Source organism: Herpailurus yagouaroundi, unplaced genomic scaffold, assembly GCF_014898765.1.
Source record: "Herpailurus yagouaroundi ecotype Mexico unplaced genomic scaffold, PumYag 165, whole genome shotgun sequence".
Classification (NCBI taxonomy): Eukaryota; Metazoa; Chordata; class Mammalia; order Carnivora; family Felidae; genus Herpailurus; species Herpailurus yagouaroundi.
The window spans coordinates 12549758-12672997 of NW_024412406.1; the positions used below are offsets into that span (position 1 = coordinate 12549758).

At 39.6% G+C, this 123240-nt stretch overlaps 1 protein-coding gene and 3 long non-coding RNA genes across 4 annotated transcripts; 2 read left to right on the top strand and 2 right to left on the bottom strand.

The window, feature by feature from the left end:
* The first annotated feature begins 24016 nt into the window (after nucleotides 1-24016).
* Nucleotides 24017-79936, top strand: TRPA1 (transient receptor potential cation channel subfamily A member 1). The gene is made up of 27 exons (XM_040487607.1): nucleotides 24017-24423; nucleotides 30340-30496; nucleotides 33968-34143; nucleotides 38695-38802; nucleotides 41702-41810; nucleotides 41995-42140; nucleotides 42554-42690; nucleotides 45498-45546; nucleotides 47257-47356; nucleotides 48009-48109; nucleotides 49647-49816; nucleotides 49904-50068; nucleotides 51535-51649; nucleotides 52828-52994; nucleotides 54601-54694; nucleotides 60258-60317; nucleotides 60830-60928; nucleotides 63430-63500; nucleotides 64422-64584; nucleotides 65374-65463; nucleotides 67065-67234; nucleotides 68780-68909; nucleotides 69302-69484; nucleotides 72700-72768; nucleotides 76382-76492; nucleotides 78127-78224; nucleotides 79052-79936. Exons 1-27 carry the CDS (start codon nucleotides 24313-24315, stop codon nucleotides 79254-79256), a joined length of 3354 nt encoding a protein of 1117 aa, XP_040343541.1. The 5' UTR covers nucleotides 24017-24312; the 3' UTR covers nucleotides 79257-79936.
* Nucleotides 79937-95556: 15620 nt separating this feature from the next.
* Nucleotides 95557-102563, bottom strand: LOC121038129 (uncharacterized). Its single transcript, XR_005794176.1, has 6 exons — nucleotides 102523-102563; nucleotides 101192-101341; nucleotides 99527-99633; nucleotides 98418-98597; nucleotides 98104-98206; nucleotides 95557-96238 (listed from the first exon to the last, which is right to left on the bottom strand). It is a non-coding gene; the product is annotated as an uncharacterized LOC121038129 (long non-coding RNA).
* A 1399-nt stretch (nucleotides 102564-103962) lies between these two features.
* Nucleotides 103963-108068, bottom strand: LOC121038131 (uncharacterized). Its single transcript, XR_005794178.1, has 3 exons — nucleotides 107739-108068; nucleotides 106423-106522; nucleotides 103963-104724 (listed from the first exon to the last, which is right to left on the bottom strand). It is a non-coding gene; the product is annotated as an uncharacterized LOC121038131 (long non-coding RNA).
* On the top strand, nucleotides 104864-106463 carry LOC121038130 (uncharacterized). Its single transcript, XR_005794177.1, has 3 exons — nucleotides 104864-104968; nucleotides 105074-105161; nucleotides 105327-106463. It is a non-coding gene; the product is annotated as an uncharacterized LOC121038130 (long non-coding RNA).
* Nucleotides 108069-123240: the final 15172 nt, after the last annotated feature.

Below are 123240 nucleotides of genomic sequence, written 5' to 3' on the forward strand. Positions count from 1 at the left end.
AGTATTCTAAGTAACCTTTACAACCAACATGGGCCTCAAACTCATAACCCCTAGATCAAGGGTTGCATACTCTACCAACCGAGCCAGCTAGGTGCTCCAAAACTCAGGATTTTCAAAGAAAAAATTGCAATGTACATCAGGTAGGCAAGTAACAACATATATTCTGGGTTGCACTGTGGCTGTTGGCCATGCACCATTTTGAACAAAAGTCTTCAACCTGAGTTTTCCAACATCACAGTCTCTTATGAGATGCCACATGTAGGTCAACAAGAAGAAGAAAAAAATAAAAATAATTGTTTCTTAATATTTTAATGCACTGACATAATACCTGTGTATATATTTTAATGGTAGGCTCACAGATCAGGTCACATATTGGAATGTAAACTTGCTCTAGCTGAATGAGAAAACTGAAGTGAAGATAATATTTGAACAGACATTTTCAATTCCACAATAACACTACAAAGAATCGGTAGAAAGAGATGCCAGCAGATGAATGAAAATTCGTCACCACCATGCAAAAATAAGTACAAGCTTATGAACCTCAGGTATTTCACCTTTGTACCCCAGATGATCATGTTATTTCTGTGAAATCAAAATAAAATAACACTGTCAAATGTATCAGAGAATCCCAAAAGATAGCACAAAAGTACACCAAAGGAAAAAATCAACATTTGAAAATGGAGATTCTATGTTGATTACTATTCCAGAACAAACACATCTGAGTTTATGTCCTCCCCAAATATTTATTTCACTTGCTAAGATAGCTTTCTTGGTGTTTTAAATTTTTCATATGCCTAAACACCCTTGGGAATAGGCAACAACACCGTAAAACAGTGACAAGGCAACTTTACAGAAAATCAGGCAACATCTGGCAATATAAACACATGACCATAATGGAAGACTAACATCTGCTCAGAAAGAAAATTAGCTGCTGGAACAGTGTGTGCCAAAGTCTGAAATGTGCAGTGCACCCTTTGTACTTGTGTCTGGTCAAGTTGGCCAGCATCTTGTGGGAGCATGCTCTAGAAGGGGAGTAGATTTTCAGATTTTCATTATTTGAACAGATGAAGGAATTGGATTAGAGGATTTCCCTGAATGGGGCTGGAATTCTCATTTAAGGTAGCTCACCCAAGAGAAAAATATTAATCTGGAAATGCAGGCTGCAGGAAAAAAAGCAGAAGGAAGATAGCACTGGGGAACAACAGGAGGATGGTAAGACAAGATAAACAGAGGATGACAGTTCCTTCTTGTGGGGATTCTTGGATGATTTCAGGGGCTCCTTCTTAGCCCAAGCTACTACTTTGTACCACATTTTTTTCCCTACCTCACCACTTAAAGAGGCAATGCACCACACCCACATGGTGGGGTGCAGGTGGCATTCCTTAGGACATCATTCTTGGCTCTCCTCTCTCTTGATTCTAGATACAACCCCAAAAGGTTTTAGTTTGGCTTACAGTCTTCTTCTTTCCCCACCTGTTCTTGCCCTTTTCAGTTGCCTTGGGAGGTGATTCTGGTGGGCTCCGTTAAAGCTTGCTGATGGGCACAGACAGAAGACACCAGCAGAACACTGAAGGACGGCAGGAGAGAGAAGTCAAGCAGTTCTTTTCTGCTTCCTCCCTTCTTTGGTGCTGTCTCTCGGACACTGGCCTTGTTCCTAGCACTCTAGGCCCTGGTGGGCTTGGCAAACTCTCTTTCTTTCTTTCCTTCAGCTCTAGCAGGCTGTAATGCTTCCTGGTGCATTTTTGCTACCCAGTGGAAGGTTGACAGTCCGTTGTTGGTTCTCTTAATACTAACCTGCCTCTACAAGAAGGCCTTTTATTAAAGTTTCTACATTTGAATCATCTGTGGTAATTCTGCTTCCTTCTGGGACCTTGACCACACAGCTGCCATTTCTTCAAATTGGGAAAGTCCCTCTTAGGAAATGATACTTGACAATACCAGGCCCATATTCTCACATCAAAAAAATTACTTACAGCAGGAAAACAATCTGACCTTTTCGATCAGTGCTTCTCAAACTTTAGTGAACCTGAGTATCAGTTGGAAGTCTTATTAAAATGAATAGCTGGTTATAGGAGCTCTGAGGCTGGGCCTGAGATTTTGCATTTCTAACAAGCTTTCAGGCAATGTCAGTGTTGCCGATCCATGAACTACGCTTTGAGTGGCAGGGCTTTAGACGGATGTAGTCACCCACATTTGCCACTCTCAGTGATGTTACTTTCACAGTACTTTTTCTTTCTCCACCAATCCTTGCTCACTTATGATACTACTTTGGCTTATAATCTTTGCTCTACCTATTCACTTTGATTGATTTCCTTCACTCTGATGATGTCAATTGTTCCTCAAATTCAGAGCTCTCCCTTGATTTTTAGATGAATGATACCATCCACCACCTAGAAATGGAGTAATCCCAGAAAGGAGTTCCCTTTCATCTACCCACATTCAATTGCTTAGAATTTTTGCCGTTTCTGCCTATGAATCTTATCCATCCGCCAGGCTCTCCATGTGCATTTGTCATACCCCCAACCAGACTCTTACCATCACTTGCCTGTTAAAAGCTCCTAACCTATCCCATCTGTAGGTTGTCTTCAACCTATTCTTCAGATCATCACCAAACAAATTTTTCTAAGAAAATTGAATGTTATATATATATATATATATTTTTTTTTTTTGGCGGCAGGGGCAGGGGTGGCGGTTACAATCTACAGGATAAGAAAGCCCTTAACAATCTCACTTCCACCTTATGATGCAGCCACTCACCTATCAATTTTATGCTCCAAGAACACTGAAAAACTTATCATACTTCCAGTCCCTCAAGCCTTTGTCCATTCTGTTTCTTCTCCCTGATATGCCCTACCCATCTTTTGACTCCTGTAAACATACCTATGTGCTTTTCCCCTTAGAAGAGGTCTTCAGACCAGAAACCATGCCTTTCTTTCTTTTATTCTCTTTTCCTTTTATCTCCAGTATCCAGTCCAGAAGGTCTTCAGCAAATGTTAATTGAATGAACATATCATTTAAAACAGGATTAATGTTTGACCATGTATTTATTCCAGTTTGTCCACTAAGATTTATCTTAAATGTTGTTACATGGAAAACAAAACTGTGATATTTCTCTTGATTTCAATAGTACGGAAGTGATTTTTTTTTTAATTTTTTTTTCAACGTTTATTTATTTTTGGGACAGAGAGAGACAGAGCATGAACGGGGGAGGGGCAGAGAGAGAGGGAGACACAGAATCGGAAACAGGCTCCAGGCTCTGAGCCATCAGCCCAGAGCCTGACGCGGGGCTCGAACTCACGGACCGCGAGATGGTGACCTGGCTGAAGTCGGACACTTAACCGACTGCGCCACCCAGGTGCCCCAGTACGGAAGTGATTTTTAAAGAAAGAGGGTAATAATCTTCACCCTGGCTCTCCATTTGGCCTTTATTAGAGATTAATTGGTTATCTCCCTTGGATCTGTGCTTGGAATCTCTCAATGAGGGTGACAGATGATTTGTCCAATGTTAACCCTAATTTGGATTAATTTTGTACCTTATTGAACATGTAAGCAGTCATAATTTGTTTCTTTTTCTTCAACCACAACACAGGAAATTTATATCTAGAAGGATTTCCTCTTGGGCAGGCAATTTGCCTGGAAGTATTTATTGAGCACAGTCAGGATGAATCAGACTATCAAGTCTCAGTGTTTACAGATAAAAATAACAATTACATGAGCAGAGCAATAGAGGGAGTATTTGAGGCAACTTGTTGATGCACAGAGACCATTAAATGTTAGAACTGCCAACCAAAGATGCTACAGAACCTCTATTCATAACAGTTCTTAAAAGGAGTATACACTGACTTGGGAAAATCACTCTACCATTCTATGCCTTAATTTTCTCATTTGTAAAATGGGCAAAATAAAGGACCTACTACATAAGTTGTCATGAGAATTCACTGAGATAATAAATGTGAAGCACTTAAATGAGATAATAAATATAAAACCTGGCTCACTGTGATCATTAATAAATGTTGCTATCAATTTAGTGAACAGTTTTCCAGTAATTACTGTTGCTTCATCACTCTGGAATAAAAAGGAAGCATAAAGTATTATTTCCCTTGTATTACAGTGACTCAGTTAAAAAAACACTCTAGTCATGTCCCCAAAGGCTGGTCCTATTCCCAAGAACCTCAATAAAGCAACTTTGACTTTAGAAGAGTCCAAGATTTAATGCTTCTCCACCTGAAAGGTTCATAAATGTTTTGTTTTGCATTGTGATCCTAATGCTCTCTATTACTGATCATCAGCATAATAAATAAGCATTTTGCAATCCTGCTGGTAAAACCCAGATGACTATGCTGCACAGCTCTTTACAGTTTAATTAGCATTTGCTCATACACAGTCCAATTTGTTTGTAACATAACCCAGTGAGGCTGGTTTTACTATTTCCATATTGTGTATAAGACAAATTTAGAAAAGATACATGACCAATTAAAGGTCACAAAATTGTCCAATGGGCAAGCTGTGACTCAAGTCTTGATCTTACTTCAAATCCCATGTCACTGCCTGAGCCTTTGGTCTCTCGGCCTAGAAAAGATTGGTTTAGCAGAGCATTTGTGGGATCTTCGGTGAGTAGATGGTGCTTTGGGCATGGGTTTGCTGACTTCTTAAGGAGGTGACAGACCAACATTTGCAGTGTCCTCTGTATTAGGGTAGAGTTGTTTTACTTTCCAATGTGGAATTACTGCATTTACTTCATTCCTGGTGAATCCACAAAAACAAAACCCAAAATGAGCAAAAGCAAAAGGCAGGTTACTTGTTTTTTTGTTTTTGTTTTTGTAAGAACTCAGCATAATAGAAGTTTAAAATAAATGCAGGTCATTTACCACTTAAGTTTTTGAGCTTCTTCTCATGGAATACATAGTGAAAAAGTGTTCCGTTTCAGTTTGTAAGGGTATCAGTGGTTGTATTACCAAATATATTTAACGGGCCAATTTCTGCATCACTTTCATTTCTTTGAGATTTTGCTATTCCAGAGAATGCAGCATTGCATTTTAAGTTTTGAGAAATTGTTTTCTTAGTAAAACCACGATTTTGCCCTCTGCCACATCCAGTTTTGCTGGTTCCTAAAAGCTATTTCTTATCCTTCAGAGATTTGGTATTGTATATTAAATGTCTGTTATTAAAATGTTTAATATTGACAATAAATAACTAAAGCATGTTATTTGGTATAAGAATTGAAAAAAATATTTTTTTTATTCGGCATACATTGAAATTTTGTTGTCATAGATTCCACAAGGTCATCGTTCCTGCATATAGTATGATTTTCTATCATTTTGACATTGAACTTTAAAAACATTATTGGAGGGGCACCCGGGTGGCTCAGTCGATTGAGTGTCCGACCTCGTCTCAGGTCATGATCTCACAGTTTGTGAGTTCGAGCCCTGTGTAAAGCTCTGTGCTGGCAGCTCAGAGCCTGGAGCCTGCTTCAGATTCTGTGTCTCCCTGTCTCTCAGCCCCTCCCATGCTCATGCTCTGTCTCTCTCTCTCAATAATAAACACTAAAAAAATTTTTTAAAAATTATTGTAAATTACAACACTCAACATGATATGTTAGTAATAATACTCACATGCATTATCATCATCAAATTTCCCGACAAACTTAGGCAGACATGTCAGAATTGAAACTCCAGTAATTTTGTATAGAAATAATTTTTAATTTTTTTAATGTTTATTTATTTTTGAAGGAGAAAGAGACAGAGTGTGAGTGGGGGAGGGGCAGAGAGAGAGACACACACAGAACCTGAAGCAGGCTCCAGGCTCTGAGCTGTCAGCACAGAGCCTGATGTGGGGCTTGAATTCACAAACCGTGAGATCATGACCTGAGCCAAAGTCGGATGCTCAAGCAACTGAGCACCCAGGCACCCCTAGAAATAATTTTTAATGTTCAGAGCATAATCATTAATTTTATGTGCTTAATATCATTGTGATAAATATTAAATCCCCTTCTGATCTATAACCAAATCGCTTAAACACTAAAGTAAGCTGTACTATTGGTTAAAAAAAATTTTTTTAATGTTTATTTTTAAGAGAGAGACAGAGACAGAGAGACAGAGACACAGCGTGAACAGCGGAGGGGCAGAGGGAGAGGGAGACACAGAATCTGAACTAGGCTCCAAGCTCTGAGCTGTCAGCACAGAGCTGGACGCGGGGCTCAAACTCCCAAACCATGAGATCGTGACCTGAGCAAAAGTCGGACGTTTAACTGACTGATCCTCCCAGGCACCCCTATTTATTATTTATCATAGCAAATGTGATATTATTTCCAATGTTATTACAGTGTTTAGCATTAACCAACACATTTAAATTCTTACACTGCTGTTTGCAAGGTTATTAGTGAGATTCTAGTTTCCAACAGTGAAAAGTTATCTTTTGGTTCTCATTTTCCTTACCATTTTGCAAATTTTGCAAAATTAATTTTTCTACCTTTTGAAATCTCTCATCTCATGGCTTTCTGGATGGCAGGATCTTTTTTCTCCTTCCTCTCTGAACACATCTCACTTTTTCCTTCCTGTGCTCTCCATTGCAAGGAAACCAGAAACCTTGAAGTCATTCTATGATCTACTGTCACTCATTTCACCCTCCAATTGTCCTCCAATGTCTGTAGTGTTTATGTCCCAAACATCTAACATATGCTGTTCCCTCTTTATTTTCATTGCCACAGTTTAGGACATCTTCCTTGCCAACTTTATGGCCACTATGCCATCCTTACTGATTTTACTGACTCTACTCTTGTCATGTGTGTTTTATGCTCAGAATATTGTTAGACACACAGAAAATGGAGTGTTTTTGTTTTTGTTTTTGAGAGAGAGAGCATGAGTAGAGCACAGGGGCAGAAGCGGGGGGGGGGGGGGGGGAGAATCTTAAAGAGTCTCTGCACTTGGCACAGAGCCTGACACAGGGCTTGATTCCACAAACCAGGGATCATGACCTGAGCTAAAATCAAGAGTTAGATGCTCAACCAATGGAATCACCCAGGTGCCCCAAAAAGTTTATTTTTAAATATTATAGCTTTCATAAGGTAACTTAATAATTACCCTCTTTACAAATGTAATTTTCTTCAAATCATATCTATGGTAGACACAGATGTATGCTTACTGTATGAGGCATCTATAATAATTTATTTTAGATAATTCTTTTTTGGATAGGTCAGTGTTTTTTCCTCAATTTACTGGTATGTAACATATTGTAACAGATTAGTGACAATGCTGTAATCTTTTATTTACTTTTCTTAGCAATCTTTTACTCACTAGAAAGATGGTAACTAGTTTTCTGAAAAAGGTAGATAATTCTCCTAAGAGAATTAACTACATTGTTACTAGTTAACCACTGTTAATTAACTACCACTGTTAATTAACTACATTGATTTGTGGTACTGCATTATAAAAGGGTTATAGCAGGTGAAAAATTAGGTGATTACTTTTCAGTAACCAATAATCAAATTTTAAAACTGAAATTATGAAATCTTTGTGTTTACCCATTATTTATGTAAGATAGTCTAATAAAAAGGCATAATATTGACTCTTAGAATGAACTACCCCTTGTGTAATTATATGGAACTATATAAGTGGGTGCAACCTATGAACTCTGTCAGAAAAGAACAGTTCTGTGCTTGGACATTTATACTTGTGTACCCTGAGAAACAGGATGTCAATTTCCATTAATGAAGGTAAGAGTAATTTTTACTATCTTGTGACTTTCATAGTTTTAAAGGATAATGCATGTATTTCAGAAGTTAGATAAGTCAAGTTTTCGGATATGAAAAATTGGTGTAATTTTAATTCTAATTTTACATCTGAAATGCTAGTTTGGGTTTCATCTGAAAGGAAGGTAGGCTCTCATTTTACATTTGATGGTATTTAATTTTAATATGATCTACTTCCTATCATAAATTGGATGAAATAAGAACTTTATTTTACAACTAATTGTATTTGAATTGTTTAAGTTATTGTTGTCCAAAATTCACTAAGAAGCTTAAAACTCGAGACCCTAAAGTTTCTCTCTTCACAGACTGGGATAAGTTAATATAGCCTTGAAACAGTAACAAGAATCTCTCTACAACTGAAGACAAACTGAACTATAGACATTATTAGTGTTAGCTACTTGAGACAAATTCAATAAAATTTTTCATAAATACTTTTAAATTTAAGTAATTTTAAATATTTCAAATAAAATAAAATAATTTAAAATAATTAAAAAATAATTTAACTAGAAAAGCTCTATATGTAATAAAGTTGTCACGGTAAAAAGCAGAGATGCTAAAGAGAAAAGAGCTTTCTTTTGTACTAATACTTCTCCAGCCTAAAATGATCCAGGTATAAATTAATTGTGTATCAGGAACACCTGGGTAGCTCAGTTGGTTAAGCATCCGGCTTCAGTTCAGGTCACGCTCTCAGGGTTCGTGGGTTCAAGCCCTACATCAGGCTCTGTGCTGGCAGCTCAGAGCCTGGAGCCTGCTTTGGATTGTGTCTCCCTTCCTCTCTCTGTCCCTCTCCCGCTTGTGTGAGCCCTCTCTCTCTCTCAAAAATAAATATTAAAAAATTTAAAAATTAAGTGCATATCAAGTAAAGTTGCACCATACAGGCATTTTATAACCAGCGGGCAGCTTGAACTGTACTTTCAAATCTCATAAAGTAATACTGCTACTATGAGAAATCTCCCATTACCTCTCATTCACTGGCAGATATCATGGAAATATCTTAAATTTTGTTGCCTTGGGTTAAATAGTTAGAAATAAAAATTCACAATGTAAAGATTAATTTCCTCATAAAATTTTGGCTATTGCTTCAGGTTAAACAGAAATAAAAATTCATGACATAAAGATAATTCCATAATCTGATTAAGTTATGAACTAAACACTGATAAGAATATAATGAAAATAAAATAAATTTATATACCTTATTTTATCCCCAAATTTGAGATATTATTTGGCATGACACACTAACTTTTAGCAAGGGTTTCCTTATCTAGAAGGCCAATTTAACTAGCTTTTTAAATATATCACATTTTAAATAATCGTATCAGATTTGCATTTTTATTAATTGTTCCAGTAATCTCTGTAGACCATGGTTGCTAAGGACCCTGGGAATGGTGGTTTGGATAATCTATGCACAGCAATTGGTCTTCTGGGAAGTAGAGCAGAATTTGCTTCAGGTTTCTCTGTAACAAAGTACACTTTCTCTGATTCCCTGGTAGAAAAGAGCATTTTATAAGTGTCCACAGCAATGCGTGTATGTGTGTCTGTGTGTATTTCATCTCACGATTTATCAGTATTAAGCAGAATTTTCTACCTGAGACTCAACTGTCACCAAACTAACGACACACCCTGGTGAGTAGTAGAATCTCATGCACATTAGTTTCCTCCTTTCCTTCCTGCTCCAATTCTCTTCTAATGTAAGTATTTCAAGACACGCTATGTAAAAAATTTCTCCTTTGCATACAATTTGGCATAAACAGGGTAGAATTTTTTAAAAATTACATAAAAAATAAGAGAAAGTGATTTGATTAAGACAGTTGTCTGAGTACTCATATATGCCTTATTTCCCATCTGAAAACCTATGAAATGGCAATATATATATATTTTGGCAAATAATGGCAATATATATATATTTTAACAAAGAGTAAATACAGTGTGTCTCACATCCATGAGATACAACCAGACCAACACTAAACCATCTTGCACACCTAGTAAACTGGTCTGATCATTAGCATAACAATCTGCACAACCCGAACCACAGAATTTAGCAGGTACACGGTGTGGAGGGGTGAACTTGGGGAGAGAGAAGCCAGAGAGGGCAGGGAGCCACTTTCGTGTGCGGAGAGAGGACGGGGGCGGGGGGGGGGGTGCGGAGAATACGGGAAAAGCACCCCTCCCCAAAAGCAGCTGGAGAGAAAGTGGAAAATTGGAAACAGCCACAGGGACTGAACTAAAAAGGGAGAAAGGAGAAAGGAGAGGGTTTAAATTCCATTAAGACTGTAAACAGGGGGAGCACAGAGTCTGAAACTCTGCAGCTCGATACCTGGCAGTGCTCTGGTGGGAAGGGTGAATCCCCAGGAGCAGAGTGGGGTCTGGGAGGTTCTTGGGCCACACGGGAAGAAGTGGTCCCACTGCTGAAAGGACATTTGGTAGAAGCCGTGAGGCCACCTGGGCCCAGCAGACCCCAGAGAACAGCAACATTCACTGGTGCTGGAACAAGATCGTTGGGGGTGAAGCCTGGTGCCAGATGGGTGTTGTGGTTTTCCATAATCCCCGAAATGCTGCTGCTACACTATCTCGTGAACTTTTTCTGGGGCGGGCTGGTACCTGGCGACAGTCTCTGGGCATCAGCAGCAGCACAGTCCCGCGAGTGTTCCTGGGTACGACCAGCACCCGGCCATTGCTCAGTGAGACCCTCTGCAGAGGGGCGAAGCAGGTCAAAGCCACAGTCCCTCTGAAGTGGGGGGCCAGGGGAAACAGCCGCATCTGAGACAACTTGGGAGGGAGGTGCTGTCTGGGGCTTGGTCACAGACAATGTGGAAGTGGGGAGCAGACGGAAGCCAAAGATGAAGGACAGGTACACGACTGCTGATCGGGGAGAACAGAGTTCTGATACTAGAGACTGGGTAGCTGGGTGACACCATTTTCACCACTCCCATGCCTGTGCGTATGCACCTACAAGTGCCACAACAATCCACCCCAGTAAGCTTAGCAGCGCCATCTAGTGGAGAACAAAGCCGTTACACTAAGCCCCACCCAACTGGGCCAACCTTGCTCTTCAACAACACAAGTCTCACCACCTGCTTGGTTTATGGACTATAAGGTGCTACATAGACTGACTTCTAGGGGAAAACAAAGTAATTTCAGTTGTATTTCAGTCTGTTCGCCGGTCCAACTATTCAATTTTCTTTCTTTGTTTCTTTTTTTTGTTTCTTTTCTTTTCTTGAATATATAAAAAGTTTTATTTTCAATTTTTATTAAAAATATTTTTCTTTAAATTTTTTCTATTTTTTTTTACTTTTGTGTAATTTTTTTCAAATTCTATTTTACTTCCATCATTTCATTTTAGTCTACCTTTAGTGTATTCATTTTTTCAAATTTTCAAATGATTTCCTTTTTTTTCCCTCCTGTTTTTCTCTAATCTATCAAGCCACTTTCAACACCCAGACCAAAACACACCTAGCATATAGCATCATTTATTCGACTTTTTTTCTGTGTGCTTGTTTTTAATTTTTTAATTTTAATTTTTTTTAATTTTTTTTATTTTAATTTTTCATACCTCAATTCCTTTTCTCCCTTGAAAATGATGAAATGAAGGAATTTACCCCCAAAAGAAAGAGCAGGAAAAACAACAGCCAGGGACTTAATCAAACAGACACAAGCAAGATGTCTGAACCAGAATTTAAAATCATGATAATAAGAATACTAGTTGGAGTCAAAAATAGATTAGAATGCCCTTCTGTAGAGATAAAAGAAGTAAAAGTCAGGATGAAATAAAAATGCTATAACTGAGCTGCAATCTCGAATGGATGCTGCAGTGGCAAGGATGGATGAGGCAGAACAGAGAATCAGCGATATAGAGGACAAATTTATGAAGAATAATAAAGCAGAAAAAGAGAGGGAAGTTAAGGCAAAAGAGCATGATTTAAGAATTAGAGAAATCAGTGACTCATTAAAAAGGAACAACATCAGAATCATAGGGGTCCCAAAGAGAAAGAGAGAGAAATAAGAGTGGAAGGGTTATGTGAACAAATCATAGCGGAAAACTTTCCTAAGCTGGGGAAAGACACAGACATCAAAATCCAGGAAGCACAGAGGACTCCCATTAGATTCAACAAAACCTGACCATCAACAAAGCATATTATAGTCAAATTCACAAAATACTCAGGCAAGGAGAGAATCATGAAAGCAGCAAGGGAAAAAAAAAAAGTCCTTAACCTATAAGGGAAGACAGATCAGGTTTGCAGCAGACCTATCCACAGAAACTTGGCAGGCCAGAAAGGAGTGGAAGGATATACTCAATGTGCTGAATCAGAAAAATATGCAGCCAAGAATTCTTTATCCAGCAAGGCTGTCATTCAAAAGAGAAGGAGAGATAAAAAGTTTCCAGACAAACAAAACTTAAAGGAGTTTGTGACCACTAAACCAGCCCTGCAAGAAATTTTAAGGGGGACTCTCTGAGGGGAGAAAAGATGAAAAATAAATAAATTAATTAAAATAAAATAAAATAAAAAATAAAATAAAATAAAATATCAAAAGCAACAAAGATTAGAAAGGACCAGAGAACACCACCAGAAACTCCAAAGCTACAAGCAACATAATGGCAATAAATTCATATCTTTCAGTACTCACTCTAAACATCAATGGACTAAAGGTTCCAATCAAAAGACACAGGGTAACAGAATGGATAATAAAACAAGATCCATCCATATGCTGTTTACAAGAGACACACTTTAGACCTAAAGACACCTTTAGATTGAAAGTAAGGGATGGAGACCATCTATCATGCTAATGGTCAACAAAAGAAAGCTGGACTAGCCATACTTATATCAGACAATCTAGACTTTAACATAAAGACTGTATCAAGAAATGCAGAAGGACATAATTAATATATCATAATTAAGGGGTGTATCCACCAAGAAGACCTAACAATTATAAATATTTATGTGCCAAATGTGGGACACCCAAATATATAAATCAATTAATCACAAACATAAAGAAACTCATCGATAGAATTACCATAATAGTAGGAGATTTGAACACCCCACTCACAGAAATGGACAGATCATCTAATCAAAAAATCAACAAGGAAGCAATGGCTTTGAATGACACACTGGACCAGATGGACTTAACAGATATATTCAGAACATTTCATCCTAAAGCAGTGGAATATATATTCTTCTCCAGTGCACATGGAACATTCTCCAGAATAGACCACACACTGGGACACAAATCATCCCTCAGCAAGTACAAAAAGATCGAGATCATACCATGCATATTTTCAGACCACAATGCTATGCAATTCGAAATCAACCACAAGAAAAAAATTGGAAAGGTAACAAGTACTTGGAGACTAAAGAACATCCCACTAAAGAATGAACGGGCCAACCAAGAAGTCAAAGAGGAAATTATAAATGTATATGGAAGCCAATGAAAATAACACACAACCTAAAACCTCTTGGATTCAGCAAAGGCAGTCATAAGAGGAAAGTATATAGCAATCCAGGCCTTCCTAAAGAAGATCTCAGATACACAACCTAACCTTATGCCTTAAAGAGCTGGAAAAAGAACAGCAAATAAAACCCAAAACCAGCAGAAGACAGGAAATAATAAAGATTAGAGCAGAAATTAATGCTATCAAAACAAACAAACAAAAACAGTAGAACAGATCAATGAAACCAGAAGCTGGTTCTTTGAAAGAATTAACAAAATTGATAAACGACTAGCCAGTTTGATCAAAAAGAAAAAGGACCCAAGAAAATAAAATCAAGAATGAAAGAGGAGAGATCACAATCAACACAGCAGAAATAAAAATAAGAGAATATTATGATCAATTATATGCCAATAAAATGGGCAATCTGGAAGAAATGCACAAATACCTAGAAACATATACACTACCCAAAGTGAAACAGGAAGAAATAGAAAATTTGAACAGACCCATAACCAGTAAATAAATTGAATTAGTAATCAAAAATGTCCCAAAAAAACAAGAGTCCAGGGCCAGATGGCTTTCCAGGGGAATTCTACCAAACATTTAAGGAAGTGTTAACACCTATTCTCTTGAAGCTGTCCAAAAAAATAGAAATGGAAGGAAAACTCCTAAACCCTTTCTATGAGGCCAGCATTATCTTTATTCCAAAACCAGACAGAGACCCCACTAAAAAGGGGAACTATAGACCAATTTCCCTGATGAATATGGACGCAAAAATCCTCAATAAGATATTAGCCAACCAGCTCCAACAGTACATTAAAAAAATTATTCACCACGACCAAGTGGGATTTATACCTGGGATGCAGGGCTGGTTCAATATCCACAAAACAATGAACGTGATTCATCACATAAATAAAAGAAAGGACAAGAACCATATGATCCTCTCAATAGGTGCAGAGAAAGCATTTGACAAAATACAGCATCCTTTCTTGATAAAAACCCTCAGGAAAGTAGGGATTGAAGGAGCATACCTCGAGATCATAAAACCCATATATGAATGATCCAACACCAATATCATCCTCAATGGGGAAAAACTGAGAGCTTTCCCCCTAAGGTCAGGAACAAGACAGGGATTTCCACTCTCACCACTGTTATTCAACATAGTATTGGAAGTCTTAGCCTCTGCAATCAAATAACACCAAAAAATAAAAGGCATCCAAATCAGCCAGGAGGAGGTCAAACTTTCACTCTTCACAGATGATACAATACTCTATATGGAAAACCCAAAAGATTCCACCAAAAAAATGCTAGAACTGATTCATGAATTCAGCAGAGTTGCAGGATGTAAAATCAATGCACAGAAATCGGTTGCATTCCTATTCACCAACAATGAAGCAACAGAAAGAGAAACCAAGGAACTGATCCCTTTTACAATTGCACCAAAAACCATAAAATACCTAGGAATAAATCTAACCAACGAGGTGAAAAATCTATACACTGAAAACTATAGAAAGCTTATGAAAGAAATTGAAGAAGACACAAAAAATGGAAAAAGATTCCAAGCTCCTGGATAGGAAGAACAAATATTGTTATAATGTCGATACTACCCAAAGCAATCCACATATTCAATGCAATCCCTATCAAAGTAACACCAGCATTCTTCACAGAGCTAGAACAAACAATCCTAAAATTTGTATGGAACCAGAAAAGACCCTGAATAGCCAAAGCAATCTTGAAAAAGAAAACCAAAGCAAGAGTCATCACAATCCCGAACTACAAGCTATACTACAAAGCTGTAATCATCAAGACAGTATGGTACAGGCACAAGAACAGACACTCATATCAATGGAACAGAATAGAGAACCCAGAAATGGACCCACAAACATATGGCCAACTAATTTTTGACAAAGCTGGAAAGAACATCCAATGGAATAAAGACAGTCTCTTCAGCAAGTGGTGCCAGGAAAACTGGATAGTGACGTGCAGAAGAATGAACCTGGACCACTTTCTTACACCATACCCAAAAATAAACTCAAAATGGATGAAAGACCTCAATGTAAGACAGGAAGCCATCAAAATCCTCAAGGAGAAAGCAGGCAAAACCCTCTTTGATCTTGGCCACATCAACTTCTTACTCAACATGTCTCTGGAGGCAAGGGAAACAAAAGCAAAAATGGAACTACTGGAACCTCATCAAATTAAAAAGCTTCTGCACAATGAAGGAAACAATCAGCAAAACTAAAAGGCAACTGACAGAATGGGAGAAGATATTTGCAAATGACGTATCAGATAAAGAGTTAGTATCCAAAATCTGTAAAGAACTTATCACCTCAACACCCAAGAAAGAAATAATCCAGTGAAGAAATGGGCAAAGACATGAATAGACACTTCTCCAAGGAAGACATCCAGATGGCCAACTGACACATGAAAAAATGCTCAACATCACTCACCATCAGGGAAATACAAATCAAAACCACAATGAGATACCACCTCACACCTGTTAAAACGGCTCACATTAACAACTCAGGCAACATCAGAGGTTGGTGAGGATGTGGGGAAAGAGGATCTCTTTTGCATTGTTGGTGGGAATGCAAATTGGTGCAGCCACTCTGGAAAACAATGTGGAGGTTCCTCAAAAAATTAAAAATAGAACTACTGTATGACCCAGCAATTGCACTACTAGGTATATATCCAAAGGATACAGGTGTGCTTTTCAAAGGGACATATGCACCCCCATGTTTATAGCAGCACTATCAACAATAGCCAAAGTATGGAAAGAGCTCAAATGCCCATCGATGGATGAATGGATAAAGAAGATGTGGGATATATATATATAAAATGGAGTATTACTCAGCAACCAATAAGAATGAAATCTTGCCATTTGCAACTATGTGGATGGAACTGGAGAGTATTATGCTAAGCGAAATTAGAGAAAGACAAATATCATATGACTTCACTCATATGAGGACTTTAAGAGACAAAACAGATGAACGTAAGGGAAGGGACATAAAAATAATATAAAAACAGGGAGGGGGACAAAACATAAGAGACCCTTAAATATGGAGAACAAACAGAGGGTTACTGGAGGGGTTGCGGGAGGGGGATGGGCTAAATGGGTAAGGGGAATTAAGGAATCTACTCCTGAAATCATTGTTGCACTATATGCTAACTAAATTGGATGCAAATTTAAAAAAATAATAAAATTAAAATGGGTGTAAAAAAAAGATACTTAAATTAGCACAATTTGCTCATACCACTCAAAAATAAAGATAATAATACAATTATTTTGTTATCATCTACAGTTATATTCCTACGACAATCAAAAGAATTACCTAATGTGATATTTAAAAACAAAGTTAGCTCCTCTCAAAGAAAGTATTCCAAGTTCAGTCTGATGTTAAGTTATTGAAGAGCTTCTCTGTATCTTTTGTGCTAATTATGACCTTTGCAAATATTTATCTCATTTCTCTGAGTTGATCTGTGAGAATATGAACTTTATGAGTACCCGTAACAGACCCTTTTGCAATAAAGGCTGAAAAAATAAAAATAAAAATAAAAAGTAAGGAGTAAATACAAAGGTAGGAAACAAAAAACAATGCCACCTATAGTCTAGAAATGTTAAAGAACTCTAGAAAGATGGAAGGTGGGGAGGACCAGATCTATAGAGATATGAATAAAGGGAAACACAAGCATAAGCAAAAGTATACTGTGATGAGAAGATTGAGGGTGGGGGAACCACGGGCCACAGCATAAAAAGAGGTGGTCTTCAAGCATGCCTCACAGTGGTTGTTAATGAGGGAGAAACCATCAGAGTGAGGCTAGTCAGCACCTCTCTCCTCTCTGATTTGTGGTAGGCAGTGGACACAATTGTGTTTGCCCATCAGTGAAAGTACAGTGTGGGCATGGGACCCTGGAGGCAGAGCAATGATCTAAAGGGGAGACAGCTGCTCCACCCAGAAGGGAAGTTGAGGGACACTGCATCCCTCCCAACAGGACATCTGGTCTCTACCACACAATCACCAGAGACTGACCTTGAATAGCAGAGGCAGAGGCATAGAGGTACCAAACACAAAAATGAGCAAATAGGGATTACTCAACAATTGAAGGAAATGAGCACTATTGTAAAGAGAAAAGGAGATCAGGACTTAATAAAATAAAATAAAAATGTGACAATATATTACATTTACAGAGACTTAACCAGAGATTTTGAAATAAAAATTTCTTCATAAAATTAAAAAAATACTTGAATTATAGACATTACTAAAGAGCAAAATAGTGAAGTGGAAGATCAAGTCAAAGAATTTTCCCATGATAGAGTATAAAGGGAAAAAGAAATTACACACACACACACACACACACACACACAGCTTAAGATACAAGGAAAATGGGTCAGGAAATTTTAATATGTAACCAGAAAAATCAAACAGAATGAAGGTATATAAACATCTATAAATTCAGCTGGAAATAGATACCATCAATTCCCCCTTCTTTTGCCAATTTTACTTCGGTTGATCTCAGGGTGATGGCAATTATCCTTTCCCCATTCTCAGTCCATGCAATTCATTGACTCCCAAGTATGACTTTGTTGAAGGGCATGTAACTCAGACCTGAATAATCAGATCATAGTTTTTTTCTGGATATGGTGACTGATTAAGACATTTATTTGTAACCTAATTAGAGCCAGCAGTACATCAGGAAATTTTGTAGGGCTGGTAGAAAATTCAGTGATGATACCCATGGATGTATATGAAAGATTTCAGCCAGGAGCTACTGTAGGTGAGCCTTCAAAGAAGTGAAGAAATTTCTTGCTCTTGATGAAAAAAGAGAACAGCTTTGATGACATTGAGTTCCTGATCCATCTGGGTCTGAAGCTAGTTCTACCACAGGCCTTTTTAGTTTGGGGAACAATTAATTCTAGTTTGGGTTAAGCCACTTCTGATTGCATTCTTCTGTTACTTGGTATGAAAAGATGCTTAACCTATGTAAAAATAAATAATGATAATAAACAAAATAAAAGAAAATTTCCCAGAGTCCAAGAGAGATAATCACTAGATTAAAAGTGACCACAGAATACAGAACAGGCAAACAACAGAAGATCACCACTGGATTGCATGATGGTAAAATTTCAGAATAAAAATCTTAAAGTTTTCAGAGAAAGAAATGAAATAAAGTACCAAGAAATAAATGAGAAATAGATTGACATAATACACTTTACCTGCAAAAATGGATGATGAAAAGGGAGCAATAAAGTCTTCAACTTTCTAAGGGAAAATGACTTTGAAAGTGTTTTGTAGCCATTTAAACTGCTATCTAATAGGAAGCCAAAATAAGGAGAGTGTTGGACATGCAAGGACTAGAAATTCTACCACCAACATAGTTGGTCTAAAAGAATTACTTACACGTGGATTCCAAAAAAAATTATATGAATTCAAGAAAAAGAATAAAGATTTTGAGAATGGCAAAATAAAGTGTAATAACAATACAATTTATACTTGTCTAAATACCTTATAAAGTTTAATTCCTTAAAAATCAAACTAAAATACTGGTTGTATTAATACAAATAGAAGAGAAAACCAGGAAGAAGAGAAATGCAAGCATGCTAGCTTATTTTATCATAAATGGGGGAAGTTACAGACAATCATTAACTTTTGAGATTAACAAAAACCTTAAGTTTAAGTGAGTAAAACAATATCATATTATGATGACTTCTCATCAGAAACAGTGGAAGTCAGAAGGCAGAATAATGATATTCAAAGTCCTTAAAAACACACCTGTCAAACAAAAGTTCTCTATCCAGCAGTTTTCAAGCAGACCTCCCTTACCAAAAATATTAAAGAAAGTCCTTGAGATTGAAAAGAAATGACACCAGATAGTAACTCAAAATCTACAGGAAGAAATGAGTCCTGGGACTTTGGAGTGCGTAACATAAAAAAATAACTTATTTTAAAAACCTACTAACAGGTGCGCCTGGGTAACTGAATTGATTAAGCTCTTGATTTTGGCTCAGGTCATGATCTCATGGTTTCTGAGATTGAGCCTTGCAGCAGGCTCTGTGCTGACAGTATGAAGCCTCTTGGGATTCTCTCTCTCCCTCTCTCTCTGCCCCTCCCCTACTCTCCCTGTCCTGCCCCCCTCAAAATAAATAAACTTAAAATGTTTAAAAAACAAAAACCTACCAATAAAGGAGAATGGTTTGCTAAAAGAATTGTTGAACACAAAAGAAGGCAGTAAAGAAGGAACATGGCAGAAAAAGACATGAGACATGAAAAACAAATATCAAAATAGCAGTATCACAGCAACAATTACATTAAAAGTCAATGACTAAACACTAATTAAAAGGCAGAGACATCAAGCCAGATCAAAGAGTAACATCTAACTCTATGCTATATATAGAAATGCACTTTCAAGACACAGTCTTTAACTGTTTAACACAAACAGGTTAAAAGTAAAAGAATGGAAAAAGATTTACCATGGAAGAAGCAAATATAAGATATGTGGAGTAATGATCTCAGACAAAATAGACTTGAAATAGACTTTAAACAAGAAATACTACTAAATACAAAGAAATCTCATTACAATAAAGGAAAAATATAGAAGTGACAACTATAAATACGCATGCATCTAAGAACACAGGCTCCCTCCCCCAAAATGAAGTACATCCTGAACAGAAGAGAATAGACAATATAAGTTATAATTGAAAATTCTAATACTCCCCTCTCAGTAACTAATAGAAGGATAGAAAACCACTAAGAATACAGAAGACTTGAACAACAGTATTAACTGGATCTAATAACATATTCAGAAACTTGACCAAATCAGAGCAAAATACTCATTCTTTTAAGTAACAATCTCCAGGATAGACCACATGGCAGCCATAAAACATGTTTGAACAAGTCTATATTTGAATTTAGACAGATCAAAATCATAAAAAGTGTGTTCCCTGACCACAATCAGATTGGACTAGAATTCAACAACTGAAAGAAATGTGGGGAAACCCCACATAGTTGGAAATTAAACATTATACTCCCAAAAATAACCTGTGAGTAAAAGAAGAAACTACAAATGAAAACACAACAAATCAAAGTTTATGAGATGCCATTAACGCAATGTTTAGAAAGCATCACGTAGCTTTAAATGCTTATGTTAGGAGGAAGAAAGATCTAAAATCAATAACCTAAGGTTACACACCAGGGATGTAGAGAAAGTAGAGCAAATAAAACCCAAAATAACTAGAAAGAAAAAGACTGGAAAGAAAAATGAAACTCAAAATAACTAGAAAGAAAAATGAGAGAGAAGAAACACTGAAAACAATGAAACCTAAAGTAGAAAAACAATGGAGAAAACCAATAAAATTAAAAATTGGTTCTTTGATATCAAGAAACCTGATCAACTATTAGCTCAGGAAGAGGGATGATGCAAATTACCAAAATCAGGAATGAAAGAAAGGACACTGTTATAGACCCTACAAGAATTTAAAGGATTGTAAGGGAATCTTATGAATAACTCTATGTCAATAAATAGACAACTCAGACGAACAAATTTCTTGAAAGGCACAAATTACCTAAATTTACTGAAGAAAAATATAAATTCAGAAAAGATCTATAAAAGAAAAGTGAATTGGTAATTAAATATATTCCCAGAAAAAAGCCAAAAGCCCAGACAACCCAACTCACCAGGCTGTACTGGTGACTTCTATCAGGCATTTTAGAAAGAAATAATACCAATACTATATATACAACTTCAGAAAATAGAAGGGAACATTTCTCAACCCTATCAGTGAGGCCACTATTTGCGCTGCTACCAAAGCCATACAGAGACATTAGACAAAAGAAAAACTAAAGACCAATACTCTTCATGGATATAAACACCAAAATCTTTAACAAAAGATTAGCAAACTGAATTCAGCAACATATAGAAGGTTGATTTGGGGTGCCTGGGTGGCGCAGTAGGTGAAACATCCGACTTCAGCTCAGGTCACGATCTCACGGTCTAGTCTGTGAGTTCGAGCCCCACATCAGACTCTGTGTTGACAGCTCAGAGCCTGGAACCTGCTTCAGATTCTGGGTCTCGCTCTCTCTACTTCTCTCACGCTCTCTCTGTCTCTCAAGGGGGAATAAACATTAAAAAAAAAAGTTGATTTAACATTAGAAAATCAATTAACGTAAAAGAATAAATGAGTAAAAGCACATAATCTCCTCAATAGTTGTAGAGAAAGCATCAGCCAAAATTTAACACCCTCTCATGATTAAAAACTCAAAGTAATCATGGAAGATATATTCCTCTATCTGCTCATAGGTAACCAAGAAAACTCTAATTTAACATCATACTCAGTGGTGAAGGGGAATACATTTCCCCTAAGACTGGGAAAAAGGTAAGATGTCCATTCTCTGGACTTCTATTCAACAATGCCCTAGAACTTCTAGCCAGTGCATGACAGTGGAGAAAAAAAGTTAAAGACATACAGTTCGGAACGAAAGAAGCCAACTGTCCTTACAGCAAAAAATATGATCTTATGTGTATAAATTTCTAAGAAATCCAGAAAAAAGTTATTACAGTTAATTGGGAAAAGAACCAATTTGGAGGATTTATACTATCTGATTTCCAAATTACCAGGAAGTGGGGCGCCTGGGTGGCGCAGTCGGTTAAGCGTCCGACTTCAGCCAGGTCACCATCTCGCGGTCCGTGAGTTCGAGCCCCGCGTCGGGCTCTGGGCTGATGGCTCAGAGCCTGGAGCCTGTTTCCGATTCTGTGTCTCCCTCTCTCTCTGCCCCTCCCCCGTTCATGCTCTGTCTCTCTCTGTCCCAAAAATAAATAAACGTTGAAAAAAAATTAAAAAAATTACCAGGAAGCTACAAAATCAAGACTGTGTGGTACTGACTTACTTACACAGAGACCTACCTACTGATGAGTGGGATAGAATACCAGGTCCAGAAACAAACCCATATTTTATGGCCAATTGATTTTTGATGAAGGTTCCAAGGCAATTATGAAGAAAGCGTAGTTGTTGTTTTTTTAACAAATGGTGACATTTGAATACCCATATGCAATAAAAATAAACTTAGACCTCTACCTCACACCTTATGCAAAAAGGAACTCAAAATGAATCTACGTAAGAGACCAAAACCATAAGCCTTCTTTTTAACCTTAACATAGGCAAAGATTGCTTTATATGAAACCCAAAGCACAATCTGTACTAACAAATTAGACTTTTTATCAACATTAAAAGTTTTGCTTTTCAGAAGACACCAATGAGAAAATAAAAGCCACAGACTCTGAAAAAATATTTGTGGATCATTTATCTGATACAAAACTTGTATCCAGAATAAAGAACTATTACAACTCAATACTCAGAAGACAACTCAATTTAAAAAAGCAAAGTAAGTAAGAAGCACTCCGTCAAGACATATGGGCGGCTAATGAGGAATGAAAAACACATACAACATCATTAGTCATTAGGGAAATGCCAATTAAAGCCACAAGGAGATACCACTCTATACACACTAGACTGATTAAAATCAAAAAGACTGCTGATACCAAGATTTGGTGAGGATATGGAGAAACTGGAAACCTCACACTGCGCTCGTGGGCACGTAAAATGGCATAGCCACTGTGGAAAAACAGTTTGGAAATGTCATACAAAGCTCAACTTATCATACGACCCAGCAACTCACTACTAGGTATTTAACCAAGAGAAATGAAAATTTACATGTCCACAAAAAGATGTGCATGAACAATTTCATAGCAGCATTATTTACAATAGACAAAAATTAGAAACAATCCAATGTCCATCAACTGGTAGATGGCAAACTGATACATGGTGAGAACTTCAATATTACCCTAAAGCATTCCACTTCACAGGTGAAATTGTTAACAACTTGCAATATCTCTTGATAGACTGAGGGCGAGGGCTTCGTAGTTCCAGAATATCACCATGCTAAGTTACCTGCCCGTAAGTTCAGCCCAGTGTGGCCCCTATGCCAAGTGGTCCACAAATCTTTATTTAGTGTAGGATCTATGGCCAGGTCCTGGAGCCACGTGTGACAGGTGCTGGAGATTCCCAGGTGAATATGACAATCAAGGGCCTTAAAGGAGCACACAGATTGTCCAGACAAGAGACCGCCAAAGCTAAGTGCTGGCCTGTGCAAAGCTAATCAGTTTTGGAAAGAAGTTTTTTGTTTTTCTTTCTAACCTTGTAGCCTAAACACCACTGCAACAGTTTCAGAGGCTCCACTGAATGAACATTAAGAGAAGTGGCCTCTGCAATTGAGAGGAGACCCTACCACCCCACAATTTACACCCATGCCCTTGATTAACAAATGCAGTGCAGGCCCCTGAAGGTAAACCTTTCAAACAAAGCTGAGGGTAAACAGCCCACAGGAGTCGATAGGATTTACCTTTAACCTAACAAGTAACTTTTTCAGCCATTGTGAAACACCAAATCATGAGATAAGCATTGCCATCCACAGGAAACGGAACCTGAAGTGCTAAGAGACCTGATCTAGTTGCTCAAACCAGTGCTAGGATTTAGTCCCTCATTTTTTTTTTTTTTTTTTTTTTTTTTGAAAGAGACGCTTTTCTAAAAACCTTATTTCCAAGTCAAAGAGCTAGACTTCTAAAATGAAATGAGAAACCCAACCTCAGAAGCTTTGGGGGGGGGGCATCCTAAAAATTAAAAATCTTCCCAATGTACCCAGTTATTCTCTCATTCTCAACTATCACCCCCCCCACCCCCGCCTCCCTTCCTTCCCTCGCCCCTCTCCCCGGTTGTGCGGGTGGGCGGTTCTTACTGTTTTTATTATAAAAGATTCCAGATTCCTTGGATCCACACTGGCCTGACGCCATGACTTAGGGGGTGCGTTGCCGCGGTCGCAGGTCGGACAGGCAAGTCGTGCGTGCTCTGGGCCCGAAGCGACGAGCGGGGGACAGTCTCGGCGCGGCCACCCCTTCGCCGCGCGCGGACAAGAGGTCTGTGTCCCTGCCTCTTCCCGGTGTCCCTCCTGCTTCCTGCGCTGCAAGCGGCCCCGGGGCCGAAGAACCCCTTCCAGAAGTTCTCTCGGCCTCCGGCCGCCTCCCCTCAATCTCTCGCCGCAGGTCCTCGCGCACGTGGAGAGCAGCTGGCGCAGGTGGCGACGGGGTGCGGTCGATGAGGCGCAGCCTGAGGAAGATGCTGAGCCCTGGGGGTAAGCACGAGCCCCAGGGCGCAGTCTACCAGGGCGTGGAGAACGGCATGGACGGCCGCAAGGACTCGCTGAAGGTACCCTAGGCGCTGGGCGGTGGGGACGGGTCCGAAGCACGGGCGGGGGCGGCTCTGCTGAACTCTGCGCTCCTGCGTTCAAGGTTTCCCAGCCGGCTGCCCCGGGACCCGAGGGCGCCGAGCGCCGCGAGATGGGCGGGCGGGTTTCAGAACGTGTGTGCGGTGCACTGGGGGCCCCGAGGGGCGCGTTAGCGAGGCGCCCCCGCAGCCTGCCGGGTCCTTTGTGTTTGTCCGCTGGTTTGCGCGGCCCGCCTTTGCTCACGGGCGGGCACCTGCGGCTTCGGGGACTTAGCCCAAAGTACTGAACATGGCGGGACTGGCGAGTTCCTCCAGGGAGTGGGGGCTTCTGGAAGGACTGTGAAAGAGGAGGCCGTTGGACGCAGGGTAGGTGGTCTTCGCGAGACCCCGAGGGCTAGGACGGGTTTCTGTTGTTTGCGCGGTTCCCGGGACACCCTGACGTCCGGAGAGGCAGGGCGCAGTCTGAGCGCCGAGGCTGTTGGGGGCTCTGCAAACCCGCCCCTGGCTGTCTTCACGTGGTCGGCGGGAAGAAGGGTCTCTTTTTAAGCGTTAAAACGTCCCAAGTGTGTCTCCCGTGCCCCACCTGGAATCCCTTTCCACGGTGGAATCCACGTTAACAGTTCCTTGTGTATTTTCCAGAGCGCACAGGGAGGGAGACGCGGGTTGCACAAATACACGCCCGTGACTTACTATGTTATATTTTAGGATACTTTAAAGATCAGCACCTGGAGGTGTACTTCACTCTTATTCTGCAGCTTTATAGTAGTCTCTTGTATGAGTTTGTCATTCATTGGTCCAGCAAGAGTGGACAGGGTTTTTGTTTTGCATCACAGGTGAGATTGTGTCTGAGTGTAGATGCAGTTTTTTGTTGTTGTTGTTGTTGTTGTCAGTACATTTAGTGAATATGCATGTATGTAAAAGTCCCAGCAGGATCAAGAGCTTTAATTAAAAAAAAAAAAAAGTTTATTGATTTTTGAGAGAGAGAGACAGTGCGAGACGGGCAGGGGCAGAGAGAGGCGGGGAGACACAATTCGAAGCAGGGGCCAGGCTCTGAGCTGTCAGCTCAGAGGGGCTCAAAGGCATGACCTGAGCTGGAAGTCAGACGCTTAACTGACTGAGCCACACAGGTGCCCCAAGAGCTTTAATTTTGATTGAAATCACCAGATTGGCACTGCTGCCAATCATGTAAGTCAGGCACGTGTAGTAAGTCACATAAACTGACAAACCAGACTTCCCAAGGTGATTCTGTTTGCAACCCCAGATTAAACACTGACTTTTTTCCTCCTCCTTAGTTTTAGAGTATTAACCGGCATCTATAGGGTTAATACAAAGACCTGAGCTCTCGAGTTGATTTCAAGCACTAGGATAATGTCTTTGGAATTAATATTATGGAATGGAAGAAAATTTTACATTTCAAAAATCGCATCCGAGATCCTTCACTTACCAATGTGGTTTTGTCTTAGATATTTACGGGAGGTTTTCTGCAGCACAAAGTCTCAAACTTCATTTTCTTCATGGTTTTTATTTAACTGTCTTTAGTTTTATTGCCTAAGTCAAGTGGAGCCATTTAGGTTATTAAGACTTTTAGAAGCCACAATAGAGCTTGTAGTTTGAGGGATTTATGTATTTTATTATGTACAATAATTCCAGATCATTCTGTAGAAATGTCAGTGGTGAGACTAACTACAAATAAGTACGTGTAATACTGTGGAGAGTTCTTACTCTAAGGATTTCCTTATTAAAAAGATGTGTATATTTTCTCCAGCATAGACCCACTATTTCAGGAGTACTAACAAAATCAAAGGATGGGAGAAACTTTACAAGATGAGAAATGTGGAAAAAGAACCATCTGATGCTTTTAGCTTTTTTCATGACTTTCTTTCAAGAGAATTAATGCATTAGCATTTGACCCTTCATTTGCTACAGTCTTTCACCTAGGTTCCCTCTTTTTTACTCCATTACTGCTTGTATGTATTTCGCTGAGGCAACCTAGAACAAATGTATTTGATATCTCTGTTTTAAAGGGCTTAGAATTAACTTTTTAAAAGTGATCTAGTCCATCATGTTCCATAGCTAGTCATATAGTTCAGAAATCAAAAGAATCTGAAGTAACTCTGTGACCATAAAAAACTATATTGAATGTATAATAATTTTCTCTAAATGACCTCCTTGGCTTACTTTCAGAACTTTCTTTAAGCAGTCTCTTCAAAGCCTGCCTTAACATATCATGTACTGAATTCAGACTGTTGAGCACATCTGATGAGCTTATATAAAGTACTTAGATGCTCTTTTGTCATTGTGAATTCAGCAGTACTTTGTGAGTGTCTGAACTTAGTACTTGTTCTCAGAGTGTGTAATTGGGTTTGTGTTGACCGCACATCGCTGAGCAGACCTGTGAATTGTTCTTTCTGGCACCGTGGGGTGGGCAGTGTAATCCCTTTATTATCACTGGAAGAACATCAAATTCAGTGGCTAAAATACTTCCAAATGGAATTAGACAAACCCTGCCTTTGCTGGGTGAGACATTGAGAATTCGCTTACTTCTGTAAGAAATTCATTTTAAATTTATAACTGAATCTGTAAATTTGGAAATGGTTGGATGCTAATCTATCCTTCATCCACTAAAATTATGTGTAGCTTACATAGAATTTAGTAGTTGACAAGTGATACAATGTATTTTAAGGACTGTCCTGGAAAAGTGATTTCTCAGGTACTATTCCATGATAACAGAGCAAAACCCAAAGTTCAAAATTTTAAGGGATTTTGTTTTATTTATTTCAGCCTGACATTTGATGAGTGAATGCTAATATGCTCCATGTTTATTAACTATGGTTTTTTTGTTTTTTTTTTTTAATTTTTTTTTTCAACATTTATTTATTTTTGGGACAGAGAGAGACAGAGCATGAACGGGGGAGGGGCAGAGAGAGAGGGAGACACAGAATTGGAAACAGGCTCCAGGCTCTGAGCCATCAGCCCAGAGCCCGACGCGGGGCTCGAACTCACGGACCGCAAGATCATGACCTGGCTGAAGTCGGACGCTTAACCGACTGTGCCACCCAGGCGCCCCTATTAACTATGTTTTAAAATGCATTAGGTACAGCACACCTGGGTGGCTCAGTTGATTGAGCACCTGACTCTTGATTTCAGCTCATGTCATGATCCCTGGGTTAGGGGATTGAGCCCCACGTTGGGCTCCACTGAGCATGGACCCTGCTTAAGATTCTTTCTCCCCCTCTCCACTGCTCTCTCTCTCTTAATAAAATAAAATAAGTACTTTAACACTTCTTTTTATTTCATGTGTGTCAAATGTGACTAGTCATAGCTAAAGACAGAATTAAAGCAAGTACCTGGATCATCTGTTTGAAGAAGGTTTCAGCATTCTCAGGAAGTACTTATTCTACAGTGGTTTCTAGGACTATTATCTTATAAAACGTTTTGCTTTTGGTTCATGTGATGAAATATTAAGAAATATCTTCAGAAAAAAATCAGACAAATGTCTCATTTGGTCACATATTTGCAAAGCTGCAAGGGCCATTGAGAAATAATTTTAGTACATATATTACCATAACAATGGAATGAGGTTCCATTAATTTTCCACATTGCTTTTTAAAAAGGTAGTCTGGGGGAAATTCTGCAGTGGATAATGATCCATTTGGCCCCACCTGCTGCTCTATAAGAGCTCTGGGTCTTATTTCCTTCCTTCCTCCACTGTCTCTTTCTGGCATACTTATTTACATGTAGAAAGTATCACAGAAAATAAGTATCCAAATGTGTGGTACACATTCAGTACAGACAGTGTGAGGAAAGAACTAACGAGTGTTTTTCAAACTGTTTTTTTTTTGTCATAGAATCCCTTTAAACTTAAAATTGAAGATTCCAAAGAATGCTAGTTTTGGGGTTAGAGCCACCAATATTTGCTGTATTGGAAATTTTTTAAAAATGGAGGAAAAAATGGGAATCCATGGCACACATTCCAGCAACTGTCAGTGCTGTAATGTCCCCATATGTCCTGTGGCCTGTTATTGGGCACTTTTGAGAGACAAAGCAAGGCCAGGCTAGAGAATAGCATCTTGTATTTCTCATGAAGGCCTCAAGGAGGAGGGAGAATTAAGGAGGGCATTGGATTGGAAACAAGAAGAGAGAGAAGGGCACGCTTCACTCTGGTAGACAGCCTGGTTTAACTCTCGCTAAGTCCCCCATGAACACAGCACAGCATGGGGCTAGAAGAGGTTAGCTTCTGGTAGAACACTTGTATACCATTCAGGGACATGCCAGGGTTTGGCTACAGCCTTATTTGGGGGCCAAAATCTGCAATTTGGCTTTGGCAAGCAAACATCAAAATACCTAATCCAGTGCAATTTCCAGTGTCTCCAAATTGGTATGTAATCAATACCATCATATCTAAGCAATATAAGAATGTTAGCAATAGAATAAGGTATGTCATTCATATTTATGGATCATACCTAGTACTCACTTTCAAATATAAGGGGGAATTCTAGAAGCAACTTTGAATAAATCTCTTATCAGTCACTTGAAGTATAATTTGTAAATGAGTATAATTATTTTGAAAATTCTTAATTTTCTATATAAAACCAATACTAAGAATTCTCCAGTAGTTGAATAGGGAACTAGATTGTCAGCTAATACAGGTAGTAAGAGAGGATACATTAATTAACTTTTAGAAAAATGGAACATACTTTTGGATCTGAAGTATTTATGAAAATTTAAATAATGCAAGGCAGGATAATAGAAACAAGTTTATCACATGAAGGCTTTTAAAAAATTTTGTTTGCTAGAGTAACACTAATAACATCAAATAAAATTATTTTTGAAGATTAGTTTTTAGTTACCTTAGTCTGTTTAGGCCATGAGATTTTCTAGAAAAGGTTCTGTTTGGGAATTTTTCATATCTTGTGAGAATCAAAAGCAGAATGTCAACACTGTCCCCACAAACTTTACAAGGAAGAATTATGATTATGATAAATCATCCTCAGTCCGATCATAATAAATAATTTAAAAAATAGGAAGAAAAGAGTGTTAAAGAAAAACAGGTATTCATAAAAGCTCACACTCCTCCCTTGGCATCAGTGGAAGTGAGCGTGTGCTTGGAGTTACACTTTTATAGGCCAGTGACAACATCAACTGTGCCAAAAGCTTACTGAGCTTACTCTACAAAGTCTGTTCTTATGGTTTATGATTAAAGCATTTACCGTATCAGAGTTCATTCTGTGATGATGGTTTTTACCTTGGCTTTACTTTCTACTGCATGTTGGTTTTTCCAACATTCGCCAGTCAGCCAAAATATATATTCCATGCATCTCCGGTTCAAGTTCTCACTTTGCCATTTAGCGTGCCTCTGGGCAAATTGTGTCACCTCTCAGTGTCCTGACATCTGGTCCTAAGTAAGTGCACAGAAATGCTGGCATTTCCAGTGTGCAGAGAACAATGAGGAGGTGAACCTGACCTGAATTGGCCTGGTGCAGGATTCCAGTAGTCAGAAGAGGAGGAATTACTTAATCCCAGGGTGGTGAGTGGGCAGCTGGTTTAGGGTACTGACCACGTAGGTTACATGACTTGATCCTTGCATTCACGAAAATCTTTTTATCTAACCAAAATCCCCCATGCTTTAATTTAAGTACATTTTCACCTGACAAAGAAAACTTCTCTGTATTTTCACTATATTTAGTATTTCTTAGATCATATCCCTTACAATTACTTCAAAACTTTTCAAGCATTTACTTGTACCTTCTATATGTCTGTGTGCATTTTGTGTTCTTTAAAAAATATTTTATCATACGCATGATAAATAGTTTTGGATGATAGTAACCGTTTAACAGTTAATCTGTATTGAGTTTTATATATACTTGTTGGAGGTAAAAATTTTTTGTATGCTTCCAGGTGGTTTTTGAAGGAAGTACATGTAGATTTAACTTGATGAAGAAACGAAAGAAGTTAAGCAAATATGATGACGTGAACGCATCCCCTTTGCACCATGCTGCAGAAGAAGGTCAAGTGCAGCTGATGGGGATGATCATCAATGACTCCTCTTTTGAAGGTGACGAAATGTTATAATAAGTGCTACATAAGTCCATCATCCGTTAGATTCATTGGAAAGAGTGGTATGAGGTAATTTTGAGGAGCATATTAGTTCCAGATTATAAGGGACCTGAATATCTTACTCAGGAGTGTGGTTTGCCCTTTGGGCCAGTGTTCCTCAAATGTTTCCACTGAGGTCCATGCTGAATGTGGAGCCTGCTTGAGGTTCTCCCTCTCCCTCTCCCCCCCCTTTCCCGCTCACGTGCACTCTCTCTCTCAAAAAAAAAGAATATATATTTCCACTGAAATACTGCAAAGGATGGTACACATACCTGGGATGCTGTACAACATGAACAGATTTCTCTCATATGCATTTTATGTATTCTTCTCTATTATTTCCATTGAGGTCATTCTGCACTTAAATTTCATATCATTAAATAATATTGAGACTCCAAGAAGATGGAACATCGTCCCCTAGTTCAGCCTTGTGCATACACCGTCTTGTTGGAGAAACTCAACTGTAACAAGGAAGGGGGATGCCACAGAGATTTAAACAGTGAGATGTTATGATAAGACCTTCATTATTTAAGATGATTCTATCAATATTGTAGAAGATAGATTGGAAGTGGAAGCCCAATGAGAAAGCTACCTTAGTAGTGAAGAAAAGGTGAGAGTCCACCAGGGTTTTGAGATTGGAATAGGGAAAAGAAAGAATCAAGAGCTCTTTTGCATGTAGAGCAGGCAGTGCTTGATAAGAGATTTGACGTGAAGAGAAAGTGGCAAGCGGTTGAACTGACTTTGAGATTCCTAATTTAGGAGATGAGGCTGATAGTATAGCTATCCAGAAAAGAAGGCATATGAAAAAAAACAGGGGCGCCTGGGTGGCTCAGTCTCTTGAGCATACAACTTTGGCTCAGGTCATCTCGCAGTTCACAGGTTCAAGCCCCGTGTTGGGCTCTGTGCTGATGGCTTGGAGCCTGGAGCCTGCTTCAGATTCTGTGTCTCCCTCTGTCTCTGCTCCTCCCCCATTCGCACTGTGTCTCTTTCTCTGTCTCTCTCCCTCTCAAAAATAAACGTTAAAAAAAAAAAAATAAACAACAGAAGAAAACTCAGAGTAAGATGTGAGGAATAGTGAATTTGGTTTGGTCATACTGAGTCTGAAAGGCCCAGAGGACAGCTACTTGAAAATGTCCAGTAGATTAGTAGATTAATAGCTAGTGTTCTAGTAGACTAGAACTCTAGAAGGAAGGGAGCTGCCCCCACAGGGCCAATGAGGCTGTGGAAGTGCATGGAGATCCTTTAGGAGGTCATGAAATTGCCCGCAAAGGTAGCTAAGGGTAGAGCACAAATACCGAGGATCAGATGGCAGAAGAAAAACCAACAAGAGGATGGTGAGATGTGATGGAGAAGATATTAATGGTACACAAGCCAAGAGAAGAGTTTTTGGATAGATGAGTAATGAGAAATACTGTATCAAAGAGATCAAATAGAAGTAAGATCCCAATAACCCTTATATTAAAAGGCCTCAGTGACCTTTGTAAAAATGATTTCTGGAAAGTGATGGAGATAAAAGTCAAATTCAAGTTATTTAATGAATGGGAATTTATAATTTTAAGCCCCTATTTAAGTTGGGGCTGAATGAAATACTTGAGTGTCCTGATCAATCAAAATGATCAAAGAATGTGTATGAGTATGCGGGAGAGGACGTGTGTGTGTGCGTGCACACTTGTGTTGCTGAGAATGAGGTACTTGGGTGAGTGAAAAGAATGGAAAGATACATTCTAAAAGGAGGAAAATGGGGGGTGGACACCTGGGTGGCTCGGTTGAGCATCTAATTCTTGATTTCAGCTCAGGTCATGATCCCGTGGTTGTGGGATCGAGGCCCACATTGGGTTCTGCACTGGGCATGAAGCCTGTTTGGGATTCTCTCTCTCTCTTTCTCTCTCTGCCCCATCCCCCGCATTCCTTCTCCCTCTCTCTCTCTTTCTCAATTAATACATAAATCAATAAATGAACATTTAAAAAGGAAAAGAAAAAATGCAAAATGTGGCTGCAGCATGGTTCCAGATGGTCCTCAAATAATATTTGTGACTGAATACTTTCCTCGCGCCTCAGACATAAGAATATTTTGCCACTAATTAAAAAGCAGACAGTCAAGTCTATTTTAAAACAGATGTAAGACATTGTGGTATGAAAGGGCATATTCTTAGGCTGAGCCCACAGGGTAAATAGTACAATATGTTGTATCCTAGAAATAAGTGGGAACCACTTATGGCATCAGGAGCACAGGCCCTAATTCCAGTCTTCTAGTTTATTAGTGATATGTCTTTTTTTCTCATTAACATTTTTTGAACCATGGCTAGGGGCCAAATACTCTACTAAGATCTTCGAAGACATGATTTGATACTCTTTTCCCCCAAACATTGTGAAATATATATATATTTAAAATTTTTTCTTTCCCCTTTCTTTCCTCCCTTCCCCTCACTCATCCTTTTCTTCTTCCTTCCCTCTTACCAAATTTGAATATACTAACACTGAGGTTCAAAGAGGTAAGGCAGTTTGTAGAACTCTGTACTAGCTATGTAATGTTAGCAAGGTTTTGAACTCTCCAGGGCTCATTTTTCTTTATCTTTCTGAAAAATGTTCATGGTTCCTTGTGGGCCTTTAGAGGGTTGGGTGCAATAATGATTGTGTAGAACTTAGTAGAGTTCCTGGCATATAGTTTCTGCTTTTAGGTGAGCTCAATATTTTATAACTATCCCCAAATTCATACCACAGATAAAAGCTTGTAGCAGTAGGAGAATCTGTTTCTTACAGATGCTGCAGACAGACATCTAACTCATTTAACAAAGTCCATGCCATACGTCAGCGTATCTGCTGTATATTCAGGTGTCCATTAGATGTGTCTTAAGAACTGAAGCAGGGGCGCCTGGGTGGCGCAGTCGGTTGGGCGTCCTACTTCAGCCAGGTCATGATCTCGCGGTCCATGAGTTCGAGCCCCGCGTCAGGCTCTGGGCTGATGGCTCAGAGCCTGGAGCCTGTTTCCGATTCTGTGTCTCCCTCTCTCTCTGCCCCTCCCCCGTTCATGCTCTGTCTCTCTCTGTCCCAAAAATAAATAAACGTTGAAAAAAAAATTAAAAAAAAAAAAGAACTGAAGCAATACTTTAATTAACAATTTTTTAATGTTTATTTTGAGAGCAAGTGAGCAGGGGAGGGGCAGAGAGAGAGGGAAACAGAATCCCAAGCAGGCCCTGTACTGTCAGCATGGTGCCCGATGCGGGGCTCAAACTCCTGAACTGCAAGATAATGACCTGAGCCAAAATCAAGACTTGGATGCTTAACTGACTGAGCCCACCCCTTCATTTTATTATACAGAAGGTGAAGCCTATGTTAGTAGCACTTGGCACTGAGCTTTGAAGTGAATAGGCATCAGTAGGTGTTGGATATAGTCCAAGCAAAATCTAATCCTTACTTTGGTGTCTTTTTCTAGTGCTGAATGTGATGGATGATTATGGAAATACCCCTCTGCACTGGGCCACAGAAAAAAACCAAGTTGAAAGTGTTAAGTTTCTTCTTAGCAAAGGAGCCAACCCAAACCTCCGAAACAGCAACATGTTGGCTCCTCTTCACATCGCTGTGCAGGGCTTACACAATGAGGTGATGAAGGTAAGGCTTCTGCCATCTCCCCATCATAGCATAGGATAGGACCCACGTCCTGTGGTCTCTGCCTGAGCCAGAGTGGCCAACCTAACCTTACCAGAGCAAATGGAAATAGTGGTAATAATGTTGGTTTTACTTCTGACCAGCCAATGATGAATAGTGATTATAGTCTTGCTTTTATGTAGCAGCATTTTCTAAAAAGATTCATATATTTTAATTTATTTAATCATCATTAAAAGAAACAGAACATTGTAGTCAGACTGTTACTGTCCCCATTTCATCGCTGAGGAACTGAGGCACAGATAGAATGAAATAATTTGCCTAATGTTGCATAACTGGTTGGAAGCAAGAATTAGTAATTTTGTTCTCATTTCCATGTTTGTGAGTTAATGCTTTACTTTTTTTACCTGCCTGATTTAATGATGAAAAGGAAGACAGTGATGAGTGCTTCAGTGAACACAGAAAACATAAGTGTGATTTACGACTTTTGTTAGGATGGACGGCATGCCTTAGCGTCTGGCATGTCTTAGCAGAAGAAGAACCATACTTTCGGGGAATTTCTTATTTTTTCCAAACCTTCAGAGTGAGTTCTGTCAAATAGTGGAGACACTGGTGAATGTCTAAAGGGTAAGGTTTAGTCCAAGGCTTTTAAACTGCATCGCAGAGTTTCATAGACACATTAGAAGACACACATGCTTACTTAAAGGGCAATGAAATTTACAAATGGAATATGTTCCAGATATCCATTTCTATTTTTTAAATATAGTTTATTGTCAAATTGGCTTACCTGCAACACCCAGTGCTCATCCCAAGTGGCCTCCCCAATGCCTATCACCCACTTTCCCCTCTCCCCCGGCCCCACCCCCATCCACCCTCAGTTCTCTGTATTTAAGAGTCTCTTATGGTTTGCCTCCCTCCCTCTCTGTTCCCCTTCCCTTCCCCCATGGTCTTCTGTTAAGTTTCTCAAGATCCATATGAGTAAAAACATATGATACCTGTCCTTTTCTGACTTATTTCACTCAGTAGAATACCTTCCAGTTCCACCCACATTGCTGCAAATGGCATGATTTCATTCTTTCTCATTGCCAAGTAGTATTCCATTGTATATACAAACCACATCTTCTTTAGCCATTCATCAGTCGATGGACATTTAGGCTCTTTCCATAATTTGGCTATTGTTGAAAGCACTGCTATAAACATTGGGGTATGTGTGCTCCTGTGCATCAGCACTTCTGTATCCCTTGGGTAAATTCCTAGTAGTGCTATTGCTGGGTCTTAGGGTAGATCTATTTTTAATTTTTTGAGGAACCCCCACTGTGTTTTCCAGAGTGGCTGCACCAGTTTGCATTCCCACCAACAGTGCAAGAGGGTTCCCGTTTCTCGACATCCTCGCCAGCGTCTGTAGTTTCCTGATTTGTTCATTTTAGCCACTCTGACAGGTGTGAGGTGGTATCTCAGTGTGTCTTTGATTTGTATTTCTCTGACGATGAGTGACGCTGAGCATCTTTTCTTGTGTCTGTTAGCCACCAGATATCCATTTCTAAAGGAGGCAATTTGGAACCGAGAGTAAGTTTTCCTAAGGAAATTATACTGCACATAATGACTTGGATTTTGTGCTAAGCCACATATCTTACCCAGTTCAAGTTGCTGTAACAAGATACCATTGGCTGTGGGCCTTAAATAACAAACATTCATTTCTCACGGTTCTGGAGGCTGAGAAGTCCAAGGTCAGGGCACTAGCAGTTTCGGTGTCTGGTGAGGGATCACTTCCTGATTCACAGATGGCTGTTATCTTAGTGTCCTTGCAAAGTGAAAGGGGTTAAGAGAGTTTTCTGGGGTTTCTTTTATATGGGCACTAATGCCATTCTTAATCACCTTCTGAAGGCCCCACCTCCCAGTACCATCAAATTGAGGATTAGCATTTCAACTTTTGAGGGAAAAATTTCTGGTCCATCATACCACATGAAAACTTACCTTGTTGATAAATTACCAAAGAAATCCTAGGGGTGTTCTTGAGCTCCATGCCCCTTTTAACCCAAACACTTTCCTCTCAGCCTCTTGGGTCCTTGGGTTCTTGAAGCCAAGCATAGAGGGTGTGAGGGGAGCCTGCGTTCTGCTTTCCCACTATAACTTGTATATAGCTCTACCGTAATACTTAACACATGATGTTGTAATCAAATGTTCATTTGGTTTTCTCCTGCTCTGGCTGGTTATCCTTGAAGGAGGGACTGTGTGCAACTAATATAAATCTCTCCAGTTCTCACCTGGTAAAGGATGGCTCTTGAATAAGTGAATGAATGAGTGAATGGGCATTTTGCCCGAAGGAGAATGGAGGAACTTAGGTCTCGGCACCTAAGAAGATGGGTCAGGACAGCCCCTTGAAGAGGTTATTGAAAAGGCCTTTGGCAGTAAACTTTTTTAATTGCCTGCATTATTTGTGAGCCAAATGCTCCTTCTCTACCATTTGCATTGGAAACTAGTGACTGTGGGGATTGCCCTCCCCACCCAGAGAGGCCACATATTTCCTCAAGGAACTCTTGTGCTTCCTCTGAAGGCTCTTTTCAGAAGCAAGTGCCCAAGTACTTAATTAATCTTGACTCTGAAAGTTTGATTTGGGAATTCAAAGGCAGGTAACAGTTGAAAGGCTGTTAATTAGAGATCAGAAATCTTCAGATACAGAAAGGTATCACATAGAAATACAAAATAGAGTTTAGAAATAAGCCCATAACTGATTTGTAAACTAGATGGTGTATATAACAGAATTTCCTGGTGACACAAGAACAAGAAAAAAAGCTGGGTTATAAGAGAATTGAAATTAGTGGTCTCTCCTTTGCTTGGTCTTACCAGTCATAACTTCATCAGAAAGTGTCTCCAAACCCCTTTACTGAACCAGAGATGAAGAGAATGGAAGGAGGAGGAATTTTGGTGTGTTTATGTGCTTACAAACAAGCCTCTGGGGTTACCCTTCCCAGTTGCGCCCCTGGGTCTGGCTTGTACCCCACCAGCCGTAATGTAGAATGCTTCTCCATTGTCTCCTTGGCTAGCCTTCCCCCAGGCCTTCCACCACTGCCTAGATGGTTGTAAAGTAGAAAGTTGTTATTCACATGTCACCTCGGGTTCTTGTGCAGACACCAGTAGTGTGTTTAGTGTTCCCTGGGACGCGTTGGCCTGGGGGTTAGCAGGTAGTCTGGCCTTTGTCCTTAGGGCTTAACCCTTAAGTAATCTGAAGTGGGCACAGTTTAGTTGCTCTCTCTGGGACCTCTGCCACATAGAATTTTACACAGCTTTATGAAAAACTGTGCTTATGGTAGTAAGCAATAACACCCTAATAAGTGCCATAAATCTATGGTCTCTGATTCTAAGAGGGCAAAGAGAAAAATCTTACAGACTTGGTAGGTTACTTTGCATGAGAATCTAGTGTTTGTTGAGAACAGAATGTGAAAGTGCCTGAGGTTCAGACTGAACTTGTGCTGTCATTCTTTCATCTGTCAATAATTTTCTACGTGTTCTTATGTACTAAAATCTCAATTTAATTTTGGTTTATGAGCACAGTTAATTAGGAAGCCTAATTCATTTGCTGATCTATCAGGACACGTTCTATTAACAAGGAGTTCTGTGTGATTTTTTTTTTTAAGTCAAGGTTTCTAGCAAACAGCTTATTTAATAAATTCTTCTTAAGCAATTTAATTGTAAGCACATATTATAGTTTTATTATAGTCTTACCATGAGAGAAAAGACCTCTAGGAGGCCAACTCAAAGATTTTTGTCTTGGGAGAGACGTTTATATGAGATAATTATTGTTAAATTTAATATAAAATGAAGACTGGTTAAAGATATATAGATTCTTGGCCAATAATCAGATAGAAGTCAGCCAGGTGAGGGGGCAACAGGTCGTTAAATTCCATCAGAAAAATTGCTTAACCATTTTATCAGGAATGCTAATTTATTACATCCTACAATAAATTTCTGTTCCAGACTAAGTTTGAATGAATTGAGTAAACCCATACCAGCATTATGTGAACTCTCTTTTCTATGCTGAAGAGAATGGAGTTTTAATTGACATTTCCCACAATACTTGGAACAGAGGTACAAGAAAGATGGCTAGAGAGGAGAAAGCAGCCTTTCTTCTCCCTCCCTGCCTCGCTTTCACTCTCCCTCTTTTTCTTCCCTTCCCTTTCTGCTCCACACTCACATATTCCAGATGGTTCCACAGATTTATTTTCTTGAGGATATTAGTCAACATAGTTCATTTAATACAAGTGAAAAGTATTAAGTGAGCTACATTTACTAGCATCCATAATTTGTATTCTATTTCCAGTTTCACAACTCCATATTGCCTAAATCGATGTGATATAGAAATCACCATTACTTCATCTTTTTGAGAAACTTACGTAGTACCAACTATGTTGTGCCAGATTCTGTGGGAGAAAGATGAAAAAAAGATGAATGAGGACATGGTCCCTAGCATGCAGGTGCTTATAATCTAGTGGAAGACAAGTACCGTGTTTGGAAACTTGAAAGCTAACTTTCTGACCGTTATTCCCCTCTTTTGTGTAGGTCTTGACTGAGCACAACAACACTAATATTAATTTGGAAGGAGAAAATGGAAACACAGCTGTGATAATCGCATGCGCCAAAGATAATAGTGAAGCACTGCAAATCTTGGTTTGTGTTTTAACCCCTGTCCCCATCTTCTTTCTTTCCATTAGGATAGCATGAGTCATTGGCATTTATAACAGCTCTCAGCTTCTCTTCTTAGCAAAATGTAAAATGCAGACAATGTCAGAAAAAAAGTTCTCCATGTTTTTGTAGTTATACACACCCCTTAAGTCTTAAGTCCATCTGAAATCGCTTACAGAAGGCTAACAGGAAAACAATAAGGAAAATACAAGTGAAAAGAAAGTATGGACAGCAGAAATGAATATGAAGCTGGTGGTCAGGCGAGACTACAAAATACAAAGTATAGTGGGTTGTGTGCTAGTAAAAGTGGATCTGAGCTTCTGAATGGTCTAGGGAGAGAGAAACATAGTCAACTACAAACTTACTGTTGGGCTCATGAAATATAAACCAAGAGAAGAAGCCATTCATGTTCGCAGGACTAGAAGATTCTCAGAAAGGGAGCCCTGCATGGCATAATGACCAAGGTCCTTAACCACAGCCCTAAAACAAGAGCCAGCCCTTTCTTCCTGGTGAGATTTTCTGATGTGATCCACAGAAACTCTGGAGATGCCCATCTAAATGACTGACTGCATCGTGTCCCTTCTGAGTGTGGTATTAGAATTCCAGAAAATAGCTTTCTTTCAACTATCCCTTAATCACTTGTATGTTATTCAGGCCAGGTTATATATTTTTACCACTTGATTTTTTTTCTTCACTATCCCAGAGAGTAGGAAAACAGAATAAAAATAATTTTAGAATAGCTTTCTGAATATTTAAATTTACAAATATGTTCTAATGTGTTTGTTAGATGTTTTGGAGAAAAAAAATACATATTCCTATAAGATGTCATGATTGGACCAAAAAGAGAATAAAAATAAGTTAACACTCAAGCCAAGAATTTAGAAAAAGAGCCCCAAATAAAACAAAACTGTAATAAAGGAATAAAGTTGAAAACAAAAATTAATGGCTTTTGGGAAAAAGCCATTATCATTATATCATTATCATTATATGATAAGTCAAGAGTTGTTTCTTTGAAAATGATGATAAAATAGAGCTGTTTTTGGCAAGTCTGAATAAAACAGAAAAAGATAAAATGCAAATAACAGAGGACTTTATTTGGATATGATGGAGAATTTTAAGATGATAAAAGATCACTGTGCATAATCCTATTCTAAAAATGGATGAGTAGCTGAAAGGAATTGAAATTTAGAAATTAATTTAAAAATTAAAGACCTGTAGAGAACTATAAAAAAGTTTTAAAAATGCATTATTAAGCTCTGGAGCCAACTAATTTATAAGCTTTTGTAGATTTTACAAGTTCTTTCAAACTTTCAGGGAAAAGTTTCCATTTCAAGTAACTGTTTTATATCACTGGAGAAGAGCGAAAACCTCCAGATTAATTTTAAGAAGCAAAAGTAATAATAATTCCAAAATTTGACAGTTTTCCTCAAAAGAAAAATAGAGACCAGTTTTACCTGTAAATAAACATAGATGCAAAATCTTAAAAATACTAGCAAATTGATTGAAATAGTTAAGAGTAACACATAGTACCATGTTGGCCTTATCCAGGGAACGTACAGATAGTTCAGTATTGGATGAGAGCACATCAGTTGAGCTGAACCAGACCAAGTGTGTAATTACATCCATTTGTTTATTTTTAAATGGATAAAAATTTGTCTATAAGGTATTCTTGCAAATCTGTGAGGAAAAGAGAGTGCTCTACAGAAGATTGGCAAGGGACACATGAAGTTTAATTAATTTCTCTAATAATGAAAAAGAAACCCATTAAAACAATGAGATCATTTTTTCGTCTCCTAAATTGGAAGGACGAAACAACCTTGTTGACGTTCAGGGTTAGAGAAATTTTGATGAATCAGAGAATTTCATTCACTGTGAATATGAATATTTTTGATTTTCCAATTCTTGGAATACATTCCAAGGATATAATTAAAGCTATTACTGATTTTAATGCTAGTGTTACATACATATATACATATCGATATAGAAACATATCTATGTATATCTATCGATCTATCTATAGATATATATCAGAGAAAACTGAGAATAAAAGTTTAGTAATAGAGATTTTATTGTATAAACTTTTGTGTATCCAAAAATGGAATATGTACTTAATAAAATCATAGTTTTAAAGAATGTCATTAAGTAACATCTTTTTTAAGCAGTGTGATTACACAGTATACACGTAATTACTTTTGCAAAGAAATAAGACAAATGTCTCCTAAAACGTAAACCAACACTGTTCCTCAAAGGTGAGTTTCCAGGTAATATTAGCCTCTTCACACTATTCTGCTTTTTCAAATTCTTTACTTTTGTGAAAATAAAAGGCACTTAAAACTGAAGTTCATTGATGTATTAAAAAATGATAGTTGAAAATGATGGACTCAGATCAAGATAACATTAGATTCAGTTCTTCTATTGTCCTTTTAGCAGAGTATTTCCATTAATGAAAATACTTGATTTTCATAGTTTAACAAGAGTGCTGGTCTTACCACTTGTAAATTTTACATAAGTGAGAGGAAAGAATCTGGGAAATATTATCACTTTATTAACATAAAGAATTGAGCACGGATATAGAAGTCATGGTAATGTTTTAAACATTTCATTAATTCCATTGAAAAATGTGTTGACTTTAGTTTGGAGTATAAGGATTGATTATGTTTATGTCCACATTGTTACTTCATCTTTGGAAATATAAAATGTCTCTAGTTCATTATCCTAGCCTACTTCCAAAATTACTTTCGTGCCTAAATTTCATAGTCTATGAAGCTTTTCTATGTAGTGTTGCCGAGAATAATGAAATGGTCTGGGAGAGGCATTTAATTCTTGTCTGTCCTTGTGATTTGAGGTTTAACTTGTGTCGTTTGACTTTTTTCTTTGACTCCAGTTAAATAAAGGAGCTAAGCCATGTAAGGCAAATAAATGGGGATGTTTCCCTATTCATCAGGCTGCATTCTCAGGTGCCAAAAAATGCATGGAAATAATATTAAAGTTTGGTGAGTAGAGGCTTTCGTACATTATATATTGTAAAGAATCCTATTCTGGTGGATGCTATTAATTTGAAAAATATTTAATAGAGTTTATACACCTGCTTCTATATAAATCTAAATGTCCTTTTTTCCCTAAAATTCCTCTTATTTATTTATAGTAATTGTTGTCTTGAATTGTTTTCTTCTAAAGGTGAGGAACATGGATATAGCAGAGAGTCTCATATTAACTTTGTGAATAATGCAAAAGCTAGTCCCCTCCACATGGCGGTTCAAAGTGGTGACTTGGAAATGATTAAAATGTGCTTGGACAATGGCGCACAGTTGGATCTGATGGAAGTAATTGTTCATATTCTACATGCTGCTTTTATTTAGAATTGTCATAAATTAGATTCCAAAATGCTTTATAGCTCCTTTACATTTAATTTAGATTGAAGTAGGTATTATTTTTTGCGGCTCATGTAGAAGCAGAACAAGAAAACATCCCAAATTTCAGCCTAACCAAAGAATTTTAAGAGCTACCCAAAACAGTTGCAAATGCAAATACAGTACAGGTAATGATACTGATAATGATGGTAGAGATACTGAGATGTTAAGAGCTATCAGATTGCATGGAAACAAAATTGCTAGCCATGATTCTTATATTGATGCTTGATTTTGTTGACTTGGGAAGAAAAAACTCAGAGCTGAATTTAGGTTATATCCTTAAATTTGGACTTAAATATTGGTTCTGGTATTAAACCTCTTTGCAGAATGGGAAGTGCACACCCCTTCACTTTGCTGCCACCCAGGGAGCCACTGAGATTGTTAAATTGATGATATCTTCCTATTCTGGTAGCAGTGATATCGTCAATGCAGTGGATGGAAATCAGGAGACACTCCTTCACAGGCAAGTTTCCTACCTATCATTGTGAGTACACATTTTCAGTCTTCATGTATTAAATTGTACGCTGCCAGAAAAAGTTAGTGCTTATAGTAACAGATTCTATAGTTCAGAAGAAAATAACATAAAGATTCTGTGTTTCAGCTGGAATCTCTGTGTTCCTCTAAAATTAGAGCGTTAAATAGATTTTCATAGAATAAAATTTCCAGTGGCATGTTCTGGATCATTTCTCAGGCCAGCAGAATAGGCTCAAGATGAATTCTGTGTATGCGCAGGAGGTCAACAGACATGTCCTTTCCAAGCCTTTTTCTGATCTGTTTCGCTTCGTCATATGTGTCTTCTCATGTTTATTAGAGATAATGGAGCAGATACATAGGGGTGTTCCACTTTTCTCACCCCATTACCCTTTCCAGTCACTCTCACAATTACAGATGTTTTCAAAGCATCCAGTTTTAGGAAATGGTCACCAAGCACCAAACAAGATAAATGTGTGTGGGTGTGTTTTTTTTGTTTTTTTTGTTTTTGTTTTTGTTTTTTTTGGAGGCTTAACAGAAATCCCCATCAGAAAAAAAAAGCATCTGAAACTGTAGGCTTACTAGATGGTAGGACTGGAAACAGGCAGTGTGGACTGAGTTCAATTCCTTTTGGAAGACAAGGATTAAATGCTTCCTGTGTGAGTGAAGGAGGTAGGCAAGATGAGTCTTCCCTTTCTCTCTTTCTGTCTTTGTCTCTTTCTCTCTCTCTCTCTCTCATTCTCTCTCTCACGCACACACTGTGAGTATGCAGAAGCCCTGAATGGCAGGAAAGAGCTGAGTATTCCCAATAGGTAACTGGACCAGGAAATCTACACTATCCCTCAGGGACAAAGAAACTCTGGCTACCAATAGAAGATCTAATTCTCAACTAGGGAGGTGGATATGAATGTCCGCATTAGTAAAAGCACCAGCCACAATGAGCTATGTGCGAATGGAAAGAACCTCTCACTTAGGATGTGTTTGCAAAGCAAAATTTCATAGCAATGAGGAAAATTTATAGAGGACAGCAAGATCAACGAAAGGGTAATTTGCTTCCAAGGAAATAGAAATAATAGAGCAAGCTGAAAATAATTTGAAAATAAGGCTATTTAAGATGTTCAGAAATTTAAAGGAAGGAATAATCAACTATGTGAAAATAAGTAGATTAAGATGACAGATTATTAAAAACAAATTGGCATTTGGAATAAAAGACTGGTGATATGAAATGGCTGATCAGAACAAAAACAAAAGATAGATTGACGTCCACACTGGAGAGTCTCAAATTGCTGCACCTTAGAATCACGGGGGTAGTTTATAAAGTCCTCATGCCAGTTCATATCCCAGATTACATCAGATTCTTCACGATTGTCTTAGGAACTTTTTAAAACTCGGTAACTATTTCCAGGTTATATCCAATTTAGAACCCCAATGATCTGGATATAGTGAAAATGTGTGCATTTAGATCACAGCTTTAATGTACAAGTATGTATAAGAAGGAATTATTTAAGGAAAAAATCCATTCACCTTACCCATAAGTGTCTTTAGCCTGGTGACTACTCTAGTTGGACATACTCACCTTGGATTGGCTGTAGATTTCTTGGACCAATTCAGTCCAATTCTAATTAACCTAATACTTACTTAGAATCCTGGAATATCCTTCTAATAGCCAGTGACATTTGGAGTTTATCTTGAACTTCAAAGGAAGGTTTGCTCTTTGGGCTAGAATTCTTTTTTTACCACAGTGCAAAGACCTCGGTACATTATTCTGGCTGAAACAATAAGCTTTGGAGTAAGGGGAATGGGGTGCCAGCCCTACCTGGCTACGTAACATTTGGCAAATCATTTACCTCTCCAAGCCTCAATGCTAACATCTACTGAGAATGTGCATTTTTTAATGAACTCCCAGGTGATGCCAGTGCTGCTGGTCTGCAGCCCACACTTTGAGTAGCAAAGCTCTAGACTGGGCGGGGGGGGTACAAGAACAAATCATATGGGGCTCATAATGTTATTCATTTCCCTTCAATTACTAAACAGGTTTAATGTAATTTAAATATAAAACAACCTCTTGTGAATTTGGGGTGAAAACTGACAAACTGATTCTGAAATTTATATATGAGGCTAAGAACAGATGAGATAATCTTAAATAGGGACAAAGAAATTATATTTTAATATGAAACATAAGCTTTCAATTATTAGCATTAACATTTGCTATGGAGGCACTTTAGATTGAAAACTTTGGTTTGCTTTATTAATGTCATTTTGTGACTGGCTATGACATAATGCCACAATGACTTCAATTGTCCCCATTGAAGGGACAAATTGAATGACTTCAATTTGTTTTTGGCTTCATAAAACCTTAGGAAAGCTAATGCTTTGTTAACTTTAGTGAAGAGTGGGCATTTTGAATATTGCAGGTGAATTGCATGCACCTTGCATGCAACTGTTTTTTCCCCCCACGATCACAGTGATAACAGCCTGTTCTTTTGTCGTTTACTTTAAGCTCTTAGGACAGATGTTACTACTCACTTCACATGTTCAAGATGATTTGATGAGGATATAACCACTTTACTAAAAGATGAGGAAAATATTGTGATGTGTTTGAACTTTCTCGATTACTGTTACTTTGAAAATATTACCCTAAATCACAATCAATTATAAATTTTGAAAGGCTATTGATTTTCTAGCATTTTATTATGTTGTTAAGTGATAATGTAAATAAACTTTTTGAGTATAGTATAGCTTTATTTTATATATTTATATCAGTAGTACTTTAATATGCATATCATTCTCCTTTTGCAGAGCCTCATTATTTGATCACCATGAACTGGCAGACTACTTAATTTCAGTGGTAACTATTCTATAGACAGTTTTTTGTTTTATTACTATTTACAGTTAGAAAATCATATAATTACATAATGGATTTTCAAAACTAAGCCAAATTTTGTTGCTTATCAGCAAAAAAAGTTTACAAAAAGATGACTGACACATTTACAAATAGAGTATGTTGTATACAAATCCATAATGGCCGGACTTCATTACCACCAAGTTGGGCAGAAACTGTACCCGTGTTTTTAGTGTTGGGAGTTGGTGGGTACATAGCAAGGACAGTTCTGTGAAGCAGTCCTCCAGGAGTGTTAGGCTTCACAGCTCTGCTGACTCTTCATGCACAAGCAGCTTGGAGAGGGACACAGGACAGGCAGTACACGTCACCTTCCACATTGTCTGTAAGCTTCCACCCCGGCTGCCTCAGCGCCGTCTTTCCAAGGATAGAAACTGAGAAAAATACTGTCCAGAGTTTGTTACAACTGAAAGCACACAATCTTTTTCATTCTAAGAGGTGTACTCAGTTGACTTTCGAGTTAAATTTTAACAAGTCATTTACACAGATGACTATATGATGTATGTATTTAAGCCCCACCATATCAGCAATGAATGTAGTTCCATTTGTCGTGTTCCTCAGGCGTTTGTTGTCAATAGCAACTATTGAAATTGTGATATTTACATAGAGGAATCCTGGAAAGATTCATTATATGCCATAGTTTTGTCATGCGTGGTTTTCTGCGAACACAGCTGTGTCTTTGCCTGGCAAGAGAACTGTGGCAGGAGCTCACTAACCAATATCAGGCTTTCAGAGGGGGTACTGGTGCTATCATCATCTGTATTTATTGGTCCCCAAAGAACAGGGAAATATCCAGAGTCGGAGTTTAAGCTATTTTATCCCTGTCCCAGAGACAGAATTCTTCCCATGAATTTTTTTTAAGCTTTTGTTTCTGGTCCTACAAAATATAACCGTAACACATAATGTTAAATATTGACTTATTAATTTAAAATCTATCTGTATGATATGATTTTTAAGTATACATTTTATCAGATATTTGACTAAAATTTTACTTTAGGATCTGAATTACTTCAGTTATTTAAGTTCATCTATTTTAGATGAAGTAGATTTTTTTAAGTGAACTATTTCTTGTGAATGTTTTAAAAATCCTATATGCAATAAATATGGATGATTTTTTTATCATGGATATTCAAAAAAAACTTTTTAATGTTTCTTTTTGAGAGAATGTGAGTGAGGGAGGGCCAGAGAGAGAAGGAGACACAGAATCCTAAGCAGGCTCTAGGCTCCCAGCTGTCAGTACAGAGTTGGATGTGGGGCTTGGAACCCACCAACCGTGAGATGGTTACCTGAGCTAAAGTCCGACACTTAACTGACTGACCCACCCAGGCGCCCCTATCATGGATATTTAAAAATGTTTTCTTACATTGAGAACTAAACTATTGGTATAGGTCAGAGGATTTTAGTTTTATGATTTCAGTAATAACATTGATCTGTCACCAGATGTCAAAAGGTTAACACGTGGGGATAATTTGTTGTTGAAATTATAAAAGAATGCCTTGATTTCTGATGCTACAAGATATGAATTCTAGGGAGATTTCAAGTAGTTATATAGTTATACATTTGAATGCTAGCCATATATGGACACTTTATTTCAATGAATTAACATTATTTACAGATTGCAGTTTGTAAGCTAATTTGTTCATAAACTCTTTATTTTAGGGAGCAGATATCAATAGCACTGATTCGGAAGGACGTTCTCCACTTATATTAGCAACTGCTTCTGCATCTTGGAATACTGTAAATTTGCTACTGTCTAAAGGTACCATGAGGGACCAGGCCAAGCTTTACAACTACTACTTAATTTGATATTAAACATTTATTAGCCACTTATCATGTGCCAGGCATTGGACCAGGTGCGGTGAATACAGAGATAAATAGAACACTTGCCCTGTCTAGAAAAATTGTAAGTTCAGTAAGGGAGTGACCCTTAAAAAGATAATTTCGAACAATAATAGATGACATTTATAAAGCAAGTTTTATGTTGTGTGCATGCTGCTGAACATTTTATCTACATTCTCTCAATGATTAATCCTGTGATGTAGGTACTGCAACTGTCTCCACTGTAGGTACTACCTGATGTAAAGATAACAAAGAAGATAACTACTGTCCCTTTTTTTCTTGATATCTAATCTCTCCATCTTTATATTTTATGCTTTAAAAAGGTGAGATCTCCTACATTAATTAATGCAACAAATCATAGATTTTCTACCCCCCCCCCACACACATACACACATACTCAGTAAGGTAAATCCATTTTAAATACAGTTTTCTTTTGTAAATAAAGTTTCCTGTAAGCTAATGGTTGACAAAGTTTTAAGTAAAAAATCTTTGATTTTCTTAAACTGAAAATCAACCATAGGTCATGCTTTAAATAAATGAGTAGAAGTTATATTTATATTATGTTTTTATAGGTGCCCATGTAGACATAAAAGATCATCTTGGACGTAATTTTTTGCATTTGACTGTACAGCAACCTCATGGATTAAAAAATCTGCGACCTGAGTTTATGCAGGTAATGGATATATATGTGGATTTACATAAAGCAAGTTGGGTTCAGGTAAAAGATATATATGTGGATGTCCATAAACTGAGTTAGGTAAAATGATTTTGCTTACGGTTTTTATTATTATGAAGTCTCATTTTGGAATTTAAAAATTATTTTAAAGTAAAAATTCCATATTTTAATATTTACAACATGATGGTGATGATTATGATAATAAATTTCATTGGGGTTGAATTTTTCAAGTTAGAGAGGTTTCCTATATGCCCCATCTATTTTTTCTTAAGTTTATTATTTATTTTGAGAGAGAGAGCATGCATGGAAGGGGCAAGAGAGAGGCAGAGAGAGAGGATCCCAAGCAGGCTCTTCATCGTCAGCATGGAGCCCAGATGTGGGGCTCTAACCCACAAACCGTGAGATCATGCCCTGGGCCAAAGTCAAGATTTGAATGCTTAACTGACTGAGCCACCCAGGTGCCCTGTCTATATCCCCATCTATAATTTAGCTTTCCATCAGTATTTTAACTATTACAAATTACATATCAGTGGAAAAGCCAAGTATGGGAGTGAATTCATAATACTTAATCATCAATTAAGAAAAACTATTTGGGGTGCTTCAGTGGCTCAGTCAGTTAAGCGTCTGACTCTTGATTTTGGTTCAGATGATGATCTCACGGTTTTTGGAATCCAGCCCTGCCTGGGGCTCTGCACTGACAATGCGAAGCCTGCTTAGGATTCTTCTCTCCTTCTCTCCCTCCCTCTCCCCCCCACCAGCCTCTCTCTCTCTCTCTCTCTCTCTCTCTCTCTCTCTCTCTCTCTCCCTCCCTCCCTCTCTCCTTTCCCCACTCATGCTTGCATGCACTCTCTCTCTCTCTCTGTCTCAAAATAAATGAATAAGCATTAAAAAAAACCAAACTATTCAACATATTTCACTTGACAGGTTGAAACATTATCTCTGTATTTATAGTCACCAGCTAATACTTATCAAGTGACTATTAGGTGTATCTGAAGTTCACCATATTTTTATAATAAATAGATTTTTAACATTGTCAAAGTCTTTAATTGAGAATAAAAATCCTTGTAGTTGCATGTTTAAAAGTAAAAATGTTTATTGATTGGACTAAGTGCTCATTTTCCATTCATTTTTTAATTTAATATTCATATAAAAATAAAGTAAACCTAATTTTTAACATCTCCTTCCTTTTGTCTAATGGAACACATTAGCATTCAGTTCTTAAGTGTTATTTGGGACAAAAAAGTGAAAGGAGGGCTGAAGAGGGTGGCCTGTAGCGATGCTGGATTGAACAAGTTAAGTGCACATCTTATTCTTAGGACTTTGCATAACCTTTAATATGGAAGTCTACATTTCAGGGAGACAGAGCATGCACCATCATCCAAATTAATTTTACTCTAGTACCTTTGAGTTACTTATATTTTTGCCCTCAAGGTGTACATATTGACCATTGGAAAATTCTGTCCTACAGGATAGTTTGAAAAACACTACATGAGCTTGAGAACAGTTATATTTAGAATATTAATTTTTTCCATAGATGCAACATATTAAAAAGCTGGTAATGGATGAAGATGATGATGGGTGTACTCCTCTACATTATGCATGTAGACACGGGATTCCTGTCTCTGTAGATAACCTCCTTGACTTTAATGTGTCCATTCATTCCAAAAGCAAAGATAAGAAATCACCCTTACATTTTGCAGCCAGGTAAGGGTCCATTTACCTTGACCCTGTGAGCGTGCCTTCTTTCTGTTTAATATTTACTTTGAAAATATGAAACCTAATTTTTTCAAGTTACGGGCGTATCAACACCTGTCAGAGGCTTCTGCAAGATATGAATGACACGAGGCTTTTGAATGAAGGTGACCTCCATGGAATGACGCCTTTGCACCTGGCTGCAAAAAATGGGCATGATAAGGTAGTTCAACTTCTTCTGAAAAAAGGTGCATTATTTCTCAGGTAAGGATATGTGACCAGAATATTTATGTATTTTTAATTAGCCATTTTTGGCTGTTTTTCTATTTTATTCTGAATTATGATATCTAACTTTCTCACTAAGTGCTTTTGTCCATCTTATTTAATTCTCAGAACCTACATGATTTTTCATATGTTGAACAGGACATCAGTTTTATTTCTAATTGACAATGACATCAAGGTGTATAGATTTGAAGACTTCATTTGAGTTCACAGAATAAGTGGCTTGGTGCAAAGTAGTTTGAGACACAATTCTTCATATTTTGCTTTGTCATGCTACTATCCTTTTATGCAGATACACGTACACACACACCCCATACAAATTCAAAGACTTTTTCATTCTGTCTGATGAACGATGGAGGTGAAAATCTCTTTATGCTACAACACGAAACATGAAGAATTCCTGAATTTCGTTATACAGAAGTCTAACACAAGGAGCAAAAACAAATTAAAAATAATTAAACATAATTAGAAGATAGCATAATTAAATGACATCTTTGTAAAAAGCCAAGTTTTATAGAAGTGTGGTGAGCTATCTTTTAATTTTACCAATGTGGAAGCAAAGAGCTCATTAGGCTAATGTTCAGAAACACACTTCTGTATCAGAGCACCAGTCCTGCAAGGTAGGGCTGTAGCTGAGAAGTGAATGCTCTGCTCAGTTCCTTTCTGCCTTCAGCAGACATGCGTGGGGGACCCCAAATGGATCCAGGCCAGACACTTGTTGCTTAAGTGCCTCACAACTGAAATGGCAAGGTGGCCCTTGCAACCTAAAATAGGTGCTCACTAGCGCTAAAATTAAGTTGTTTCAGGATCTCATACTTTTTTTTTTTCCAATCTGTAATTTGGAAGGATGACAAGGTCTTCATTGTATTTTACATCTTGAATTTCTGTGAGAGAAAGGATGTTTTCTAAGGGGATTAATAAGCGTCTTTGAGAGTACTGGAGGAATGATCTTTTCAGTCCTGAAGTCTTAGAAACAGAAGTAGCATTAAGCTAAGCATCTTAAGGCCGTGTATTGTAAAATGTTATTAGCAGCAGCAGCAATTAGTGGCCGTGAAGACTAATAACCACCATCATGGAAAAGTTTTGATACAATATTCAACGAAAGAATAAAACAAGATTTAAAATAGTGTGTATAAGTACATTATAGTCTTGAAAAATGTGTTTTTTCAAGTTTTACCCACCCACAGATGTTTGATGTGTTTATATACTTTTATATGTTAATCTACTAAATTAAAAAATATGTGTGAATCACATTATTGGAAGATTACTTAAGACCATTAGTCTTGAAATTAGCTCATTTTTAGAAATATGTAATACATACTTAGTTGCTAGAACTCAGATATGCATTTATTTTTTGTACTCATCAGACTCACCTTTCAAATGGGTGGCATTCCTTCCCAGGATTCATCTGAGAAGTGAATGAACAGTCCTTTCTTAACTCTTAACAGTGACCACAGTGGCTGGACTGCTTTGCATCATGCTTCCTTGGGCGGGTACACTCAGACCATGAAGGTCATTCTTGACACTAACATGAAGTGCACAGATCAGCTAGATGAAGAAGGGGTATGTACTGTGTTCTCCATACCTACCCAAAATCTTGGCATTGAAGAAACTTCCAAAATTGCATGAAAGCGTCCTTTCCAGCCATTTTATTTCCTTCCTTGCTGCATTCATAGTCTTTTGTTGGGTTCTTACTCTGCAGACGCTAAGTGAGGAATGAGTAAGAGGGGAACAGAATAAGGAGAATGCCAACAGGTGGGTGCATGTTGAGGACACCTCTTGAGTCTCGCAGAGAGTCCACAGGCCCATGTAGATTGATGAAAAAAATTTCAGTACTCCCTGGTGAACTGAGAAAAATGAAGAGGTCCGGGGTATGTTTTCATATAGCTAAGTGTGTTTGATTTGAAAGACTATCCTTTATTCTGCTATAATATACTTCCTCTTTTTATGGAGAGTATTAAAATTCACATTCTTTCATGAAATGATAGAGGTAGAAGGTTGTTATTGCTTTTTAAGATGTCTTTATGTGTCAAATTAAAGATTGGCAACCTTAGAGCAATTCCTGATTTTTAAAAAATTTCACCAGACTACAGGCGCCTGGGTGGCGCAGTCGGTTAAGCGTCCGACTTCAGCCAGGTCACGATCTCGCGGTCCGTGAGTTCGAGCCCCGCGTCAGGCTCTGGGCTGATGGCTCAGAGCCTGGAGCCTGTTTCCGATTCTGTGTCTCCCTCTCTCTCTCTGCCCCTCCCCCGTTCATGCTCTGTCTCTCTCTGTCCCCCCCAAAAAAAATAAATAAATGTTGAAAAAAAAATTTAAAAAAAAAAAAAAATTTCACCAGACTACAAAAAGCCAACATCTGGAAATCATTGCTCTACTAAGACAAGAAACCTCTTAGAAGTATTCTGTGTTCACTCCAACATCTTTACTCTGAAAGTCTGTCATTTGTCCTTGCAGAATCATCCCAATATAAAAACAAAGTAAAACAAACCACTTGGAATTGCTTGTGCGCGCGCACACACACACACACACACACACACACACACACACACCGTGTGTGAACTAGAAACTCCTTATTTGATGCTTGACTCTGAGCATTGGTTTTAAATTTTACATATTTTGGTATTAAATAGTTGGGTTTGTCAATAATGTATTTTAAGCAGTTCAAAGATGAAAGCAGTACGATAGCCAAAGGATGACTAGCCATTGTCACTGGATTTTCTGTGTCCTGTTCTCTCTGAAAGAACACTGCACTGCACTTTGCTGCAAGGGAAGGCCATGCCAAAGCCGTCGCACTTCTTTTGAGTTATGATGCTGACATCGTCCTGAACAAGCAGCAGGCCTCCTTTTTGCATGTTGCAATTCACAATAAGAGGAAGGACGTGGTTCTTACGACCATCAAGAACAAAAGGTATGCTTTCTTCCTATCCCACTGTCATTTCGTGTCCTCTGGCACGTGGGATGATTTATAACCTGAAAGGAAACAGAAAAAGAATAAGTTTCAGCTGATAATCAACATTTCTTAAACATCAGTTGTTGACATAAAGTTTTTAATGTACTCTTTGGGTAATAACGGACATGTTACTGAACTCTCTGGTTTTTGGTTTCCATTTCTAAATCGTGGGAGCATAGATCACCTTCATAACACTCATGTGACACTCATGGGGTTCGGGCATGGGTAGTATCTGGCACTATGGTCATTGTCTAGCACACTCTTCCCTGCTCAACCTGAATCTGCCAACACTCTCTTGCCAATACGAATGTGAAAACCGGATGTTGGTGAAAATCCTCTCCGGGGTATATCCAGGTTGTTACTAGGGCCATCGATTGGAATTTCCCTTAACACATAACCTTTTGTGGTTGTGGGTTTTTATGCCATATTTTAAGGAGTTCTAATGATAAAGTTGGACGGTAGTTTGTCCTAGTTTTTGTACATAAACTTTTCTGTATAATCACAGATATGCTCAAGGGCCCCGTATCACCCAGTTGTGGACACAGAGCTGAGACATTTCATATTTGAGACAGATAAGCCTGTGTTTTTAAGCATGGGCAATCTCAAGACCCACCCGTCACCAATGATTATTCCTTTGAAACGCTAGCCAATGCAAGTGTGCAACCAGAAGTTTGCCACTGATTATGCAGATGTTCTAGATGCATTTTACTGATACTGTTAACAGAAAGTTTGGTACTTTTTAGAAGTAGTCTCCTATGACATAGATAGGATCTTGGAGATAAATGGTCTCTTCTTTACTTCCTGTTGGAGATTTATTTCCTCCTTGGTATCAAAAGCACCTTCTTATCGTGTCCAAACAAATGGCAGGGAAGAAAGGAGCAGAGTCTGTAATCTCCTGGCAGAATCCATGCTTATTAACATACTTGACACATGTTATTTTGTAGTTTAATTCAACACGATATATATACACGGATTACCCATTAAATATCACGTGTTCAGGCGCGCTGGGGGGGCTCAGTTGGGTGTCTGACTTTGGCTCAGATCACGATCTCACAGCTCGTGGGTTTGAGCCTGCTTCGGATTCTGTGTCTCCCTCTTTCTCTGCCCCTTCCCTGCTCACACTCTCTGTCTCTCTCTCTCAAAAATAAATAAACATTAGAAAAAATTAAAAAAACATATCATGTTCAGTACTATGTTGCTGTTGTATATATGTGAATGTGAGTATCTCTACCCAGCATGACCAGCTCATACTATTTCATGATTTCAGGAGAAAAGAAGGTAAAAGCTTACCTTTTTAAGAAGGAATTTAGAGAAAAAGAACAGTGATTATATCCATCCTAGAATTTTCCCACATTTCTAATTTCCACTAATGGACAAGGACCCTATTAATGGTTTGATCTTGATTCGTGAACTATTGGTTCCATTGGAACAATTTCAGGTTTCTCCTAAAGGTATAATCTTGAATTTCAACTGGCATCTTTGTGGTGTAGAACAGAAGGATTATGACTTGTGATTGTTTTATTACTATCACCATTGTTTTTTGTTTTGTTTTGCTTTTTAATAGATGGGAAGAATGTCTTAAGGTTTTTAGTCATTATTCTCCAAGCAATAAATGTCCAGTTATGGAAATGGTAGAATACCTCCCTGAATGCATGAAGGTAAGCTCTCCAGACAAAACTGATTCTGGGTATATGCTTGGCATATAATGTAATATGAGGATTTATTGCTGTAATCACAATGTAAATGTAATTTTCATTTTTAAAGTAAAGTTTCTAACAATAGGCTATTGATCAGAGAAGTTAGCCAACAAGTGTTTACTTGAATTAAAGAATGATGTTAGTTTTTATATGGAATATAGGAAAATATGGTCAACATTTTTTTATTAGAATAATCCAAATCGAGAACAGAGACTACTAATGGTGGTTGCTGGTGGAATACAGCCTCCAGGTAGTTTTTTGGGGGCACGTATGTTATTGTTTCAAATCTGCGTTAGTTGTTAATATTTAAAACCAGTATGCCTCTCTTAAGGATCCAGATATCTGGCTTCCTGTAAAAATCAGATCCGGTGAGGCAGAAACTTCCGGGCAAGTAGCAGCTGCTTCCTTGAGATAGGGCAAGCACTCTCCCATTTGATACATCCCACCTCTTCCTTTTTTTTTTTTTTTAATGCGATTTATTATCAAATTGGCTAACACACAGTGAGTACAATATGTTCTTGGTTTTGGGGGTAGATTCCCATGGTTCATCGCTTACATACAACACCCAGTGCTCATCCCAACAAGTGCCCTCCTCGATGCCCATCACCTATTTTGCCCTCTCCCCCACCCCCCAGTCAGTCCTCACTTTGTTCTCTGTATTTAAGAGTCTCTTATGTTTTGCCTCCCTTCCTCCCTATTTGTAACTATTTTTCCCCCTTCCCTTCCCCCTTAAGTTTCTCAAGTTCCACATATGAGTGAAAACATATATGTCTTTCTCTGACTGACTTAGCATAATACCTTCCAGTTTCATCCACGTTGCTGCAAATGGCATGATGTCATTCTTTCTCATTGACAAGTAGTATTCCTTTGTATGTATAAACTACATCTTCTTTATCCATTCATTAGCTGATGAACATTTAGGCTCTTTCCATAATCTGGCTACTGTTGAAAGTGTGGCTATAAACATTGGGGTACATGTGCCCCTATGAATCAGCACTCTTGTATCCTTTGGATAAATTCCTAGCAATGCTATTGCTGGGTCATAGGGTAGATCTATTTTTAATTTTTTGAGGAACCTCCACACTGTTTTCCAGAGCGGCTGCACCAGTTTGCATTCCCACCAACAGTGCAAGAGGGTTCCCGTTTCTGCACATCCTTCCTTGCCAGCATCTGTTGTTTCCTGAGTTGTTAATTTTAGCCACTCTGACTGGTGTGAGGTGGTATCTCAGTGTGATTTTGATTTGTATTTCCCTGGTGATGAGTGACATTGAGTATCTTTTCATGTGTCTGTTGGCCATCTGGATTTCTTCTTTGGAAAAGTGTCTATTCATGTTTTCTGCCCATTTCTTCACTGGATTATTTGTTTTTCGGGTGTTGAGTTTGGTAAGTTCTTTATAGATTTTGGATACTAACCCTTTATCTGATATGTCATTTGCAAATATCTTTTCCCATTCTGTCAGTTGCCTTTTAGTTTTGTTGATTATTTCCTTTGCAGTGAATTAGCTTTTTGTCTTTTTTTTCCAATATATGAAATTTATTGTCAAATTGGTTTCCATACAACACCCAGTGCTCATCCCAAAAGGTGCCCTCCTCAACACCCATTACCCACCCTCCCCTCCCTCCCACCCCCACCAATTTGTTCTCAGTTTTTAAGAGTCTCTTATGCTTTGGCTCTCTCTCCCACTCTAACCTCTTTTTTTTCTCTTTTTTTTTTTTCCTCCCCTCCCCCATGGGTTTCTGTTAAGTTTCTCAGGATCCACATAAGAGTGAGAACATATGGTATCTGTCTTTCTCTGTATGGATTATTTCACTTAGCATCACACTCTCCAGTTCCATCCACGTTGCTACAAAGGGCCATATTTCATTCTTTCTCATTGCCACGTAGTACTCCATTGTGTATATAAACCACAATTTCTTTATCCATTCATCAGTGGATGGACATTTAGGCTCTTTCCATAATTTGGCTATTGTTGAGAGTGCTGCTATAAACATTGGGGTACAAGTGCCCCTATGCATCAGTACTCCTTGGGTAAATTCCTAGCAGTGCTATTGCTGGGTCATAGGGCAGATCTATTTTTAATTTTTTGAGGAACCTCCACACTGTTTTCCAGAGCGGCTGCACCAATTTGCATTCCCACCAACAGTGCAAGAGGGTTCCCGTTTCTCCACATCCTCTCCAGCATCTGTAGTCTCCTGATTTGTTCATTTTGGCCACTCTGACTGGCGTGAGGTGATATCTGAGTGTGGTTTTGATTTATATTTCCCTGATGAGGAGCAACGTTGAGCATCTTTCATGTGCCTGTTGGCCATCCAGATGTTTTCTTTAGAGAAGTGTCTATTCATGTTTTCTGCCCATTTCTTCACTGGGTTATTTGTTTTTCGGGTGTGGAGTTTGGTGAGTTCTTTATGGATTTTGGATACTAACCCTTTATCTGATATGTCATTTGCAAATATCTTTTCCCATTCTGTCAGTTGCCTTTTAGTTTTGTTGATTATTTCCTTTGCAGTGAAGCAGCTTTTTATCTTGATGAGGTCCCAGTAATTCATTTTTGCTTCTAATTCCCTTACTTTTGGAAATATGTCAAGCAAGAAATTGCTGTGGCTGAGGTCAAAGAGGTTAGAGATTGGATCTTTCTCCATCCTGTTCCATGGTTTTCCTCTCGTCCAGATACAGTCCTATGCTTCCCCAGCTTCTCTTTCTCTTCCCTTTGTCTCTCCGCAGAAGGGGATCCCTCCCCGCCTTGCCTACGCAGCCTGTTTTCTCTCTCCCACAGTGGTATACCTATGGCCCACCAGCTTGTCCTGGTGGGTCCTTAGGGACGTCTCTGTCCCTCTGCAGCCCATACTCTTGGAATTCAAAGTCCTTTGGCCTCAACACTTCTGTGTTTGAGGGACGAGGGAACTTCGGGTCCCCCTACTTCTCCACCATTGGCCTGCGAGTCCCACCTCTTCCTTTTGTATACTCAGTCTAATGCCTACCGTTCATTGCCGTGTATTGTCATTTTGGTGCAGCTGCTCTCCTTGTAGTCGAGAGATATTTCTCTATGTATGAATTTACCCAAATTGTAAAGACAGAAACCAGCCCAAGGAGAGACAACATTTCAAAAACAGTGGAAAAGAGCTCTTAATGCTGGCACAGTTCATTCATTTACACTACCCCCTGGCTTCTGTGGGCCTCCAATTGTGTGATTCTCTGTGCTGGATTGAACATATACCCAGCATGTAACTGGACTTTCACTACAAGAGAAACACCCATGAACTGTTGAGCATGTGCGTGTTTAAGGATGCAGGTAAAAACCTCCTGAGAAGGTTGATATTTGAAGATTGGGACAAAGAATAATCAAAAAAAAAAAAAAAAGATGCCTTTGGCTGTCATTCAGAGGGAAAATATATTCAAATATGGAGGAGGCAGTGAGACATAGTAAGACAGGGGCACAGGGACAAAATTAGAGCCTGATGGTCCTGGGTTTTGGTCCTGGCTCTTGCTACTGCTTTAGGTGAGTCATTTCTTCCCTGAACTTCATTTTCTGCTTCATCTCCAAACAAGTGACACTGATACTGATCTTACAAAGTGATTACAAAAAGTAGAGGCAAGATATATGAAGTATTCAGGAGGGTGCTTGTCATACCTTGTACAACCTACTGTTATACTGCTTGTGTGGTTGGTTATTAGTACTACAGCTACTCACACTTAACTGTTTTTACTTGTCAGTAAGCACTTAGTATGTGCTAAGTACTTCACATGCATTTTTTTTCTTTATAATATCCAATAGAAATTGGAGCCCGTCCAGTTCATAGGTTAGCATTTCAAGTACTTAAATTCATCAAAGGGAACATAAATATTCAGGATTGAAAATGATCTCAGAATTTCTTACTCAATAATTCTAGTTGTTGGAATCTGTCCTAATGAACAGAGATACAGATTTACATATAGTAATGTTTTATGTAGCATTAATAACAGTAAACAAAATATGTTAGAAATACTCACATATGGAAAACATGGAAAGGAACTTAAAAGATATACACCAAAATGTTAATAAGAATTACCACAATTGTGGGATTATGATTAGTTTTTCTTTTCTTTACATGATTATATATTTTCTAGTTCATTTTCGATAATTTGCTTGCATTTTAGTATTGTGAATTTGTCCTTAAATAACTTTTAGTTTAGCCTCACATCATACACTTGAGTAATTTACATAGTCCCTCCCCATGTTTCCACCTTCCTTTCTGTAGCTTATGCTGATTATTAATTAAAAAGGTCTCAAACAGTCTCAGACCTGCTTCTCTGGTTCTGCCTTGCACAGCACTACTGACTAGTTTTGTCCTTATTTCTTAGGGTGCTTTTTATGATCCTTAGTATCACTGCCTGGTCACCAACAGAGACTGAAATTTTTTTTTTTAATGTTTATTTATTTTTGAGACAGAGAGAGACAGAGCATGAACGGGGGAGGGTCAGAGAGAGGGAGACACAGAATCTGAAACAGGCTCCAGGCTCTGAGCTGTCAGCACAGAGCCCGACGCAGGGCTCGAACTCACGGACTGCGAGATCATGACCTGAGCCAAAGTCGGCCACTTAACCGACTGAGCCACCCAGGTGCCCGGAGACTGAAAAATTTTTAAGTCCCTCCGGGTGTTTGAGACTACCAGCAGGACAGGGGTGCCCTCCCAATGGGGCCTGGGTCCCTGTTTCTCTCCTTCATGAAGGGGTGCTGTCCAGTCCTCTACCCTTGCTTCTTGCAGGTGGGGTTGACCAGATGCCCCAGGAGTTTTGGAGGACACACTGGTGGAATCATCTGGAGTTTTTTGTGTCCAGATTCTTCTCCAGGAGAACAATCTGACTGGGCAGTATTCCTTTCTTGGGATGATGAATTTGGGCACCAGAAAGGTGCCAGCACACAGATTGGGGGTGACTGAAATAGTTTATGTTAACAGGGGCCCCACAAAAATATTTCTCCCTACATGTCCTAGAGGGAGCTGTAATGATCCCTTAAGTGTTCTCCCCTTTTCTCAAGCACCTGAAGGGCGTTCAATATTTCTTCATTTAACCTCTGTCCTTCAGTATGCTGTTCATGCTGCTCTGGGCAAATACTTTGTCAGTGTTGTTCAGCGAGTGAGGACAGAAACCAACACAGCACTCCATGCTGGAGCAGTATAGAAGATGAGATATAGGTGGAGCAAAGGAACCCTTTATAAGCTATATATTCTGTAGAAGGCCAGAAGGACATCAACTCTTGGGTAAAACTCACAAAATATTTTTGACTCAAATTTTAGTAAATGTGATTTCATTCTTAGGCATATTTTTCAGAATCACTAGGTATTTCTGAGGCATGTGGTACTAGTTGAAAACTTTATATTTTAAACTTTGTTCCTGAATGACATGGATTATAGTTTATCTTTGAAGTACCAGAAATAAAGGAAAGGGAGAGGGGAGTGTCTTGGGTATAATTTTTGAAATGGGATCAAATCCCATCTCTCATTTCGTTTTCTGACCAATGTCGTAGCCATGTTTTCTCTCTTAAAGGTCCTTTTAGATTGTTGCATGATGCCTTGCAAAAGAGACAAGTCCTGCCAAGACTATTATGTAAGTTTGTTTTATCATGGTCATTGAAAGTTTATTATAATTCTTTAATGAATACTAAAAACAATGTTACTAGAGTTCCACAGTCTCGGAAGATGGTAATTACTGTCTTCATTTGTCATATGATTATATCCTCTGCTTGTGAGAGAATTTTTCCTTGGTTTCCCCCCAATATTTTAATTGTTTCTAATAGCATTATTTAGGGTTGTTTCTAGTCTTTGTATTTTTTGGGGTAGTACTAACCTGAAGAATGAAATTCCAAAGATCTGAGTGATCTTTTGAGAATTCATCTTCTTCCATGACTGTGGGTTATAGAAGGTTACGTAACAGCCTTTCAGGATATTTTTTTTAATTAAGATGAAATAACAATCTACATTTCTTCAGACAAAATGACTCAATTTTATTTGAAATATTTAATTTTCAGAAGAATGGTAGACTTACGTATTTGATTTGTCAAGACCTGCTTTGGGGTGTATACTAGATTGTTAATGTTTTAAAAATTGTGTCTTCTACAGATTGAGTATAATTTCAGGTATCTTCAGTGTCCATTAGAATTTACCAAGAAGGTAACACCTGCACAGGATGTTACATATGAGCCTCTTACAACCCTCAACGTAAGTCCAGTGTTTTCACTATCTAGGTAGTTTCTACATGGGTTCTGTGTTTTGGTATGTTTCCAGGGAGGGGCCTGGAGAGAATTCCACATTTACAGTTTGATGTCTCTCTCTGCCATGTGTCCTAACCCTTTACTTTTTAGTGAAGAAAGCAGTCATTTTCCACGGATCCTTTACTTTAGTCCCCTTAAAGTTCTACACTCTTAATCACTTTAGTTCTAATGGTCATGTCAAACCTGCCTCATTCAAAATCCAATAAACCATGGACAACATAGGCTGACAGTCAGTGCTTACTCCCTGACTCCATCCATCTAAATATAGACCTATATATTTAAGAGTTTTCTCCATGCAAGCCACAGGAAAATGTAGGGGCGACATTTTGCAATCACAGATTCTAAGTTCAATCTAAGGGGCTCCACGGTAAACTCTGACCTTTCAGAAGCTCTTTGATCCTTCTGGAGGAGTGATCCCAATCTAAAAGCAGGCCTAACATGCACAGTATGGACCCAAATTGCCCGAGAGACTTAAGACCAAACCAGCTCTTACTCCAAAGTGGATTTTACATTTCTAGCAGATGGGACAATAAAAGCCATGCAAGATGATCCACTGCAGTCTAAATCAGGGGTCTCCAACTCAAATACATAACTGCAGAGGAAAGACGTAACTGATGAGTGGGCTCCTCGTCTAAAGGGAGAGCAGCTAGCAGCATCAACAGATTGGTGCCATGTGGGAATGGCGGCCCAGCCCTGTACACACTGGCAACAAATTAACCCTGTTGCAAGCAAAAGAAAACCTATTTGAAAGTGATTTCCAAATTGTGGTCTAGGGTCTAGATCTGTGTTGTCTAATACAGTAAACGCTAGCCATGTGTGACTACTTAAAATTCAAGGTTTATTTATTCATTTGCAGTACCCACATTGCAAGTGCTCAGTAGACTATGTGCCTTGTGGCTCTCATATTGAACAGCACAAATATAGGACATTTCCATCATTGAAGAAAGTTCTATTGGACAGCACTGGTCTAGACCAATTGGGAATTTTTATTCACTTTAAATGAATTCATTTCTCTATATGGGAGCCTTTGACAGAGACCATGGTACCAACCATGACCTTAAGTGATATCTAGAAGGCTTGCTGAGTACTTGGAGTGGGAGGGATGCAGAGTCCTATGGATTTTATGCCCACAAGGTTGACAGTGGAAACTAACCTCACACTGGCTCTATGCAAAACATTTTAGCTCCGCTGGAGTATGTCATGTTTTGTAGTTGTTATTTTAGTTCAGACTGAATAACAAAGTCACCTAAAAGTAACTATACTATAGCTCTACTTAGAATTTTTGTGTGTGTATGTGGAGGTTTTTAAATTATAATTTGAAGAACAGGCAATACTTCTACCAGAGTTTGTTTCCACCAGCAGAATAAGGAGGAAATAAAACTTTGTAGCTTCTAAGAGGAAATAGGCTTTGTATACTATAGACTCAGAATAATTTATATGACACAGGTTTGCTTGAATAAATACACCTCACTTAGTGGTTGACTTTTGGCATAATTGAATAATGCCTTAATAACATAACAAATCTCTCATTATATCTGAGCTGAGTGGGGTTCTTCTGGAAGGAGAGCTGGTCTGCGATAGGAAATTATTGTGCACAGAAGTCTGAGAGACTGGATGGACCTGTCAGTGCTTAGATTCAGGCAAGACAGAAACCAGTCCCTTGGTTCACTCCCTGAACAATTAGAACATTCCACATATCGCTTTCCTCTTCAGGTGGAAGCCAGGAGTTGGGGATTTTCTCTTGATCTCATTGTTCTGTGCTGGGAGAGGGGCTATGGCAAGTAAATGCCATGAATATTCCTACTGTTTTTGATGTGGTTCTTCTTGGCTACAGGTTCACTTGGGGTACAGGAACCTCTTAACTGGTTTCTGTATTTCTCACAAAGGCAATTGGTCCAGGTATTGTTAAGTTGTGATATGTCTTGTCTCCATGGGCATAGATGGTCCAGGACTTCCTATTCCACCATCTTGCTGATGTCACTTCCTCTGTGTATTTCTTGAATAATTAAAAATTGTTTTTAAAATAGATACTAGTAGTTCCCAATGATTCATGAAAACTTAATCCACAAGCTAATTTAATGACTATGTGTACTCTACTATTTAAAATCCTTCTAGAGAGATAAGCCTGAGTTTCTTCAAGGAAAGAATGAGTGTAGCTCTTGCTTGTTTATTTTTAATATCCTTTCCAGTTGTAACTTTATGTAAGATTAAAGTGCTTATTATATCTCAACTGGTAAGAAATTGAAAGAGACAAAATGAATCAAGTAAGTGCATTTATATAAAATGGTTCTAGCTTGTGTTTTTTTAAAAATACATTCCTGATATAATTTTTGATCTTTCAAATTTTCATAAAGTGTTACTTTTATAATATTAAAGTTATAAAACCAGCAAACAAAAAACTTAGTTTGTACTTAATAGTTTAATATGATTTATTTTTATTATTCTCAGGCAATGGTACAACATAACCGCATAGAGCTTCTCAATCATCCTGTATGTAAAGAATATTTACTTATGAAATGGTGGGTATTAAGCAGTATGTATGTATGTATGTATTTTTTTTTAAGTTTATTTTTGAAAGAGAGAGTGAGCGAGCAAGTAGGGGAAAGGCAGAGAGAAAAACCCAAGCAGGCTCTGCACTGTCAGCATGGAGCCTGATGTGGGGCTTGAACCCAGGAACCATGCGATCATGACGTGATCTAAAATCAACAGTGAGATACTTAATCACCTGCGCCATCCAGGTGCTCCAAGTAGTATTTCTTTTTAATAATTTAAAGTCTCTTAAATAATGTTTTTGATTTTTTTAAGTTTATTGATTTATTTTGAGAGAGAGTGATGTGGGGCAGGGGGGAATCCCCTGTCCGCACTGTCAGAGCAGAGTCCTACACGGGGCTCAAACCTGGGAACCGTGATGTGATGTGAGATCATGATGTGAGCCAAAACCAAGGGTTGGACACCTAACCAACTGAGCTACCCAGATGCCCCTGGACTTTATTATATTAATGTGTTACACTTTGAAAAAGAAATGTGTCAAAGGCAAATGTTTTGGTATTAAGAATGCTGATATTGTTTATTTTTGACATTAAATGAAATATTTAGGAGGTAGAAACCCTTGTGTGAGATACGAAGCAGCATTCCTGGGCCTTGCAGTTTAGTGGACAGTGAAGTGAGAGGGGTACCTGGGAAGAGCAATCAACATGGAAGTCAAAAAATATGAGCTAAAGTCTCTGTTCTTCCGTTAATTGGTGAGATATTTTAAGTAAGTCATGATTTCCTGGGAAGTTGAGATTCTTTTCTGAAAATGAAAAAAGGTGAATTTGAAGATCTTGGTTCTAAAGTTCAATGAATTTACCAAGTAGATTTCTGAGAGAGATTATAACTACCTTTTCCACAGGCTATCTTAAGTAAATATTTTTTGTTGAGATTGTGATTTATTTTTGTAGGTTGGCTTATGGGTTTAGAGCCCATATGATGAACCTAGGATCTTACTGTCTTGGTCTCCTGCCTATGACCTTTCTTGTTGTCAGTATAAAGCCAGGTATGGCTTTCAACTCAACTGGAATCATCAATGAAACTAGTGATCATTCAGAAATATTAGACACCAAGGTATTTTTGATTGGTCATCATATTTCAAATTTTTAAAATAAAAGATTATTACAAGTGTGTTTTTTTCCTCAGAAATGCTAACCTCATAGTAAATCTGAAATATTAAGGCTTTTATTATTATGGACTGTATGATTCATATGTGAACAATTTTTCCTAAGATCTTTTGTGAAATGCGAGGGAATATAAATAATTTGGTCAATAAATGAGTTTGTAAATTAATTTAAAGGAATTGACATATGAGATAGTAGCTTTAATACTGAAGTATATACTACTTTAAAATATGTCTACAATAAGGCAGATTTATGGCTGTCTGGGATTTTAGGAAGAGGGGGTCATTCTTAGCGGATGCATGGCTTCTGTTTGGGAGTGATAGAAAAAAAGTTATAGAGCTAGATGATGATAGATGGTGGCGATGGTTGCATAATATAGTAAATGTACTTCATGCCACAGAATTATACATTTTGAAATGTAAATGTACGTGTAAAATGTAAAACTTTTAAAATGGTACATTTTATGTTATGTGTATTTTACCATAGTAAAACAAATTTTACATAGGTCTACAGATTCATACTCTTTTAGAGTTCATTTGGTGATTTTTGAACCTCTTAGGACATTATGAAATGAGTATGTGTCTTTATATTGGTATCACAGTAATTTTCTGTTTAAAGCAAATATAACGGTACATAGAAATGAAGCAGAAGAAAATAAAATAATAGTGGAAATTATGCAAAAGCAAAAGTGTTTTATTTGCTGTCTTTCATAACTGTGTTTTACACATTTTTGTTTCAGAATTCCTATTCTATAAAAGTTTGCATGATTTTAGTTTTTTTATCAAGTATATTTGGATATTGCAAAGAAGTGGTCCAAATTTTCCAACAGGTACGTGATACATTTTATATCTCTAAAGTTGCAAATATTTTAATATGCAGAACATAAATTGCTAAATTATTATTGAACAATATATGTCAGAATAAAATCACATAACTTGACCAATGTATAGATTGGCAGTACCAAACATAAACTTTTCAAACGTAGAAATCACATGATTTTAGACAAGATTCTTGCATCAGATGGTGCCTATTTGATAAATCTGAAGTAGAGATGTTCTAGTTCTACTAGTCTGTGTGAGTCTGTCTACAAATGAACTTATGAATGACTTTTCTGTATTTTCTCTATCAGTTTGATATTTTGCTAACATGATAGCTGGATTTTGAATTAGGTACGTTTGAATATAACTATTTATAAAGAACTTACTTGGCCCATGGTTCCATTTCAAATGGGTTTTTTAATTCCTTTCTTAATAAGAATGATTTTCTTTACTGGATAAAATTCTCAAGTTATAATAAAAATTGGGAACTTTTTATAGCATAATTTTTACTTCATACATTTAAATGGATGAACCAAGTTCAGATCAGACTCAAGAATTATGTGAATTATCTACAGGTCCTTGCTTTGGTTAATAAATGGCATCAATCTTTTATTTAAAGTCTTTTATTATTCATTTTTTTGTATTTTTGTGAATGTTATTTTTATAAGATATGTAACTTTTATAAGTACCTCATTTTATGTGAAAATTTACTTTTATATAAGCACATTGATACCTGCCTTAAAGAATGTCAATGACCATTACAATGCTTTGCATTTGTTTGGTACTATATATTTGCAAGTGTGTGTGTCTGTATATAGTTTCAGTAGATTGTCACAATTCTGAGACTTAGACTGTATTGTTCCATTGTAGTTTGAATGATTTAGGGCATATTATTTAATCTCATCATAATTCTCATTTTTTATAGATTATACTCTAAATTGAACTATAAAGTTATATGATTTCTCTAACAGACTTGGTTTCCACATTTTTTAATTGATACTGAAATTGTCACCTCTATAGAAAATTTGATGTCCAAAACTTGAAATTTTTAATGATAGGAAATGACATCAAATTGTTACGACAATTAAGTCTTAGCATAGGTCTCAAACCTCCTTAGAAGAAGCTTTAGTTCATTTGTATCCTGAGAAATCTATATGCATGTCCTTACACAGGCATAAAGGAATCACTAAACCAACCTGCAGCTCCCCAGGACTTTCCTTAAGAAGGAATGGACTCAGAGAAAGCCCACAAAGTTGTAGAATTTACTTAGGCATCAGATTCCCAAAGTGCCAATTCAACAGAAGAGATTGGGCCACCTTCAACACTGGTTCATACCCAGGGCTGAGTGTAGTCCAGGATGGCAGAAGCTGGCTCCTTGGTCCTAAACCTGTCCAACTGCAATGCCAGATAGTTGTTGCTACTGGTCAACATTATATATATACATATACATATATATATGTATATATATGTATGTATACACACATATATATATATATATACATGTATTTATATATATATGCACGTGTATATATATACGTATATATAAAATCATCCATAAGATGCTCGGTCCTGGTCTCTACATGTGGTAATTCTGAATTCTTTTTAACCCCAGAAAAGGAATTACATCTTGGATAATGCCAATGGAGCTGAATGGATTATCTACACAACAAGTATCATTTTTGTGTCACCCTTATTCATTGGTATACCAGCTTATGTGCAGTGGCAATGTGGAGCGATTGCTATATACTTCTACTGGATGAACTTCTTACTGTATCTCCAAAGGTAAAGCAAGCTTGAATGATTTCTGTATCCCTTAGACATTTTTAATATTAAAAGAATAACTGTTTTAAGTACCATATTTATAATTGGCTTATTCCTTTTCCAATTGTTTTAGACTGTGGAGGTACTTTAATATGTATTAAGGAAAAGGGGAGGGAGGTTTGGAGTTCAGAGTATAGACCAGGATTTTTCAACCTTGGCACTACTGAAATTTGGGGCCAGATAATTTTTTGTTGTGGGGGGCTGTCCTGTGCATTGTAAAATGTTTAACAGCATCCCTGGCCTCTATCCACTAGATGACCAGTAGAACCCCCCTCCCCACCATGTGACAACAAAAAGTGTATCCAGATATTGCCAAATATCTTCTGAGTGGCAAAATTAATTACTCCAGGTCAAGACAAATCTAGATTAAATGGGGGGAGTAAATGGGAATAAAAGTATTGGCTATTCTTGGTTTTACTTGGTATTATTTGCTAAGCATTTACTTCAGATTAAAACAATCAAAATAAAGTGATAGGTATGGGGAATAATAGCGATTTAGGAGAAGAAAATAAGTTTAAAGAATCTAATTCTAGAGGGGGAACAAAGGGCAAAGCTCTCCTACCTCCCATACTTGTTATTTCACATATCTTAACATTTACATCTAGTTATTGTAAAGATAACTTGTAATCGCTTGTGGTATATAAAAGAAGATGAAGGGCTAAGTAACTTCCCCAGGATCTCAACTAGTAAGTCAAGATGTAAGCACTTTTACCCGTCTTTCCAACCCCAGGGACAATGCTTTCCCTACCATATTTTCTGTATGTCATGCACACAATGCTGGAGGCTTGAAGCCAGCTCCTTTAAAAGGACATGGTATAGTGGGAAGAGCAGTGGTCTGGACATCAAGAGGCTTCAGGGCAAGTCTAGGTACTGTCATTCCTTTGGCTTTGTCATCAGTGACCTTACCGACTTACTAGACAACTCTTGGGAGCTAAGTTTCTGAAACCTCTGAAGTCCTTTGGAGCTTTAAACTCTTGTGATTCCCCTTTTAACAAGTTGTCTTTGCCAAAGGAAATGTCCACATTGGTGGCTGGATGGCACACCCATTATCTACCCAAACATTTCACAATGTTGGTTGCTGGGAAAGAAAAAAGAACCCTCAGGAGGTCATGAGGATGGTGAATAAACCATACGCAGGTGCCCTTCAGGTACATGAGCTCATGTAGGGTCTCCACTGGCTGCATCACCCATCTCACCTCTCAGATCCATTTATCAAGCTTTGGTAGCACTTTCTTTGATACTGGGAAGATTTTTCTCTCCTCCTTTGTGTGAAGTAATGCCTAGTGGTCAAGTTGTAGGACAAAGATCAACGTTAACAAGAAGGAAGAAGCAGCAAAGCTGTTTAGTGAACAGTTTGAAAGTAAGATGACTATTCATGAATTCTGTCTCCTTTTTGAAAGCGTGACTCACCTGTGAAACCTAGTACCTAATGCATGATAAATATAGACATTGAATGAAATACAGTTTGGCCAGAAAAGTGAATATATAATTTTTAAATATGCCTAGATTTGAAAATTGTGGAATTTTCATCGTTATGTTGGAGGTAGTTATGAAAACTCTGTTGAGGTCTACAGTCGTGTTTGTCTTTCTACTTTTGGCTTTTGGCCTCAGTTTCTACGTCCTCCTGAGTATACAGGTGAGGCACTTGCATCAGTACTTGATTCTGTTGCTGTGAATATTGGGAGTACGTATTTATACTTAAATCTGAATGGCCTAGAAAATTTATAGTAATAGGACTTTATCTTTTTGTCTGATAAAATAGCCTTCAAATGATTTTTATCGCAGCCCTACCTCATGACTTTTTCCCATTGTCAAAAAGTTTAAATATAATGCATGAGTATTTGTTATATGTGTAGAAAAGATATTCTTGATGACTTTATCACCAATTTATTAGTAGTTCTTATCAGCCATAGTCCTGTGATTTAAAAGAGTATTTTAAATATGATTTTTATCATTTTACTCTTCAGAAAACATTTTTTTCATTGTACACGTTTTGCATTGCATTTTTACCTTACCATCTTTTCTCAGGATGCTTTCAGCTCTCCATTGCTTTCTATAATCCAGACCTTCAGCATGATGCTAGGAGATATTAATTACCGTGATGCCTTCCTAGAACCATTTTTGAGAAATGAATTGGTATATCCAGTTCTGTCTTTTGCACAGCTTATTGCCTTCACAATGTTTGTCCCAATTGTGCTCATGAATTTACTTGTAAGTAATTTATCCTTGTGTTTTCTGTTTGTTGATCATTTGGGGCATTTGACAATGATCATTATTTTTAGCCTCCTTAATCTTCCTCCATGAAAGGAATTAGGGACTATTATAAAATCCACTCATTCAACATTTATTTAGTACCAGACACAGCACTAAAGCCCAGGGGATGCCAAGATGCATTCACTTGGCAGATACTTATGAATAATCTAGACACTGATCCAGGTGCTGGGATACAGTGGTGAATAGACCAATACCCCGTCCTTACATTATAAACTAGTCATGGGGTAGTAAATAAATATGTAGTATAATGTTATGGGAGTGATAAATGCTATCTATGAAGAACTATAAAGCAGAATAAGGAAATAAAGATAAATGGTGTGTACTGCTCTGGTGTTAGGGTGGGGGGCAGAGGTTAGGCAGAGACCTTGGGGGAATAAAGGATTAAACCTCATCTCTGCTCTTAAATTTCTCATCGACCAGATATTCAAGTGGCAAAGAGCCTCTCAGGCATGAGGGCATCTGTGGCATTCAGATGCCATCTCTAAACCAGTTACAGGTTGAAAATCCTCAGCAGATGTGAACATGCCCTTCACAGAGAACCTGCTCTAGCCATGACCACGTTAGCCAATAAAGACAGAAGCACATCTCAGGTCCATGGAGAGCCCAAGCTGACCTGACAGTGCATGTTTTTTCCTTATTTATGCATATATGCACACATTCAATACATTTTCTGAGTGAGACTATGCACCAGAGATTGTCCTGTACAATGTTTCTGGAAAGAAAAAAAAAATACTACTTAATGTTTTGATTCACTTACTTGATACAAATCCAGAGTTTTATTTTGATGACCTAGAAACATAAAGGATAGCGCTAAGAATAATTAAGAATGACATAAAGCCCACATTCTTCTCTTAGAATTGCTGACGTTTCAGAAGATAATTATCTAGAAGATTCGGCTTAGCATTAGTACATGTTAGTGCCATCTCTACCTGCATGTCCCAGAGGAAAATCAGTCCCAAAAGAGCCAACCAAGACTCCATGTTTTCTTTCCTTCAAACTTTGCTGCCACCTCTCAGTACCACCTCCTGGTCCTCTAACTCAGATCATTGGAAGATACTCTAGATTCAGCCCTGCCCTTTGCTCAGTTCTTCTGGTAAATATTTTCCTCTTACACCCACTTCCATTTGCCTTACACCCTCATGGTTCCTCATCCATATTGCTGCAGTAGCCCAAACAGTCTCTCTCCTCTCACTTCTGTCTAATCTTTCCTGAAATTGTCACCACAGTGATATTCTGATAAGGAAAAGCTGGGCCTGTCAGGCCTTTTTTTTTTTTTTTTTTTTTCCTTCTATGCCTCTTCAACTCAGTCTAAACCCATCAGCATGGCGTGCAAGGATCCTCATGATCTGGGTCTTACCCAGATCTCATCCACCCCTCCCACTGTTGGCAAGATTTGCCTAGACATGTACCGTCAACTTTCACTGAGCATGCCCTACATTCCTTTGTGCCTGAGCTCCACACAAGCTGTTCCTTTTCCTCGAAGACCTTCCCACTTTGGGTTAATTCTTTCTAAGCTGTTAACACTCAGCTCTCAAGCATCAGATCTCCTGGGTAGACCTTCCTAACCAACACCCTCCACCGCATCATCCTATCTAAATTGGATGCCCCTTCCTCGTATTCTCAAAATTTTTAGGACACAAATCAGAAAAAGGTAATAAAACCTACTTCCTAGGTTATTAGGACAAAAGGAGTTAATACAAAGCATTTGAGGGACATCTGGGTAGCTCAGTTGGTTAATCGTTCAAGTCTCAATTTCAGCTCAGGGTTATGGGATTGAGCCCCATATCAGGCTCCCCATTGAGTATGGAGCCTGCTTAAAATCTTCTCTTTCTCCCTCTTCCCCTCTCCACCAGTTATATTCTCTTTCTCAAGTAAAAGTAAAGCATTCAAAACCGTGGTTGGCACATGATAAGCACTCAGTAAATGTTAGCTACTATTAAATATTAGTAACTTATCTACTCTATGACTCACAAAATCAGATGTCTTTAGATCTCAGGCAAGTATCTTAAATGGGTGAAGCAGTCAGTATGAGACTATTTTTTTTATTTTATTTATTTAGTGTGTGTGAGAGAGAGAGGGAGGGAGGGAGGGAGACAGAGAACCCAAAGCAGTCTCCATGCTGACAGCAGAGAGCCCAATGCAGGGCTCAAACTCATAAACTAGGAGATCATGACCTGAGCCAAAGTTGGGCATTCAACCGACTGAGCCACTCAGGTGCCCCAAGACCACTAGTTTTGATGGTGGCTGATATAAACTAGAGATACTGCCTACCTAAAGGCTTCCGCGTTAAAAATAAACATTATCCTGCCAAATAAAGTGTCTGACTGTAGATAGTTCTAAATGCTAGTCTGCACACCCTAGCATATACTCTTCGCTACTTATTCACTCAGTGACTATTCTGTGTATCTACTACATGCTCTGCATGGTTCTAAGCACTGGGCATCCAGTGGTGCCCCAAACAGAGCCCCTCTCGTGGAATTTACTTGACTTTGAGCTTCTTGAGAGCATCAGCATCCAGGAGGCTGGTCGAGCATAGACAGGTACTGGTTATCTAACAAATATGAGTCAGCTAATTTAAGTAAGCGATTTCATTTGGATTGAGTAGAGGTGAGCGTCCCCTCACCTAATTCTATCTGGCCACAGATTTCTAGATACAGTTACTGCTTTATTTTTTTAATCAAAGCCACACCCACCCTTGAAGCGTACCTTTTCCTGCCAAACATACGTAAGGTATAAATTCCCGCATTGCCTCAGTTTACTATTTTAACTTTTCTGTGTTGTCCGCTCACTCGTTTACCTAGATGCTAAACTCCTGGAATCTGAAACCATTTGCATGGCCACCCCAATGGCATTTGATACCATATGACCCCTGTCCTCTTCAAAAAGAACATTTTTATTTTAAATAATTTCAGATTCACGTGTCTTAATTTTTTATGATAACACTTAAGGTTACTGAACCCACCAGTGTGGCCACCAGTGTTACAAAGGTGTACAGATTTTGCAGTTTTCTGTAAGATGTGTTGGCAAAAGTATGTTAAGGCCACTAGTAGGCAATTATATGCCCACTCCCCCACTGCAGCTAGAGAGACCTTTAGTGCATTTATAGGTGCGCCATTAAATTGGCAATGACTCAATGCTGTGTTGTACTTCAGATTGGGTTGGCAGTTGGTGACATTGCAGAAGTCCAGAAGCACGCATTGTTGAAGAGGATTGCTATGCAGGTAAGTCTTACGTTTATTTAAAATGTATTGAAATTAGCACCACCCTAATTTTCCATGTATAAGAATAGCTGATTTCTGAGAACAGGTATTTAAGACAGGTACTTTGTGAGTCCTAAAGCACCGCACCATACGGTACCTTGTTGTGCACGTTCTCTGGCGTGCCTGTTTTCATTAGTTTTTACTCTCTGACCACAGCATTTTCTCAGAACAATCTGAGCAGAGAAATTGAGACATTACCTGAGCTTTTTAAAATGTCAACATGCAGCCAACCAGGTAGCTATCTGCTAAATAAGAATTATCGCAGGTGTGAGGTATTCTGTCCTGTCACAGCCCAGCTCTTCCTAGGACCCCTTGATACTCTGGCCATCGCACTGCAAGCTTCCCACATAACGTGTTATATTGAAGTGTTCACTGCATCCATGAGGTTTTGTTCTTTTGTGACCTCCCTTACGTTTTTCCTTGGCTACTGAATCTTGTGAGGTGGTTCCTGTTACACAATGCAAAACTATTTCTATGCTCTCATTTGCATTGTGTTTATCAGATTTGAACGGGAATATCTGATGCTTCAAAAATACCTGATGACCAGTTGAACGTACACATTAAAAAACTTAGGCAAGTTCAAGAGAAAGACAAATTCATGTTAAGAGGTAACTCTCCCCTCACTCTTCACTGTTCTTTGTCACGCTTCATTCTTCTCTGTTACTCATTCTGCTATACGTCAGCACATATTTATTTCTAAAAAATGCTCCAGTACGTGGTATGTGCAGAGTACAACTGACCATGAGAACCCAGAGGAGTTAAAGGCCTGTGTGACCTTTGACTTCACTAAGTAAAATAAGTCTAACTGGAGAGCACACCAATTAAACAGTCAGAGTTTAAAATCTCAAAATCAACTTAGAACCATCCTTAAACTCTATGCTCTGTGACTAAGCTGCGTATTATGCAGAGGACTTGGCACATTTAAAGAACAAAAGTACATAAATTAAATGGTTAAAATATTAGGTACAGAAAATAAACAGTTATGGAAATGCTACATGGAAGAGTTGGCACGTGAACCAGATGTTGAAAGATGGGATTTAGAGGAACAGCAAGACTGGTCCAGAAAGGCAGGACCCAGCAGGAGCAATGGGCTAAAGGCGGAACAAGGAGAAATGGCTAAGGAAGGGTGAAGGGCCCCTGGCCTGGAGGGATGGCTCCTTAGAGAGTATTAAGGTGGCCCAAGATGATAGAGCGCTTTATTAAAAAAAGAGCTAACAAACGAGGAAAACCTTAGCTTTGAAAGACAGGGCAGTAAAGGGTGAAGTGCTCCAAGTTATTTTGTTAGTGGGAAGTCATTACCAGCTCTTCCAAAGAATGGGAACAAAATGGGAGTAGTACGTAAGATGATCTATTATCACCTTAGCGGGGAAAGTTCAGAGGAAGGAAGAGCTAACTGACCAGTTATTACCACAACAAAGATGGAGTGTAGGACTCCAGGTAGGTGGATGAAGAGAGGAAAAGAGATGCAAAAAGGCCTCTTCACAGACATGTCATTACTTCATAACTAGTAATTCCTGAAAAGATCAAGGAAGAACAATATAAGCAACAGCACTAGACGTCTAGGGGAGAGCCACTAAACTGCAGTTTCAGTGCGGATGATTTGAAAAGCACAGCTCTATATCAGAGTTGATCTCCCCTGAAACACAACGGCACAAAGGCCCATAAAGTAAACGGCAAAGCAAGTACTCCCGTGTTAGCGGTTCTTGTTTTGGATCACAAAGAGCATTGACTGGAAAACCAGGAAGCCATTCTCTTAGTTCTCTGAGTTTTTTTTAAAGCAAATCTCTACATCCATGTACAACTCTCTATGTCAGACTTATAACCGAAGTCTGAGGCCGCATCAGAACGAGGGCATAAGGGGACAGGCAGCAGCACGTGTCACAGAGAGAGACATTCGTCTTCTCACAGAGTCGTCTCAGACCTAAGTGGGGACAGCACATGTGGGGAGGTCTAACAGTTACACAGGGACAGGAGTTGTGAGTATTGTGAGGGGCTTAGAGCTGTTTAGTTTTTAACATTTGGTGACCACACGTCCAGCACAGGCTGGCAGCTGTAGACACTCCACAGATGTTCACGTCCAGGCCGCAAATCACAAAAGGAAATGCACAGAGTGCTCTTACCTTCAACACGGAAAACCTGCCAGTTAGAGGAGGTGGAGATGCTCCCTGAGCCCAGAGAAGCCATGGGCAATGGGTCCCACTAGACCCACCAAGGGGGGCTGCTTGCCATCCTCCCCAGGACCCTGAGAGAGAATATCTGGCAGGTCCTATGTGGAAAACAAATAAGGTTAAGACAAAACATGTGCTTGATCTGTTGGCAAACACCAGGCTTGAATAAATCTTTTTCAGTGAAGTTTAAGTAAGGGAATAACATGTGACCTCTGAAAAAAATGTTATTGCAAAGGGAAAGGAATATTGACCTTAAGACCCAAGGGGAAAAGGAACCTTGGAAGTTATTATAGAAACTCAAACATCTAATTGGTATTATTAATAAAATACAAGAAAACATAGCTTCTCTTGAAACTGGAACTAATATATAGCATGTTATGTGGTGGTAAGTGCTACAAAAATAGGGGAGCAATATGTGGAAGAGGGGCCCAAAGCTTTAAACATCTCACCATTTGTGGATGGAAGCCACTAAGCCACTTAAATACCCACATATAAAAAAGCCTATGGTCTTAGCAAACTCTCATCTATGTGGTAATTACAATAAACCATTCTAAACAAGAGACACAAAGGGCTATAAAAAAAGAGTGGAAGACAAATTTGGTAAACAAAAAGTTGAAAATATGAGAAACTATCAACTCAAGGTAAATCCATTAAATGAGACAAAGGATTGTTATCTCTGAAAATAGAAACTGTAGTCAAGATATGGGGCACCTGGGTGGTTCAGTCAGTTAAGCGTCCGACTTCGGCCTAGCTCATGATGGTTCCCGAGTTCCAGCCCCAGAGCAGGCTCTGTGCTGACAGCTCAGAGCCTGGAACCTATTTCAGATTCTGTGTCTCTCTCTGCCCCTCCCCCATTCACACTTTGTCCTATCTCAAAAATAAACATTAAAAAAAAAATTGTAGTCAAGATACAGCATGGATAACCCATTTTGCACCAGATCGCACAGGGTGAAACGTCGATGAAGTACTCTCAGGTGTGCCGGTTGTAATCCTTTCAGTGCTTACCACTGTTTTCCTCCATCGAAGCACCATTTCCTGTCCTGCCACAGGCGCGCCTTCATACCAGCACACTGCGCAGTCGTGCACATTTTCTGTTAACACCCCAGGGGATGGACGGAGGCTTTTTCTTATGGGCCCAGTGTCAGTCACAGTCCCTGAACAGTGAACAGCTGCTCACTTGAGTTGAACTTCTTCTTTAAACAATTTGCCCCAACTGCATATCGCTGCCCCTGTCTTGTCGGTGATGGAGAGGAGAGATGGGAAACCTGGCCAGCCCAGCTGCGTGGCGTAAGGCAGGACGCAGGAGTCGTTTTTCAGTTTACTGTACTCATCGCTGTCTCTGTGTAGTGTAAGGATTCTAGATACTTCTTAATCATTTCTCTCAATAAATCCAAAATGCGCTTTAGGTGGAACTTCATACCAGCTTAGAGAAGAAGCTGCCACTGTGGTTCCTACGCAAAGTAGATCAGAAATCCGTCATCGTGTATCCCAACAGACCCAGATGTACAGGGTTATTAGTAAGTACATGTGAAAAATACCAGCGTGGAGAATGTGCTGCTGCTTGACATTCACTCGTTGTGTTATCCTTAAGGGTACCCTTCTATAGACTTTGAGTCACTGTGCCTGTGGAAAAGAAGGAATTGTGACTTAAAAAAAAACAACAAAGTGCATGATTACCCAACAGTGTGAAAAGCGATGGGCAGTGGGAGGGAGACCTGTGCTCCTTCTTCCTAGTGGCTCATTCACAGCATCAGTGTTAAACATGTACCACATCCCTGTGAGAGCACATGGGTGGGTGGGTGGACTGACTGTACCTTGTAAGTATCTTTTTTTAAAGTGCAGGTGTACCTTTCTTGTTTTTCCCAGTCACCTATCATTTATATGCATGTGCAAATATGTGTGTGTCTGTGTGAAAATATAGAGCACATATGTACATTCAGGTACATATATGCACACACATGCGCATGGAGAGTGTGCATTATAGAAAATACACTAGATATCAAAGACTAAACAAGGCCACTGCATTATAATGATAAAGGGACTGTATTGAGAGTCAGAAGTACTGGATGCTAATCCTGATCATGCCTGGGCTTCCTCCTAGTTCTATGAACATTCTGAGTTCTTTGCATGTTAATTTTCCATGCTGTGGTCATAAAATGATAAAGTTGATTTGGGTATTGGCCTAGGCCTTATTCTAACTACACTAGCTCCCTGTATAATGTTGTTCATACCCGTGTTTGCAACTACTCACTCCTGAAACACAGAAGGCTTGGCAATTCATTCTTCTGGGAGCTCTCTTTGAGTTCCAGGCTCTTCTGTCCAACTGTCTACCTGACATCTTCACTGGTATGGCTCAAAGGTACCTCACATTCAGCATATTCAGAATAAACTCTTCAAAAGGAACTCACAGTTTTCACTCCTCCCAGGTTTCAGTCTCCCTGCAGGGAAAGAATGACAGAGCCTCCTCTCTCCAAAGTTTCTTGCTTCAGTTAACATCACCACCATTCATTTGCCTGTGCAAGAGGTCATCCTTGACCTCCTTTCCCTCTCCTCACCCCTCACACCCAGTCACTCCCTTGTTTGGTTGATCAGTCTTCCTGGTTGGCCTGTGCAAGTTGCCATCTTCTCTTCCGTGGACTCCTAGGATTGACTCATTGATTCCTGGTCATTTCACGTCCGCCCTTAATGCTTTCCAGTCTACCAATGGTTTAAAAAACACTAAATTTTGAAAACACACATTAAAATGGCATTTCTGAAATTTCCTCATGGGAAATTCAGTTGTGCAGAGCAGTTTTAGAGAAAGAACTAATCCTGTGTGGAATACCACTGACGATGGACATTTTTCATGAGAAAATATAAAATGATTCAGTTTTACCTTTTCATAAATAATCCACCACTCCAATTTTCTCCTTCTTCTAGATTATCTGTACATCTCATACTTCCCTTTATTATAATTATGTATGAGTTAGTGGTATAGCTCTTTATACGTCTATTTCTCTCAAAAGACTGTGAGCACCTTGAGGGTCATAGTCGTGTCTTAGAATATCTGTGGTGTGATCGTACCTGGCTCAGTAGCTGAATCATGGTGCATGTGCAAGAAATAGTTTCTGAAGAGTTCAACCTGAGTAATAATTAATCTTTTATCCCGCAGGCTATATTTCATTTTATTTTTTATACCCAAGAAGAAAGGCAGGAAATTCCAAATGTTGACACATCTCTGGAAACAGAAATATTGAAGCAGAAATATCGGTATGTATTTTTCCTTATCTGTATTTGATAAAACTTTTAAATAATGATGTAAGGTTATGTTGTATAGTTGTGTTTATTTCACATATTAAGTCGTACTTTTAATTGACTGATGTCATAGCATATTGAGAATCATTTGAACATCATTTTTAGACCCAACAACTTATGTGCTGCAATTCACCAGTTTGCCAATTAGTGTTTTAAACCACATTCCCATGATCCATCCGGATTCATACATCAAAGCTTTGAAAGTTTGGAGAATTCCAAGAGAAGCTGTATAGAGTGTGCAGTGGTTGAGCATGAGGGCTTTAGAATCAACTGATCTGAGTTTAAGGCCCTCTTCAACTACTTCCTAATGCACTGACCTGGGCAAAGCGGTTTCATCTTTCTGTGAAACTGTGTTTTAATCTTTAAAATGGGAGCAAAAATAAACTAGGAAAAACAAACTTAAAAAATATGTATTGCTGGGGCCCCTGGGTGGCTCAGTCAGTTGAGCATCCGACTTTGGCTCAGGTCATGATCTCTGGTTCATGAGTTCAAGCCCCATGTCCAGCTCTGTGAGGACAGCTCAGAGCCTGGAGCCTGCTTTGCATTCTGTGTCTCCCTCTCTCTCTCTGCCTCTTCCCTGCTCGTGTGCGCTCTCTCAAAAAATAAACATTAAAATATTTTTTAAAAATATGTATTGCTTACAAAGATTATAAGTACCAGGATGCTGTGACCTGAGCACAGCTCATCTGATCTAGGACACTTCTAGTAACCTGGGCCTTCCTGCACTCAGAGACTGAGAAGATAACTGAAAACAAGTTCATGAGCCCTGTATATCCTTTTAGGCTGAAGGATCTCACTTCTCTTGTGGAGAAACAGCATGAGCTTATTAAACTCATCATTCAGAAGATGGAAATCATCTCTGAGACAGAGGATGAAGACAACCATCATTCTTTTCAAGACAGGTTTAAAAAAGAGCAGTTAGAACAAAGGAATAGCAAATGGAATTCTGTGTTGAAAGCAGTAAAGGCAAAAACACACTGCCCTTAGCCTGCAACGGGGCTTCCTATCGTGGGGGCGGTGGTTTGCAGGACCCTATTGGGTCTCATTTCCAGTTTGGAAAGAGTGAGGAAAAAGTAGAAATAGGATTATGATTTCATGATTTGCAAAATGGTGGTTCCTGCATTCTTTGTAAAGAAACTACATCTTTCTCTCTTTTCATATTTTATGCCAGTTACTATGTATAGAGAATGTCTTTGCTAGTAAGTTCAAGTTGCACTTCACTCCTCATTATTTGAATGGGTAGAAAACTAATTTGGTAGAACACAAATTTTAATAAGAAGTAAATGCAACTGTTAAATGTAACACAAATGTTAATACTGGATTCCTGCTTGATAATTGTATAATAGTCATATTACCTGATTACCTATTATATGATGTACAAGTACATCATATAATAAAATATTAGGTTATACCATTCAGGTACGTGTTTTTGGTGTTGGAAGAACCTGTGTGTGGAACCCTGTGTCCTCTCTTCCAACTATAAGAAATTGCCACACCCTTCTTGTTGCTCCTAACAAACCTGATGTCACTCTGAGTTGGGATTCAAATAGACCTTATGATATGCGTGGGTTTTACTATGGATATAGATAGTATATGTTATTTCTGTATTTTTGGTTTGCTAATAATCAATCATAATAAATGTAAAGCCTATATAGTCACCTCACTGATAATTGTGTGAGCTTTTTATTGCAATTAGTTTGAGATTTATAAAAATGCTTCCATCACATATGGAAATAGAGAAACACACTATAGTCCAATATATCTGATGAACATAGATGCAAAAATCCTCAGCAAAATGTTAGCAACCCGAATCCAACAATACATTTTTTAAAAAATCATATACTACTATCAAGTGGGATTTATTGCCAGGATGCAAGAGTTGTTCAATATTTGCAGAACAGCCAACATGACACATCACATCAATAAGAGAAAGGATAAAAATCATATATCATAGGTGCCAAAAAAGCATTAGACAAAGTACAACATCCATTCATAATAAAAAAAAAAAAATCCTCTGCAGAGTAGGTCTACAGGGAACCTATCTCAATGTTGTAAAGGCCTTATATGGAAAACCCACAGTCAACATCATCCTCAATGGTGGAAAACTGAGTGCTTTTCCCCTAAGGTCAGGAATAAGGCAAAGGTGTCCACCCTCACCACTTTTCTCAACATAGTACTGGAAGTCTTAGCCGCAGCAATTAGACTATATACAGAAATGGAAGGCATCCAAATTGGTAAAGAAAAAATATAACTCTCATTATGTGTAGGTTATATGACACTGTATATACAAAACTCTAAAGACTCCACCAAAAAATTACTAGAACTGATAAATCAGTAAAGTCACAGCATGCAAAATCAATATACAGAAATCTGTTGCATTCCTATACACTGAGTTCAGCAGAAAGTGAAATTAAGAAAATAATCCCATTTATAATTCCACCAAAACAATAAAATATCTAGGAATGAACTTAACCAAAGAGGCAAAAGACTTGTACTCTGAGAACTGTAAAACACTGATAAAAGAAATTCAAGACAATGCAAAAGAACAGACCTTCCATGTTCGTGGGGTGGAAGAATATCGTTAAAGTGTCCATACTACCCAAAGCAGTCTACAGGTTTAATGCAGTCCCCGTCAAAATACCAATAGCATTTTTCACAGGCTAGAACATACAATCCCAAAATTTACATGGAGCCACAAAAGACCTTGAACAGCCAAAGCAGTCTTGAAAAAGAAAAAAACTAGAGAGATCACAACTCCAGATTTCAAGTTACATTACAAAGCAGTAGTATAAAGAGTATGGTACTGGCACAAAAAATAGACAAATGGATCAGTGAAATAGGACAGAAAACCCAGAAATAAGTAAAGTACACAAGTTAAATAGTCAATCTTCAATAAAGGAGAAATGAATATACAATGGAAAAAAGTCTCTTCAACAAATGATGTTGGGAAAACTGGACAGTCACATGCGAAAGAATGAAACTGGACCACTTTTTCACCATACACAAAAATAAACTCAAACTCACTAAATGTGAGACCTGAAACCACACAAATCCTAGAGGAGAGCACAGGCAGTAATCACTCTGGCATTGACCATAGCAACATTTTTCTAGGCACATCTGAAGCAAGCAAAAATAAACTTTTGAGACTTCATCAAAATAAAAAGTTTCTGTACAATGAAGGACACAATCAAGAAAACAGGCAACCCACTGAAGGGGAAAAGATACTTATAAATGACATATCCAATAAAGGGTTCTAAAATCTATAAAGAGCTGATACAACTCACCACCCAAAAAGCAAGTAATCGAGTTTAAAAATGGGTAGAAGACATGGACAGACATTTCTTTAAAGAAGAGTTACGGATGGACAACAGACACTTAGATACTCAACATCACAAATCATCAGGGAAATGCAAATCAAAACCACAATGAGACATCGCCTTATACCTGTCAGAATGAGTAACATCAAAAACACAAGAAACAAGTGTTGGCAAAGATGTGGAGAATATGGAACACTTATGCACTATTAGTAGGAATGTAAATTGGCACAACCACTGTGTAAAACAGTATGGAAGTTCCTCCAGAAATTAAAAATAGAAATACCATATGATCCAATAATTTCACTCCTGGGTATTTACCCAAAGAATACAAAAACACTATTTTTGAAAAGATACATGCACCCTTTTGTTTAGTGCAGCTTTATTTACGATAGTCAAACTATGGAAGCAGCCCAAGTGTTCATCAATAGATGAATGGATAAAGAAGATGTGAGACATCCAAATTGGCAAAGACTTTATATTGAATATACGTTCAATATATACACAATATTTATATTCAATAATACACTATGCATATAGCATGTGTATACAGTATATACACAATACTATAGTAAAGTGTATTATTGAATATAACTCAGCCATAAAAAGAATAAAATCTCAGCATTTGCAACAACAGGATAGAGCTAGAGAATATTATGCTAAGCAAAATCAGAGAAAGACACCATATGATCTCACTCATTTGTAGAATTTAAGAAATGAGCAAAGGAGAAAGACAAACCAAGAAGCGGACTCAACTATAGAGAACAAACTGTTACCAGAGCAGAGATGTGTTGGGGGATGGGTAAAATAGGGGATGAGGATTAAAGAGCACATTTATCATGATGCAAAAAAAAAAAAAAAAAGCATCCATCACATATGCCCTTTTTGCTTTTGATATCCACCACAAAGTATGAATCATCACATACCTCATCATTGATCTTTTCAAGGTCCTTCTTTTTGTTTTATTCTTTTTTCCCCATTCACCCTGATTCTCACATTTATTCTCTCTCTTGCCCCAGGAGATGCCCACTCTAATGAATGCCTTTGGCCATGTATGTACCCTTGTGTTATGTTGAACAGTGTATGTGTTTGTATTTACATAGGTGTTATTACGCTAGGATTCTTCTCTTCTCTCCACTTGATGTGATGGCTACAAGGTACAGCTGTAGTACCCTCTGTGCATCTAGTACAAGGGTGCCGACAGATGTTACTCTCATTGCACATACCTCCGTTGCATGGGCTCATCTCTTCTCCACAGATGGACATCTTGGTGGCCTCCACCTCCTGCTGTCACACACATTCGCAACCATACGTTCACGCGAACACGCAGAGTGCTGAGTCACAAATAAGAGGAAACCAGACATTTTTGCATACGTGGTCCAGCAGAACACGTGCCTAGAGACAATGTTCCTTAATCTTTGATTCAGACGCGGTCTTTGTCCTCTATTTTCCTTAAAACAGAAAGGCTGGAAGCACACAAGAACAATAACCAGGATGTCCTAATCATGAAAACGAATGGTCTCCTCAAACATTGAATAGCATTGCGTATTACAGACCTTTAACATTTACTGGACACCAAGAATGTGTGCAATACTCTACTACATCTATTCTGGGGAAATATTGAAATAGGTAGGTAATCTAGCCCGCTCTCAGGGAGTTTACAATTGAATAAATCATTTAGCTTTCTGAAATTCTCTCCTTTTACGCCCAAACACTGAATTCTGCTGCTTTTTCCACTATTTTGCTTACTGCTCCTCCTCTGCTTCCCACTGACTTCTCTGTACTACCTGCTAGCTAGATGTTTACACCCCTGAGGTCTGTCTTTGGCCCTCTTCTCTTACAGACTCACCTCTTGGCAATCTTGCTATATCACACCTTCACTTATGTTTGTAATGGACTGACTGATATAATCTCTCCTGCTCCTTCTCCCAAAGTCCAGTTCTGCATTTCCATAGTTCTTCAAATTAAATACACTAAATACAAATGGAGGAGGGTAAACCAGTCACTTCCTCCTGGTATCCTATTTCCTGTCCATGGTACCAGCATTCTCTCAGGGTCCTAGACTTGGGACTGACATACTGCATTGCTTAATCTTCCTAAAATCTAGCTCTAGGCCTTCACACTCATGCTGTAAAGCTTTCTTTAAAAGACTTTTCTTTCATAAGCAAACTGATCTTCCTAACCTGGCTTTTCAATCTAGCTTGGCCTTATCTTCCAGTATTCTGCACTTCCTTCAAACCAGAAGAGCACTATTTCATCCAACCACATCATGGCTTCCCACCTCCTTGCCTCGTAAGATGCTGTCTTCTGCGGAGAATGTCCTCCCTTCAACTCTTTTCAAGTTCATTTTAAATGGCACCTGCACCTTGAGGTCTTCCCTAACATCCCAACTGATGATGCTCCTGCCTCCTCTGACCCGGTGACACTGCATTTCTCCTCTGGCACTTCTGCCTGCCGTGTTGACCATGACTCTCTTTTCTACTGGGGTCCATGGTTCACTAACGTCATTAGTCTCAAGAGATCCAAAAATCACCTTTTTTTTCCCCATGCTTTGTAGCTCCTGGTACAGGCCCTTGCACATGACAGAGGCCAATGAATACACACACATAAATAATAAAAATCAGTGAAAACAATAAACATCACAGGCCTGAATCATATTGCAAGAAAACTAGTTCAATCTGCCTCAGAAAAGAAGTTCAGTGTTCCTATTCTGTTGACTCTTTGCCCTACAAAAGTTGAATAATTTGCCCCTAACTGGTGGAAGAGACATTAAAATACCACTTTTCTGCCTTTTCTACTGCTTCAATCTTTTTGTTGTTGTTGTTGATTATGGTTTTTTACTATGGTTAGCCTGGGTGAAGTCTGTGCTTTGGGATAAGACAACTGGAGCCTTAATACTGACTCTAACTCCTATTGGCTGAGTGACTCTGGATATGTTTCCACATCTGTAAAGTGGTGATAAGAGCATATATCCCTATGGTGTGGGTAGGATTGGAAACTATGCATGCAAAGTACCTACCACAATAAATGCTATTGCAATGTGTTTAAGAGAACTGATTTACCTGAACTAAAAGGGATCACGAAACACAGGAGTTTCATATCGTATGGATTATGCATGGAATTTCCTCAGAAATGAATGGTCAGCCTGATACAAGCTGGCACTCCCAGGTACTTCTGGATCTCATTAGCCAAACAAATCCTGGAGTGTGTACCACAATAAAAACCTCACATCTAGAGAAGAATAATTAAAATATGTACTAGCACTTATCTGGTCTTTGCCCCAGATTCAAATGACCAAACATCAACAGAGCACCAGCTCTTTGCTAGCCAGAATAACCCATCAGCATTGTGTATTTTGAAATCATTTTTGACACGTTGATAGGAGCAGATTAAAAAAAACCCATTTAAAAAATTTTAATGTTTATTTTTGAGAGAGAGGGAGAGCGTGGGGGGGGGGGCACAGAATGAGAGAGGGAGACAGAGGATCTGAAGCAGGTTCAGAGCTGACAGCAGTGAGCACCCTGTGGGGCTTAAACTGAAGAACCACAAGATCATGACCTGAGCTGAAGTTGGACACTTAACCGACTGAGCCATCCAGACACCCCTGGATATTAGCAGATTAAACAACAGTAATAAGAAAAAGGCTTATGAAGTATTTACTGTGTACAGGAAAACCCTAGTTTGCAAGCATAATTTGTCCTGGAAAGATGTTTGTAATCCAAAGCACTTGTACACCAAAACAAATTTCCTCATAAGAAATAGTGGAAACTCAGATTATTCATTCCACAACCCCAAAATATTCATATACAAATGATTACAATACTGTAATACAAAATAATAAAGCAAATACAAAATATAAAGAAAAATAAACAAATTTACCTGCACTTACCCTTGAAAACCTTCTTGGCTGGTGTGAGGGAGACAAGAGAGAGGAGGGTTATTGTTTAGGAAGACTTTCACTATCACTAATGGAATCACTGCTATCTATTGACTCAATGGAATCCTTTTCTTTTCACGCAACTTTAACAAGGAACCTATCCAACGGCACTTGCTTTTGCCTCCTTTCGAGGATTTTGCAGAAATGTGACCTTGCACTGTTATTAAACAGATTTCATCGCTCACACCGCTACAGCCTTATTCGGGCATTGCTCTTCTACAAAATTTTGCAATGCTTCTCACATTTTACACATCTCCCTAATCTCATTTAAAGTGAGGGGTTCCAATGTTTACAGCAGCACTCTCAACAATAGCCAAATTATGGAAAGAGCCTAAATGTCCATCAACTGATGAATGGATAAAGAAATTGTGGTTTATATACACAATGGAGTACTACGTGGCAATGAGAAAGAATGAAATATGGCCCTTTGTAGCAACGTGGATGGAACTGGAGAGTGTGATGCTAAGTGAAATAAGCCATACAGAGAAAGACAGATACCATATGTTTTCACTCTTATGTGGGTTCTGAGAAACTTAACAGAAACCCATGGGGGAGGGGAAGGAAGAGTGGGAGAGAGAGCCAAAGCGTAAGAGACTCTTAAAAACTGAGAACTGAGGGTTGATGGGGGGTGGGAGGGAGGGGAGGGTGGGTGATGGGTATTGAGGAGGGCACCTTTTGGGATGAGCACTGGGTGTTGTATGGAAACCAATCTGACAATAAATTTCATATATTGAAAAAAAAATCAAGTGAGGGGTTCCTCTGCCTTTTTCTCCTCTGCAGGAGAGGTACTGACATAGACTTCTCATAAAATCTTGCAATTTCGGCCACTCACATACCTCGTTTGTATATCTCTATGATTTCCTTCTTAAGTTCCACCATAATCATCTCCTCCTCCTTACTGCCTTTCTTTTCAACCTTTTTCTGCATGGGGACCATTGTATATGCTCACACAGATGCTGACTACAGTACAGTATTGATAAACTCTTGTCATCTACTGTATTTAAGGTAACTGGCAATAAGGGAGCAGAGGAAAGGGTCTATATCCTCAGGCAGCCTGACCTAGAATGAAGCAAAGCATTCCTAAGCTTCCTCTCGTGTGGAAAAGCAGAGGACTGTCCTTAGGCGCTGTGAAGTGACAAAAACTACACCAGTGCCAGTGGTGGGCACCTTCCAGCATTCTGAAAAATCACTGATTTCTGTCAAACACTGTGGCCTGAGACTGAGCATCCAAGCATGGGAGACAATCACCCACAATCCTGTAGCGAGCGAGAGAAAGGGAGAACCATTGGCTCAGTTGTGATCATGTGACATTTGGCATCATGTACAACTTATATCGCAAGACATTGCTTATTTATCAAGTTGAAATTTCTTAGAAATGCTTGTTCATCTCGCGGAACAGTCCCCGAAGAAGTTACTGGCAATCCAAGATTTTACTGTATCAGGTACTGCTCCAGTGCTATGTATGAACTCATTTGATTCTCAAAACAGCCCAAAGCGGGTAGGTGCTATTATTCATCATCCTTGTTTTACAAAGGAAATCATGACACTTGTAGGTAGAGTAGCTTGTCCAAAGTTACAGTGCTGAGACGTGACCTCAGAGGGTTACTTCTGGATGCTGCGCTCTCATCATGAAGCTATCTATCCTGTCTCTTAAATAAAAATCAGGAAGATCATTTTGTTTCTTGGGGACTCTGCATGAAAGGTTACTGAGTGGATATTCTCAATGTAATATTCACAGGTACGTGCATTTGAAGGTTAGGAGGCGTGGGACACTGCAGACATAATGACATCAGATACGCAGGCTCTGAAGTCTGGCTGCCTGAGTCTCTCTCCACATCAAATGACGTTCTGTGTGACCTTGAACAACATACTTAAACTCTTGGTCAAGTGCGGATAGTAAGGGCATGTGCCTCACAGAGTTGTGCTGAGGATTAAGTGAATTCGTGCCAGTAAAATGCCTGGAATAGTGAATTTGGCACTAATCTGAGTATTAGCACTCAAAAATGACTAGCCATTATAGAAGAATAAATCATTTGCAAAGTTCTGGAAGAACAACTATTTATTTAAAGCATTTTTTCCTTTTTATTCAAATTGAAAAATGTGAACTGTAGAAGGACCATCTTAAAAATTTAGCTATCATATCCTAGTTCAGATTTTCCTCCTGGTTTGATTCCCAAATTTCTCAAATCTAATTTCATTCATGTGCTTGATATGACCTATCTTCCCACCAGATCATGGTGACATTTTGTAAGTTATAAAAACTCAAATGGGCAGATTGCTTTTTTTTTAAAAACTATGAATAAGATAGAGGAGCATTGTGTGCCTGGTAACACTTTCATGAATCTAATATCTGTTTCAAGTAACAGTGATTATACGAAGATGGCAAACATAAAACATATCATTTGAAGATTAGGTAATGAAGGTTAATGCATATAGGAATTGCCTGGGTTCTCTTTCCATCTGCCAGGTATGTTTAAGCCACAGATTTATTTTAAAGGCTGGTTTTTTTTTTTTTCAACATTTATTTATTTTTGGGACAGAGAGAGACAGAGCATGAACGGGGGAGGGGCAGAGAGAGAGGGAGACACAGAATCTGAAACAGGCTCCAGGCTCTGAGCTGTCAGCCCAGAGCCCGACGCGGGGCTCCGAACTCACGGACCACGAGATCGTGACCTGGCTGAAGTCGGACGCTTAACCGACTGCGCCACCCAGGTGCCCCTAAAGGCTGGTTTTTTAAGGGCAATGAGATTTAAAAATGCAGCCTGGAAATTAGCATCCTTCTAAGACAAATAATCATTGGCCAGGGTAGAAAGTGATTTTTACTTATTTACTTTTTAAGTTTATTTACTTATTTTGAGAGAGAGGGAAAAGCACAAGTCGGGGAGGGGCAGAGAGAGAGAGAGGGAGATAGAGAATCCCAAGCAGGCTTCGCACTGTCAGCACAGAGCCAGATGCGGGGCTCTATCTCACTAACCGCGAGATCATGACCTGAGCGGAAATCAAGAGTTGTACGCTTAACCGACTGAGCCACCAGGTGCCCTCGAAGTTATTTTTAAAAAACATCTCAGGGTACCTGGGTGGCTCAGTCAGTTGAGCATCTGACTTTGGCTCAGGTCATGATCTCATGGTTCGTGAGTTCAAGTCCCGCATCAGGCTCTGTGCTCACAGCTTGGAGCCTGAAGCTTGCTTCAGATTCTGTGTCTCCCTCTCTCTCTCTCTCTGCCCCTCCCTTGCTCACATTCTGTCTCTCAAAAATAATAAATGAACATTAAAAATTTTTTTAAAAATATGAAGTACATCTAAGAAATGTTTAAACATCACTTAGTGCATGCAGCATATGCAGGCCTAGGGTCTGAGGGAGGGGCCAGTGACCCAGTAACCCAGGGATCTCACGTATCAAGACTGTCACTGAAACCTGCAGAGCAGCACCTGCTTGGCTGCAAGATCTCGAGTGTAATCACAGGGAAATTGCAGGAATCCGGGGCTAGAAAACTCCTGATGACATTATGGAAATGGGGTCTAAAAATCAGAGGACCCGTCTCTGATTCTGGGGACTGTCTCAGTTCCTGTCATTGCGTGGCTTCAGGATGGGTTAAATTTCATTGTTACATCTGAGCCTTCTAGTTGAGAGTCCCTGACACCAACATCTTTGTCATTAACTTGCTCTCAAAGAAGAGCAGTTTCAGTGGGAGACAAGACAGGAAGCTGCAGGCCACCCCTGGCCATTTCCAACTCTAGACTCGCCCACAAAAAGGCATTCAAGCATTTCCACAGGTTCTCAGGAGATGAAAGGAGATTTAAGACAACTGAACTGCAACTCCACTAATGGCAACAATAAAACTAGTACCCCCTAGAGGTGCGAATGATACTGAGCCTGAACGGAAGACCTCATTGCCAGAGACCTGTTTTGTGCCACAGGTTTCTTCTTTGCTTTGTTTTGTTTTGTTTTTTAAATCACAGGAAAATCTCCACTGGCAATTACATACAATTTTGCCCATTCTCCTACTGAAATGTATCGATCACTTGCAAGGGCAAAGGTAGATGGTGGTACTAATTTACCAAAGGCTTCAATTGGAATTGCAACATTACATTATTTAGGCTGCCAGTAAATGATACTTCTGTGTAAATCACAAGTATTTAGTGGCTTAAAGGAGATGTTCCCTCTCTAGAACCAAATCCGAAAAAAAATGAGTAAACTGAGGAATAAAAGTCTCAGAAGACAAAGTTATCAGTAGGAACCTCAACTGTTCAATTGTTTTTTAAAAAACTGATGGAGGGGCGCCTGGGTGGCGCAGTCGGTTAAGCGTCCGACTTCAGCCAGGTCACGATCTCGCGGTCCGTGAGTTCGAGCCCCGCGTCAGGCTCTGGGCTGGTGGCTCGGAGCCTGGAGCCTGTTTCCGATTCTGTGTCTCCCTCTCTCTCTGCCCCTCCCCCGTTCATGCTCTGTCTCTCTCTGTCCCAAAAATAATAAACGTTAAAAAAAAAAAAAACTGATGGAGAAGAAAAGCAGAAAAAGAGGGAGGAGCAAGGTTATTATGGTTCATGGACAGAAGGGGTCTCAGTGGTACCAGCAAAACCTGAAGAGGACACTTTCTCTTGGACCTTCTTAAACCAGCTTTCAAGAATCTAATTTTGAAGCAATCCTGGAGCTCAGGAACCTGTTAGAATAACAACCAACTCTTCTTCCACAGCCCCACAGCAACAGTTGCTCTCCAAATGCAAATTTCTCATCAACACCTGCTGCAGGCCTGGTTTCAGAGCAAAGCAGGACCCTCAGTGTAAGCCCCCGCCTAAGTGTGTCCACAAGAAGAGGGAAAAGTGTGTGTGTGAGGCGGGGTGGGGAATCAAGTGGCTCAACAAAGGTAATTGTTTTCCTGTCTACAAACAGACTCAGTAAAAGTGAAAACACTACCGGTCAGTTGCGAACCATACGCTGCACAGACACACGGCACTGATTCTAAAGAAGCCCAAGCTGAGAAAATCGCAGTGGGAAAAACCAGGAGCTGGGGATGAAGAGCAGACATCTCTACTTTCAGGACACCTTACGTTAGACATAAAATCTTTCACAACCAGGTAAACCCGCAAGTCCCAAGTTTACTGTGACTCTGGGAGGTGTCCCCAGCCCTGGAGATACAGGATGGGTCCTGTGAAGAAATGAAACAAGCAAGCCACACTGCTGTCTTGAAAAAGGGACTCCAAGTCTGTTCCTCTCCACCATGGTGACCCAGACAGGTTTTGCCCTTTAAGTCCAGGGTGTACTACAGGAACCAGAAAAGTACTGGAGAGCTGCGGTATTGAACTGCCTGTAAAATTGTATGCGATTACCACCACCCAATGTCGCTTTGAAAACTTTGCCAATTATAAATTTGCTTTAAAAAAATGTGTTCATCCAAATTTATTTATCTCTAGTATGAAATTTATTGTCAAATTGATTTTCCATACAACACCCAGTGCTCATCCCAACAGGTGCCCTCCTCAATAGCATGGGAAATGTTAAACCCAATTGTCCTCCCCTTGCGGTTCCGTGGCAGACAGAGCACTGCCATCTAGTGGTCAGCCTCCGCCATTCCGCCTCAGCTCCTAAGAGCATAGAGTGGCCTTTTTTTTTCTCATCCAAATCACTGGGAACAAGTCCTGACCAGTCCAAGTACTGGTAACAAGCTCTTGCCACCCTGTAAGAGCTATGCTGCCACTTAATGCCTTGAAATGGATTCGACCCAAGTTTGTCATGGTGACACTGCCAGCAAATGACCAGCCAGAAGATCAGGGATTTTCAGTTTCTATACATTGGTGAGTGACAGTCCACAGAATTTATCAAACCCCTGAAATGCGGAATATATTAATTTCACAATATGAAAGTACTGTTTATGTGGCAGGCCAAACTTTTCACAATGTTAAGTTTTTAAAATAGAGGTGTGTGTGTGTGTGTGTGTGTGTGTGTGTGTGTGTGTGTGTGTGTTTTAACTATGAAGAAAAGCCAGTGAGAGAGAAATTAAATGTTTTTTGAGGTATGTTTGAAACTGCCATTTTAAGTCCTAGAATTTATAAGAATCATCATACTTAGGTAGGGAATACTTAAACAAGTAAAATCTTACAAAAAATAATACTGTGCTGGCTTTACTGATGTTCTTTCCATGTGGAAATTCAGCAAACTGCTGCTTTAATTTTCCCTCCGGTTGGTACACAGTTTACCATAACCTATGAGTGGCTTAAAGTAGCCATTCTCTTCTATTTTTAGTTTTTCAGGTTGTTTACTTTGAGAAGCAGCTACTAGAGGAGAAACCTGGGGTAGGCCTTTCAGGGTGGGCAGAACTTTGCTGCTTGGGTAAAATGTTTCCTAAGATTCAGGGCCTCACCTGCTTGGAAAGGATGACAGAGAAAAAGTCAGGATGGGTGTTTTGATTAAACCATTTCGAATGGTAATTGCCATGGATGTTTCCATTTATGGTTAATATTTGCTTTTAAATGAATATTTTAAGAAACCATTATCATAGGAAAACACATACACACACACACACAGTCTCAGAAAATAATTAGCTGTGGTTTTTAACTTCCCAAGGATACACTCATATATCTTCATATTCTGAAAAATGACATCCTAAGAACTATTTATAAGTGAATATATTGAGAGTTACCACTAAAGATAACTTTTGAAATGTAAACTCTGATTTGAACAGTACATTTCAAATGACACAAATCACATGAGTAAATAGAAAATTAGGGCTATGTATCTGGGCTGTAATGTTAATATACATTGTATTATGTGTGTGACTTAAAATTCTGTATTTAGGTAAGAAGTATCAGATGCTTTTGAATTAAACAAAGAATATATCACTGATAAAAAAAAAATAGCCAGTCATTAAGTGGCTATCATAACCTTCAAAGAAGATTTAAGGCAACACAAACAACCTTTCCATGTAAATATTCTAGAGTCAGCTCTAGACGGCTTCAACTCTGCACCACTAATGACACTTGTGACCCACAGAATTCCCAGATGGATTTAGCCTGTCTGCACTGAACTTTTAAAACAAGTTAGAAAAAGGCAAGCTCTCTGTTCTTCTGGTGCCATGTGTATATATTCTGGCTATTTCAGGATACAAGGTAATGGGAAAAAAGCACCTTTTGCTTCATTTTTCACCGTAATGAGGAACACCATTTGACATGTGCACCAATTCCACTAGATAAGACAAGAGCAATAAAATGCAGCGCTGAAACATGCAGAAAATAATGTTAACTAAGGTTCTACTAGGCACTGGATAGTTGTTTTATGATATTTTAAAACTCAGTTTTAACTGACTGTGCCTGAGTCCAAACTCTGGAGCAGAAACAACTATGAATTCTCACTGATCAACAAAAGTTCCAAGAGATTGGGAACACCACAGCGTGGATGTATATGGCGCAAGACACAGACGTTTATGGGGGAAGAAACTAACCTGTTTGTAAATTTCCACCGTATCCATTTGAAAGACTGCCAGAGCTGTGTACCTGTAGATTATACCTTCAGTACTGATCAATGACAGCTCTGACAACGATAAAAAAAGTCCAGCTGTTTGCATTTCGCAGTTATGGTGGTAAACGGGACGGCAAATGTATTAAATCATTTTTCTTAGCAAGGAGTCAATTCTATTCAAATCAAGTAAAGATACCGTTTCATACCTGATGTTTGAAACTTAAGAAATGCAGGTTAGACAATTTCTTTTAAAAATTGTTAAGTAACCGGGGGCGCCTGGGTGGCACAGTCGGTTAAGCGTCCGACTTCAGCCAGGTCACGATCTCGCGGTCCGTGAGTTCGAGCCCCGCGTCGGGCTCTGGGCTGACGGCTCAGAGCCTGGAGCCTGTTTCAGATTCTGTGTCTCCCTCTCTCTCTGCCCCTCCCCCGTTCATGCTCTGTCTCTCTCTGTCCCAAAAATAAATAAACGTTGAAAAAAAAAATTTTAAAAAAAAATTGTTAAGTAACCGCAAACATACTTTAAACAGAATACCTACGATTAAAAATAGCAGAAAGTTAACCAAATGAGCAATATAAGAGAAGCTTTCTTTTAAAAAAAGGAAAACGCCAGGACATGCAAAAATCCAAACACATAAACAAGACTACCCAAATAAAACAAAACCTGTCGACTCTGACAACAAATCAATTGAGTGAAGAAATTGAATTACTAGAGGATAATATAAGCCAGCAGTGTAGAAAGATAAACAAAGATAAGTCTAAAAATGTAAACAATGGTAGTGATCCAATGAACGTAAAGAACGGAAGGGAGAAATTATGAAATTAAGTAAAAATAGTGCTTTCCACTGATAAAGGTTTTGATCTATCAAGGAGTCATGAGTTATTAGCCTTTTTGTTTCAAATGAGTTACCAGAATATGTCAAGCCATAACTGGTAGAAATGAATCACTGATAGAAATATTATGGGAGAACCTTATCACACCTCCATTAGACTAATCCCAAGCTCTGCATTTATGAACTGTGTGACCCACAAAGGTTATTAAAACACGGTTGCCAAGGAACCAGGAGGGAAGAGTGTGCCAGGCCAAGGCCGCCAGCAGAGATCAGCAGCCGCTGGAGTAGCACAGGTTGGCAGACGAGAACAGGGCCTCGGCAGAAAGATGTCTCTGCGGAGGGAGAAGGGTTTAGGAACCTTTCTACATATGTGACTATATTTTGTGCTCTTACCTTACTTACCTTCCTACACTTGACTCAGGTTAACCTCTTTTTATCTCAGTCCATTTTCCCCCTCCAATTTCTGACATTGATATCCCATTTTGAAAAATGAGTTCGTTTTTAAAACTTCACAACCTACAGAACTTGAGTTTGTAGGTAGAGAAAGAAAATAATAACAAATCTGAACGAGTACTGTGTCTTTCTCCCCGCCCCCATCCCCTCCTCCCACCTGGGTTTTCATGGCAGAATGAACCTCCTTTAGTCCCCATGCCAATTAGGGGCTGTTTAACTATCCTTGTGTCCCTCTCCAGTTAACCCACCATCTAAACGTTAGCCGAATGCAACCTGCCCTACTTAAGCTACTTCAATTTAGTCTTGCTTGCTGCTTCCTCCAAAACGTGCTTTCCGTATGGGTTGATCCCACATTTCCTCATCCCTTCTAAGCAGCATACTGGTTTAAACAATTGGTCCCCATGGTGAGTAGTACATGCTTCAGCGGTGGTATATGCTCTTTCATGGGGATACCAAATATTTTTCTTGACTCTAATGTGTTCTGGAGCCTTGCTATTCAAGGTGTGGCCTGTGGACCAGCCGCACGAGCATCTCCTGGGAGCTTGCTAGAAACGCAGAATCTCTTACCCCACCTTAAACCCACCGAATCAGAATCTGCATCTTAACAAGATTGCCCGGTGATTCGCGTGCACATGACAGTCTGAGAAGGGCTGGTCTAGTGACTATTTTCTGCTAATAACGTTGGCTACGTCATTCAATGCCGTGTCCAGCCAACCCCACTCCACTTTCACAATGTACATTGGCTTAATAAAGTCTCTGATAAAACTGTATTGAATAAGCCAATTTTCTTTTTGCTTCAGTCTTGTTGAAACCTATTCTTCCATGGATCCCCCTGTCACACGATAACTATTAACATCCTTCAGAATTCACATCTATGGAGCATTTTGGGAAATGCTGGACTAATGAACATAATGTGATGAATGAGAGCAAATCACCAATTAGGCACATCTTTGGATTTTAGTTTCCTCACCCATTTGATGTGGACAACACTGTGACCTTTAATTAATTAATCAAAGGGTGGCTTTGGAGGAAAAAGTGAAATAGACGTGAAAGCCCTGTGGAAAATATGAGTGTTGAGAGAAATTTCATTCATTCATTTATTCACTTAACAAGTATTTATGCGTGTCTACTCCTTCCTAGGTCCGTGCTGGGGAAATGGCTGCAGCAATGAGAAAAGCGGACCCGGTTCCTACTTTCATGGAGCCAAAGATCAGTTCATGTGAATTAAGGCTTAAGATCTATAGACCACAAAGGTATGCACGAATTCCCCTGAGGTAATCAATTGCTAAATGAATCCCATCAGTGGTATTTCAACTCAGAATTTATTTAATTAGCAGAATGCTTTCTCAAAACCACAAGGGAGTAAAGAGTGCCTACTAAGAATCATAATGATGTTAACATTTATACAGAATTTATGGCATATGGGCAACCCAGCCCCTGATGTGTACTGTTTGACAATTGCCACGGTGTATATACTCTCACAGGACCAATTAATTTCAAGCTACTAGTAAGATGTTACTGGATGTGGGGATGGGAGGATTCGGAGAATCAGAAAAGGTATACATTATCAGTCCTTGTGAGCCAGTACAAACCGGCCGCAGCACATCATGACATGGCTCATGCAAAGTAGTTCACATAAAATAAATCATAACTGGTAAGAAAGCAACTATCATATCCCCCCACTTGACAGATGAGGACCCTGAGGCATAGAAATATTACATAATCTCCAGGATCATGTACTAACAAATGGTAAACTGGGATTTGAATCCAGAGACCTATGATACCACAGGCCCCCCTTTTAGACACTATAGCCCAGTGTTTAACAGAAAGCTCCGGTACAACTGCTTGGGCTAATGTCAGCCAAATCCACCTCATTCATTCATCACTCACTCACTAACTCACCAGGAGCAGTCAATGTTGGGGAATACATTTTGGCTGAGATGTTCACAGTGGTTCCACTGGCGTGAAAATATTCTATGTCGGACCTAAAATAAACCAACATTTGAATGTGGCTAATGCACTTCTGTGTGACACAGCCACACTATCAGAGGGTAGCGACAAGATTTCCTTGCTTAGTCTTTCCAGATAAAGGAGATTGGCTCAAACTGCTGATCGGGGATGGAGATTATGATAGAAGGTCAGGTGGGCACATGGGTGTGTGTGGAGTTTCTACTATCTGAATGGTAAGAATATCTGAATGGTAAAGAATAATATTGCTCTGGATTAAGCCAAGGTTATTCTGGCCAGACCTGAATTGGCTAGGACAGGGTACTGGTTGCCAAGGGCTGCCATAACCAGGTACCACAAACTGGATGGCTCGAACAACAGAAATTTATTGTCTCACAGTTCTGGAGGCTGCAAGTCTGAGATCAAAGTGTCAGCAAGGTCTCTTCTGAGGGTTGAGAGAGAATCTGTTCCATGCCTCTTACCTAGCTTCTGGGATTTGCTGGAAATCTTTGCATTCTTTGGCTTGTAGAAGCCTGGCGCTGATCTGTGCCTTAATCTTCACCTGGCATTCCCTCGGGGTCCAAATTTCCTCTTTTTATAAGGATGCCAGTCATAGTGGATTGAGGCCCACCTACTGACCTCATCCAAACAGATTATATCTGCAATGACCCTTCTGAGGTACTTGGGGTCAGGACTTGGACATACGGATTGGGGGAGATACAGTAACAGGTCTGTCCACAAGAGCAAAACCTAACTATAAATGAAAGTGTAAAGTTACAATAACATAAACAAAAAGCTTCTCTGTAAACTAACAAAACCTAGAGGTGAATAGCATGGGGAAGATATGGCAACCATGCTTTATAGACTCTTTTGCTCGCCATCCTACCATCCAAGCATGTACCCTGTTTTCAAGGTCCCAAATGTGGGCATCCATGTTCCAGGCTATGGATTAAAGGGAGGGACAGAAAAAAGGACTACACCACATATCTCTCAAAGAAGGTTCCTGGAATCTGTCCACATTACCCTGCTTATATGCCATTACTTGAACTTGGTAAGATGACTACGCTCTACCTTAAGAAAGTTTGAAAAATTTAGTTCTTATTCCATTCATCTAGATGAATTGTGGAATTTGCTACTATTTGGAAGAATGGGCCAATAGATGTTGCCGGTTAAACCAGCAATCTCTACCACAGATTATAAGGGAAAATTCAAAATTACACCACCTGTTAAGAGAGGGCAGGCTCTGAAAAAGGGAGCTCTTTCTGATGTCAGATACCTCGTCTGATGGGGAAGACACGAGTCTTTTTTGAGAGGGGGGAGGTCTGAGTCTTAGAATAGAAACATTCTCTGGGATGATGAGTCTTGGCTAAACAGAAGGGAGAAATTTGCTCAATCTGGTATTTAAAATGGCACAAGTATCCACAAAAGTTTGCAAGAGGCTAGACGTTAAATAGAAAACTAGTTTCAAAGGCAGCACGATGGAAACTAATGACATACGCCACGCAAGGCCTTCCTTTCCTTTCTGGAGGTGCAAAGGAAAGGGGATAGCAGGGGAAAGCTCCCAGAGAGCAAACACTTATTTCGCAAGCCAAATTCCCTAGTTTTATGATACTCCATTTCTCTTTTCACCCATGAATTTACTATCGTTTATTTTTGAACATTTTGTTCCTATTTCAAGTCTGAGCCAGTTGTTGAGTGAAGGGCTTTTGTTCACACTCAGCTCAGAACATTTGAATGATAAAGCGAGCCCATGCCAGGCCAAGACAGGAGAGGTAATTACTCTAATTGCAGATGTGGTCCTGCATGGTCCATCACCCCATCCTTCCCTACTAGAACTTCTACTCAAGCTGACTCTGGAGTGTGTGTGTGTGTGTGTGTGTGTGTGTGTGTGTGTTGCACTCACATCACTGTGAGCAGACAGCCTGTCGCACACAATTTCACTCCCAGACTCTCTCCTCATTTCTCCTCTCTGCTCAGTCCCTGAATTCTGTAGCTGCTGGTCCATGCTTAACCAAAAAAAAGAACTAGTTAGTAACGTTCTTCCTGCTCCGACAACCATCAGGAATCCACAACCAGGAAAACAAAGCAAAACAAAGGAATCCGTGGACACCTGCAAAAAATCCTGAAAATGTCACATTAGGCTCTCACACTGGCGTGGGAAGGTCTAGCACACCACTGGCTGTTGAACTGATGGATGACATAACAAGAAGGATTTACCTCAGATTCTAGAAGTCGCACCAAAATCCAGTCGCAAGTGGCGAGAGCCAGAGCAGCCCTATAAACATTCCAGAAGAACGAAGAATACATTCAGGTGTGAAGGTGTGAAGGCAGTCCTAAAAGAGGGTTTGGATGAAAATCCCCATCTTCAGAAAAGCATAACACTGCTGTGTCAGGAAACTGTAATAGGAAGGAAAATAGTGAATGAATTGAGTAAGCAGGATGGAGATTTTCCTCTCTGATGCACCTGCTCGTGTTGTGAAATGTCTCTACCGAACTCTGAGTTTACTTCCGTGTCCATATATCCTGAGAGCAGAAGTTACTTAAACCTTCAGATAAGCTTACTTCTGAAGATCCAGGAAGAGCAGTCCTAATTTTTATCTCTCATAAAATAGACTTTAATTTTCTGTATTTTACTCTCACTACTATTAAGGATTACACAAATTGATTGAAGTCAATCTTGAGAGAATTATAATTCTTAGTGTTCGAAAAACATGGATAATTTAAATTTGAATACTCTGAATACGATATATTCTTTTTATTCTGATTCTAAGTAGTCTAAGTTCAGTATTTTGTTGATTTTGTTATTTAACAAACGTTCACAAAAGGCAACAGAACAGGAATTTTATATGAACAACTGGAGACATCTGAGGCACACTGAAGACACCTGAATGAAGTAACTGGAGATATTTGAAACAAAGGCCACTTCTGTATACGCCCAGAGATGTAACTACCATAGCTATAAGACAAACATGAAAGCAACTTGGTGTTTGCCTAAATAGCTTCATTGGTTTTTAGAAAATGTTTCAGAGCCTTTAGAACTCGAGTCTTTAATATAAAGTTCAGACGCTTCTCTTGGGGTTTTATTAAAGTGAAAGTTCAAGCTCATTCACAAAAGTGGAGAAGTCCTTTTCCTCACCATCTCCCTAATTAATTTGTGAGTTATACACTCTCTCTTTCTGCTACAAACTTTCTGCCCAGCAATGGAAGTATCTAGTCCTATGAGATGATGGTCCATGGAAAAGTCCATGGAGCAAGGGCTGATACCAGTGATGGAGGTCTGGGGAAGATGAACAGAGAATAAGGTGAGGTTGAGCCATAGGACGCACCTCAGTAGGCAGGAACCACGATTTGTCAGGACATGGACATCACAGCACAAGACTAGATGTTCAGGAGAGATGGTTTGCGTGGTCCCCTTTAATCTGAATACAGAGGGCTGGGAGAGGAATTGAAGAAACAATATGAAAAAAATTAATTTATCTGGTTAACACTAGATGGCAGTGAGTGATAGTACTTAGTTGGAAATAGGACTCCGGCATCATTAATAATGACATTGTAGACATGTTTGGACTGTCTTGAGTATTGACATAGAACAACAAAAATCATCTGTTCCACTCTTGCTTTATTTCACTGTTTTTGCGATAATCCACGTGAAATATTAAAGGCATTTCCCTTTAAAAAAGGAACTATTAAAGTTTTTCCCTTCTCTAAAGGTAACTATAGTTTTTGTTTCGGTCTTCTGCTTTACTATCAGTTTCTCTATTCATTTTGGTGCTGTGATCTTTCATATTTGCGTGCCTTAGTGTAAATTTCTCTTTGAAAGCATATATGCATATGCATATACCTACGTATATAGGCTCTTTAAAGACAGGGAGCATAGTTCATCCTTCTATTTATTTGGTTATCGTTGTTATCAGTTCTTACTCAAATGCTTTAAATGTCTTGGACTTGGAGGGCCCTTCATAAAATCCTTTAAATATAGATTTCATTAGATTTTGTTTTGCCATATGTGAAGTAAGCCTGTGGTATTTGTTTTCCAATTGTTAGTCTTATTTACTGAAAGTGTATAATATTACTAAGGAAGAAATTGTTATAGTTGTATATCCTCAGGAAGTAGAAATTTAGCATCTTGGACCATCAGAGCTGAAAGGGGCCTTAATAGTCATGTGGTACAAATTTTCAGATGAAGTAAATAAGGTTCAGAGAAGTTTAGTAACTTGCTAGAGGTCACACAGCCCATCAGTGACGAAGTTAAAAATAGAACCAAGGTATCTTGGTCTGCATAGCTTCTTTAGTACTTTTTATAAGCTCCTAGGCCAAAGGTGCTGAGTGGAAGAAGTAGGTTCTCCAGGCTAAGGTACCAGGTTGGGGGTAATGTCCTGTCTATGGGCATGTCCTTTCAGCTGGATTCTATGGCCTTGAAGCCCAGCAAGATGGGACAGAAGCCCTGTGCAGCCTCTGTAAGCTTCAGTTAGGGGCAGGACAGTCAAATAGGTGTGATATGAAGGACAGGCTCCTTTTAAGCCACTGGAGCAATCCCCCTCCAAAGAGTGAAAGTTCCCGAATGTCGCTGCCTTCAGGAGGAAACGGGTGTCACGGATCCTAAACTTAAAGGAGGCTGGCAGGTTGGGGCTCTATCTGTGAAGCTGCATAGTCTGGGACCACACAGGCGGATGCACAGCTGAGCCTGAAGGCAGGGCAGGGAACCAGCTCCCGTGACCCGCCCGCCACAGCGCCTGGACTGTGCGCCACCTCCTGCCTGGTCCCTGCCTCTTGATGCAGACCCAGCCGTCCTTTCTGAAGCCTGATGCCTCCCCTCCTCCGGCCCGGTCCCCGAGGCCCCTTCCCTGGGGTGGCACGGGCAGGAATGCTCCCCACCTGTCAGCAAGGCCAGGCTGTCAGTGCAGGCTCTCCCGCCTCTCGGAGAGAACCTGTGAGAGCACAGAGTCCACAGGACCCCGGCAGGACAGCGGCTGGCCCCGGGGTGCTCTTACCCGCAGCGGTGCACCTTGCGGGAGGCAGGGGCCCTTGAAGCAGGGGACCTGACGTGGTCAGCCCGGCTCTGCTTCCTTCCAGCTCCAGCTCTTCTCAGGCTCCCAGGAAGACACATCTGCTCTTTGACATTGTGGAGCCAAGCTGGTCTGCTGCTCAAGGAGAAAGAACACAAACAAAACAAAACGCCCTCAAACTTCACTAAGCTTGAGAAAGCTGCAAGATTTAAGGGACTGGGGCCTTTGTGGGAATGCCTTTTAACCTCAGATCGCCTGCCAGTAAGTATTAGCCAATGTATTCGTGGGGCAGCTGCTAAGTGTCAGGACTGCGCTGGGCACGTGAGTTACCATGGTGAGCGAGACAGATGTGGTTTCTTCTCTCATGGAGCTTCACCTTTAGAGGAAAAGGCTGACACGGAGGAATAACCCAGTTACAACATCAAATGCTGACACTGCAACTTACAGTGGCGTGCCGAAGCCTGCTGGGGCTGGCGCCCCAGGACACCTGTTCGATATTCAGGAATTTTGTCAGCCGGTTGTTAAACACAGCCGTGACTGAAATCAGCTAAGGTGGGAGAACTTAGACCGCTGAAATCAGCAAGTGTCACAAACCAGTCCTTACCCGAGAGCGCCTGTTAACTTTTCACCCGCACAGCATTGGAGATAAGCGTGTGATCTTGTGGAGGGTTCCACCCTTGCTACTAACCAGGATGTAGTGAGCATTTCCAACTACCAGCTGGGCCAGGGGAGCTGGGAAGGGGGACCAGGCATCTGACGTCAGGCTAAGGGAGCCACCAGTGGGTGTCCTTTCCCTTCTCTACATCAGTGATCTGAGGAGGAAGGATTACTTCCTAGGCCATCTGTGCCAATGGGGCAGCCAGGTAGTGTAGACCGGACACCCACATGTGGTGCCACAGAAACATCTGGGTTAGGGAGGTTTGATGAGTTCAAGTAAATGCCCCTGAAGCACTCTCCTAAACTTTAGACACAAACCTTCCACCATCAAGATTTTGCCTGATCTGTATACCTCTTCTCCCATCAATAACTTCATGTTTTCTTTAAATTGGCTTGATTTAGCCCCAAAAACAAATATTTGAAGGGAAACTTTAGGCACTACCATTAAGGAAAATCAATACTGTTTGTAATAAATAGAAAGCAATCATTAAAAAAATGACCGCAATGAAAACAAAACAATGCTCTTAAATTCCAGCTAAGCTTGAGGTCTGCTCAGAGTCAACTGCGATGCGTGTACAAGATAAACTAGTGCCACCTGGCCACATTCTTCTGGCGGTCATGAGAACACTTGAAATCAAAAAGGAAATAACTTGGGGCACCTGGGTGGCTCAGTTGATTAAGCATCCGACTCTTGATTTTGGCTCAGGTCATGATCTCATGGTTCCCAAGATCGAGCCCCACGTCGGTCTCTATGCTGACAGCTCGAAGCCTGCTTGGGATTCTCCTTCTCTCCCTCTTTCAAAACAAACAAACAAACAGGAAATCACTCCATCAATGTGTGATTTGATATTTTTGAATGTCTTATCGGAACATCACTTAAAATTGTCATCATAGCGATGATGAGGGTGATATATCACAGTGACATTTCCTGAGCACTTCATGTGTGTCAGGTGCTGTTCTAAGTAACTTCCCCTCTTCTATGGTAATTGGATATTAATGGAACTCTCTCCTTTATTCAGTTTCTGCCAGTTCTGTTGTGATTCCTTGGTCTTTTTCTACTCATAATGCTTCAGCCGATTTAATTTCTCCGGAACCTGAAGCAAACAATTCACTACTATGATAGTTATCTTCCAATGAACACACAATTAATCCTTCTAATTAAATGATAGACATCACTTTAAGACAGGTCTTCATCCTATTACTGCTATGAAAACAGAAAAAAAAATATTTCCCCTGAAATTAAAATAAAATTAAGCTTTCTTGACTGATTCATTCATTCAACAGATATTTGTTGAGTACCTATTACAGGGAGCAGCAGGTGAACACAGAGAATGAGCTTCCCTGGCTGATGGCCCAGCCAGAGTCCCTGAAGTCATGGTCTCTCCCAGACTGTGGACAGAGTAAACGATCACATTGATATCAGCAGTTATCTGAAAGAGTTTACGTAAGAGCAGAAGGAAAGCCAGGGGCTGAGAGGTTCATTCATGATTAAGAGACTAGACTTCCAAAAAGGGGAAGATAAAAAGAAGTACAGCATGGTGATTAGAGTTAATAATACTGTATCATGTACTTGAATGTTGCTAAGAGAGTAGATCCTAAATGTCCTCATCACAAAAAAAGACATCGCAACTATGTGGAGAGATGGAGAAGACAGCTAAATATTATGGTGGTAATCATTTTGCAATTTATAAATGTATCAAACCAACACATTGTATACCTTGAACTTAAATACACTTAAATCCCTTGCACAGGCCAAGTCCTAGAAAGATGGTCCATATTCTAACTTCAGTCCTGCTAGCCTTTGCCCTAGCTAGCCTTCTTTGGTTAGTACAAAAGTTTTCCTTTACGATTCACTAAATTGAAAGACCGTTAGTGTGTACTCTATTATTTCATTCTTTCCCTTCTCTCTCCATACAAGCTCATTTCCCCCAGTGTTTTTGATGAAATGGTCTATCTAGATCTCTCCACACCTCTGTCATCTTCCTATGGTTACAGTCCCACTTTTTAATGTGTCCTTTAACAGGCTTGGATGCAGCTGGAGCTTTGTGGCTACCCGCCCCCCCACCCCCCCCTTATCGAGAGAGGAGAGCGGGCTGTGACATGTCTCAGCACTATGGGATACAGGATAAAGACATTAAAAGAAATGTAAGAAGCCAGAACATAATGCCCAGGAAAGTCAACCGTTTACAGGAGGGGAAGCCGAAACAGGCGGAGCTGGGATGACCTCCAGGCCACCTGTGAACAGAAGCAGCCTGTATTTTTCTTCTTTACTGCATTTTCTTTTCCCATTGAACATCTGGTCCATTTCCTAATGGCAATTTAAATGCAAAATGCGTGTGGTTTTCATTTAGTTTGAAGAATGAGGGATAAGGACATTTTGGTTATCCGAAATGCTACTTGCAGGGAATGCTACTTGCATCTAATGAGTATGATTCTAAATGTTCTACAATGTACAGGACAGCTCCCACGACAAAGGCTTATTCCCCAAATGTCCACAGCCCGAGGTGGACAGACATGGGATTGGAGGAACAATATTCAGGACTCTAGAATCTCAAGTCTATAACACCCTGCAAGAGTTGAAACAGCCACTGAGAAGGGCCACCACTTAACTGTTCTCTAGAATTCCCAGAAGATCTGGTGTATTTATCTCCTGTGACAGTGCATAGACTCATTCATAGATGTAGTTCTAAGATTTTAAGATACTCTTAAAATATGTTCTAGCTACCCACATGGATGCCCCCCTTGATGCTAGATCAATTTCTCATTAAGAGACTTTTGCTAATTCTTAAACTACCTCCTTACTTTGCATTTCTGTAACTCAGCATCACATCTGAAAATAGGCAGATTAGTCAGCACTGCATCTGAAAATAGAAAGATTAGTCAAAACCCCAAAACGAGCACCTTTTTTGATGTTTGCTTCAAAGGCCAAGGGCTCAATCACCAATCGCAGTTGCATTCCGAAAGGCATTACAGCAAGAAGTAGGGCACGAATGCACTTGGAGGCGGTCAGTAAGCCAGGCGGGGGCCCTGACCGTGCTGGTAATGTGACAGCATGAAGGGTGTGCAAAGCTTGGCCTCCTGGTCGCATTGCTCACACTTCAGCCGGTAAGACTGACATTTCTTTCAGTTTAACTCAACAGATACGGTGGAATGAATCGCATTTTGTAAGGTTGGGGCTTCAGAAAACTGTCCTGTTTCTTTATTTTACAGATTGGATCGTTGTCAACTTCATGTTTTTTTTCAGATGTGACCCGGTCATCAACAGTGACCAGCAGCAGCAGAGAATGGGAACGGCAAGGTTGTAAAGGTTGAGCAGTTGTAGGATTAACATAGAAGGGAAATTTATACTATAGTGATTATTACTGCATGTTATATACAACTGAGTATTACATATTGTTTATATTTTGATATTAATGTAATAATTATTCTATATGATTATGTATGATATCTATTTCTATTACAGGGGAAAAAAATCGCAATGTGTGCACCTGGTTTGGGGAGAAGTATGTAAATAGAGCCATGGAACATCAACATGACGAGGAAAAGGGCGGGGCTAGAGCGAGGACTGAAGGCAGAGTAAACACAGCTTGTCTGAAAAACAGACACGGTCCTCGGTCCTCGTAACTTTGGCTCTCGGGGGTGCAAATGGCGTATATCTGATTCCGCTCTGTGGCAGCAAGATGCTTCTTCACCTTGGGTAAACAGGAAATTACAACTAAAGGACGCACAGAGTAACCTGCTGTGTGTCACCTGCACACTGTGGACTGCAGTGCTCTTGGATTTATACATAAATACTTCAGAGCTTTAAATGGCAAAAGGCTAGATCTGTTTACCTCTGCACTGTGTACTTGGGAATTACGAAAGAATTAAGGAAATAATTTACTGTTGTAGTAAAGGCCCTGAGTGCAATATTTATAACATAAAATTCCTTCCCTTAAGAAACGTGGGGAACTCTGTTGCAGGAACTCTTAAAATGACATGACAGAACAGAATGCTCCTTTTGCAGATGAAAAGCTGAGAGCACCCTGTCCTTCCCCAACACTTATAAATATCAAGCAAGCTGAAGAGACCCTTCTCTCAGGCTCCCCGTGCCTGGATACTATCAGAGATTCGCTTTTTGTCTCTCATGAAGAATTTGCCCCTTTCAGAAATGGGCTCGTCAAAAGAGTGCCCTGCACCTCTGTTCTGCACCTTTGTTTGGAGAACCAGCAGGCTTCGTCATTACAGAACGCCTGGGTATTGGCCTTCAGGGCCCTTCACTGAGACGTCAGAGGCAAAAGCTAGAAGTGCTCCCAAAGAGATCCTAAGATTTGCTCAGGGCTGAGCAGATAGGAGGTGACTGGGACAGCACTGGCACCCTGGGCTTCTGACTCTGGGTTCAGGGTTACGCCTGCTTCTCCTAAAATGCTGAAGGTCCCAGACATCCATGCAGCCATGCTTCTAGACCCACAACCATCTGAAGGAAGGGTTCTCTCCAGTCACTCTAATAACTGAAACCCACTGGCATGTGTCAAACATACCTAAGAATGCTTGATCTAAAGGAAAGAATGAAAGCCCACCTATCCTCATTTTTTCTCGTCGTTTCAGAGAGATGGCCAAAGTGCCTCAAATGTACCCTTCCGTGCAGCCGGTATCATTTTAGCTTTAGTATTTGAGTACCTTATAGAAAGAAAATAGATCGTTATAAGCACAACTAGCACTAAGATCAACTACAATTCCACTTACTACCCATTCACTCTCAGGGTAAACTTCTGGCTGTCACATTCATGAGATTCAGTTACCACTTCTACAAAAGGGGCGACTCTTGAGTTCCACTCTAAAAGATTCAGCAGTAAGGGGGCACCTGGACAGTTCAGTTGGCTAAGCATCCGACTTCAGCTCAGGTCATCATCTCACGGCTCATGGGTTTGAGCCCCACGTTGGGCTTTGTACTAACAGCTCAGAGGCTGGAGCCAGCTTCAGATTCTGTGTCTCCCCCTCTCTCTGTCCCTCCCCCTCTCACGCTTTTGCTCGCTCTCTCTCTCTCTCTCTCTCAAAAATAAACATTAAAAACACCAAAAAGAAAAAAGATCCGGCAGTCGGGGGTGTGGCCCAGGAACCAGCATTTTTGGAAAGCTCCTCATGCCATCCTGATGCACAGCCAGACATAGGAACCACTGGTTGATTACAGTGATTCCAAGAGAATAAAACAATTATCTCAGAAGAATAAGGGACATGTTTGCATTTTTAAAAAATGTTTGCTTACTTTTTAAGAGAGAGAGAGAGGGAAACAGCATGAGCGGCGGAGGGGCAGAGAGAGAGGGAGACACAGAATCTGAAGCAGGCTCCAGGCTCTGCCCTACAGCACAGAGCCTGATGCGGGAGCTTGAACCCACGAACCACAAGATCATGACCTGAGCTGAAGTCAGAGGATAAACTGACTGAGCCAACCAGGTGCCCTGACATATTTGCATTTGATGTTAACCCAAACCAGGCATGAACCTGGGAGGATACAATCCTAATTCAAGAAAGGCTTAAATTTAGCATGTATAATTTTATAGACTGAGATTAAGAGGGGGGAGAAAGCAGCAGGCCATGTGATTGCTGGCAGGATTTTCTCAGCTCATTTGTATAGAGTGCTTTAAACAGGCCTGGGTACACAGAAAATGCTCAATAAATGTTAGCAATTATTTTTAGTATTGAGTAGAAATTGCATTGATTAATTTGGGGAAATTGTAAATGATCATTAAAGTGGGGAATGGTCAGCTCTTTATGTGAGCAAAATGCATCTCAGAAATTATATATAAATATCAAAACAAATTAAAACTTCACTGGTATGTTAATTTCTTACATTTTCGCACCAAGCGATATTGGCTAGACCTCTTCTTACTCTCACCTTGCTTTGTCTTCTTTAAAACTGGTATCGATCCCTTTCTTTCTGAAAAATAAATACTGAAAATCATCTGGAAAAGGCCTATGTTCTCATTCCAAGAAACCGGAGGTGGACAAATCCTTTAGATCATCTCATCTATCCTGGGGACAAACAGTGGAAGAGGATATTGCAATATGCACGGATTACACACACGTCTCTATAATCAAATTTCATAAACTTCTCCTGCGTTGTACTTGAGTATCTTACAAAATGTATCGGAAACAGTCATGACGGTTGAAGGTAGAAGATGTTTGGTTTTAGTTGTTTCATTTCCCCAGCTGAGTTTCAAGGGAGTGTTTGGTCTTCATAAACTTTCTGCAACACGCAGGTATCAGCCCGCTTCTTCCCGGTTCTTAGCTGGGACTGGGCGATACCTCTTAGCAGGTACAAAATGACTAAGTAACTTTTAGTAATGTCAGTTCCGTGCTGGGTTCTTAATGCAAGACCACTTTGTGACCCTGCTCAAATATTTTAACCCTTTCTTCTCCCCAAGGTGTCCCTTAGCCAAAGCACAAGCACTATTAAAACATGATGATAAATCATAGGCATTTGCCCACTGACCTTCCTTACAACACCGAAAAAAGAAGCCGTGAGCTCTGAGGGCTCAGACCCAACTTAGACAGCGTCTCTGCTGTTGATGAATCTTTATGGAAGCCTTATCTTACATTTTTAACAGCAAAGCTCGGGCTCTGTTTTACTGAAGCTGTTTATATATCTAATCAGAGTAGATCAGGAAATGTGGTTGACAGCATAGGGCTGCCTGAGAAACATAATATTTGCTGGCCAGCCTGAAGGCGACCTCTCAGCTTAGAGGCATGATCAATGAAGTGTGCCTGAGGCCCTGTTTAGATTAAGGGAAATAGCACATTGGTGGCCACATTCATCCCAAGCAAATCGTTTTCCCTCATGCAGGCTGCAGCGAAAAGCTTTCCAATAAACCGATGACAGGATTAAACACAAGCAACTCCTCATGTGCCCCTCATGTGGCTGCGGGCCACAGGCGGGGAGGAATGCCGGCTCTCTGTGCGACTAGGAGGAGGGTGGCCCTTCAAGGACCAGCAGCCCACACTCTACCCTGCCACTAACTAGCTGCGTGTCCTACAGCTAATTAATATCTATCTCTGGGACTTGTTTCATCACATGTAAAAGAGAGATGCATTAGTCAGGGTTCTCCAGGGTTAAAATACACAGCCCCCCGCCCCCCACGCGCGCGCGCGCGCACACACACACACACACACACACACACACACACGAGAGAGACAACGATGTATTTTAAGGGACTGGTACACAGGATTGTGAGGGCTGACAAGTAAAATCTGCAGTTAGAGCCCCAGGGAAGAGCTGGTGCCCTTTAGGGTCCAAAGTGTTCAGGAAGCTGAACTCCCTCTTCGTCAGGGGAATTCAATCTTTCTTCTCAAGGCCTTCAACGGACTGGATGAACTGGATGAACTCAACCACATTATAGAAGGCACTCTGCTTCACTCAAAGTCTACTGATTTAAATGTTAGTCTCATCTGAAACACGCCTTCAGAACCACATCTCGGTTGGTGTTTGGCCCCAAACTTGGAACCATGGGTACCACAGCCTAGCCAAGTTGACACGTAAAGTTAACCATCACAGGGCATCATGGTAACATTTCACTCAGATAGGTCTGAGGAAAATTAAGTGCAAATGCCAATAAAACACTTGGTGCAGGCCTCAATAACTGACTCTTTGTGTCCTAAGATTTGGGGCCGATTGACTAATAAAGGTTACATTTTAAAACATTAGAAAACCTGAGTTAGCACTGTGCATGATTCAGCATTACCATCTGATAGCACCTGTTTCACACTCCTTCTCCGCCACAAGGAGGACTCGTGGGCTTCAGCAGGTGTCCCTGGAGAGTGAAGGATGACACATTTGTTGCGAAGGCAAGTTTATCAGCTCCCAGACTTTTTAAAGACTTACCTTCTGTTGTTGAAAACCAATAAAGAACCTTTGTGGGCACAGTCAACTGTTCATGGATGTTTCCCTAGCACGTGGCCCCAGCCATTTGGAACACGAAGTAGCATGTTAAGGGCTCATTTAACTTACAAAGTGCTTATCCCAAAGTTGGAAAAGGGTGCTGCGGAATGCGGCCTCCATGTATATCTTGTTCTCGTGGTATGAAATACGGCCGCAAAGAAAACTTCATTGTTTCCATTGCCAGGTTCTTTCATGACAGGGGAGCCTGGACGGTTACTGGTGGAACGCTACCTTTCTAAGATTTATTAGGAGTCATAGAGGGCTCAGCAAACTCGGAAGGTACCTTTGTATCCTACAGCACTCAAGACTGATTTAATTTCATGTCAGTCCTGGAACTGCAACCACAATATGAACTGCAACTTTATAAATTGCTCCTTGGAGCAGCTGCCCTTACAGGTGGGGAGTCAAATGGGTGGAAATGTAGAGGAAGCCGGACGACTGAGAATCGGCACACTGAACGAGCAGATACATTTCACCAAACTCTGCGGTTCTCATCTGTCCCCCATCTCACCCCCAAAGCCCCTTCTTTCCCTTGTGTTTGTCTCCTGCTGAAAATATTCTTTTTTTTTTTTCTTTCAGAGGGATGTCATATGAGATGTGAGGGAGAAAATGAATCATGCTACCATAGTACATAAGGCTTTTGGATTTGCAAAGATTATTTCCTCAAAATCCTGCTTGTAAGAAGCGCAGAATAAAGAGTAAAGCCTAATTTACATCTCCTCTCACAACAGCGTCCCTGATGAGAACGTTAAAACAAACTGATGTCACTAAGAAAACAAAGCTAATACTCAGAAGCACTGACTTCTTACAGGAGCTAGAAAATGGTTGCATAGCATCAATTAAGCCATGCCTTAAAATGAGCGTGCAACAGACAGTGTTACTGGAAGGAAAGCACATACCAAGTGTCAGGGCAAATCTCCCAACAGTCTGGTAGTTCCGTCACAGTGGAGCACTGTCTTTGCAGGTGGTGGTAGCCAGTTCTCTTTGGTCACTTGGAATTATTCTGGTCCAAGCATTTGTGGACAGTGTGGGGACAGACTTGGTGATAGGATGGTCACAGTAGCTTGAGAGAGGTATTCCATACCTTGAAAGCATACTTGTGGTTAAATCTAAAAAAAAAAAAAAAAAAAAAAAAAAATCTTTTAGAAGAAATGTAACCTAAAAATAAAGTTAAAAAGCACAGGATAAGGGGTGCCTGGGTGGCTCAGTCAGTTGAGCATCTAACTTCAGCTCAGGTCATGGTCTCATGGTCCGTGGATTTGAGCCCAGTATTGGGCTTTGTGCTGACAGCTCAGAGCCTGGAGCCTGCTTGGATTAGGTGTCCCTCTCTCACTGCTTCTCCCCTATTCATTCATTCAACCATTCATTCTCTCTCTCTCTCCCCCCAAAATAAGTAAACATAAAATTTTTTTTAAAAACACAAGATAATGGAATATATTAGCACAGGTTGCCAGCTCTAATCGTCAGGTTTGAAGTACATGCTCTTACAGCATTCACTATACCCATTATAATTCATCAGCTAACACAGATCCACAGTCACATGGTCTCCGTGTCTTACAAAGAAATGTGGTCTTTGTGCTACTCACATTTCAGATATTTTGGCAGATTTCTAGAATGAAATTAAATGCTTATGTTTGCTCTCGCCAAAACTGGTCTCTACATGGCTTTTCACTGGACATTTTAATGATTAGAAAACAAAAAGAATCACAACTATACATTTACAAATCTCCAGGCTTACCAACATCTACCACCCTTGTGAAGAGAGCACACTGATCTTTAGCATAACACACACGTGCTCAGGTGCACAGACACCTCCCTAGCAGCCCAGGTACAGGTTAATCTGGCACAACTTTACACTATTCATTCGTTGTGTGCTCACTGCTTTTTTTAAAAATTTTTTTTAATGTTTATTTTTGAGAGACACAGAGGGCAAGCAGGGGAGGGGCAGAGAGAGAGGGAGACACAGAATCTGAAGCAGGCTCCAGGCTCTGAGCTGTCAGCACAGAGCCCGACGCGGGGCTCAAACTCACAAACTGTGAGATCATGACCTGAGCCGAAGTTGGACGCTTAACCAACTGAGCCACCCAGGCGCCCCTCTGCTCCTCTCTTTAATAAGGGTATTTCCTTGTGGGGTACCTCTCCTCTGAAATCAAACATAGAAGAGTTACAAGAAGTGTATCTCTTCTCCCAAACCTCAAAGCAGAAATGTGGGTTTTAGTCCCAGTCTAGTGTCATCCACCTGATCTGCATTTCCAGCTCGTCACTCAGCATCCACCATCACCCGACTACACCAGAATTGAAATAGGCGGGATTCAAACGTCGTGGATATTGGGACATACTTCTCATCCCTGAGCTGTGCGTTTGCTTCAAGACTGAGAGGGAGGAGAACTAGGGAGTGTATTCCTTTACTGAAGGGATATTGTGTGTAACAGCGGTCGGAAGGAAGGATTAAAAATACGTATCTGGTTCCAAGACATTTCTAGCACTTCTGGAGGCACAGCGTTGTGAATTTCTCACTTTGAAGTGGTTACTTTCAGGGTCACCTGGGGTGGCTCAGTCGGTTGAGCGTCTGACTTCAGGTCAGGTCACGATCTCCATGGTCGGTTCGTTAGTTTGAGCCCTGTGTTGGGCTCTCTGCTATCAGCACAGAGCCTGCTTAGGATCCTCTGTTCCCTCCTTTGTGCACCTCCCCTGCTCGCTCTCTTAATAAAGAAACCATTTTAAAAAGTGATTACTTTTATGTCATATTAATTTCACCTCAATAAATTATTTTTTCAAAATGTATTTATCCACGGAGCAGTCACCTAAACGATCTAAGTGTCCAGCAATATCCTCCCCCACCCTCCCTCCTCCCGTCTGCTTTCTTTTGGTTGCATTTTAAGCCTCCTGGTATCGGTCACATTGACCAGGCCCGGTCCTGGCCCACTGTGAGGTGGGTGAAGTGTGGCTGATGGCCTCCTCGGCCCCTGCCGTCCCTCTCATCTGCTCCATCAGTGTCCCCAAGCCCCCATGTCTTCTTGCTACTCGGTACTTCCAAACCCAGAGAAAGGAACCGGAATGAACATATTTGGAGGTAGCAGATTGATGTTTTACTCCCAAGCGTTGGGGTTTTGTTCAGCCAATTACGCACCACATAAATATATCTTGAGCATGTCAGGTGTGCCGGGAACAGCGATGCGTAGCGCAGTTGTGTCGGTGACCCAGACAGGGTTAGAAGTCACCCCGGCTCTCAGGCGGCTTGGTCTAGTGGGGAGTGTGTAGTCAGAAATCTGAATACCGCGATACGGCATGTGCTGGCAGGCATGTGCTTCACAGAGATGGTGGCATTCGAGATGGAGTCTGACTGGCAAGTTGTTCTTTCCTGGGCTAAAGGAGAGGTACAGCCAGGAAGAGAAAGTCATGGAGCTGTGAAAGGGCCAGAAATGTTCCAGGAAAGGTAAGAATTTCGTGTGCCTGAAGCAAAGGCAAGTGATCAGTGGCTGAGGAGCTCCCAGCCTAGGAGCCGCCTTCTAACAGCGTGGGAGCGAAGATGGGGTTCTCAGAGGCTCTGGGAAATGGCCAGAGGACAGAGTCTGGGAGGCGTTTGCGATCTCGACTGAGTGGCAGGGGTTGTGAGTGAGAGAGAGGGCGAAGGATACACAAGTCGCCAGCCTGAGGGGCCCGAGGGCAAGTCACACCGTGGAACAAAGTCACCACTTCAAGTAATGGGAGAGGCCTATAATGGCAGATACCAAATGCTGTGGCAACTTGACTGAGAGGCAGATGGGGGGCAGAAAATTCTCCCTCAGACCCTTTCAAAACCTCCTTTTGGGTTAATGATACCTGTGCTGATTCAAGAAGAGAGTCCAACAATAACAAAAAGGAGGCTTTGTGTCAAACTCCACAAGCTGAGTTAATTTTGAAGGAGAATTTTAACAACGGTCACACACACTTTTCCACACTCAATTATAGAATATACGTTTCAATCCCCAAATAAGCTTCAGTCTGTGACCCAAAGTTAGTTCATTTTCAAGTAAACTTTAAGCTATGCATTTTCTTTTTAGTCTGGTGGATGATTATTTTATTTGACAAGGACCTAAGGAAAAGCATTCTGGTCAAAGTTAAGACAGCACAGAACATTCATTTAAGAAATCCTTTATAGGAGGTGCTATAATTTTTCTGGAATATTTTTATGACATCTCATGAGTCAAATACACAATAAATTACTTCTTTCAATGTGAAATTCTATCTAGATCAAGTTACGCCCATCGTGTGCCTTTGTCTACCTGTGAAAACACCCAGCCGCTTCCACAGCCAATACCTGCTACATCGCCAGCATCATAAACCTAAAAGTCACTTCTATTACCAGGCGGGAGGCAGATTTCCCATAGAGTGGTTTTCATTTGGCTTTTGTATTTTATTCTATCTTAATAACCTTTCTATTGTAAGCATCTCATTTTAAAAGCGGGGAGAGGGGCGCCTGGGTGGCGCAGTCGGTTAAGCGTCCGACTTCAGCCAGGTCACGATCTCGCGGTCCGTGAGTTCGAGCCCCGCGTCAGGCTCTGGGCTGATGGCTCGGAGCCTGGAGCCTGTTTCCGATTCTGTGTCTCCCTCTCTCTCTGCCCCTCCCCCATTCATGCTCTGTCTCTCTCTGTCCCCAAAATAAATAAACGTTGAAAAAAAAATAAAAAAAAAAAAAGCGAGGAGAAAGGTTAACAGTACTATATAAAACCATAGATGGACCAAAACTAAATGAGAGTTGATATAAACTAATTTGAACCCATTTGTTTCTGTGAACTATGCCACAAATAATCCCATTAAAAGGGTAATACAGTTTTGGGGGAAAATTCTAGTTGTGAGAAAAACAAATTCAGAACATTTACATACTTCGGCATTGAAAAAATCAACTTGAGGATTATAAAAATAAGCAAGTGCCTTAAACTAACGAGATAATGAAATCTTTCCTCTTGTGAAATAAATGGTAAATTTAAAGAATCGTACCGCATGTAGTAATTAATAAAATGAATGTTGCTAAGGTGGTTCCTAACTATCAACATTTAATTGTAAACTGCTAAGGTAAAGTCATTTGGACATCAGTAAATGGATTTGAAATTTTGTCCCCAATTTCCAATTATGCACTGCCCTTACTTACACATATTCAAAGGGAAAGAATAACACTAGCAAAATTCCAACCTAACACAATGAGGAAGGATGGAAACCAAGCTTTGGGTTTTAGGAAATCAATACATCTAGGAAATCAATACATTTAGGAAATCAATACTAAAAGCTTTACTGAGTTGACCTTGTAACTGACAAAGAAGTGAGTGTAGAATGCAAATAAAATGGAAACATTTCATATACCCATCAGAAATTTTGAAATTTTACTCACAAAACTTAGGGGAAGAGTAGACAGAATAAAAGTAGAGTAAATAATTCCAGAAAAATATATTTGGAAGGGATTTGCAGCCTTCCAGAAAAAGAGCTTTCATGTGTTTTGGTAATGGTTTAGACTCCAATGGTTTAACATGTTTCCTGGATTTACTTAATAATTCCCAGTAATAGACTTTTATAAAAATGTTATTAAAGATTTTAAGGTTAACCTTGAAAATCTGTTAATGTATTAATAAAAGATAAAAACTTCTTATCCTAATTTTGTAAAGGTCATAACAAATCACTAATCAAATATTTTTAAAGCATCCCTTTTTACATAATAATTGTATAGTTTATTGTACAAAAATTGGAAGCTTCTATCAGGTGCCATTCACTGTTGGGTACCAATGATAAATAAGGTTTTATTGTTACAGTAATGTATATGTTACTTGTGTGTAGATAAACTTTAAAAATTCTGTAAACATTTATTGAGTTTTCTTGACAGGTCTACTGAGGTAGAGGGGAGAAAAAAAAACTCTTTTTAAAAAAGTAGTCTCCATGCCCAATGTGGGGCTTGAACTCACAACCCTGAGAATACAGAGTCATAGGCTCGACTGACTGAGACAGCTAGGCAGCCCAGAAAAACTTTTTTTTTTTTTTTTACTGGAAAAAAGCTTCTTTTATATTCCAGACTCCCTGATAGGACTTTATATCTATTTTTGTCATTTTACCCTAAAGCTAGGAGGTAGCTGTCATTACTCCTTCAACATCACATATGTGGAGATTTTATCTTTAAAATAAGGTGTGCTAAACATTTACAGAAAAACTAATGCTATTCATTTTCAAACTCTTCCAAAAAGTTGAAGAGGAAGGAATATTTCCAAAGCCATTTTATATCTAGAAGTGTGTTTGCTAGTTCACAGGAATATTAACTCTTGCAAAAGTGAGGACATTAATTGTGGAGATTGTACTTAGTTTATGGAATCACTGGAATTCTGTAGAGCACAGAATGGTCATACAACCAAAGACAAAGAGAAAATCAAGGGACAAACTTTGCTACCTTGGTATGTATGTGAGAAAATTCTGTTATCTTCCAGAAGAGCAAGATGGTACTTACGGGGCTCAACCTCAGGAAAGGCCAGGAGGAGGCGGCTGTGAGTTAGACCATGGTCTCAAAGGCTGTCTTGTCTAAAATGGCCCAGAGGCTCAAGAGGCTGAGAGGAGGTATTGGACTGGTAGGAGATTAACGGACACGCAGGGCAACAGGGAGGGAGTTTGACACAGCAGGTGGGATATTTCTGGAATTGGTTTTTTATCTTCTCTTCTCAATTCCTGGCACCATCCGCCCAGTTCAGCTTGTCACCTATTCCCATATTAATACAATGCTTCCTCCCTGGTCATTGACCCACTCCAAACCATCTTTCACCTCTTGGCTAAACCATCTTTAGAACAGCTTTGGTCTCAGTACTTCCTTGTTGAAAACCATTCAGTGGCTTACCATTACCACCTGAATCCATTACAGATAGAATTTAGTTTGATACTCAGAAACTTCTCAAGTTCGACTTTAGCCTATCTTTCCAGGCATAGTTCTTCATTTCTCTGTTGTTTTTTTTTTTTTTTTTAACATTTATTTATTTTTGAGACAGAGAGAGACAGAGCATGAATGGGGGAGGGTCAGAGAGAGGGAGACACAGAATCTGAAACAGGCTCCAGGCTCTGAGCTGTCAGCACAGAGCGCGACGCGGGGCTCGAACTCACGGACCGCGAGATTGTGACCTGAGCCAAAGTCGGCCGCTTAACCGACTGAGCCACCCAGGCGCCCCTCATTTCTCTGTTTTTAATTAATACTTAAATTTTTATTTCAAGTTTCATTTTCCATGTCTTTGAGAATGCAATAGTTCTACAAGGTTTGTCACAAAAATGGCAATCCCTGGTTCCAGGTATGTGCTTCTTTGGTGTTAGCGCATGTCTCCTACACAGTGATCAGACCAATTTATATTCCCACTTATTCCCATTTCCCACCTCCTCACCAACACTTAGTATTCTCAGGATACCTGCTCAGATGGTGGGTGTGAAAATTTAGCACATTTACAAATCCTTTTTTTTTAATCTAATTTTTATTTATTTTTTTTTAATTTACATCCAAATTAGTTAGCATATGGTGCAACAATGATTTCAGGAGTAGATTCCTTAATGCCCCTTACCCATTTAGCCCATCCCCCCTCCCACAACCCCTCCAGTAACCCTCTGTTCTCCATATTTAAGAGTCTCTTCTGCTTTGTCCCCCTCCCTGTTTTTATATTATTTTTCTTTCCCTTTCCTTATGTTCATCTGTTTTGTCTCTTAAAGTCCTCACATGAGTGAAGTCATATGATTTTTGTCTTTCTCTGACTAATTTCACTTAGCATAATACCCTCCAGTTCCATCCACACAGTTGCAAATGGCAAGATTTCATTCTTTTTGATTGCCGAGTAATACTCCCATTGTATATATATACCACTTCTTCTTTAATCCATTCATCCATCGAGGGACACTTGGGCCCTTTCCATACTCTGGCTATTGTTGATACTGATGCTATAAACATGGGGGTGTATGTGTCCCTTCAAAACAGCACACCTGTTTCCCATGGATAAATGCCTAGTAGTGCAATTGCTGGGTAATAGGGTAGTTCCATTTTTAGTTTTTTGAGGAACCTCCATACTGTTTTCCAGAGTGGCTGCACCAGCTTGCATTGCCATCAACAATGCAAAAGGGATCCTCTTTCTCTGCATCCTCACCAACATGTGTTATTGCCTGAGGTGTTAATGTTAACCATCCTGATAGGTGTGAGGTGGTATCTCATTGTAGTTTTGATTTGTATTTCCCTGATGATGAGTGATGTTGAACATTTTTTCATGTGTAGGCTGGCCATCTGGATGTCTTCCTTGGAGAAATGTCTATTCATGTCTTTTGCCCATTTCTTCACTGGATTATTTGTTTTTTGGGTGTTGAGTTGGATAAGCTCTTTATAGGTTTTGTATACTAACCCTTTTTTTTTTTTCCAACGTTTATTTTTGGGACAGAGAGAGACAGAGCATGAACGGGGGAGGGGCAGAGAGAGAGAGGGAGACACAGAATCGGAAACAGGCTCCAGGCTCTGAGCCATCAGCCCAGAGCCTGACGCGGGGCTCGAACTCCCGGACCGCGAGATCGTGACCTGGCTGAAGTCGGACGCTTAACCGACTGCGCCACCCAGGCGCCCCAGTATACTAACCCTTTATCTGATATGTCATTTGCAAATATCTTCTCCCATTCTGTCAGTTGCCTACAAATTCTTTATTACTAGTGAAGGTGAACATATTTTGTTTATTCATCCTTAAATTCAGATCCTTTGCCCATTTTCTAATTGGGTTGTAGGGACTTTTACAATAGATTAATTCCATGAATTCCTTTTTATTAAATTACATTGTATATCCTCTCCCAGTCTGTAATTTGTATGTTGGTTTATTATAGAAGATACTTTCATCAGCTTTTGAAAATAATGATGTAAATTTTATTCATTTTTTTGTTTTGTTCACTTTATATTGTGTTCAAGCAATCTTTATCTTGATGTCATAAATAATTTTTTGTTTTCTTTCAGAAGTCTTAAGGTTAACTTTTCAAGTTTAGTCCCTTAAAGCAACTGCAGTTTATTTACCTAATGTTATTTTTTTCACATTATAGCCATTTGTTCCTGAATTTTTAACGAAATAGGCTGTCATTTTTTTCTGTTAATTTATAATGTAATATCCCAACTAATTGTTAAGATGACAATTTACCTCAATGGAATTTTTTACATTTTTTAAATGTTTTAATTATTTTTTGAGAGAGAGTGAGTATGAGCAGGGTAGGGGCAGAGAGGAGAGGGCAGAGGATCTGAAGTGGGCTCCCTGCTGACAGGCTGACAGCAGTAAGCCCTTCACGGGGCTCAAACGCATGAACCTTGAGATAAAGACCTCGGGCGAAGTCAGACGCTCAACCACTCAACAAAGAGCCACCAGGCACCCCATTACCTCAACCGAATTTCCAAAGTTAACTCATCTTTCCATTGCTATGATAATAATTGGTCCTAACATTTTCCCAGAATATTAGTGGATTCAATGTGCAATCACTTAATATATTTCTTTTATATTCAAGAGTAAAATTTCAATTACAATTTTTGTCATTGACTCATAAGTTAGTTTGAAGTGATTTTAATAGTCCAAAAGTATTTGGAGGCTATGGTTTTAAATTTGTTTTCAATGTTTATTTCTGAGAGAGAGAGAGAGAGAGAGAGAAAATGGGGGAGGGGCAGAGAGGGAGACATAGAATCTGAAGCAGGCTCCAGGCTCTGGGCTGTCAGCACAGAGGCTGATATGGGGCTGGAACCTATGAACCCCAAGAATATGACCTGAGACGAAGTTGGACGCCCAACTGACTGAGCCACCCAGGCGCCTCATTTGGAGACTATGGCTATGTTTTGATTAAATATCACTAAAATTTAGTTCCTCTCTACTTATAGAATACAGTCTGTACAAAAATTCTTTGATAGGTGTTGAAATTTATGTTGAACTCTAGTATAGGAAATATTTTTGTTAATGTTCCATTGGTCCCAACAAAACATTCTACTAACAGATCTGTATGGATATGTGCATTGTACACAAATGTATACCAGTGTATATGTACATTTTAATGAGATCTCAAACTTGGGCCTCGTTCCTATCCCTAGGTTCTGTAATATCAACTGCTGAAAAACAAATTCCAAAACTATACTACCTTTGTCTAATACTTAGGCCTTGACATTAAGAGTGCAATGCATTAAGAAAATGGCACAACTGGAGGAAAACACAATTACCTAAGAAAGACAAAATGACTGACACAAATACTGCACAAAATCCTCACCAGAGACCTAAGATTTGGTGTAGGTCTGTCGGAATCGACATCAGGCTTAGGGATTTTCGATGCATCTTACTCAAAAGAACCATACAACAAGCACATTCAACATGTTATTTTAACTTCATTAGTCCGAAGACAGCTGAATCATCCTAGTATATAAAAGTTTCACTTTAAATCATCTAAAAAACATTTTACCAGTAAGCTCTTTTCTTATTTCCTTTAGAAAATAAGACTTGCCTTTAGAAAATACCTTTGAGTGCTTGCTTCGGGAGCACGTATACTAGAAGATGCCATTGAATGAACTGACATTAAAAATCAGTGAAAATCAGGGGCGCCTGGGTGGCTCAGTCGGTTAAGTGTCCAACTTTGGCTCAGGTCATGATCTCATGGTTTGTGAGTTCAAGCCCCACATCAGGCTCTGAGCCGACAGCTCAGACCCTGGAGCCTGCTTCAGATTCTGCGTCTTCTCCTCTCTCTGCCCCTCCCATGCTCATGCTCTGTCTCTGTCTCTTAGTAATAAGCACTTGAAAAAATTTTTTGTGAAAATCAGACTGAACCTGCTAGCGAAGAATACAAGTGGCCAGCAAAGTAATAGTTTTCATTCATTAGAGAGTCAAAATAGCTAAGGTCATTAATATTCAGAATCACCTAATCTGTTGAGAAATGGGTGTGCTTCCACTGTTGAGAGAGAGAATACTATAAATCCTTTGCTAAAGAACATTTGCTTATTTTTAGCCATTTAGTGTCCACTTTGTTCTTTTTACCATCTGTACTTTGAACTGTCTTTGGGGAGAATTCCCCATTGCCTGGAGTCTTAACAGCAGCTCCTGGGAACCGGTCTGGTGGAGTGGTCAAGGGCATGGATTTTGATATCAGACCACCCTGAACTTGATACTTGTCCCTGCCATTAACTCTACATCTTGGGAAAGTTGCATGACTTCCCTGAAACTCAGTTTCGTTAATTGTTGATATCTATGTATAGATCTGTCATATATGCGCCAGTGGGATGGCTACCTGAGTTTAGCTTCGAGTTGAACCAGGGCAAATCAAACAGAAGAAATGGGTCCAGGTGTGGAGAGCAGAAAGGAACTGATGTGTCCCGAGTTCCTATGATGTGCAGGTACTCCCAGGTAATTCACATACATGGTCTCATTTGAACACCCACACCCATTTCCTAAGATAGGAAGCTCGTTAGGATGCCCATTTGACACATGAAGAAATAGAGCTGTTCCCTAGGTCATATATTTAAATAGCAGAACCAACATTTAAACTGAGGTCTGAAACCAGAAGCCATGCTTTTATCTACCACTTAACACTGTTCCAGAGGGCTCAGGAAGCAGTGAGGGGAAGTCATGAAAGGACAGATAACTAAGGAATGGAGACCTGTGTAGGGGACGGGAGGCTGAAGTCTAACGGATCTTTAGGACTGGATCACTGACCCAACCACCTACTTCCACAAAGGACCACAGTTCCAGACAGCAGATAGGCAGATTCCACCTTCAATGGTTGAATAGTTTCCTAGTGCTCCTGAGGACAAATATAATCAGTAAGAAAAATTGTTTTCAGAAAATAACGGGATTACCTGAAGTGGCCTCCCCTTTGTTTCTAAGAAAGAATCAGAGGGCGGGAGAGAAGAAAGAAAAAAAGGCAAAGAAAAAGAAAACTAATCTCCAAAAAATGGCTGGCCATTAGAAAATATCACTGGTCTCCAGGTGCCTGGGTGGCTCAGTAGGTTGAGGGTCCAACACTTGATTTCAGCTCAGGTCATGGTTTCCTGGTCCTGTGATTGAGCCCTTCATAGGGCTCCACACCAGACTAGGCGTAGATCCTGCTTTGGATTGTCCCTGGGGCGCGCTGCTCCCCCCCCCCCCCCCGCCTGTGCACGTTCTCTCAAAAAAATAAAAACTAAAAAAAATATACATTACTCATCCCAAAAATACTTTATTGCTTACATGAAAATTACTTGAAATCAGACTCGAAACAATTTGCTGTATTTGAAAGAGGTGACATAGAAACTATTCACAGTATGAATCTATTCAATGTTTAGAGTCTCTCTCCCAGGTCAGTTTTCTATTTGAAAACAAGAAAGAAGATCCAAGGAGCAAAGACAGGGATGTCTTCAATCATTATTGAATCAGTATCACATATTCTCACAAGAAAAGAATGTATTTTTAATACCTTAAATTTTTATTCAAGGAAGACACTAGATCTATTCAGTAGGTAAACGTATTAAAGACCCACAAGTCCTAAATAGTCCACACTTTATAAGAATTCTTTTGACGTCTTCATTGTCACCTGGGCATTCCAGTGTTGAGACTACCAGTTGCTGGTGAGGTGTGAACTTGTGAAGTTCTTATGAACTTGCACTGTATGTACAAACAATGACCTAAAATATACAACTGAGAGGACTCAGCTGCAACGAAACAATTGACAGTCTGTATACCTATAATCTATAAATAAAAGAAACAAATCTTTATAACAAAGAAAACTCAGTAACTAAAAAAAGGACTCATTCAGGGTGCCTGGGTGGCTCAGTTGGCGAAACGTCCAACTTGAGCCCAGGTCATGATCTCGGGATTTGTGAGTTCAAGTCCCGCATCGGGCTCTGCGCTGACAGCTCGGAGTCTGGAACCTGATTCAGATTCTGTGTCTCCCTCTCTCTCTCTCCGCCCCTTCCTGCTCACACTCTGTATCTCTTGTCTTCAAAAATAAAAATTTAAAAATTAAAAAAAAATAAAAAGGACTCATTCCCTGGAATAAATTAGTAACATTCATAACAAAGCTGCCCACTTGGTCAGCTTGGGCTGCTGTAACAAAACATTATAAATTGGATGAGTTAAATGACAGATATTTATTTCTCACAGTTATGGAGGCTGGGAAGTCTAAGATCATGATGCTGGTCGATACAGTGCCTGGTGAGACCTTTCTTCCTGTCTTGTAGGTGGCTGCCTTCTCACAGTGTCCTCACAGGACACAGAGAGGGAGGAGGAGGGAGGGGGAGAGAGGGAGGGGGAGGGAGAAAGGAAGAGAGAGAGGAGGGGGAGGGAGAGAGAGAAAGGAAGAAAGAGAGAGAGGGAGGGAGAGAAAGAAAGAGAGGAAGAAAGCGAGAGGAAGAGAGCAAGAGGGGGGAGAGAGGGGGAGGGAGAAAGCGAGGGAGGGAGAGAGAGACAGAGGGAGGGAGGGAGAGAGAGACAGAGGGAGGGAGGGAGAGAGAGACAGA

Bases quoted from the DNA above. Each gene is read 5' to 3' on its own strand.
- TRPA1 (XM_040487607.1), top strand. From the start codon at position 24,313: ATGAGGCGCAGCCTGAGGAAGATGCTGAGCCCTGGGGGTAAGCACGAG. The intron at 45,547-47,256 runs GTAACTATTCTA...TCTTTATTTTAG, and splicing joins CAGACTACTTAATTTCAGTG to GGAGCAGATATCAATAGCAC. The intron at 48,110-49,646 runs GTAATGGATATA...TTTTTTCCATAG, and splicing joins TGCGACCTGAGTTTATGCAG to ATGCAACATATTAAAAAGCT.